Here is a 127,775-nt window from a genome sequence, read left to right on the forward strand (position 1 = left end):
TCAATCCATGACATTCCTTTCCCAGCCCAAACCTGCTCCAGGCCCCCCACCCAGCACCCAGCACCTGCTTCTCCACATGCTTACCTTGGAACCACCAGAATCCACTTGGTCTCGAACCCCTCCCTGTTTCCTGCCATCAGCCAAACCCCAGCACTCTGCCTGCAGGGTGCATCCAGGTGTTGACTGCATCCTTCCTGGACCACTGCAGCACCCGGCCGCCTCCCTGCTTCCACCACGCCCCCACCCCCTGTTCTCCCTCAAGTCCCAGCAAGACCCATTGGAACCCAGTCCCTTTGCCTACTGTCTCAGGCTGGGTTCCCTGGAGAAGCAAAACCAGTGAAGCTTTTATGTATGTATGTGATACATATACGTAAAAGCTTCACTGGTCATATGTATATATGTATATATTGTTCACCTTGTAGGACTGTCAAAGCTGAGCCACAGGGTGAGTTCAGTTCCAGGCTTGAAGGGTGTCTAAAGGCCGTAGTGTCTGGTATCTCACAAGTCTCTGTCGGACCAGTAAACCTGGTCTTTTTCATGATTTTGTGTTTTGTTCCACATTTTTCTCCCATTCTATTCTGGGCCATCTTTTGTGATCCCTTTCTGAGTGGTCAGCAGTGGTAGCCAGGCACCATCTAGTTCTGGTCCCAAGGTTGTGGATGCTGGTGTTCATATGGTCCAGTAGTTCTTTGGACTAATCGTCTCCTTGCATCTTTGATTTTCTACATTCATCTTTGCTCCAGCTCTGGTAGCGTAGTGCCTAAGGCACTTGACTGCTAACCAGAAGGCTGGTGATTCAAACCCACCAGCCGCCCCTTGGAAGGAAGGTTGGGCAATCTACTTACTTCCTCAGTGATATTGCCTTGGAGGGGTCACTATGAGTCAGGGCCAACTCAATGGCACATAACAATAGATTATAAGACCTAAGTTGCTCCTCACCAAAATAGGATGTAGAACATTGTCTTTGTGCTCTGTGTTATTGCTAATTGACCTTAGTGTCCCCCAAGACTATGAGGCTGAGTCCACAGGCCCAGTGACTCATTCCCTCAAAGTGTTTGGTTATGGCTAAGAAGTTTTCATAACCTTGCCCCCTACTAACTCTATTGTATATATGGACATTTTTATAGCACATAGAAATATGTATGTAAAAATATCCTCTGTCAAACCTATATTATATATATTTGAGGCTGTAGTCTCATTCACCTATCCACCACTGTTCAGCTTGAGTGTCTGCTTAGCAGTCAAAGGCCTTAGGCACTACGTCACCGGAGCTCCCTATCCACTCATTAAAAAAAAAAAAGAAAAAACAATCAAACTCACTGCCGTAGAGTTGAATCCGACTCATAGCGACCCCTCCTTGGGTTTCCGAGGCTGTATCACTACAGAAGTAGACTGCCCAATCTTCCTTCCGAGGAATGGCTGGTGGGTTTGAACCACCAGCCTTCTGGTTAGCAGTCTAGTGCCTTAGGCACTATGCCACCAGACCTCCTTATCCGCTCATAGATGATGATGATGATTATTATTATTATTACCATTCTGTCAGGATTCTGTGTATAATAGTACTCACCTTTGTTGCCTTTAACTCTTGTGCTTCTCCCTGTGTCTTCCTCTGCCTTGATCCATTAGTGCTGACCTCCCCCTTATTATATACTGCCTTTTCTACCACCCACGTTAATATGTGCCTACCCTCTAGCTGGTGATTGGCCCTTCCTTCCCCTCCCATCCCCGGTAACCTTCTAAGAATGATTTTTTTCTGTGCATAAACATATCAAGTTTAGTGTTGTTTTTTTTTTGCAGGTAATTAGAATCAATGCCAGCAGCTCACAAATGTTTTTGGTCTTAGGACCCCTATGCACACTTAACAATTGTTGAGTCCCCCAAAGAGCTTTTGTTTAGGAAGGTTCTGTCTAGTGGGTGCTGGAGCAGGCTCTTCCCACTGATTCCCAAGAGCTAGCTGTTAAGTGCCAGTTATTTTGTGAGTTGGTTGTTAACAAAGATATTATTAAACATCCAATTAAACTAATTAAAATATATAAGACATACAAAATACATTAAGAAACAAAAGTAACAAACACCTAAGACTTATCATTTCCTGATAATTTTACCACATTTTACTATTTCCTATGCGTTTGAGGTTATTTGCGTTGATTTGATCCATGTGGTGGAAGTCCTATGGGATAGTGGGGTACTGTGCATCTCTTCCCAACACTATGATCAATGATCTCATAGTAATAGCTTGAAATCGGCCATATGGGAAGCATTTACACCACGAAAATAGACAAACACCACAAATTAGGGCTTTCCCCCAGAAAACTGGTTAACTCTAAACCAGCATACCATTCATTATGTCAACTGAATTTATAATACAGGAAGTCCCTGTGTTGTGAACCAATGTCTGACTTACAGACAACTCCTACTTGCACTTTAATGTTACGTAAATTTGCCTTCACTTTGAAAGCATCCTTCTGAGGAAGGAAGAGCTGGCAATCTACTTCCATGGAGATACTACCTTGGAAACCCAAGGGGTAGGGATCGCTATGAGTCTAAATAGACTCAACAGCAGTTGAGTCTGGTTTCTTTCTTTTTTTTTTTTTTTTTTAAAGCATTGAGCCAACCCATACTTGCACCAAATTCTTCATCACACTCGCCTTCATTTGCTGCACATGCAACTTTTAAATCATTGAAAAGACTTCAAGCCTTTTTGTGCACTAACCCAAAACCAAACCCACTGTGCCACTGAGTTGATTCCAACTCACAGTGAACCTATAGAACAGAGTAGTTCTGTCCCATAGGATTTCCAAGGCTGTAAATCTTCATGGAAGTAGGCTGCCTCATCTTTCTCCTACAGAGTGGCTAGTGGGTTCAAACCACTGAACTTTTGGTTAGCAGTCCAATGTTTTAACCACTGTACCACCAGAGCACCCCTTTCTTTGCCCTAAAGTCAAACTAAATAAAAATTGTATGCACCTGTTCTGACTTACCTCAAATTCAACTTAAAGATGCACCTAGGAACAGATCTCGTTTGTAACCCAGAGACTCCTGCACTGGAATTTTAAATCGATGGTTTAAAAATAATATTTTAAAATGTTGAGAAATGAATTCATTTAAAAGAACAATAATAAACTAATTACATGTTAACAGAAATAACATTTTATGACCGCATTTTTCAAAACAAAACATGTAGTGAGAAGAGTGACATTATTTTACATTGTGGCAAATGTCTTCAGTGTTTGGTTTATGGGAGACAGCAGAGTTCTCCTCTCTGCTTCTGCATGCCATCTGTCATGATACCTTGCTTTGGTTGAAGAAATCGAGCCTCACTCAGAAACGGTGCATTTTCAGATATTGTGGATCTTCTTTGATGCGACACCAGAACTGGACTGGTGGTAGTTTATTTGTTGTTGTTGGTACATGCCATCAAGTTGGTTTTGACTCATGGCGATCCCGTGTACAGCAGAACAAAACACTGCCCAGTCTTGTGGTATTTGTCAGTGGTCCCACGACGCTGTGCCGTTTACAGTCTGGGCTATGCTTGAGCTCATGGTTGCAGCCACTGTGTCAATCCATCTCGTTGAGGGCCTTCCCCTCTTCCGTCGACCCTCCACCTTACCAAGCATGACATCCTTCTCCAGGGAATGGTCCCTTCTGACAACATGACCAAAGTAGGTGAGACGAAGTCTGGCCATTCTCACTTCCAAGGAGCGTTCCATCTACACTTCTTCCAGGACAGATCTGTTCGTTCTTCTGGCCCCAAACTCAAACAAAACCCACTGCTATTGAGTCGATTCAGAGTCATAGTGACCCCCATTGGGTTTCCAAGACAGTAAATCTTTATGGAAGTAGATCACCCACCCACCTTCCTACCGCGGAGTGGCTGGTTGGTATCTTCAAAGTGACATCTTTGCTCTTTAACACTTTAAAGAAGTCTTTTGCATCAGATTTGCCTAGTGCAAAACATTATAGTTTGATTTCTTGACTGCTACTTCCATGGGCATTGACTGTGGGTCCAAGTAAGATGAAATTCTTGCTAACTTCAATCCTTTCCCATTTATCATAATATTGCTTATTGGTCCAATTATGAGGATTTTTGTTTTCTTCATGGTGAGGTATATACTTAAGGCTATAGTTTTTGTTCTTCAGTAAATGCTTCAAGTCTTCTTCACTTTTAGCAAGTAAGCTTGTATCATCTGCACATTGTAGATTATTAATGAGTCTTCCTTCAATCCTGATGCTGTGTTCTTCATCACATAACCCAGCTTCTCAGATTATTTGCTCAACATACAGATTGAGTAAGTATGGTGAAAGGCTACAATCCTAAAACACACCTTTCCTGACTTTACACCATGCAATATCCCCTTGTTCTGTTCAAAAGACTCTCTCTTGGTCTATGCACAGGTTCCCAATGAGCACAATTAAGTGTTCTGGAATTCCCATTCTTCACACTGTTACCATAATTTATTATGATCCACACAGTCAAAGGCCTTTGTGGAGTCAATAAAACACAGGTAAACATCTTTCTGATATTCTTTGCTTTCATCCAATGTCCATCTGACATCTACAATGATATCTCTTGTTCCTTGTCCTCTTCTGAAACCAACTTGAATTTCTGCCATTTTTCTGTCTATGTACTGCTGAAACAGTTTTTGAATTATCTTCAGCAAAATTTCACTTGTGATATTAATATTGTTTGATAATTTCCACATTCTGTTGGCTCACTTGTCTTTGGAATGGGCACAAATATGAATCTCTTCAATTAGTTGGTCAGGTAACTCTTTTCCAAATTTCTTGGCATAATGGAGTGAGCACTTCCAGCACTGCATCCGTTTGTTGAAACATCTCAATGAGTTGAGCCTTCCTGGAGCCTTGTTTTTCACCATTTTCTTCAACACAGCTTGGACTTCTTCCTTCAATACTGAGTTCTTGATCATATGGCACCTCTTGAAATGGTTGAATATTCATCAATCCTTTTTAGTACAGTGACTCTGTGGATTCCTTCTGTCTTCTTTTGATGTTTCCTTTGTCATTTAATATTTTGCCCATAAACTCTCATTGCCGTCGAGTGGGATCTGACTCATAGAGACCCTTCCTTGGGTTTCTGAGGCGGTATCACTACAGAAGTAGATTGCCCAGTCTTCCTTCTGAGGAGTGGCTGGTGGGTTTGAACCGCCAGCCTTCTGGTTAGCAGTCAATGCCTCCAGCACTATGCCACCAGAGCTCTTATTTTGCCCATAGGATCCTCCAATATTACAAATTGAGACTTGAATTTTTCCTTCAGTTCTTTCATCTTCACAAATGCCAGGCATGTTCTTCCCTTTTGGTTTTCTAACTCCTGGTCTTTGCACATTTCATTATAATACTTTACTTTGTTTTCTGGAGACATTCTTTGAAATCTGTTTAGCTCTTTTACTTCATCATGTCTTCCATTCACTTTAGTTACTCTCCATTCAAAAGCAAGTTTCAGAGTCTCTTTTGACATCCATTTTGCTCTTACAGGCAGTTGCAATGTGGAATCTGAGACTAAATCCATGAATGTTTTGTCTCTGTTACATTAGTACCCACTGGTCTGTTGTCCACTTTGACTGGATCTCTACCCAGGCACAATTTTAGAATATCATGTTTTAGTCATCTGTAAAATATTGGTTCACAGAGTTACAAAGATTTTCCAAATGTTGATCTACTTCCAATATATATTATCAATAAATTATTTATTCACATCACATTGATCTCATACAGTAAGTCTTTGTTACTGGGAAGCTGTCAAATCTTGGTGATGGATACAAGTTTTCTGGAATTCTTGTTCTCACTTGCACCGGTCAATGAAAAAGGGGAAGGCCCTCAACAAGATGGGTTGACACAGTGGTTGCAGTGATGCTCAGATATAGTAGGGATTGTGAGGCTGGTGCAGGAGTGGGCAGTGTTTCGTTCTGTTGTACATAAGGTCACTATGAGTTGGACTGTTGAGCTGCTATTGAGTCATCTCCAACTCATGGGGACCCCATGCACAAGAGAGCAAAGTGTTGCCTGGTCTTGGATCATCCTCATGATTGCTGGCATGTTGGAATCCATCCTGTGGCTCTTATGGCAACCCATCTCACCAAAGATCTCCTTTGCCTTCACTCACCCTCTGCTTCACCAAACATGATTTTCTCCTCCAGCAATTGATCCCTCTTGATGTGTCCAAAGGAAGCAAATCAGACAATGTCCTGTTGTGATCCATAAGGTTTTTGTTGGATATTTTCAGGAGTAGATAGCCAGGCCTTTCTTCCCAGACTCTCTTAGTCTAGAAGCTCCATTGAATCCCGTCTATCATGAGTGACCCTGCTGGTATTTGCAATACTGGTGGCATAGCTTCCAGCATCATTACAACAAGTACACCACCACAGTATGACAAACAGACAGACAATGGTGGAATTTTCATTTATTTTAGAATTTTATCATTGGCAACATATACTGTCATTTTCTTTGTTTGGCTTTTTCAAGTGACAAACTTACTTCATGTATTTTTGAGAAAATGTCTGCCAAATGTCCAAGTCAGCATGCCCGTAGTTTATTTTTTTTTTTTAGGTAAAAATGGTTTTCCGTGTGCTATGTGGCTAGTTCAGCTAGTAACTCATTTATTCTAGCGGTTCCTCAGAGACCACCATTGCATGCAGCAGTGGGACTTCATGTGTACTTCTCATTCCCTCATAGAGAATATCAGCTCAAAGTGGAGAGTTAATAAAATTAGCATTTTTTTTACTGCTTCATCAAGGATATTTTAAAAGGGAAAATGACTTTTGCTTTTTTAAATTCTGAGTGTGTGATGGTGAAGAGTGCAATGACTCCTGATACTGTTTGGTGCTAAGCTTTCATCTATGGCCAGAAGTTTTACTCACCATTGCTTTTCACCATCAGTGGAAACATTACACAGGGGAAAAGACAAATTCTGTCTTACTATCTTTCCTTCCATGCAGGAGACCTGGGCTTGACTCCCAGCCAATGTACCTCATGCACTGCCACCACCTGTCTCATCTGTCATGGGAGGCTGCAGTGTTGCTATAATGCCAAACAAATTTCAGCAGAGCTTCTAGACTAAGATGGACTAGGAGGAAAGGCCTGGCAATCTACTTCTGAAAATCAGCCAATGAAAACTTATGGATCACAATGGTTTGATCTGTAACTGACCATGGGGATGGCACAGACCAGGCAGCATTTGGTTCTATTGTGCATGGGGTTGCCATGACGTAAGGACTGACCTGATGGCAGCTAACAACAAATGATTATGAAAATCATTTTGACCTTTTGGACCCTGAAAAGCTCTGGGACTCCCAGTGGAGCACTGCTCTATGTAAATGTATCAGGTCATATACCCCATTCTGTTTCTTACTTTCCCACTAGGCACAGTGTTTTGAAGATCCATCCTGTTCCCATGTGAACCTCCCTTCTTGTTTCTAACCAACATGTGGTATCCATGTATATGACCATCTACCTCCATGGCCCCCTCTGTACTGGACATCCAATGATTTCCAGGGCTCCTACCCCAACAGGACTACTGTCAACACCCTCCTGCACATCTCCTTGGGGACCTGGAGAGGGTTTCTCCCTGGCTCCGAGCAGCTGGGTCATAGATCAAAGAGTGGCTGGATCACAGGGCAAGCCTACTCGAGTCCTGACTAAGTGGCCCCTCTCTCATCCAGAACTTGCCCTGTTTTGGTTCTCCAGAGCTGTTCTAATGGAAAATACCACAAGTGGGTAGCTTGAACAAACAGGGATTTATTCTCTTAAAGTTTAGGAGGCTAAAAATCTGAGTTCAAAGTGCCAGCTCTAAGGGCTGGGTGAAGACCCCTAGACCTTGGGCTTCATCTTGGCCTCTTTCTCCTGGCCTGCTGGAGATGGAGACATCTCTTAACTCAGGCAGCTGCTAGCTGCTGAGGTTGATAAACCCAAGGTCGATAAGTAAAATGGCACAGTCCCAAGATTAACAGACAACATGGCAGGCCACTGGTTCAAGTCCAGGAACAATTCCAAGATCGATAGACAACATGGCAGGCTGCTGAATGAAGACAGCTATATGCAGGGTCCAAGTGTGCCCAAAAGCCCAGAGACCTTTCTCAAAGCTTCTGCTTATATGCTAGGAGCAGGCCACATCCCTAAGGCAGCTACTCAACTGCTCCAGTAGATTCTACCATGGAATTGATTACCAGTTTCATCATGGGGAATAACCACATCCAGCCACCTAGCCACTCAAAACCAGGCCCAGCCAACTTGGCACATAACCTTAACTACCACATACCCCTTGTGGGTTATCAGCCTTTACCTTGACAACAGACCTCCCCTCCCATCACCAGGACTCTGGAACTCTGAGTGGGCTCTGTTCTGTGACGATAGCCCTGGCCAGACATGTGGTGTGTCACACTGCCTCTCACTCACTCCTGTCTCCCCAGCATGGGGCTGAATGACCTCTGACACTGGGGGAAGGGGCAGCATCTTGCTGGGGTGAAGGCTGAACCACCTGTGGCCCAAGTGCCTTGGATCCAACCCCATACCTCCTACCATGGTCTCAGGCCAGGGCTGCTGGGGAGTTTTGCTTCCGACAGTCCTGGGTTCTGCTGCTGGGCCCAGGCTCTGGTTCCAGCTCCAGCTGGCTCAACCTGCTCCATGGTGTCAGTGGCCAAGCTTGCCCAGGCCTGTGGCTCCTCCTGAGCCAGCCTTCGTTCTCTGAGGTCTCTGTATCCACTAAGACTTGGGAGGGTGTGGAGAGTGAGGCCTGCAGCCTGGGAGGCTGGGCAGCTAGTAACTCTGTATTGAGGCCTATCTTCCAGACTCACCACCCAGAGATGTTCTGACCCATCACTGGGACTTCTCCACTGTGGGTCTCAGCACTATAGACCTGACTCCCAGCCCAGAGACACCCCTCCCATCTGATGGTGGGGGATGGGCACCTGAAGGGCCAGTGTGGGTCGGCACAGGCCATGTCAGAGGCCAGGGTCTGTGCAAACTGGTGGGTGTGGAGACTGTAGGCACCAGAAGGTCCCCTTAGGGTAGGCAAAGACCCTCAGCAGGAGCTGTCAATGGAGGGTTCACAGAAGAGGGGATGCAGTTGGGGTAGCAGGCACTCAGGAAGGAGTGGGCTCGGTGTGGGAATGGGCATTGGAGGGCAGACACTGGGCAGTGAGGACTGCCTGGAGCGGAGATGCCTTAGGGGTCCTGGGGAATCTGGGGGAGGTGGGCAAGGTTGGAGTGGAGGCCACAGGACAAGGAACAGGTATGGCCTGGAAACAGGCAGTGCCCCTCTGCTTTCCAGTACTGGCATTGTGCCAAACCCTTGGGGACCTTGGGCCAGGGGTCCAGCCCAGGGTGGACCTCAGGGACAAGACTGGACAGTGGGTACCAGGAGTGGAGAGTTTAGACGGGGAGCTGACTGTGTAGTTGGCCAAGTACCTGCTCAGCTGGTTGGGGAGGAAGTTAACTGTCTCTGGGCCTGTTTCTCCTTCCCAAGAGTGGGGTTTGTCTGTGGTCTGGATGGCCAGCTGGAACTAGGAGGGAAGACACCCACTCTGACATCTGCTCCTTGATAGGCAGACCCCCTGCCCCCGGGGGCTTTCCGAGCAAGGCTGCCAGCACAGGGCGTGGCGTCTCTGCTTCCTGAGCCCTGACGCAGGTGGTGGGAGGCTGGAGGGTGTTGAGGGGCAGGCCAGGGCTTGTGGGGGCCCTGGCATAGCCACTGCAAGCCAGCACTCTGCCGCAGAAGGCGTGAGAGGGCACCGTGGAGCTGGGACAGGACCACCAGCAAGTCCTCTGGGACAGAAAGCCAGGACGCAGCTCTTTGGTCCCAGGGTCAGGTACCCCACTCCCCTCTACCAGGGCCCAGGGTGGGCTGGGAGCTCAGGACTTTGAGGGCCTGCTTGGGGACTGCCCTGTCTCCTCCTGATGGCCTTTCAGGGGCTGAGGCTGGTCCCTGTATGGGTGAGGATGTGTGGTAAGGTGTTGGGCAGTATGCCCTAGAGTCTCAGGGCTTTGGGGCCGGGTCACTCTCTGGTTCAATGAAGCCACTGCTGGGGAATGGGGGTCAGACATACCTTTCCACCTTGTCCCTGGCTGCCTGATCCAGCCTGGTGCCTCTGACATAGCCTGGATGATGTTGCCAGGAATGGTCACTGTGGACAGTGCCCAGTTCCCAGGATGTGGTATGGACACCTGGGCCACGCTTCAGCAGACTGGGAAGGCCCAAGGCCAAAGGTACAACTTCCTTTGGTTGGAGCCTGGAGGCCTGGAATCAGCCAGAGCTCCACACCAGCGTGCGATGGGGCAGACCTCGGGTGGGCAATCCCACAGTGGACTGGTCACTCCTGCTCTAACCTAAAGATTCCTGCCGTGCTCCAGACCCTCTTTTGGCTCCTACAGGCTCCAGAAGCTGTTGGGGTGACAGTACTGGAAGGGGTGGCCTTGCTGAGGGGCCCACAGGACTCTCAGGGCAGGGATGCAATTGAGGGCCTGTAAGTGCCCAGTGTGTAGCAGCAGGGCCCACGCCACAGCTGACTTCATAGTCCTCATGGCTTTGCCTCAGCTTGTGCGGCCCTGGTGGGGTGCCCCTTGCCTAATCAAGCTCACTGTGCCAGCCCCAGCCAAGCCCCACGCCCGGCCTGCGCTGCAGACGTGTCCGGACATGGTTCCCAGTCTCCAACGGCAGCAGGAAGCTGGGGCGCCTAGTCCGGAACCAGCAGCGTGGCCAGGACAGCACCTCAAAGGTGATTATATGGCTGAGGGGCTTGGTTGTCTTATTGCTCAGGCAAGGCTGGCCTGGGAGGCCCCACACCTGTGGGTGAGCCTGGGGCCAGGGATATGGGAGAGGGATGAAGGAGAGGAGGGGGCCTGGGAGGGTGGTGATGGGATATGGCCTGCCTGGTAGGGAAGACCTCTGAGCAGAGGGCCTGGGGTCTTGGGGTTGCCTGGTGCCCACATTTCTATGCTGTTCTAAAGCCCGGAACCCCAAAAAGTCTCTGGGCAGCCCGTTCCATGTCTACTACTGCTCTGGTGTGTGTGTTAGGAGGGGGTATGTATGTGGGTGCAGGCTGGCAGGCCAGGGGGATATAAGGACAGATGGTGAGGGTCCCTCCATCCTGGGAGTCTAACAAAAGTCCAGGAGTCCTGGGTTTGAGGAGGGAGTGAAGCAGAGTTGGAGGTCTACCTGGATCCACCTTCCAGGGCTTCCCTGAGGTCCAAGAAAAGAGCTGGGCATCCAAGGGCTTGATAGGGTGTCTGGCATGGCCTCCTGTAGCTGCTGGGACACTCCACATTCTACTTCCTGGCCATTCGCCTACTTACCAGAGGTCCCCATCCTGCTGTCCACTCAAGGGTCCCCAGAGGTCTGTCCCAGCAGGTTGGCAGGCTCCAGGGCCCATTTCCAAGGCCTCCAGTCAGGCCTCTGTCAGGATGTCTGTGATCACTAAGGACCAGGAGCCAAGGGAGGGGGTTTTGAGGGGAGAACAGGCTCCAGTGAAAAGGTGACCAGGCAGGTTCCAGAAGGAGCTGGCCTGAAAGAGTGAAGAGGAGTTGGATGGATGGAGGAGAGATGGCAAGAAGATTCCAAGTAGGGAAATGAGCCTGAACAAAGGCATGGAGGTGATACTGCACTCCGGGAGATGAGGAGGAGGCTGACAGAGCCTGGAATACTGGGGAGCTGTGAGAGTTAGGGCTCTGGGCTTTGATGGCCTGACAAAGTGGGTGGCAGATGGAGACCTGGGAGACTAATGTGGCCTTGATTTTCTGGAAAAGCCAAGTGGCTGCTGAAGTGACCAGAAGACCCTAGGACTAGCAATGCGAGAGCCTGAGGGCTACAGAAGGGGCTGGGAGCCAGTGCTTGGGGCTCCCCCTGCAGACTACAGGGCCAGTGAGCGCCTTTAGCACACAGCCCAGCAGACAGGGCTGGTCTAGTTCTGAGACGCTCAGGCATTCCTTGCTTTGCAAACTTTGCACTGTGAGGTTGACTGATTTCTGTAAGATGATTGGTGCTCTGCCTTTGCATTTCATCAAGATATGGAGAAAGTCCAGCAGAGAAAAACACTCTGAAAGCTGTGGAGAAGTCCTTAATGCAGTCACCGGCTTCTGGCTTCCTGTTGCCCTTTGTTTCTTCCCACCTGGCTCCCCATGACCTCGAGGCCCTGCCCTGCACCTCCACCTCACACAACAACAACACACTGCCGTCAAGTCAGACCTGACTCATGGCAACCCCTCCTTGGGTTTCCAAGGCTGTATCACTACAGAAGTAGATTGTCCAGCCTTTCTTCTGAGGAGTGGCTGGTGGGTTTGAATCACCAGTTTTCTGGTTAGCAGTCAAATGCCTTAGGCACTACGCCACCAGAGCTCCCGCACCTCCTCTACCTGGGTAGTGTATTTATAAGGTCCAGTGAAGCTGGGTTGCAATACAACATCTCCCAGCAGGGGGTGCCATGGCAGACCTGTATGCTCCCCTGAGCATCACTAACCTGGACAGCTGGCCTCACCTACCAACTCCCTCTTCCCCTTCTCTCTCTCTAGGTGTGCAATGACTGGCAGGTCCCAACTCCATCCCAGCAAGGGATGCTGGGAGCCCTGGGGATAGAGTGACCTTAGAGCAGCCTCCTCCTATCTCTTATGGATGGTCTGTACCAGCTGGTAGTCCAGACCAGTTCTACCTGTCATCTGCTGCTATTCCAATGACCAAGAGCCCTTGAACACTCCCTATGGCTCCTCCACCAGCCAGTCCCCCACCTGGCCCTGCTGCTCCACCTGAGAACCCAGAACAAGACCTGGAAGGCAGAAGACTGTTCCTTCATGCAAATATTCTGCCTGTGGGTGAGTGAGGGCTTTTGACTCTGGCCAGGGGGCATTGTTCTCTTCTTGCTGTTGAGTGAGGGGATGGTGGGGTTCTGGGTTCAGTTCACCAGCAATTATGGGGTCCAGGCTCACTTTGGGAGAGGGGACTCTGCAGTCTTGCAGAAGGCCAGCCTAGGTATGCATTCCCAGGAGCCGGCAAGGCTCCAGAACAGTGTGCAGGGCTCAGTTCCTCTGCTGAACTTTCTCCAGGCTGGGGGTCTCCAGTACCCTCCCCCTACTCAAGGGTCCCAGCTTTTTCTCTAGTTGACATGAAACATGAACCATGATACCTCCAGTGTCCACTTGGGTGTTGATCTTTGTGGCTGTCGGCAAAAGTAATGGCTGGGGATGACAAATGGGGTTATACTGGGCTCAGCCTCCCCTTGAGGGGCAGGGCAAGGGGTGGCAAGAATGAACAGGGAATGAAATCACAGGATGGACTCGAGAGGCAGATTATGGACCCCCAGGTCCTCCTCTGGTGAGGTCAGCTTGAGTCAAAAAATACCAGTTGCTGTCAAGTTGACTTGGACTCATGGCAACCCCATGTGTATCAGAGGATACATAAAACCATAGGGTTTTCTGTGGCTGATTTTTTGGAAGTAGATCTCCAGGCCTTTCTTCCAAGGTACCTCTGGGTGGACTCAAACCTCCAACCCTTTGGTTGTTCACTATTTGCACCACCCAGGGAGTCCCAGCTTAGTCAGATCCCTGGAACTGTGTCTTACCATTGTGGGTCTGCAGTGACTGTCTCAGAGAGGAAGCTCTGTTGGGTCTCTAGGCCCGACCCTCCCCATTGACCCTGAGGTTGTTGGCAATGACACTGTGGCCTCTGGTGGGGAGTTATGCCAATTCATGTGTTCAGTCTCTTTCTTCTAAGTTTCGAGAAAACTTGAGCTGTGCAGCTAGAGGCCATAGTCTCGATGGTTCCACCAGGCTCTATCAGACCAGCAAACCTGGTCCTTTCATTTATTTATTTATTTATTTATTTTTATGATTTTGAGTTTTGTTCCACATTGTTCTCTCACTCTATCCAGGGTCTCCTACATTCCCCCTCTCAAGGGTTGATGGTGATAGCCAGGCACCATCTATTTCTTCTGGTCTCATAGTCATTTAGGCTGAGGATCTCATGGTGTACCAGTCACTTGGACTAATTGTTTCCATGAATCTTTGGTTTTCTTCATTCTTCTTTGCTCTGGATGAGGAGAGACCCATTGTTGCATCCAGATGGCTGCTTGCAAGCTTTTAAGATCCCAGTCACTATTGCCAAAGTAGAATGTGGAACAATGTTTTTGTGTAGTATGTTATGCCAATTGAGCTTGATGTCCCCTGTGACCATGGTCCCCAGCCCACAGGTCCAACTACTCACTCCCTCTGGGTAGCTGGCTGTGGCCAAGAAGTGACTACAACCTTGTCCCTTGTCAGCTCTACCATATACCTGGAAATTCTTATAGAACATTAAAATACACTTGTAGAAACATTGTCTGTGTTTGGGTACTTTTGCCTTTCACTATTTGGGACCACAAAGGTGTACTCCAAGGAGTTCTGGTGGTGCTATGGTTAAGGCACTGGGCTGCTAATCAAAAGATATGGGAGAAAGATGAGGCAGTCTGCTTCTGCAAAGATTTACAGCCTTGGAAACCCAAGGGGGTTTGCTATGAGTCAGAATCTACTAGATGGCAATGGGTTTGGTTTTTTGGTAGCTGTACTCCTCTGAGGCTAGCCAGGGGTAAGGACCCCCTTCTCTGGAAAGGATGGGTGCCCAGCCCATCACCCTCCTAGGCAGCACAGGCCCAGTGGCCCTATGGGTACTGGCTTTGGTCTCAGCCCTCCCCTATTATGTGCTCCATGTCCAGCCAGATAGAATCTGTCTGCATGAAACAGCTGCAGATAATTCTGGCAACCAGTGGCCATTTGGGGCTGGGCCAGGGGCTGAGCCTGGGTGTCTGAGAGGAAGTTCACCTACACTCTTCAGCCCAGACCAGTTGGCTGCTGCCTCTTCTGGAGGCCAGCTTGAAAGCTGAGCGGAGCTGATGTGGCTCTAGACTGCCCACTGCCCCTGGCCTCAGGGATGGGCTGAGATGCTCCTACCCAGTGCCTGCCCTCACCAGCCCATCTTGGGAGCCACCCACTCCAGGATAGGTGGTGGCTCAGCCCACCTGGAAGTGGGGTGAGAACCCCAGAAGATAGGCCTCTGCCCACCTGGCATGCTGTGGGGGCCTGGGGCTGGCTGGAGGCAGAGCCTTCCTGGGAGCGTGAGAATGTTTTCTTCTCTGGTATATTGTTGGACCTGGCACCTGGGCAAGGTCCACGAATGGCAAGGTTTTCCCAGCTTGGGGAAAGGCTTCTGGGTCTAGCCTGGGAACCTCCTGGTGCTCACCCTGTGTGGGAGGCCTGTATTGGGGCTGGTTCTTGTCACTCTTGCATTTCTGGTTAGTCTGGCTGTTCGTCTCTGCTGCCAGGTGGGGTCTCCCTGCTCACGTGTATGTGTGTGTGTATGTGTGCACACGCATGCTGCTTCTGCGGGGGGCTGGCTTGGGCCTGCCCTTCCATGGAGAGTAGTGACAGAAGTCAGTGTGTATGTATGCCTGTGTGCTGGCACCTGTGTGTGTGCTGGCCCGTGCACTGGCTGGTGCCTACATGTGCAAATGCAGGCCCACATGCTGTGCCCTGCTGAGCTGGCTCGGCTTGCCAACACTACATTCTCCAGACGAGCCCAGACAGGTCTCTGTCAAGAAGTGAGCTGTTTTGCAGAGGCGCACAGCCCAGCCCAGGCACTGTGTTTTCAGCCGTGTCTGGAATGGACACCTTAGGAGGGGGCAGCTGAGAGGTGAGCGGGGAGCAAGCTATGCCTCTTCCCCCAAAGCCCCGGAATGCCTGAGAGCCCCTGGGCTCAGGCAGGGTGCTCAGTGGAGAGGCTGCAGTCCAGGGTATGGGAGGAGGCTTAACCAGAGGCAAGGGGGCAGAGGGACATGGGGTTACTGCTCAGTGAGTGGCTGCAATGTCCCTGCCTGCACCCCCTGCTGGCAGAACTGCAAACCCTACTGACAGGGCCATGTTGTTGTTGTTCTTATTTGCCGTCGAGTTGCCCCCGACTCATAGCGACCCCTCCTTGGGTTTCTGAGGCAGTATCACTACAGAAGTAGGATTGCCCAACCTTCCTTCCGAGGAGTGGCTGGTGGGTTTGAACCGCCAGCCTTCTGGTTAGCAGTCAAGTGCCTTAGGCACTATGCTACCAGAGATACCCTACTTAATAGAACCCACATCCTACTGACATGCCGTACCCCCTACTCACAAGGCCACATTCCCTGCTTAATTGTATCCACTCCCTATTGATCAAGCTCCTCCCCCTGCTGACAGGGCCACACCCCTTATTTAATGGCACCCTCTTATTGACAGAGCCCCTCCCCCTGCTGATAAGCTCCCCACCCCCTGCTGACCTTCCTACCACCCCTGCTAACAGGGAACCACCCCCTATTGAAGGGCCCCAACCCCTACTGATAGGGTCCTATCTTCTGCCCTGGAGCTCTGGTAGCATAGTGCCTAAGGCATTTGACTGCTAACCAGAAGAATGGCGGTTCAAATCCACCAGCCACTCCTCAGAAGGAAGGTTGGGCAATCTACTTCCATAGTGATACTGCCTCGGAAACCCAAGAAGGAGTCACTATGAGTCAGGTCCGACTCCTTCGCAATGGTTGCCTTATCCTCTGCCCACTGGCCCCACCCCCTGCTCACAGGCCCCACCCATGACTGATTTTGTCATGCTGATGTCATATCAGGCCCTGCACTAGGTGCTGACCCAAGAGAGGATGTGCCTGAGGGAGCCCTGAAGTCATTCCTAAGGATCCCTAAGGCTGCTCCAGTGAGCAGGGCGGGAGTCACCCATGGAGGAAGGCAGGGAAGGGCTTTGAGGCACTGGGACAATAGGGCCTGGGCAAGTTTGTGTGGAATGAAGGTCAGAAAGGTGCCGCAGGTGGTGAAGGCCTGGAATCCACTATGAGGTCCCCAATATAACCCAGTGTCCACTCTGTACCAGCCTCGATGCCCACACCATGCCCCACACTGGGGTGAAGAGACCTGTTCTCCGCAAAGGCTGCTATGTCTACCTGGGCATTTTCTCTTGACAGCTGGGCAGGAATGTGGCCCCTTGGCCCTCATCCTCCTCTTTGCCTCTGCATTTGACCAGGGAGCAGCAGGAGAAGGGCGGGGTCCCAGGCTGGGAGGGCACCAGCTGCTCGCGTGAGGAGCACTGAGCTCCTGTGGGTGCAACCCTCTAGCCTTCTCCCAGTGGGGCCTGCATCCCCTCCACCCCACTCTAACTCCCTCTCCACAACACAAGGTTCAGGAAGCCTTGAACAGGGAGGGGGCTCTGTTCCCTGAACTCTTGGCCATTCTTGTGTCCTAGGGTCCACCCATGTCAATCCCACTAGATGGCCTGTCCTTGAGGACAGAGGCCAGGTCTCACCTGCTCTGGCTAGGACTCAGGCACTGACCAGTGAGTGATGGATAAAGGTGCAGAGATCTTCACCCCTCGAGTGCCCCAGGGCATGGGTTGGCCAGTCCACCTGGGGGTGGTGCTAGTTGCTGTGGAGTCGACCCTGACTCATAGCACCCCATGTGTGTCAGAGCAGAACTGTGCTCCATAAGGTTTTCAATGGCTGATTTTTCGGAAGTAGATGACCAGGCCTATCTTCCATGGTGCCTCTGTGTGGACTCGAACCTTCGACCTGTTGCTTAGCAGCTGAGCAAGTGCTCCATTAATGAATGAAGCAGAGGCTACCCTATCCATCCCTTCCCCCTCCTCCGCCCTCCTCTTCTCCCTCCTTCCCTCCCCTTTTCCCCACTCCTTTCTCTCCCACAGCCCACCCAGCACCATTACTGTGGACCTCACAGCTGGGTGGACATCTTAGAAACAGGGAGACTCAGGTCACTGAGGGGCAGTGATGGATGGGTGTCCTGATTCCATGGCTCTGTAGCCCTGGGGTGTCATGGGAATTTTGTAGGCACAGACTATGCAGCTCCTGGGGACAGACATGGGTAAGGTGGGGTGATGGGGGAATGGGCTGGACCAGCATCCAAGGCCTGGCTGGTAAGTAGAGAGGCCAGGCCTGGGGTCAGAGGGCAGCATTGTGGGCCTCCCCCGCTGGCCCCTCAGAGCTGACAGCCCCCGCTCCCACAGTGTGATTTGTTTTACCCCAATTCTCGTGTATCCACGGTAACGCAGTTTCATTTAGAGTAACTTAATCCAATCCCACAGGCTAAGGATGGGGGAGAATGCAAATGAGCCCAGATCGTACTAGACACGAGGGATCAGGGCTGAAGCAAGGCCCCAGGAACCAGGGACTTCAGGAGCCTCTCTCAGACTGCAAGCCTCTCCCCACTCCCAGGGGATAAGACCAAAAGCTACCCCAAGTCAAGGTCCCACCCTGAACCAAACACCCCCACCCACCAGACTCCAGCAGCAACAACCTGTTCTCTGAGTTTTTTTGGGGTCACTAATGCTTGAAGTGACAGGTCAGGGGCCACAGTCTGAGGTCTTACAGGATAGATGGGGCAAGGCATACACAGTGTAGCTATATATCCTTGGCACCCCCCTGAGTGGCCATTCCCTGGGTGGACAGGGTTGGAACCGTAACACAGCTTGGCTGGTGGCTACTGAGCACAACATGGTTTGGAGCCAAGGCATTGCAGACCAGCTGAGGTTAGGAGTCCTGGAAGTGCCCTTTCGTTGCCCTGGGAGTGCCTGGTTGACTAGTATGCATGTCCAGGTTTGTGTCCTCCTGAGCTGAGGCTGCAGGGGCCATGGTAGTGGTAGCCTCTAGGGCTCCAGGGTATAGGGACGGGGTGGTACGAGCTAAGACTGCGTCCACACGCAGACACCCGAGTGTCTGACTTCAAAGTGTGCAGATTGGCACCTCCCCTGGGAATTTACACTCAGCTCTGTGGCAACCTCACTTGTAATTTTTTCCCCCTGATGATGAAAGCAAAACTAGCTCAAAGGAGGTGCTTTGCAAAATACAGAAAAATATAAAGAAGTCATTGAAAGTCACCACAGGCCCCTTGCTCAGAGATAGTTCTCTGGCTGTGGGCATCTCTTCTTCTGGCATTAGTGCCTGTCTTAGCTTCCCAGAGCTGCTATAACAGAAATACCACAAGTGGGTGGCTTTAACAAACAGAAATTAATTTTTATTCATAGTCTAGGAGGCTAGAGGGAGCTCTGGTGGCATAGTGCCTAAGGCATTTGGCTGCTAAGCAGAAGGCTGGAGGTTCAAACCTACCAGTCACTCCTTGGAAGCAAGGCTGGGCAATCTACTTCTGTAGTGATACTGCCATGGAAACCCAAGGAGGGGTTGCTATGAGTCAGATCCGCCTCGATGACAGTGAGGAGGCTAGAAGTCTGAATTCAGGGCACCAACTCTAGGGGGAAGCTTTGTCTCTGTGTCTGCTCTGGGGGAAAGTCCTTGTCTCTTTTTACTCTTCTATTCCCTGGCTCCTCAGTGATTTTCCTGTGGCAGGGTATCTATCTTCCTCATCTCTGCTTCTCTGCTGGTTTCTATCTCAAAGGTGACTTTTTTAAGACACACTCTATACCAATATGCCTCCTTAAGATAGCAAAGAAAATCTATTACCAAATGAGACTATAGCCACAGGTATCCAAAAAACCCACTGCCATCCAGTGAATTCTGACTCATAGTGACTCTATGGCACAGAGTTGACCTGCTCCACGGGGTCTCCTAGGCTGTAATCTTTACAGAGCCCACTGCCTCATTTTTCTCCCTCAGAGCAGCTGGTGGGTTCAAACCACTGGGTTAGGATTTATGACACATATTTTGGGGGACATATTTCAATATATAACAGTGCCCATGGCTCCTGTCATCCCCAAGTGGTTTTGCCCCTGACTGTTTCACTCTCTCATTGCTATCTTACCACCTCTTGGGACAAGTCCAACCCTGGGGTTCTGGAAATGACCAAGTGGGTTCCCTCTTAGCCTCCAGGTTTTATTTTAGAGCCTGCTTTTAATGGCCACCCTAAGTCAGCATTGAACATTCTGGAAATTTCTATGCACTCATGGTTATCAATAATGTCTAAAGGCAGGCTCCTTCCCAGGCATCTTAATCTGCACCTCTAGTGTTTTCTTGGGAGCTGCCTGTCTTCCTGGTGGAACCTGAGAACTCCAGGCTCTTTGAAGGTTCCATCTTTAGCTTCTTGCTGAGAAGCACCAGTCGACAGCTGGCTGTATTCATGAGTGCTCAGTGGGTGGCCAAAGTGGGGAGCCTTTGCCGAGAGCACTCTGGACCCCAAGCCGGATAGCACCTCTCCGGAGTCATCCCCTTCCTGGTGCTGGCCCAAAGGCTTTTATGGAAGGAGGCAGGACACCCAGACTCACCTCCAGGGCCATCTGCACTCTCTGGAGTATGGCAATCTTGGGCTCTTTCTCTCCTGGGGGTCTTTGCTCCTGGGCAGGGGGGTACCTTACAAAGCCAGGACCTTGATATCTTCATTTATCCCGAGTGTAGCCTGGTCCTGGGAAGCAACTCAAAACCCTTGCTCTGTGTGGACAAATGGAAGTCCCCGAGTCCAAGCACCCATGAGCTTGTGCCCTCTGGGCGATGCTCCTGCTCAGTTAGCAGCTCTCGAGTTAGTTCTAGCGGGCAGCCAAGGTGTAGGCCAGCCTGGGCCCACCGAGGCCAGCTTGACTCTCTAGCCTTGGAAGGGTGTGGGGTAGGGGTTTTTCTTCCAGGAAACACCCCTCCCAAGCAAATTGGAGGCACCACCAGCCTACCTGGAGTTCTAGGCCTGGGGGGTGAGTGGAGATGAGGCTTTGTTGGTTGGTCCCCACCCGAGAACCGAGTGGGTCCCTTTCTTTTTCTTTTTTCTTTTTATATTTTGCTTTAGGTGCAAATTTACAGAGCAGAGTTTGTTTTACAGTCAACATTACATGTTCATTTAGTTTCATTCCCCATTTACCATCCCCAACCCTAACCCAGTCTCTTCCCCTCCCTGGCTAGTAACCCTTTCCCTGTGCCTCTCATAGTTATGCACTCCTGTGTGTCCTGCATTTCCTCCCTGCAAATGTTGCCCCTCTTGTGTCCAGTTGTCAATTGCTCCAAGGGATGCATTTCCATAGAGTATGTGAGTGTGTCACCCTGGGTTGAGTGGTCTGCATGTGCATCTTTTTTACTATTGGGCTAAGAGCCAGCCCCTGGGAGTGAGTTTTATTCCAGGCCCAGAATGTATCCCAGGGCCCCGAGTGGGTCCCTTTCTAAGGGTGACTGACACTTTGTGTCTCTATAAATCCTACAGCAGGTTGTATGATTCCATCATGAGTAGTTTTATGTCCTTGAGTGTCTGTGTGGTGCCTGGGCCACCAAGGGGACGTGAGCCTCTGAGAGCAGGGCGTTTCCCCCTGTGGCTGAGCTCCATTCATGGGGAAGTTTATTCTGGCAAGCGTGGGGCATCAGCTCCCCACTATTCACGACCATGAATCCCATCACGTCCCAGGGTTCTGCCGGGTGTCAGAACTGAGACCTGGCTCTGCAGGGCTGGGGGTGGCCAGCCTGGCCACTGGCCACCCCGCCTGGCCTGCAGAGCAGTAGGCAGCTGGGGTCAATGGGGGACTGCCAGGCACCATACCAAGAAGAAGGAGAGACCAGTAGGGCCTGGAGGGTGGCTGACCACATTAGAAGGAGGGGACAGAGCTAGGAATTAGTGGGCAGGTCACCTGGGGGGCAATGGACAGTAGGGGTGGATTACCCAATAAGTAAGGTAAGCATGGGTTTACTTATGCTTACTTATTTTACTACAGATTATTTTGCTTACAGATTTTACAATAGATTGTGCTTACTAGGTACTCCACCCTGTCAGGGGATGTAAATTTGAAAAGAGATTTTGATTCTGTAAGAAGGTGCTACAGGGTCTGGGAGAGAGAGAGATGACAGACAGCCATACCTACATGCAGACTCTTTGATGTGAAAAATGTGAAATTGTTCACCACAGAGTAGTAAGTAACCACAAGTAAGCCCATACTTACCCTGCTTATTGGGTAATCTGACACTGACAGACAGGACCCAGGAGTGTTCGCATGCAAGGGGTACTGCTCTTGGCTTCCCCAGCACCTGGCTCAGCTCGGATTCCGTGGGAGGGTTCTGGAGTCCATTGCTGTTGCTGGGTGCCGTCAAGTTGGCTCTGAGTCACAGCAGCCATCCTATGTGCAGCAGAACGAAACACTGCCTGCCCCTGCACCATCCTCACAATCCCTGCTACACTTGAGCCCAATGCAACCACTGTGTTGATCTATCTCATTGAGTGTCTTCTCCTTTTCCTCTGACCCGCCATTTTACCAAGCATGATATCCTTCTCCAGGGACTGATCCCTTTTGACCACATGATCAAAGCACATGAGACGAAGTCTGGCCATTCTCACTTCTATGGAGCATTCCAGCTGCACTTCTTCCAGGACAGATTTGTTCCTCCTTCTGGCCGCCCATGGTATTTTCCATAGTCTTGATAGAATGATGGAATGGCCTTCTAAAAATACAATTATGGCACCAGCTAGGTGGCAATACCTTGGAGGGTGGGGGCACTATTCTCCAGGAGGCTGTATATTTTCTAAACCAGCATTCAATATATGGTGCTGTTTCTCCAATAGCCAGGATTCAAGGATCCAGGAACCAAGGGGTGGAAACAGGAGTGGTACCACTTACTATTACCCCCAGTGACCCACTCAGAAATTGTTTGCTTCCTATCCCTGTGACCCTATGCTCTGTGGGTCTGGAGATCTTAGTCCTAAAGGAAGGAACATTCCCACCTGGAGACACAATACTGATTGCATTGAACTGGAAGTTAAGAATGCCACCTGACCATTTTGGTCTCCTCATGCCTCTGGGTCAACAGGCAAAGAAGGGAGTTACTTTATTGCCACCACTCGTCTGTCAGTTTATCATACTGTGGTGGCTTACGTTTTGCTATGCCACAGGTATTTCAAATACCAGCAGGGTCCCCGATGGTGGTCAGGTTTCAGCAGAGCTTCCAGACTAAAACAGATTGGGAAGAAGGATGGGGCCGTCCACTTCTGAAAGAACTGGACACTGAAAACCTTATGAACAGCAGTGAAACACACTGTCTGATAAATTACTGGAGTCCACTGGGGGGTGGCCAAATAAAGGTGGGGACAAAGAGACAAAGGACTATGTGATAGGGCTGGAATCCAGCCCTGTTGCTGCAGGAGGCCTCAGCCTGGGCAGACAGGCAGGACTGCTTTCCCTCCTGTTAGGAAATAAGCATGGTATCTCCTCCATCCCTCCAGCAGCCTGGAGCCCCTCCTGCAGCAACTCCAAATAGAGCATCACCTGTGGGCCTGTTGCTTGAGAGAAGGGAAGAGGTCAGGAGGGCCCAAAGGCCCATCAATTCCTGTTCGTGATGCTCCACTCCCTGAGGAGTGGGGCTGGCTGGCACTTGCTGCCTCTAGTCATAGCTCCTCCTGAAGTTTGAGGCCAAGGGAAGTGGAAGGACTAGCATTAGCAACAGAGGAAGCAGGGTCTGCAGAGCAGGGTGGGGCAGGCAATGTGGCCTGGCCTGTGGGCTGGCAGCTGAGGTCTCCCAAAGTGCCAGCTGAGGAGGGCTCACCTGGGCCTAGGCCAGAAGCACCATGAGGAGTTGTGAGGGAGCCAGGAGCCAAGGAAGGGCAAGGCAGGAACCACTTGGTGCAGAGCAAGTCAGGGCATGAAGTGCTGCTGAGCCCCAGAGCCGCTCACACCCCTGTCCATGGCACCTGTTGGCTACAGGGTCCCAGACAGCTGTATTCACCCAAAATGAAGGCCAGGAGCAGCCTAGCCCCCACCTCCCACCCCCCAGTTCACATCCTTCTCTGAGCCAGAGGGCCTTATGGCCTGGGCCCATGGGACCTCCCTGAGGTCCTGGTGCTCGGAGAGGGGGCAGGTGCAAAGGGCTGTGATGTGTTTGCCCGGGGGGTGGGAACTGGAGCAGTTCTGGCCTCACCCACATGCAGCTGGGCTGCTCCCTGCTCAAGGCTCTGTTGCCAGGGCAGGTGGCTGGGATCTTGGATGGCCCAGAGGATTCTGCATCTCTGGCCTGCTGGAGGTTCCATATAAGGAGATGGCCCATTCTATGAGGCCTAGAGATGGCTTAAGACAGGGTACTTGGTGACTGGGGACACTGAGCAGGAGCTTTCCTTGCTCTGAACCTCAGTTTCCCCTCAGAGGAGAAAAAGGTGTCAGGAATCAAAGATTCCTAAGGCTTGGCAGTGCCTCAGAGTCACCTCTGGCCCATCACAGGCTGCCCTTCCAGTGTGTCCCCCTACCTCCTTGACACCAGCTCGGCCATTCAGGACATTGGGATCAGAGACTCTTCTGAGCCTGGCAGGCAGCAGTCCAGTGACTTACTTGGGAGTTTTGGAGCCAGGTGGGTTGGCCCTTCCCTTGGAGTAGGGCCAGGTTCCCCCCTCCTCCCAGAGTACCCCTCATGTCCATGGGAGATGCCCAGGCTGTTATCTAGCATTAGCCCTGCTGAGGCCAGTCTCCCTTTCCCTGCACTCCTACACTGAGCCTCTGGGTGCCCCAGACTCCCAGAAGCACAGGCCAAGCCAGGTCCAATCATCATGTTGTCTTGAGTCCTTAAAATCAAGAACAGGACGTTTTCAGACCAGATGCTGGGGAAACATGAAGCATGCACTTTCTAAATTTAACCAGTTGAGGATTGCACATTTACCCAATTAGACTTATTGATTCGGCACTGGTTCTCTCTGTGCGTGACTGAGGCCCATCCACTGCCCCATAGCTTGATTCTCTCTGATCTCTTGTCTCTCTGGACCTGCCTGTCTCTCCCCAGGGCAACCTAAGCCACTCTTCCAAGCACAGGCCCTGCCCCGGGCAGCTCTGCCACTTATATCTGGAGCTGGGCACACTGCCAGCAGAGGAGAGTTCTGGGTCAATGGGGCAGCGAGTCAGACTGGCAGATTCCTCTCCCCTAAGTGTCACCCTGGTAGCTCAAGCTGTGCTGTGCTGGGCTGTTGCCTGTGGGGACCTTTGGGTCTTGTCAGGAAGGGCAGCACAGACAAGGGCTTTGTCCTATCCAGAAACATCTGGAGGGGTGCCTGAGGCTCAGACTGGGGACTGCTTGGTCTCAGAGGAGGAGGCAATGAGACATATTGGGAAGGCTTCCTGGAGGAGGTGTCTCAACATGCCCTTGGAAACATAGCAGGGGGCAATGGAGGAATGTGGAGTAAGAGGGTCAGACCTGGTAGAGTACCCATGCATAGGGTCCCTTAGCAGGTGGATGGGAGGGGTACAGGGCATCAGGTTAGTCTGAGGGCAACAAGGTACCAGACTAAGGGGTGTGGTGTAGCAAGATGAGAGAGAAGGTCATGGCTTGGGTGTCAGCAGCATGTCTGGGGAACTGGGGAAAGGCCTGGAGCTAGATGGGGCTGAGGGTAAGGCCCAAGTATCAACATGTCTGGGATGTGGGGACTGGGCAATGTTGGGCTGGGGTGGATGAGGGCAGACTAATACCCTGTGCTGGTGATGCCCCCATCTCCACAGTCGGTTCCCTGAGGCCTTGAGCCAGCTGGTCCAGAGGGCCATGCCTGTAGTCTGGGAATTCTGAGAGTCCCAGGCTTGGAAAGATTTCTTTTGTGGTTTTCAATTTACATTTCAGTTTTGGCTCCATTTAGTGAGGAAGCCTGAACTCTTCTGCCCTGTTGTTTCCTTGGGTTTGGTCTCTCTGTCTCTACAGTCATTCAGCTCCAGTCTCTCTTCCTCTCTCTGTCTCTGTGTCTTGAGCTCTGGGCACAGAGAGCTGCAGATCCTTCCCTTCAGACTGCGTCTGAGGACCGGAGCTCCATACGCTGCTATAATCTGGTTGTGCCTCATGGCCTTTCCCCAAGCTGAGCCCCACAACATCTGGGAAAGGTGGGCAAGTGGGCAGGGTTTGGAGGGGCTTCTTATCTGAGATGCCAGGAGGTGGGGAGTGCATCCCCCCATCCCCTACCGATACCTCTGAGGTGAGTGGTATCTGAGCAAGGACGTGATGACAGTTTGGGGAGGGCCTGGGATGAACCAAGTGCAGAAGGAAGCCCCCAGCCACGGCCAGCCCTGCCTGTCCAGGCCTCTGCTGATGTCTCAGCGCTGAGGAGTGTGGGCATCATGGGTGTGATCGTAGATGGTTGTGCTGCTTCCAGGCAGGAGTCCTGTCCCAGCCAGCTCAGCTGTCCCAGGCTCCTGCACACCTGTAGGTGAGGGCTGGGCAAGGGGGCAGAGTGGATGGGGAGCTTGGACTCCTTCCTTCTCATAGCACATGCCTGCTGTGGGCTTTCATCCACTCCCTCCCTCTGCCCTCCTTCAGTTTCTGAGCATTGTTCTGTGGGCCTATCCACTGTCCATCCCTGTTGCCTATTTGATGTGCCCTCTTTCATTCACTTTGGGGTCCTAGGCCCCCAGGTTAGCAGTGTCACACTGTCAGGATCAGGGTGGGGGAGGATAGAGAGGAGTAGGCAGAGAAGTTGCTGGAGCCAGTATTCTAAGAGCAGAGGCCAGGGTGGAGGCTGGGGCCCTGGGCCCTGGGCCCCATGTGTTGAGGCAGCCAGGATCTGGCTTTGGCTGTGTGGCAAAGCATTGAGTTGGCACCCCAGAGTCCCGGAGCTGGCCAGGAAGGCACGCTGCTCTAATTGCCTCTGCTCCGCAGCCCCATTAAGGCAGCTGCATCGCCCATCATGCTCAGCAGCCCTTCGCCGAGCAGTCAGGGAGAGATCTTGTCTGCTGGCTCCAGGATGCACTGGGACTGCCCCATGCTGTCATGAGCTGGAGGTGGGAGCAGGCTGTTGGAAGCTCCAGCCTGGCCGGAACAAGTGCCCCTGGATGCACACTGGCTTAGAGCCCTGTGGGTACCTGGTTGCAGAGACTGCTGGGAGCAGGTCTCAGCCATGCCAAGTGCTCCTAGAAAGCAGGGGGCTCTCAGAGCTCAGCTGGCTGGCAGGCCCGAGATGAGGTTTCTTGAGGGTCAGCCTTAGCAACAGAAAGTCTCCTGGGCATGCCCTGGAGTTTACGGTGCTGCTAAGGAACTGCTGTGTGGTTTGGAGAAATTAGGAATCTCCTGGGCTGCAACCAGCTAGAAAGAAGCTCAGAACCATCAGTTCTTACACCTGGGGAAACTGAGGCCCGGATGGGCGGGGCTTGGCTGAGGCTACTCCTGAGTCTGTGCAGAGCAGGGATGTGAACCCAGGACTCCTGCCTCCTTGTTAGACAGGGTGAGCTGGTGGACAAATCTGCCTTGCAGTAAAATGGTGACATTGTCAATGAGTCTAAGAGGCACCTTCTGGACTGTTCTCCCTCTGGTCCTGGCCTCCTCCTCCTCCTGCAACCTGGTGGTGCCTGTCCTAGGCCTTGTCCCAGACCTGGCCCAGCTGAGAAAACATGTTCTTGGCCCCATCACCCTGGTGAGGAGCCCACTACCAATTGAACTTTCATGTACAGATCCCAAAGATTTGAGTCCAGGGCCCCTCAGGTGCAGAATGAAGGTGGTGCAGAAGGGGCTGCCCTGGTAATACTGCTGATTCCCCTAGCACACTGGGGCCTGGAGTGGCAGATAGGAAAGCCGGGGGCTCGGAGCCCTGGAAGGCAGGTTGGCTGGAGTCTGGCCTCTGTGGACGCAGGTGCCTGTCTGGATTTGCTCAGTTCCTTATCTCAGCCCTCACCTTCATCACTGCAGATGGGGGACCAGGATCTTTGGGAAGTAGCAGTGCATCCAGAGAGCCAGGTCAGGCAGAATGGTCCTGTGAAGGGTCTCCAAGGTCCAGGGTCTTTTTCTGTCCATGCTCTAGGGGCTCTCAGGACCTGGAACAGTGCGGGGAGGAGATGTGTACTAGCTAGGACAGCCCACGGGGCTTGGGGTAAGCTGGGGGAGGGGCATCGTCACTGCTTGTGTGTGCAAGGTCTAAGGTTTCTCCTGGTCCAGGCATAAGGCACAAGACCAAGACCCCATTCAAACGTCCTGCCCCAGACTTGGGAGGGATGCCTCCCAACTGGCGCCCAGCCTGGTCCCCCTGTGTGAGCTAAGGGGTGCCTCCATTGCCAGCAGAGAGAAGTGTTGTGACGAGTTGTCACTCCTCCTTAGCCAGTTCCCCACCTTATGTTTTAGTTGGGGGAGGGGTGGCAGAGCCCCACTCTTCCAAGAACCAGAGTGAGGGCCGGGTAGGTGGGGGTTGGAGCCCAGAAAAACTCCCATCTTGGCTGCGCGGAGCCCCCTACTCGACAGCGCTCGGCCCCGCCCCCTCCCGGTCCCGCCGGCGGCCACGCGGACGCGGTGGGGTGGGGGGAAGACGAGCGGGAGGCTGCGCGCATCGTTGCGGAGAAAGTACTTTGGCTGCGGCGGGCGCGCCCAGGCTGCATGGCCAGCTCTGCGCCCTCCGCCCGGCGCCCCTGGTCTTGCATCCCCCACCTGGTGACTCCGCGCCCGGCTGCTCAGCGCCCCCGTATCCCTCCTGGCGCGGGGCGGGCAGGGGGTGTGGTGCGGGCGGCACGAGTGACAGCGCGCTCCTCGCGCGGCGCCTCCACGGGGAGCAGTGTCACCGTTCTGAGCCCGCTGCGCGCACAGCCTTGCCGCGGGCCGCAAGAGCCACAGGACCATGCGGCCGGAGCCGAGCCCAGAGCCGGGCTGCTGACGTCCGGCGCCCCTGCGCTCCGCTCCCGCCGCTGCAGCCGCCGCGGAGACAATGGACGCGGGAGCCGCCCCGCAGAAGCACAGTAGGTGCCGCCGCGCGCCTTCGCTCCTGTTGCTGCGCTGCCTCGGTCTCGTCGACGCGCGGGGGCGCCGCGGGGCGGGAGGCTGGGGATGGGGTGCGGGCCGTGCACTTCGGAGCTCCGACCGCGACTGGGTGCTTGCTGCGCCGGCAGGGGGTGCAGGATTGTGCGCTGGGGCAAGCAGCTGTCCTAGGTCCTTCTGAAGCCTCAGGTCATGGGGAGTGAGCTGGAGGGCCACTCCCTAACTTTCCCGAGTCTGTCCCTTAGAAAGGGTGGCTGTGCGCTGGGGTTGTGCCGTGGGTGCCGAAGGCTGATCCTGCCCGCTCCTGGATGGGCAGCAGGGGCTATTCTGTTCGGGTCTGCAGCGATGTGGCGGTGTCGCAGCCACCGCCTGGAACATCTGCTCGGGCTGCAGGTGCCTCACCTGGCCCTGGTCCAGCCTCTCCTGCACTATCCAGTGGGGATGGAACCGACCACTGCCAGGGCTCACAGGCAGGCCACTAGTCCAGGCTCAGGGCTGGGCAGCCAGTGCAGTGCTGGGCAGTGCTTCCTGGGATGGTGTTGTGGTGCATCCTTTAAGGGAGATGGGATACTTATGCAGCTGGCCCCTCCTGTCCCCTGTCCTCTTCTCTTTCATATCTCCCTCCCAGTGCTCCCCTCTCCTCCTCTCCTGCTCTGTAACCCTTCCCTTCCCCTCTCATTTCCCCTCTTCCCCTCCCCATTCTTCCCCTACCCCCTGCCCACTCAGTGGCCCCTGTGCATCCTGGCAAAGCCAGTTTTTCTTTCCTCCCTCACCCTCCTCATGAGCGTTCACCTGGTCTGTGTTACCTTTGCCCCCTTTTCACCCTGACCCCCACAAGGTGATGCTCAATTCCCCAAATGCTTCTGTCACCTGCCAGGGCCTTCTGACCTGCAGCTACAAAGGGTAGTCCAGGCACCACAGGAACTGGAGCTGGGGAGAGGGGCAGGTCAGAGGTCACCATCATTCCCCCAGGTCCTTGGGGAATGGAGCCAGTCCACGTGTCCCCCAGGACTTTGGGCTCTGAAGTCCCCCAGCCCATCCGTGTTCCCTCCTCACTCACCCTGCAGTCACATGGCCATATCCTCTAAATGGCCCACAGTGGGATCTGGGCTTGCAGAGGAAGGAGGAACAGGCCTGGCTGAGGTGCTGTTGGCCCTGCTCTGGAGGGTCTCCATACCCCTTTTCCTGAGGTCCCACTGCTGGTGGCCTTGCTCTCTGGGAGCTGGCAGAGTGACTTCCTGGTCTGGGTCACGTGTTGGGTGGGGTGGAGGGAGAGTCTGTGTCTGCTTGGGACACCCACCCAGGGCATCAAGGGCAGCAGAGGCAAGGCTGGCAGCTGGTCTGAGCAGTTTGAGGGCTCTACTTTGGTGTCTACGGGCAATGTGGGCTGTGCCCCACTTCCAGGAGGTTTGGCACTAGGGCTTTGACATCTTGGATGCCATCCCTGGGATGCACAGTGAGGCTAGGGATCCAGCTTGTCACCCAGAGCTGCTTTCTGCCCTTGGGATCAGCTGGGCCAGCACTGAGACTAGAGGACCATGTGGCACGAGGGGAGCAGCCTTCAGAGGGTCCAAGGCACAGCCTCTTTTGGAGATGACCAGGCATGACCCACCCTCCACCCCTCAGCCCAGACTGTGGGATCTGTCCCTTCGAGCTACATCTTGAGTGTCCCTATGTACCTTCAGGGCCCCTATAGGGGCCAGAGGGGTCATAAGTGGGAGAGCCACTATCTGACTCTCCTGAGGGCCACTGGGGCAGGCACTCGGCTCTACTGGGCCCACCGTTAGAACAAGCGGCCCCTCTCCTTGCCTGGAGTTCAGGTTACATAATCCCCTAACCCACATCCAGATTGCCGTGAGCAGCACTGCAGCCAGGTTTGACAATACATGTTGTAATTGGATTTTAATTTTTAATGTCTGCAATAGATGAAGAGCTATAGACCAATTTGTATATATTCTGTTACTCTGTGCCTAATAGGACTACTTCATTAGCTGGTAACTACAGAACCCGCCCTACCGCCTGCGCCCGGCCTGGAGCTGGTGCCAGAGACCAACAGGCTGCCTGCCACCTGTTCCTGGAGGGGGATGGGGGTAGGGGGCAGGCACTGCTGAGCTGCTAGGGGTCATGGCGAGGCCTTGGGCTGAGGTTGAGGACCCCTGAACCAGGCGTCACTCCCGATGCCTAGCCATAGTCCCCTTGCCATTCTTCCCACAGCTGCATTGCCCAGGACACAGTGTGTGTGCCTGTGGCTGCAGGGAGTGTGTGTTGGGGGGAGGCACCAGGTTCAGTCTTCATCCGGGGCTTCTGAAGTTCATCAAAGCCACTGACCATCCAGTTTAATGCAATTGCCAGCTCTTAGGCCATGAAGTTCTGTCCTTCAACCCCAAGGGCCACTGGACACAAGGCCTGGATCTTCTGGGATTCCCCTGCCACTTCCGGCTGCTTGAGTGGTGGGCCCTGCCAGTCCTGCCCCATGAACTGGAGAGGTGTCGGGAATCAAGACTCTGGAGGCTGCCTTTCCAGGGGTTGAGGGTGGAGCCCACTCTCGGGTGCCCTCAGCTTCCAGAGGGCTCCAGGTTCCAGGGCAGAAGCAGAATCCGAATGCCTGCTGGTCCTCAAGCTAGAGGGGTCCCAGGAGGTGAGCGGCCCGTCCCACTGCACCGCTGCTCTCCGGATTATTCTTAGGCCTGTTGTGTAACAGGCGAGCATTTGAGCAGAGGAGGACGGCTCCTGGGAGACATCTCCAGCGGCAGCAGCTAGCCAGCCGGGAGTGCAGCTTTTGTCCCTTCTGCCTGCCCAGCACAAAGGGACAAAGGAGGCTGCCTCCGTCACCTGCCTAGCAAAGAGCTGCCAGCCTTGGCCATGGAGAGGGGCCAGGGCCAGTGAGGGTCCGGCCACCGCACCTCCCCAAGGTTGAGTGTGGCTTGGGGCTCCTGCTCCTGTAGCCATGTGTGCATGTGTGTTTGTGAGTGTGTGCATGCATGCATATGTGCACATGTACAGAGGTTTATGCATAGGCATGTGTACATGTGGTGTGAGTGCATGTGTACCTATGTGTGTGCGTTTGTACGTATGTATGCATTTTCCTCCTGGGGCCAGGTCTAGAGAGGCACAGTGGTTTGGGTGAATGAGGTATATCTGCTCTCTACGGCTCTTCCTCTTGACTTCCTCCCCCTTCTGTGCTCCCAGCAGCCTTTGGGGCATTGATTGGGGGTCTCCACCCCCACAGCCGGAGCCAGCTCTTCACACCTGTTCTCTGAACTCCTGCTGTGCACCAAGCCCTGGCTGGCAGGAGGAAGGGGGGCAGGCCAGCCTGCTCTCGAGGAGCAGGTCCTCCGGGGGGCCTAAGCAGAGCTGTCATTCCATGACACGCTTGGCAATTCCGTGGAAAAGCCTGAGTGCCTGCCCACCTGCAGCCTGCAAGGTTGTCACCTGCTGGGCATTCTCCCTCCTTGCTGGGTCCACAGAGACATGTGTGGCCCCTCATACACGTGCACATACACCCACACGTGTATATACTCACTCCCAAGATGGGGGCACCCAGGCCATGGGGTGGAGTGGCCCCCACTGTCCCTCCTGGGATTGTCTTGTGAGGAAGGTCTTTCCATTGGCTAGTGGAATCAGGACATGGGACTGGGAGGAGAGCAGGGAAAGACACAGCGCAAGGGGATAGACAGCAGGGGCAGTGGCAGCGGTTGGGGATTGGATGGAGGCTTGAGATAGACTGAGCCGCTGACCCTGTTGGGGGAGGGCTACGGAGTGGGGAATCTCTGGAATATCCCTTTGCTTGGTCCCCAGGAAGGCTCACTGAGACCTCAGCCCCAGCCACATGTCCTGTGCCTGGCCCCACCTCTTCTCTCATGTGACCTCCGCCTGCAACCTGGGTGGGGGTGTTGGCAATGAACCCAGCCCTCACCAGGGCTGGAGGTTAGCTGAGGGCCTTTGGCTACCTGAAGGTAGGCGCCTATCGGCGGCAGGTGTTCTGTTCGTTGGGGCTTTCCTCTGCCCCTGGGAGGCATGGAGGTCTATCTGTGATCCCGTGTGTGCGTGCCTCAAGGTGCAGGGCTCTGGCTCCCCTTTCTGGTTTCTGAACCTGGTGGAGTCCCCTGAACCCCTCTGCACTGCCCTGCACTTCTAGAAAGCAGTGTCCTGAGCAGCAGCAGTGCTGTGGGTGCCAATTGAAGTCAGTATAGCAATCACGTGGCTCCCAGGTGCAGCTGGGCAGGGTGCCCTTGGCCATCCATGCTGTGGCTATTGTACCTGGGCAGTCTTCCTGGCCAGCCAGACCAGGTAGAGAGGCCACTGTGTCCATGAGGGCTTCTCTGAGAGCCCAGTCTGTCCTCCCTCTGCCTCCAGCTCCAAGGTGCCCCTTGACAGCAGGCCTCCAGACCAGCTCTTTGAACCAGTTGACCTCGTCTCTGACTCATGGTGTCCCATGTGTGTCAGAGTAGAACTACTCCACAGGGTTTTCAGTGGCCGCTCTTTTGGAAGTTGATTGCCAGGTCTTCCTTCTGAGATGAGATGCCTCTGGGTGGGTTCCAACCTCCAGGCTTTTGGTTGGCAGCCGGGTGCGTTCACTGTTCCCACCATTCGGGGATTCCAGCCCAGCTCTAGATGACTGTATTGGTTTCCTGGAGCTGCTGTAACCAATTCCCACAAACTGATAGCTTACAGAAATCGATTGTCAACAGAAATTCATTCTCTCGCGATTCTGGAGGCAGAATTCCAAAATCAAGATGTCAGTAGGGCAGTGCTCCCTTTCAGTCTCTGGGGGAGGATCCTTCCTCTTGCACCTTCTGGTGGCCCCAGGTGTTTCTGGGCTTGTGGTCGAGTCACTCCATGTCTGTCTCTGTGGTCACATCACTGTCTCCTCTGTATATGTCTGTCTTCTTTTCTGTCTCTTAGAAGGACAATTGGTGGTAGATTTAGGGCTCACCCAGATAAGCCAGGATGATTTTATCTTGAGATCCTTAACTTAATCACAAATCTCTGCCATGATCCTCTTTCCAAATGAGGTCACACTCACAGGTTCTGCTATTACAATGTGGGCACATGTTTTTCGGGGGGCCACCTTTCAACTCACTGCAGTGATGGTGCAGCCTACCCTGCTACCCTCTGCCTGACTACCTCTGGATCCCCACAGGCTGAGAACGGGGCTGGCCTGGGATGTGTGGACAGTGTGAGTGGAGTGGCCCAGCAGTGGGAGCCCCTGACAGACCTGCCCCCTGAGCACCCCCCTCCCTGAATCTGTCTTTATGCTGGAGCTCCAGAGGGCCTTGGGGGAAGGTGCTGGCCCCTCTAGGGGATGTTGAGCCAGGGGACTCTAGTAGCCAGAGACAGCAGGCAAGGCCTGTGATCCAGACCAGAGACCAACTGGGCCAAACTGCTGCTGTCAAGTGCAGGGAGGATGGAGTGGCTCTGACAGCCCCCAAGGCATCCCCTACAGCTCTGATAATGCCAAGCTCAGCCTAGCACCTAACTGCAGCTGGCTTTATGCGTCCCTTGGGAGCATGGACCAGGCTGATCCCTGGCCCCCCCCCCCCCTTTAGGCCAGGGCTGCTTCAGTAGGAATATTTGTCTCCACCAGGCATGGTCAGTGTGAGGAGCAAACACAGGTGGGAACGGGGATGCACCTGGCTTCCTCTGTTCTTTAGAAGGATGGCCCCCAGGCTGGTTTTGCCCAAAATGAGACCAGTAGATTGGAGGCCTCAGCCCTGAAGCTGGGCTGGCTTGGGTGGGAACTCGATTCTCTCACCACCCAGCTAGGGGGCCCATGCTAGAGAACTCGGCCTCAGTGTCTTCATTTATAAAATGAACTGGAGATAGCATGTTGTGGGTAGTTAGGGCAGTGGGCATGAGGCTGAATGGAAGCTGATTCTGGCAGTCTTCTGAACACTGCTGCCTCTCAGCCCTACCCCCTGCCCCGCTACTCCCTTATCCCTTGCTGCCATTGGTCCAACGTATGGAGTCCACGCAGAGTCCTGTGCCTGGACAACTGGGGGCAAGGGGCCAGGGTAGAGCCGTGTTCCCACTTCTCTGCTCCCTGGCATGCCTAGAGCCTACTGGTCTCTACAGAACCCAGTGCCCGACGCTAAGCAGGGTGCAGGTTCTTAGTTCGTGAATAGGAAGCTGGTGCTGGGCCTTCCCTTTGCCTGTGGCCCCAGGCCCTCCATACTCAGGAAGTGGGCAGGGAGACCTCTTCTCTGCGTGCAGGACCTTTGAAGTCCCAGCCCTCAGCTGCCTGGCCAGTATCCACTCCCAGGATTTCTACCTGCCAGCAGAGGTATCCCTTCCTGAGGGCCGATATGGGGAGCCCCCTCCCAGGAGGGGCCCTGGCTTTCGTTTGTAAAAACACTGATCACAGGCTGCCTCTCTGCTTTCCTCACCCCTTCAGTTCCACACCTTCCCAGTGTTCGTAGCTATTTCCTTCTTGGGGGCCTTTCCCTCTGGGCCTCGTTAACTAATCACGAAATGCCCCACTTTTCTGGAGCTCTGATCACCTCCAAGCTGCACAAAGTGAAGAAGCGCCTGCCTTTGGGTGGCTCCTGCAGGCTCAGAAAGCTTGCAAGGCAAGCCTTGTTGGTTAATCAGCGTGTTCTGCTTGATGGCCCCCAGCCTGCCCGTTCCCGGACCTGCTGTGTGCTCGGCTTCTGCTCTGTGACCAGCCTGGCTCACATCCTGGTTCTGGGAGGAGTCCCAGTCTCTCTGGGCCTCAGTCTCCCTGTCTCTAGAAGGGGGTCATGAAGGCCTCATGCATGGGGTGATGGTGAGAGAATGAGGTAGCAGTGGGGAAGGTGAGGAACATTCTGGAAGGTGGTGATCACCTCCCCTGTGCTGGGGCTTCTTCCCGCACAAGCTGACCCCCCTGCATCCTTATGGGAGGCAACTCCTTGGGAGGCCAGTGTTTAGCCTCACCTCCCTCAGGGGCCTGTTTGGTCACTCAGTATGTATAAGCCCTGCCAGAGTGCCTCACGCCCTCCCATTGCATGGAGGGAGTCGCCCTGCCTGCTGGAATGTGACAGCCCCTCTCCTGAAGCCATGACCACTGCCCTGGGCACCTGCAGAGCCCATCTGAGCAGAGTCCCTGCAGTTAGGAGCAAAGAACTCAGGCTTGGAAGCGGTGGGCTGACCAGGCAGACATGGTTGTCCTTGCATGGGGGGCAGGCTCCTGAATCCCACCCCCCTGGCCTATATGACTGGCTCTTGGTCCCAGGCCCTACCTCTGCCCTCTCGGAGCTGCTGGGGGGCCAATAATTCAGGCTGAACTTTCGAGGGGGTGCCCTCATCAGCAGACGTGGGGGGATGTCTGTTTGCGCAAAAGCATGTTCTGAGCCCAGATCTTTATCATTCTTCAGAAATGCCAAACGTTGGCCCCATGCCTGGTGGTCCCTCCACTCCTGGTGGTCGACCGCTTCTGCCAGTGTAGGTGAAGGACAGCTGCCTTCCTTCCTGGCCCTGGCCAGGGGGTTGGTGCCCCAGTGACCAGGGTGGGGGGCCAGGCAGCCCTTGCCCACACTGCTGAGCAGTTGTCACATTGTCCCCTCCCCACAGGAGGTATGCAGACATGTATCCACCCAGGTTTAGGGAAGGGGAAAGACAAGACCTAAGGGCAGCTGGCCATGGTGCCCAGACAACAGGCCTCCTGGGAGCAAAGCAGAAGGTTTCCAAGGAGATGCCATGCTGGGTCCTTGCCTGGTGGGAGTCAGCCCTGCGGAAGTGTTTCATCTGGACTCAAAGGCAGCAGCTTTGCCCCGGAACGAGCCCTGCAGGGAAGGGCTGCCTTAGGGGCACCGGAGCCCTTGATCTGGCCCCTCTGCCACGGCTGCTCAAGGAGTCTCTGGTCTTCACGGTGGCCATCCTGAGCAGTGGCCTTTACATCAGGGCACAGGAGCTTGGGCTCAGGTGGGGGCCACACTCCCTTCTGGAGGGAAGGAGGAGCTTACTGACCACCCCCCCCTTGCTGCCCCTTGGGCAAATGCAGGGACTTCATGCGTCGTTTGCCCCTCCTCTAGCCGAGAAGAGAGCAGCAGATGGCTGGGGAGGTGCCTAAATAATTCACCTCAATAGAAATGGGAGGCTCAGCAGGGTCCCTTCCGGGGGCCTGCCCAGCCCAGGCTCCCAGTCAGTCTGAGGCCTGGGAGGGGCCTACCCAGCAGCCTCCCTACCCAGCCTGTCCGCACGTATCTCTCTTGGCCCGGGACCTCATATGCAGCAGGCACTCAATGAAGGAAGTCCTCTGCATGCTGGAGCTCAACCAGGCCCATGGAGGGCCTACGGCTGTCCAGCCGAGAGGATCAGGAGGGCTGCCTGGAGGAGGAGGCTCCCAGTGCTCAGGCAGGAAGTCACCTCCACCTTGGCCTGGGCCATTCCTGCCCCGCTCCCATGATGGCAATGGCCTCCCAACCGTTGGGTCTCCCCAGTCTCCTCATGGCCAGCCAGGGCAGTCTTGCCAAAGCTCAGAGGCAGTGGAGCTCTTTCCCTTCCCCTTCCCCACTGTGTCAGTGCCCACTGTCCTTAGGACCTGTGTTCTCTCTGGCCCCACAGCAGCTCTGGAAGGTTGGCTCTATTGTCTCTCCTTCCTAAAGATGAGGAAGCTGAGGCTCAGGGAGAATTGCCGAGGGTGCCAGGGCTGTCGAGTGAGGCCCTTGGTCCCATCTGCAGGGGAAACACGTGGCTCACAGAGAAGCTGGTGGGTTAGACAGGGGCGTCTGCACACAGTCTGCCTTCAGTGAGTGCTAGTCCCTCTTTCCCTCAGGGAAGGGACTGTGGGGTGGCCAGCACTCTGACCATGTCGTGGGGCTCTTTTCTTCCTCTTCCATCCCACGGGCAGGAAAGCAAGTGACTCACTGGATCTCTTCCATGGTGTCCTCCCGGCCAGCACCCTCCTGGGGCCCTGTTGCCTCTGCTCTCCTGCCCCCCAGAGCCCACCTGGCTGTGGCCAGCCCAGACCCCAGGAGAAGTCCATGTGGGCCACCTCATTCTGGCTGGTCCAGGGTCCCTTCTGGGCACCCTTCACCTCTATCTCACCTTTTTACACCACCCCCTACAGGGCCTGAGGAGCTCTGGTGTGTAGTGGTTAAGGCATCAGACAGCTAACTAAAAGGTCAGTGGTTTGAACCCACTAGCCACTCCATGGAAGAAGGATGAGGCAGTTTGCTTCCATAAAGATTTACAGCCTTGGAAACCCAATGGGGGTTGCTATGAGTCAGACTGGAATCAATGGCAGTGAGTTTGATTTCTTGTTTTGGTTCAGGGCCCGAGCTCTGTGCCCTCTGCAGCTCTGAGGAAAGCCATGGCACAGCACGCACACCCTGGCGGCCCCTTCACTGGGATCCTTGTTGCCGTCGGCAGTGAGGAGCCCCTGGTAACCTCTGAGACACTCTCTGCCCTTGTCCCAACCCTCCTTTCGGAATGGGCATGTGGTTCCCATATGTCCCCAGGACTGTGACCAACATCCTGCAGGGGCTGGACAACCCTTCCTGCATTTGCCAGGTGGGGAGGGGCAGGGACAGAAGCCCCCAGTCCCAGGAAAGAGGGATCCCTTGGTAGCCCCCGAGAGCTTGGCAGCATCCCCATGCTGAATCCAACAGGAACTTAGAGCCACAAGTGTAGGTGAGGGTCTGCACTGGGGTAGAGTCTGCCAGGTCAGCTCCCGGGGGTGTCAGCAGGATGGTTAGGGAGCAGGGCTGCTGACCACCAGGCAGAGGCTCTGGGAGGGGTGTGTCCTTGAGCAGGAGGATGGGCTCGTGTAGCCTGCCCGAGGGCCACCTCCCACAGCAGACCTGTGACCCGGCCAGCTCTGAGTCCCACTTAGCCATGAGGCATTTGCCACAGGGAAACTCCAGCAGAGCAGGTGGCCTCTGTTTGCCCTGGTGAAGGGCTCTGGGGGTAAGAGAGGAAGCAAGCACTGATCCACACCAGAGCAGCAGTCTCTACTGAAAGCAAAGCCAGAGCGTGCCTCTGTGCACTGGGACACCCAAAGGACCCTGTGTCCTCACTTTTCCTTCCTATCCTTTCTCCTTCTATTCAACCCGTCCCCTGAGTGCTCCCTGCCAGGCCCAACTCCCTGATCTTGGGGGACAGTGGATGTCAGCAGAGCATGATGGGCCCTCCAAGCACCACAGGGGATGTCTGGTCTGGGTTTAGGGACAGGTGGAGAACTGGGCACCCCACCTCCTTGCAGAATTCCATTCAGTCAACTAAGGTCTTGAGGCGCCACACCTTTCCATGGAGGTTTAGGTGGCCCCTCACTTGAGGCAGTATCTTTGGGTCCCTTGTGGTCTTAGTGGGCAGGGCAGGCAGGGTTGGGGCATCCAGACCCCAGCGCTTGATGCAGTTGGGTAGGTGTGAGCAAGCAGTTTGGGCAGGTTTAGGACAGTCCGAAGGCTGTCTGCCTTCCACCCCACAATGCTGCAGGACCACCAATCCAGGACAGCCCTCCCTCCACCACCACATGAAGGGCAGGGTCTCCCTTGCAGCCTACTCGGGGGGCCTGTGTCCCCACTTTCACCCCCGTACCTGTGGAGCGGAGCCTGGTGGGTGGGGTGTGCACCCTGCAGGCTGGCTTTGTGTTTGTGTGTGTGTGTTTAGATGTATTTTTAAAGCTACTTTGCAGCTGTGCTTGAGTCAGTTGTATTATTCGGCGGGAGTTAGGCACGCAGCACATTCTGGGGTTATTTTGGGCTTGGCATTATTGAGAATTATTATATTCCGTATTTGCAAGGAAACTGCATGGCTCGAGAGATAATCAGGCTGAGGAGGAGGGGTGCTTGATGCGGTTTGGGAGAGCAAGAGCCGGAGGAGGAAAAAGAGTCCCTGTACTGGACACGTGGGGGCGGACTGTGGTGTGGGCTTTTCCTGGGCTGCACCCAGCCTGTCCGCACCCATCGCCATACCAGAGCCCTTCTGGAGAGGGGATCTCACAGGTGCCTGGGTTCTAGCAGCCCCACCCAGGATGTCCTTTCTCCTGCCGATTGCTGACCCCTGCCCCGTGCTGTAGCAGGCCCTGGCCCTCGGCTGGGCAAATGGAATGTCCTGAGTCCATCTGCTGAGGGGCTAAGCCACACAGACAGACTCTGTACATTGCGGGCAGACTGCGACTGACCAGCCTGGGAAAGCCAGGCCTACCTACTCAGGGACATCAAGGCAGAGGGAGCAGAGGGGAGCACCCTAGCCCCCTACCCTATTCCCCAGGGCTTCCAGCTGGGGTCTGGCCTCACTACTCTCACAGAACCTAGATTTTGAGTGTCAGGTGGTTCCCTGGACACCAGCCTTCTCCTGGGCAGTGATGCCCCCTTTGGCCCTTACCTTAGTCTCCTGGTGCTGCTGTGACAGACACCACAGTGGGTGGCTTTAAACAACAGACCTTTATTTCTCACAGTTCTGGAAGATAAAAGGCCAAGTTAGGGTCTCCACCGGGTTGACTCCTTCCTTGTGGGTAGCTCCTGGGCATTCCTTGGTTCCTTGCTGGTCCTCACATGGCATCTGTCTTCCCCCAAAAGTGTGTGGGACAGATTACCCAATTAGCAAGTTAAGCACGGGTTTACTCGTGTTTACTTACTAATATGTAGTGAACAGTTTCACACATTTTTCACCACATAATTGTAACTATTCATTACAGATTAGTAAGTAAGCATAAGTAAGCCCATGCTTACCTTGCCTACTGGCTCCTCTGTCCCTGTCAGGGATTACAAATTTGATAGAGTCTTTGATTCTGTAAGAAGGTGCTTTGGAGTTGGAAGAGAGAGAGACACATGCCAGCCATACCTAGAAGCAGAATCTTACAATGTGGTGGAAAAAAAAAAAAGTGAAATTGTTCCCTATAGATTCATAAGTAAGCATAAGTAAATCCATGCTTACCTTACTTATTGGGTAATCTGACACTGTGTGTGTGTCTCTATGCCTAATCTGTTTTCAACTTGCAGGTGGTTAAGTTTAAGGTGCACTCTACATTGACATGGCCTCATTACACATTACCATCCATGGGGATAGGGATTATGGGACACAAGTCAGTCCATACATAGCAGGCCTCCCCTTGCTGCTATCCCTGGACAGGAAAACAGGAGTGGGGTGAGATGTGGCAGAGTACTGCTGGACCCTCTCTCCTAGGCCCCCTACCTCTCCTAGTAGTGAAGCAAGGCAGGGAGGGTCCCACCCAGGCTTGCTAGGCCAGGGATTTAAGCTATTGCATAAGCTATCTGTGCGACAGTCCCTTTCGTGTCTGACCCAAGTCCTTCATGCTGCAGCTGTGGATCTGGCTCCTCCTTTGGGTTTCAGGGTACACAGTTCTGCTTTTGGCTGTGCCCTGCTATTCTCTGCCACATGCTCCCATGTAAAAAAAAAAAACCCAAATTGCCCCCTTGTGTCAGCTGTGCCATAAAAAGCCCCGCTGTGACTCAGTCATCACCATGGAGCTGTGCTCTTGGAGATGCTTGAGGTCACAGGAGCAGCCCATCCTGGGCAACAGTGGCCTCCTCTAGACCCCCAGGCAGGTTGAGGACCCAGGAAGATCTCTGAAGCAAGTGGTCTCCCCATGCCTGGACTTGGCCATTAGTGACCAGTTCTTTGACCCTTGCAGGGCAAAGGGCAGTTAGCAAAGGACTGGGTTGAAGGACTTAGGCCAAGACTTCTGCCCCCTTCTCTCCCTGCCTCCTCCTTCTAGGCCTCAGTTTCCCTTCTGAAGCTGGGGAGCTGACCTCCTTGATGTGTCCAGGGGTCCTGGCGGGAGGAGGGAGAGGCCCTCAGACCCAGTGATATCATTAGGGTTGGTGTCACCTCCCCCATGAGCCCCTCCCATACCAGACCATACAGAATCCTTAAAAACCAAAAACCAAACTCACTGCCATTGAGTCCTTAATAATGTTTATTATCAGTTTTAATCATGGAATGATATGTGATATAGTTGTAAATTGCTTAAATGTAATATTTCTTAGATTATATGAATACTAAACAAAATTATTTCTATATTGAATTACAATATTATTAGTTACATCTTTAGAACTAAGCAAAAGCCTTTCTTTCTTTTTCTTTTCCTTTAATTACTACTTCATTCTCAAAGAAGTTATTGATACAGACTCAAAAGTACTATCACAATATTATAGCTAAGACACCAGAAAATTTCAAAAAAAACAGTGATTATAAAAACACCAAGGGCAGCAACCAAAACAACACTGCGTAGACAAGACTATGTGATTCGAAGTGTCATTGTAATTAGGTAATAATGACAGCTCTTACCAGAGAGCATTAGAAGATTCAGAAAATAAAATAGCAGAGAGTTTTAGCCTTGTAGGTACATTAATACATGTAAACTGGGTTTGTGAAAAAGTATTTTTGTTGTTAGGACTAATGACAAGGGTATTTTAATAAAAAATAATAGATTTCTAATGAAACACTACATACAAATTTTATAGTGGTCATTTTAGTGTCACCCCCTCTGACAGTGTATTTTGTAACCCCCCCCCCCCCATGATGCTTCTGCTCAGGCTCTTGGCCCACTCTTCTATGGGGACCAGAGTTGGGGGTCAGGCCAGGCTCAGCAAGATGTCTCAGAGCCGGTAGAGGGACTGGAAGTCACTGACCCACTCTGGCATCAGGAGGGCATGTAGGCCTCTCCCTGGGGATTTGACCGAGGTCCCTCCTTGTTGTCTTTTTTTTCCTCCAGAGCCAAGAGTGGGAGGCCATCCCCATGGTCCCCTGGGTCTGGCTTCTCTAGCCTTCAGACACTCCAGTGTGTCTATAGTGGCCTTGGTCTGGCCCTGGTGGTTGTCCTGTACTAGCTGGTCCTTACCTGGGGGACCCGGGTGCTTGGACTCTTTCAGGACATGTAGAGTGCCACCCCAGGGAGCCCTGAAGCCCCAGTTCAGACAGCCTGGAGCTAGCGACTCCATCCTCACGGGGCAGAATGAGATCTAGCTTCTGAGTGGTGTGGTCCAGGCAGCCCATACTTCCCCTGGGGGCCTGTCTGCCCCAGGAGTGTTTGGGGGCTTCGTGGGGCCAGGGTGACCCTGTGCCCATTAGCAGAGAGGCCATCCTCCCCTCTATTTCCAGAGGTCCCCCACCACAAATAGCTTTTTAGGGGTCCTGAGTTGCATTGTCAGAGGGCACAATGGACCCCATGTCTGTCAAGTGAATGAAGGTCTCCTCACCTCCTCCCAGGGGCTCCGTGGGGACCAAGATCTGCCAAGAGGGGACCACCTCTCCTCCAGCACCTGCCCTGAGTGCTCACAAGGGCCGAGTCCTCTGGGTGCAGAACTAGCCTCCTCACTTGAAGGACTCCCGAGGTGGTAAGGGAGGGTGCCCTGAAGGAATTGGCTTCCTTGAACATCTGGCCAGGGTGGCCACTCACCCTAGTCAAGGCTGCCTCTGGTACCTGTAGCTCCAGGAGGATAGGAGGACAGTCTGGTCTTGCCCCACAGGGGCCCCCCCTCTGCTCTTTGTTGAAAATTCCCAGTGACTCACCACCTAATGGGCCTCCCCTCTTCCCCTCTTCCTTCTTTTCTTTTTTTGCCCTCAAGAAAATAAACATTTGCTTGCGTGGCATTTGGTGCTGTGAGGCCCACACAGTCTGCAGGCAGCACACTACTGGGTGGAGGGCAGACAGAGGGCAAGAGAAGGACTGAGGAGGTGGGTAGGGGCCAAGGGCAGGGCCCTGTCTGTGTCCCAGGCTCTGCTCACCTAGGCTGGAAGTGAAAGTGTATATGTGGGATATTGCTGTGGTCACAAGTGACACAGGGAGTGACCTGTCACCACCCTGGTCTGTCATTGGGAGCCCTAAAGGCAAAGGAAAGAGGATTGACAGTCAGAGCTACCCAGAGGTGAGGGGAGAAGCCCTGGTTGTTGGTCATTCAGCAGTGCTTGGTTACAGCCAGACTGAGGGAGCAGACAAGATCAGTTGCCCCATGTGTCCTTTGGCCAAAGACCTTGGCTGAAGTCTAATTATGTGAAATGAGGCCCAGCTGAGGCATTTGGTCCTGCTGGGATCGTTGGAGAAGCATGCCTCCCAGATAGCTGGGCAGCCTGTAGGGTATGGAACAGGCATGGCTGTTGGGGGGGCAATGGTCATTGAACATGTATGGCCATTGAATGAACATGGTCATTGGGTGTAGGTGTGGTCACCAGGGAAGGTAAATGAGGTAGTCAAGGTCAGTGGGTGGCAAAGTGGTAGGGGTCCTAGGAGGTGTGGCCTGGAGCAGGGGCTGCAGCACAGGACTCTGGGGCAGAAAACAAGATATGAGCCGGGGAGGCCAGGCTGGAAGTCCCCTTCTGGGACCCTGGATTCAAGAATATCTAGCTGGAGCAGCCTTGCCGGAAGTGGATGAGAAGCAGGGGGACAGGGGGTAGCTGGGGGCGGGGAGAACCCAGGGCCAGGGCAGAGTGGGGGCTATTGGAAACTCACTCATCCAGAGCAAGGTGCCCAGCCTGAGGCCACCTTGGGACACAACCAGCCCTCGGCTGGCTTGTTGCTGGCACCGAGCAGGTCTGGAAGGAGGCAGTGTCTTCCAGGTGCCCTGATTGCCTTGTCTGCTCCCCAGACCCCTGAGACCATCCCCTACCCCCTTCTTGCTCAATGCCCATCTGGGAAGGGGCTGTGGTGGGCAACGGGGAGCCAGCTCTGCTTGCGAGGAGCTGGCGGCTGCTCTCCAGCCTCTCATCAGGTCAGCAGGCAGGCTTCCCAGGGGGAGAGAGCAATAGGGAAGCAGGCATCCCCCTCCCCGTGTGGGTCTAGATTCAAGAGCCCCTGCCAAGAGCAAGCTGTGTACCAGCCCCAGAGCTGGGGAGCCTGGGGTGGGCAGGAAGCCCCCCCACAAGCCCCACTGCCAATACAAACACACACCCCGAGCCCCACCCAACCTCTACTCAGTGACCTTACGCCAAGTTTATTCTCAGCATTTCGTGTAGTCTCGCCGGCTTTTAATTTCTGTGCTTATGCAACATCATTTCCTCTGCGGCACGAAAGGTTATTACAGCTCTTCTTCATGGAGGACTTGAGATGTGGGTTTTGCCCGCCCCTCAACTGGAGCCTCTCCCACAGGCTCAGGTGGCTCTTGGAGATCTGGTAGGATTAGGTGTACGCCTGGGATGTTGAGCTTGCTCTTCAAACTGGCTGCCTTAGAGGGACACAGACCTTCATCTGAAGAGTCAGCTCCCACCCCCCAGCCAGGCCCTGGTCTCTGCCTAGGGACAAAGTTCAGGCCAGGCTTCAGTCTGTGCTGGGACCTTGTGAATGGCCAGTGGGGGGTGTGGTCAGCAGGTGAGGCATGGTAAATCAGGTGGCACCGAGTGTCCATCAGACCCCTGATGCCAAGGCCTTGGTGCTACCCTCCTCCAGATCTCTCAGACCTAAAATCCCTCCCCACTCTGCTTTCTCCTCCTGGGCCCCTCCTCCATCTATGTGGAATATTGTGAGAAACCGTGTCCTCGAGATACAGCCCTGTCTGGTTAGTTTATGCTGTTTTGTTGGCTTGTATATGTCACCGTTCGCATTTTTAAAAATGGTTTCACTCTAGATATGAACAATCAGACCAGTCCCACCGACAGCGAGTCGACCCCGACTCATGGTGACCTGTGTGTATCAGAGCAGAACTGTGCTCCATAGGGCTTCAGTGGCTGATTTTTCAGAAATAGAGTGCCAAACCTTTCTTCTGAGGCACCTCTGGGTGGCAGCCAAGCACATGTGCCTCTTGCATGAGCCAGGGACTCCAACACGACACCGAACAAGAGCCCCTGAGTGCTGTGGTGGAGTTTGAGGTGTAGGCTTAGGGACACTTCATACCGGGAGCTGCAAAGCGGGGATGTTAGGGTAGCAGCATTTAGAAGGTGGCTCCGGTTGGCCAGCATCCTAAAGTGGGATTGTGCATGCTCAGTGGGGATGGCGGCACTTTCCCACTATGCTGACTGGTGGCTAGGGCGGGGTCTACCAGGCAGCCTCTTGCTGCTTTACCCTCTCTTTGAGCATAGACACTCCTTCTTCTGGGCCAGGCTAGCATGCAGAGCTGAGGCCCTTCTCGCCAATAGCCTCCTTGGCCTCCTACCCTGGGCCTGTGCTGGAGGATGGTTCTAGGCTCCAGGGTCCAGGCTCCAGGCTCCAGGCTCCAGGCTCTTGGACCTGGTCTGCCAGTGCTTCTGAGCCCAAGCCCCGAGGCCCTGCCATCCAACAGAGTGGAGTATCCCATGTGCTCTTCAAGGCTGTGCCCCTCAGGACCCCTCTGCCCACCCAGCAAAGGGTTCCCCCCAGGAGTGAGACCCAGACTGAAAGCTCTCTGAGGGTGGACTGCTTCTAGTTGGACACCCTCCCCAGCCCCAGTACAATGCCCAGCACACAGCCAGCATTGAATAAACATTGGCTGACAGCTAGGAGGGCATGGAACAGGCAGGAGTGAGAAGGGCAAGGAAGGGGCATGGGATGGCAAGTCCTGGTCTGTGGCTTCAGGCAGCTTCCTTGGCCCTGGGAGGGGCTTTGTGCCTGCAGGTCCAACCGGGGGGATCCATCCAAAGACATCATAATTAAAGGACACGGCTGATTTGCATATATTTGTAAGCAGTGTGTACAAGCTTCTCATTTCTAGGGTTTTTTGTATTTTTAATCAAGGCAAGCGGCCCTGCCCAGGGTGGCACAGAGATGATAGGATCCTGATGGACTGTCACATGGGTACAGGCTGGACCCCAGTGCTATGTGTGTGTGTGAAGGGGAGGCAGGACTGAGACTGGGAGTGTCCGGAGCTGATGGAGCTAAGACCTCATTGCCATGGCTGTGTGCATGTGTGGGGCAGGGGCATCTTGCAGCCATCCTCCTGTCCCTCTGTGCAGCAGGGTGACATCCCTCACCAGCAGGGCTGTTTCAAGATTTGCCTGAGGTGGCAGGGAGTGTGAATGGTGATGGGGTCCACCTGCTCCCTTTCTCAGCTCCCTGGTCCCCCTTCCTCCAGAGGGCTCAGGAGTCTGGGGTGAGACCATGGGCTCTAGTGCTGGCCAGAGGCTGGGGGCATCAGGGGCAGGGGTGCCCAGTGCATTCAGTGCTATTGTCCTGAAATCCCGCCTATCACAGTGCCAGGCGAGGTGGCTCTGCCTGCCGTCGGCAAGCGGGCTCGGAATCTAGGTCAGGCTGGTGTAGGGAGGCGGGCTGGGCAGAGAGGGCAGGCTCCTGCTGCCACGTGCTGTGGCAGAGCCATGCCGCCCAGGGCAGGACCTGTCCTCCTGACCCTGGCCTGACCTGTCCCTCCTGGGGCCAGCACCCTGAGGGGAGTGAGTAGGCCCTGCATCATTCGTGACTGTGGCTGTAGATGCCCTTGTAAGGGTGAGCATATGATAGTTTGTCTTGGGGTCCAGGCAAGGTTGGTTGACCATAAAGATTCAGGCCAAAACCTTCCCAAAGCTCCCTGATGGCCTTGTCGTCTGGCCCTGTCCCTGCCTCCACTCTCCGCTAGCTCACCCCCCATCATCACACCCCTGGACCATCTAATCACTCCACTCCTCCCAACCTCCCACTGCTGCTGCCTCCTATGGTGGTACCATCCAAAGACCCAGGCGCCTGGCCATCTGCCTGTTCTGCCCCAGGGATGGAGCTGGTTCCCTGCCCTCGGGGCCTTGGCTCCCCTCTGTGGAATGAGCATAGATCGGGGTGCAGAGGAAAGAGTGACAACCTTGGTTGGTCTCCACTGTAGCCCTGCTGCCTCTGGAAGCTTAGACCCCAAATCCCACCATTTCCTCCTGTGTGTGTCTCTGCTTGTTCCCTCCTCACCCCTGGAATTAGTGCTGCTCCTTCTGAAGTTGTTTGCTGACTCTGTGGGCTTGATGGAACCGAGAGCAGATCGAGCCCTCTTGTTTGGGGCTGGCATGGGGTGATAGGGTAGGTTGGCACAGCCTCGCCTGGGGCAGGTGGGGACACTAGGCCCCAACAGCAGAGTCTCTGCATTTGGGGTCTCCTCTGCTGGTACCCCATGTTCCTGTCCACTTTTTGAGTTTGCGGAGGCTCCACTTTCTCAGGCCTTCTTTCAGATGTCCCCTCCCTAGAGCTCAGCTTGCACTGACTGTACCATCATTCATGTTGACATCTTAATGCTGCTCTCTGTTCTGCTGTCCTCACTCTATCTTATCCACATGCCTGTGGTCAGCTCAGGGTGGCCTGTGGTCACACTGGGGTGGCCCTTGGTTAGTCCCTGCAGGCCTGTGGCCAGTCCAGGGAGGCCTGTGGTCAAGCCAGTTCCCCACTGGGTTGTCCTCCTTAACCAGGCCACATACTCCTCTGTGACCCCAGCCCCCAGGACCAGCCCAAGCTCAACTCCTGATTGAAGGTGACTCCACATGGGGACCTGGGGCCCAAGGGAGCAGAAGGTCTTTGTGGGGGATATGAGAGACTCAGAGGGGAGTGCCATCCCAAAGATAAGTGTCCCTTGCATGCCCCCTCTTCTCAGGAAGGTGGTTGCTCAGCTCTCGCTGGGGTACTCTGTGTGTCAGGTGGCCTGGGTCGGGTCCTCCGGGGTGACTTAGTTCCTTAACAGAGGACGGAACGTTGACCAAACTCTTAAACAAGGCAAGAAAGTGACACTGAATTGGCTTCGATGCTGAATAATTAAAACTTCCCAGGGACTGGGGCTTGACTGTTTGTCTCCCAGACGCGGGGTTGTCAGCTCCACTGTCACCGGGCATGCTTCTGTCCTTAAACACTCTCTTGACACTTTGGAGAATTAATTAAATTGCTTGAGGGAGCAAGGAGACTGTGTGGCTTCCCAGAGGGAAAGCTTCAGAGTCTGTGGCCTGGCTCCAGGGCTTGGCTGGGAGACCACAAGACCCCTTTGCTTCTTCATCTGAGAAACAAAGAGGTGGGATCAGGGCCTCTGGGGCCTCTGGGGCCCTTCTAACCCAGAGCAGCAGAATCGAGGCCAGGATTGGGGCTCCCCTTCACTGTACCCCACAAGCTTCCCTCAGTGCCGGTGGCAGACTCAGATCCCTGCCTGCTGAAGTTTGCCATTAACTGCACTTTGCTGTGGCAGGTCACTGGGAAGTGATTCCGGGAGACTTATGTAGGGCAGGAGCCACCACACAGACCTGTGGTGCACCACAAAAGTTTCTAGGGTGTAAATCTGCTTTACTCCATGCTCCGGTGGCGATCTCACGGCCTCCTGCTCCCCAGAGATCAGGGGGCAGAGCAGCCAGTGCTACTCGGCCACCAGTAAGGGCCCGTGGCCTGAGAACAGAAGAGAAAGTGCTATCTGGGCTTCTTGCCACTGTGCCGCCAAAGGGGGCAACTCAGTTAGACCTTTGGTGGAGGAAGATCCTGCCCCAGCTGGCCCCACTACTACCCTCATCACTGCTCCCCAGACTCTCCTCCAGGGCCCAACTCCAACCTCCACCTGGTCCTTCTCCCAGTTTACAAAAGGGGAAACTGAGGCCAGAGGGGCCAGTGACTTCCCACGGCCCACAAAGAGTCGAGACAGAGTGAGGACTTGCACTTGGGTCTCCTGAACACCTGGCTAGTGGCTAGCACTGTGAGCACAGTAAACATGATGACTGGAGTGACTAACAGGCCCCAGGCCTGGGGCAGAGGTCCAGTGCAATAAAGAGGTGCCTTAGTGTTCTAGAGGAGCCCTGTGGTGCAGTGGTTAAAGTGCTTGGCTGCTAACCAAAAGGTCAGCAGCTTGAACCCACCAGCCACTCTGCAGGAGAAAGATGTGACAGTCTGCTTCCATGAAGATTACAGCCTTGGAAACCCTATAGAGCAGTTCTACTCCAGGGTTGATATGAGCTGGAATCAACTAGACGGCAGTGGGTTTTAGTGTTCTATGTGTGTTGCAACAAATCACGGCAAGTGCATGTGTGTGAGTTGAACTGTGCTCCAGAAGGTTTTTAGTGGCTCACCTTTTGAACATAGATTACTAGGCTTTTCTTCTAAGACGCCTCTGGGTGGCCTCCAGCCGCCAACCTTTCAGTCAGTAGCTCAGCACGTTAACCTTTTGTGCCATCCAGGAACTTGACAGCAACTGGCATTTTGGTGCCGTAATAAAGTACCACAAAGTGGATGACTTTAAAGAACACAATTTATTCTCTCACTGTCCCACTCAGGATATAAGGGTGCCCTTCCCAAACACCCCTGCTGGCCTGGGAAAGGAGGCAGGAAAGAAAGGAGGTGGCAGGGCGAGGAGGAGGGAAGCTCAGGCTGCAGAAGAGGAAGTATGGCTTAGTGGGAGGAGTGGAACCTGGGAGGGCGGAATCTGGCCTCCTTGCCTCAGTCTCCCCATCTGAACACATGGATCAGCACTAGGAAAAGGGCTCAGGCAGGGCCCCTTTTCTCCCTCACCCCCAATTTAGTATTTGTTTATACCCACCATCCTCTTCAAATAAGAAGGAAATTAAACTCCCAGGGGGCCTTCTTGCATAAAAACATTCCTTGAGTGAGCCACAGGCCACCAGCCAGGCCCAGTGATCTCAAAGACAGAATTCTGCAAAATGCCCTGAAAGGAGATTCACGAGATCAGAATCTTAAGCAAATTAACATGTGCAGCAGGCAGCTTTTAATCACCGCTTTCATCGGTGACAACTCATCACCGGCTGCATGCGGTGGGCGGGGCTGACAGCAGTATGGATTATTCATTAGAACCTGAACTTGGTGTCAGCTGGCCTCTTGAGAGGGGAGGGCCCATCGGCCTTGTCTGCAGGAGCAGGGGCCCCTCTTGGAGACACATTGGGCAGGCCCTAGACCTTCCTTCTCCCAGGACCCTGATTCAGCACCTCCCCTCCTCCCCACTCTAGTTTTGCCACCCACCCCTCACCCCTTCCTCTCTCTCCCTTCCTGTTTTCTCCTTCTCTGAGATTTGGGGGGCCTCTAGAGAGAGCTGTCCAAAGGGACAAACGAAGCTAGGTGTAGGGGAGCTGGATTGCTCTGCCAGTCTTTCAGATGGCTCTGGTCACCGCACACACATTTGCACACCAGTGCTATGACTTGGGCCCAGCAGACCCTCCCCAAGTCTTCCTGGCCTGGCAGACCCCCCTGCAAGACTTCGCAGCCCAGAAAGCATCCCTCAGCCTACCTGGCTCAGTTCCACCTCCACTAGAACCTCCTCCCTCCATGGCAGACCTCAGTGGGAGGCAGGACAAGGCCCGCCCTTCCCTGGCCTCTGCCCAACTGGGTGGTCCCAAGCTTAGCACATTAAGTGTCCAGTGGGTGTCCTGCCCCTGCCAGAGGCACCAGGGCCCCTGTGGGTGGCAGTAGAAGGAGGACAGCCTCTTAAAGGGTGTCAGGCAGTTGGCCCAGAGACTTTCCTGGGGACCATGGTGGTAGTGCTGCCTTAGGGCTGTCCCTCCCCCATCACACCTAGGGGCAATAACAGTCACAGTGGGAGGTGGTGGGGGATGGCCACAGTCCTCTTGCCAGAGCTCAGCTCCCTGTCCTCCCCACCTTCCCTGGCCACCCTCTGTGATGTAGCTGCAAAACCCACCAGATGGGGCAGCAGGCAGAAGTGGCACCTTTCAAAGTGTCACTCGATAAATGGAAACATCTTTTGCTGATCTGGAAAATACTATTTCCCTTAGATGCTAGATGCAGCAAGTGAAGTCAAAACACGTCCCAAGAGGACACTGGCTTGGGCTGGGGAGGATACTGCTCCTGGGGACCAGGGCTGGACCCAGCCCCAGGCAGGCATACTGGGAAGGGCTCAGCTGTTCTCCACATTCCCAGCAGTCCCCCACCATCCCCAGGCCGTACAAGCTTTGGGCTCTGCATTCCCCTGCAGGGGGCTGTGTGGCCAGGTTATAAACACTGATTCCTGGGACACAGTGGATGGTGTCTGGGAGTATGAGCAGCTGGAGCTTTCTACAGAAGTAGTCAGGGCTCAGTCCCTCCCTTGGGCTGGACCAAGGCAGTCCCTGTCCCCTTAGCCAACTTTAAAATGGCCTTAACCCTTTTTGGGAGCCCCTCTTGGGTGGGATAAGGAGCTCTGGTAGCATAGTGGGTAATGCACTTGGCTGATAATCAGAAAGTCAGTGATTCAAACCCATCGGCTGCTCCTCGGGAGGAAGATGAGGCAATCTATTTCCATAAAGATTTACAGCTTTGGAAACCCACTGGGGGTCGCTATGAGTCAGAATCGACTTGATAGTGGTGGGTTTGGTTTTTGGTTAGGTCTTGGATGGAACAACTTCTCCTTCATCCAGCCGACAGCCTGGGAACTGGCTTACGTGTAATGATCTAAGAGACCCTGGGTTCTCTCCTGACCCCAGCCTGGGTAGCTACCCCTCTGGGAAAAGGGGACCCAGCCTTGGGCATCTGTCCACCAATGTGGAGGGCAGGTAGGGAGGGCAGGTGGTAGAAAGTCACTGAGCATCTGTGGGAGGAGCCACACCTGAGCACCACCTACCCTTCTGGCCTCTGAGCAGAACAGGCTCAGTGCTGCTGAGCCCCCCCCACCCCACCATATGTGTGTCTGCCTCTACCTGACAGCGGAGCAGGAGGGGCACTGAGAGTTAAGAACATTAAGGGAGTTAAGGAGTTAAGGGCGGGCGGGGCTCCCGTGGGAGAGGCGGTTCCGGCAGCAGCAAGGCAGCTCTCCCTCCTCTCTCTCCCTCCCGCCCTGCAGCAGCGGCTCTTCCTTCGGCATGGGCTCTTCGCGCGGGGCACCGCTGCTTGGGCTTGGGCTCGGGCTCCGGGAACGTGAGGGGCAAGCTCGGGGCCCAGGTTCCTTGGGGCCACGTCGGTAGCAGTGGGGTTGGTGCCTGCGGGCCATGGAAGAACCTGGGGCCCCCGGTGGGCTCAGCCGGGACCAAGGTAAGAGTGCAGGTGGGGAAACAAGTGCAGGCAGAGTAGGAGCTTAATAAAGGGGCTTCCCGGCCTGTAGGGGGCCTAATGCAGCCAGTGTTCGCTCCTCCTTGCAGGGTTCCTGGGAGTGCAACCAAATGACCCCATTCCCCAGCAACACACACACTTCTCTCATCTGCCACTGTCCCAGATCCTGAGAGAGCGCATCCCACTCACTTGGGAATGGTGGACACAATCCCAGTAGGCGGCAGGGAGGAAGTGCCCCCCAGCCACGCTGATCCAGTTCCTCTGACCTCTGGCCTGCCCCCAGCTGATGTCAGATGCCTGGAGGGAGATAGGGTCTGGGGGTGTCCAGAGATGGTGGGCTCTGGCCTATGGAACCCTGTGGGCTTGCCTGGTCCACCTCCCTCCCCAGTCGGGGCTTTAAAGACAGCACAAATCGCCCTGAGCCTCTGTCAGCACCATGGACAGCAGAAGCCCCATTCCTGCTGCCCTGGTGCTGGGCATCCAGGCTGGAGATGCTGGGTTCTGATTGTCCTTTCCTGGTCTGGGAGCTGAGATTTTGCTCTGGGAAGATGGTGTGAAACACCAAGGGTGGCAGGAAACTTCCAGGGCTTCCCAGAGCTGCCTGGCACCAGGAGCTGGGGAGTAAGGAAAAGACAGGATGGGGAGCATCAGGGCCAACCCCTCAGGGTTCAGAACTGAATTCAGCAGAGAACCTTGGCATGGTCTCTGTCTTCCCCTTGCCCTGGAAGAGCTTGCTTCTGGAGCTGGGGTGGGAAAGGTGAAGAATGAGGAGCCAGCTGCTGTGGCCAACCCTGCATCAGAAATAATTTGGGCAAGACATAGGGAAGAACTTTCTGAGGAGGGGAGAGCAGAACCTGACTCTGGAGACATGTTTGTTGCCAGACGTTCTGCCCTCTGATTGGTGTAAATGCCGGGGACAGGCCATCGGGCAAGCATGGAAAGGGTGAGGGGGAAGAATGCCATCACTGCCAGGGGACAGGGTGGGCTGGGATGGTGTCTCTGACAAGTTGTGTGACCCCATCCATGCCAGGTGCTGCACCTCTCTGAACCTCTTGGGTGAGAAAGGGACACTGCAGGGCTGTGACACCAGAGTGATTGTAAGGATTCAGAGTGAGAGTGTCTGCAGGGTGGAGCACAGGCAGGGGTGTCTGCCTCCTCCCACCCCCCAGGCTGAGGTGCCCTTAGTGAATGGAGGAGTGTGATGGTGTCCATAGGGCTGGCGAACTGCATCCCACCTTGGCACTCCGAGGATGGGGCTAGGCTTTGTGTTTGGGCTTAACCAGGTGTACCTAATGAAAGACCCCACCCCAGTGCTCAGCAGGGCTCCCCACCTTGGGCTGTCCACTGCCCAGTACACTGGCTGCTACCCTATGGCCCCAAGGGCCCAGGTCCAGGAAGCTGGACCCTTGAAGGGTCTGACTCCAGCTCAGGAAGAGCAGCTACTGAATGCTCTGGCTTGGGAGAGGAGTGGTCAGCCACCGCGCCCCTATCCTGGATGATGGCTGGCTGGTTGGGGGAGTAGACACAGCAGCAATGCCTTCTCCGCTGGGATGAGCGTGCTGGTGGCCCCTCCCAGGAGAACAGTCTCGGATGTGCCACGAGGCCTGGAGCAGATGGGCCGGAGTCCTGGGTCCAGCACTCCATCTGCCCCGCTAATGAGCCGATGGTGACGGCTTCACAGCTCCTGGCACCTCTCTCTGGAAGTGGGCAGACAGCCCGCTCAGGAAGTGCCCCTTCCTGAGGGTGGGAGTGTGGGCCCCTCCACAGCCTGAGGCTAGTGGCTTCTCATTGCAGGGGGCAGGGGGCTGAGGAGGGGATGAGTAATCAGCCTCATTTCCCCGGGACTGTGCTTCTAGTGCAGCGGACATGGGCTCTGCTGGTGGATGGACTTCCTGTGTGGGGATGGCAGTGGGTGGGGACCTCTGGGGGGCCCATCCTGGGAAGCTGTGGGAGAAGCAGGTGCCCTCCCAGGCAGCCCAATCATGGCTGCCCCACACCTGCCAGGTGCTGGTTGCCCTGGGACTCCTCCCCCACTGTGGAACCTGGGTTGTGATTGGTCAGCAGAAGAGGGGTCAGAGGCTCTGCCGTCTGTCTGCCTGAGGCCATCCCTGGAGCCCTTTGAGCTCTGGGCCCCAGGAATGGGCCAGTCAGAGATAGGGGTGCCCTGGGGGAAGGAGGTCCAACAGGGCAGGGGAACTTAGGGGGTGAGGAGCCTGGGGCAGGGAATCCCAAGACCACAGGGGAGAACTTGGATGCACAGAAGGGCCTGGGTAAGAGGCAGAGGAATCTAGAGAGACAGGGGGACCAAGGGGCTCCATCAACAGACAGATCCTTAGGAGCAGGGGTGGACCCCTGACAGGGGACAATGGGCTGCACGATGCTGGAGCTGGGTTCCTTTAACCTGCTCAGACCAGGTGACCCATTACTGATTTCACATGGCTTGGCCACAGGCCACTCAGCAGCCTGGCCCCCCTGCTTCCTTCTGGAACTCTTCAAGGGCTGGTGCTCAGCACCAAGGGCCAGGCCTCTAGGAGCCTCCTCCCCAGGCTCCTCCCCACATCAACAGTAGGTGTAGAAGAGGACAGCACGGTGGGAGGCAAGGAGACATGGGGTGGAGGTATGTGGACCAGGGAGAGCCTTTTGGCCTGGACCCCAGGCCAGTACCTGAGCAGGGTGGCATCAGGTGGGGATGGGGCACCTGGGAAGGTCCCTCCTATAGCAGATGCCTGGACACTCGAGAAGTAAAGCTTGCAGGCCCTCCTCCCTTGTGTGGGCTCCCAGGCGGTCAGGCATGCTGGGCTGTGGACCTGGCTCTAGAGGAATCTACCCTCTTGCCTTCTCCTCAAATGACCAGACCACCCTCTTGGCCCTGCCAGCTTCTGCCCCACTTGGCCTGGGCTTCTCTGACTTCAGGACCCTTCCCTCAAAGCCACTACTCCCCATTGCCCAGCAAGAGTTTCCTCTCCTCCTGCCAGGCAGCCTGAGCTCCATCTGGTGGCTTTTCAGGAATGGTTCCACCTCAGCTGCCACTCAAGCCTCCATCCTCTCTACTCCCTTGAAAGCACCCTGGGCAGGGCTTGGGGGCCTGATACACTGGCTTAGCCTGACCCTTGCTGGTGCTCTGGCCTGCCCTGGCTGCAGCCCCTTTTGTCCCCCTGCCCTGGCTCTCTTGGCTTTCAGTGAATAAGAACAAGCAACAAGTCCTGAGAGAAGCAAGGGGCTGGGGCTGGGGTCAGGAGCCCCACAGACACTGACAAGGAGCCCTGGAGGGCAGGAAGCAGAGATAGACATTGACACAGTCCCTTCCTGAGGGACACCAGGTATGATGAATGTCTAAAAGCCAACCCCGAGTTTGTCCCCTGCGCTGGGCTGCCACCTGCTACCAACTGGGCCAGTCAGGATGGTGGGGGCCCAGAAAGGAGCCCACTCTAGGAAGCCTGGCTCCTCTGGGCAGCAGGCAGAGGGAGACTCGATGGCAGGAGCCTCCTGTTTGTGGGAGGACCTCAGGTCTCCCCGTGGTGCTCAGCAGGCAGGCTCAGTGGTGGCAGCAGCAGTGGTAGGAATTAGAGGATCTGGCTGGGCAGGGAAGAGTTTCAGTAGTGCAGTGGTTAAAGCACTTGGCTGCTAACCACGAGGTCAGTGATTGGAGCCCACCAGCCACTCTGCAGGAGAACGATGAGGCAGTTTGCTTCCATAAAGATTTACAGCCTTGGAAACCTTACGGGGCAGTTCTACTATGAGTCCGAATCGACTCGAAGGCAGTGGGTTTGGTTGTTTCTTTTTTTGCTGGGCCGGAGCAGGGCCTGGAGCCATCTGCACAGGAAGGGGCTTGTACAAGCGGAGCATGTAGGACCTGGACCCCAGCCTCAGGCAGCTCGTGTCCATGCCCTACCCAGCTGCTAGAACTGCTCAGTGACACTGTTCCTGGTGTCCCGCCCCTTCCCAGGTTGCCTCTGACCATCACAGAGACCCCTGGGTGAGTGACAGGACAGAAAGTCCTTGCTGGCCCTCATCTATACCCAGCGGGGACTTCATTCTTCTGGCCAGGGATACAGCTGCCACCCCCTAACCCAAGTAGTCAGGGCCAGGCCTCTGAGGCTCCTGGACCTCTGTGGACCAAACAGGTCCTGAGCTACAGGGAGGTGGTGCCTCAGGCCTGGGATAGGCCTCCCTGCTCTGAAAAGAGCTCAGCTCAGTGTGGTGGACAGAAAGAATGACTGGCCACTGAGAGCCTGTCCCTGCTCTTAGGATACATGCTGTCCCTGGCTTCCTGAGGGGTCAAATGCATAGGTAGTGGAGGCTAAGGTGGCCAGAGAAGCCCAGAGGGCAGAATAAAGTCTGGCCTGCCAGCTCCCAGGGGTGCCCCATGCCTGGGCCATGCTGTGGAGTCAGGTTCTCCTGCCTGAAGGACTCTTGTTGCTCCTGGGGGAAACTAGAGCTGCTGCTGAGTGGAGAGGGTGCTGCTGCGGGAATGGACACTGCTGGCAGGGCCCAGCTGCACCCCCTGGCCTCTCAGTGTCCCCAGCTTGTCAGAGGGCTGCCCCGGCTTGGCTGACCAGGCTGAAACCACTATGGGCTGGGGAGTGGCTGCTGGGACCCGAGTGCTGGGCACTGGCCACCCCCAGGTCCTGCCTGGGGGAGGTCTGAGAGAACCGACTCACATTCCCTGATAAAATAAAAATAGTTGGGGAGGAGGCGCCCAGACGTGTGGGGGGATGAGCTGCCTCTCAAGACGTTGAAATCATCTCTGCCATCTGTGTGTGGGCCGCCCTCCTCCGTCGGCACGGGGCCAGCGGCCGGGCCCATCTGGGGGGTGCAGCCGGTCGCTGTTCAGCAGTGGGACCAAGGCTTCTCTGTTGGGCTTCCTCTCCACTCCAAGTGCAGGCCAGGCCTCACTACATGCCGAGCTGGGCCTGAAGGCGGATAATAGATACAGTGGGGGTGACTCGCCAGGGCTGCCCTGACCAGAGTCAAACAGCAGGGCTGGGACCACCATTGGGAGCAGTGGCTGTGCTGGGGAAGGGTGGCTCATGGTCTTATCACACACAGAAGGCCCATGGGACTGCTCTTCAGTGAAGCACATGTGTTGGAAGAAGAGAGGGTGCCAGAGGATGAGGGGGCCAGGGTTAAGGGCCAAGCTAGGCTGGACAGGTCTGTGGCCCCTGGGGCTGCAGGGATGGGGAAGATGTGGCCCCTGGCCCTAGTCCCCCCATGTATGCTAAACGATGGGTGAATGAATGAGGATGCATCCCTTCACTCCAGCTGGGGGGCCAGCCCCTGAAGGGTCATCTCTGCCTCTGCCAGAAGCCCATGGGTGTCGTTTGTGGGTTTTGTTGGAAGATTAAATTGATTTTGCAGCCGTCCTCTGGGGAGAGGCAAGATCTCACCGCCGGCACTGCGGGCCCTGTTGCCTACTGTGTTAGGACAAGATCGATGTGGGCTATAAAAGCAAAATTAAACAGTGGGGCCCCAGCTTCCACAGGCGCAACTGGCTACCCGTTGTTGCTCTGAGTGACCGCCACCCACTGCAGGGGCTCGGGGAGGAACAAGCAAGGGGCTGGGAAGATGTCTTCTTGGAAAGATGGGAAAACTGAGGCTCACACAGGTGGAACCAGCCCACGGTCGCACTGAAAGTCAGAGGGGACCAGGGCGGGGCTAGGGCCACTCCCCCTAGCTGCCAAGGCTGGGCCTTCCCAGGAGCATCTCTCCTCTGCAGGGTCAGTGTGGGGTCAAGGGCACTGCAGGCTCTGGGGTCCACAGAGCCCTCCCTGTACCTTCTCCCTAACCTGGAGGTGGCCCTGCCTGTCCTGTCTATCCCTGGTGTGTCCCTGAGCCCTGGACTGTCTAGGATGGGGCTGGCTGGAGGTGGCTGAGTCCTAGAGTACTGAGGCCCAAGCCTGTCCAGCAGTGTCAAGGCCAGGGGCAGCCTGCTGTCACCTCCTCAGAGCTGGCATGGTGCTGGTGACTGCGCCACCCGTCTGGGGTGGGCTTATGCTCTCTGTGACACCCATCTCATTTCTCCTGTCATTCATGGAGCATATGTTGTGTGTACCAGGCCCTGGGCTGGGTGCTAAGGACAGAGCAGGGGGCAAGGAAGGCTCTGTACCCAAGGGGCCCCAAGAGATTGGGCAGTGCACAGGTAAACACGTGGTCATATCAGGTAGCTGCTAGGCCATGGGAAGCCTTGTAAGAATAAAGCAGTCCCAGGACAGAGGATGGGGGAGGGGGCAGCCTGGGAGGGACTCTACAGGGGGCGCTGCCACTAGTGTATATGGAGTGGGCAGGGAGTTGGGGAAATGAAGCCAGGAGCCCTTTCCTGACCCTGGCCTGTGCCTTAGCTGGCCCAACCTCCAGAGTTGGTAGGCCTGGAGCTGGGTGGGGCTGGGCAAGTGGGCCAGGAGAGTACAGTTTCTGCATTCCCACTTGAGTGATGAGGACTGCAGCGTTGTCTGCTGAGGCTGCAGGGAGACTGGTGAACAGGAGAACAGGCCAGCCCTAGGATGGGCCCATGGCTGGGGCGACACTTCTGTGAGCAGCCATGAAGCACAGGGCACCTTCCTAGCTTTTCCCCAGGTCACTCAGTGAGGCTATGGCCCAGCTTAGGGGCAGTCAGGATAAGACCTGGGCTGAGTGGGAGTGGAGAAAGGAGGCCAGGGAGTCTGGCCATGGTAGGGGCATGGTGGTGAGACTGTTTCAGGCCCAGAGCGTCAAGGCTGTGTAACAGTTCATCTGGACACAGGCCACACCTCCTATGAGCCTGCGCTCTTTAGCTGGGAGTGAGTGGTGAGTGGCCCAGTGTTACGGATGGAAGGACATCTAGTGGGGGGGCCAGGACGGAATGGGGTTGGGGCAGTGACAACAGTGTTAGCAGGTGAGGAGGGTGGGAGCAGGGGAGCTAGGGGGCTAGGCACCTGCTTACCTCCAATGCTACTTGGAGGCAGGTCTACTCTACAGCAGCACCTGGGTGTGGAGGTTTCCTGGGGGTCCATGGCCTGAGCTAGGGGTGCCTGTCAGATGGAGGGTGGACTGGCTTGGGTGATCCCCCAGACTCTGAACCACTCAAAGAAGTGACTGTGTCAAGGGCAGGTCAGGGGTGCACCAGGGGTCATGAGACATGACAGAGGGGCTGGCAAAGGGTGACCTGTGTGGGCCATGGGTGGTATAGGCTTTTCTGTGAGGCAGATGGGTCCTGGCTTGCTCTGCCCACTTTTGGGCCTTTAAGGAGCTGAAGGCTGAGGGGTGAGGGCACCCCTTGCTGTGCACTGGTGGGCTTGCTGTGCCAGGGTGGGGCTGCTCCTCCTGGTTTGAGGTATCTGAGCCATCCTAGGGCCGGGCCATCTGTGTCGGGAGCAGTCGGCTCAGCCCTGACTCAAGTGGTCACGTCCTGGGGCCCCAGAGGCCCTGGCTTTGCACAGTGGCCAAAGTTCTATGCTGTCCTGTGTCTGAAGTGTCAGAGGAAGTAGGGTCACCTTGGTCCTCATGGCTGGTGGTGTCATGTGTCAGGGGCGGATTAGACAGCCTTCATCCAGCTGGTCAGTTGAGGATTACAGCTCACAGCATCAGAGGAGATAACAGGAGCCTGGGTGCTGGGGAGACTGGGCTGGCCCACCCAACCTGCCCCTCCCAGACCCCTGCCTGGGACAGAGGGGTAGCCAGGCCCTCCAGGTTGAGAGCAGGAGGGCAGCCCATGGCCAGGAGCCAAGGGGCAAGACCTGGCAGTGAGGAGGCCAGGCAGCCTTGGGCTTTGGGCTGGGCCTTGGGGCTAGGTGGGTGGGAGGAAGGGGTGCCCCAGATTGGGACAAGGGGGTCCCAAGGGCAAGAAGGAGAACTTGGGCTTCTTGGGCATGATGAGTTGCAGGCTCTTGAGCCAGCAGTGAGTGGCTCAGTGTTGTGGAAGAAGGGGTGTCTAGTATGTGGGGGCTGGATGGAATGAGGTCAGGGCAGTAACTCCAGGGTCAGCAAGTGAGAAAGGTGAGCATGTCCCACTCTGCCCAGGGCAAAGGGCATGTTTGGCCCTAGGCACCAAGTGTCTAGGATGTGAGGTCTCATCCAAGCCGGGATTCACCACCCATGGGATTCGCCTAGCTCCAGCTCTGGTCAGGAAGGGACCTTGGTTCTGACACTCCTTGGCATTCCACCCAGACCTCTGGCACAGGCAGTGATGTATGTGTGGGGGTGGTGGTGATGAGTGTCCAGAGGCCCCTTCTTCCTGAGATGCATAGACTTCCCACTTCCTGTTCCAGCAGCTAATAGTTTCCTAATCCAATTCTGAAGCAGAACACGCAAAGCCACTGACCGCCCTCTGCAGATAAGTTAGTTAGGGCCCCCTTGGCAAAGGCATTTAATTGAGTTCTGAGGTTTGGCTCCCAGCTGACCACATTGGCTCTGGCTGGTGGTACTCTGGGCTCTCTGACCAGTTCACCAACTCCATGTCCTCTCTGCATTCCCCCCTTCCCAGTGACCTTGGACCCCTGTGGCTCTGTCATGACTCGCCCCTCCCCCCCATTTTGGGTTTTGTGGTCCCTCCATCTGTGTAGGATGTGAGGGGTTAAGTACCCCTCCCCTCATGGACACTGCTGCCAGCCTCCCAGGAGCCTCAGGACAGCTGGGGAGGGGGCAGGGAGCTCAAGGCAGGGTGGGGGGCCACCATTAATGAGGTCTGCCCATACCAAGGCCCAGGCACTGCCTGCAAGCTGTCCCTGGAGACCACCAGATTTCCAGCAGGACCCTGGGGTGGGTGAGACTGATACCTGGCTGTTCCTTCAAGGTCTAATGTTGCCCAGTCAAGGGAACAAAGTGGGTATGGGGAGGGATGGGTTCAAAGGCCCAGTGTCAGAAGACCCTAGGGGTCCCCAGCACTCAGTCGAGTGCTTACCACAGTGGGTAGCCAGGACTGTGGTAAAAGCTGTAGCAGGAGTCCCAGAGCTGTCCTACCCCTGGGGCCTCCATGCAAGCCCTGGCTACCCTTAACCAGGAGGAAGTTTTGCCAAGCTAGCCTAGGGGTAAGGCAGGGCAGGGTGCCCAGCAGCCCCCCAATAGCAGGCCATGGTGTCTTTCTTCCTTCCCACTCCTGTGTCCTGCCCCCTAAAAGTGGCACCAGGGGGCTACCCACTGCTGCCTGGGGCTGCCTATTGGCTAGGCCCAGGGTTCAATTGGAAGGCAAGGAGCAGGGTCCTCCCTAGGTCCCCCCTGAGGCCAGGTGGTGGCCAGAGGAGTGGGAAAGAAGAGAGGCTGACCATGCCTCAGGAGTTGGAATTTGCCTGTGTGCCAAGTGCCTCTGCCAGTGGGAAAGGTCACTAGTCTGGGCTTTGGAGGAGACTACCAATGGCCCCAGGGCCTTGCATCAAGCTGTGTGAGGAGGGGGTGCTCGACCTGGGCCTAGGGACCTTTGCCCTCTGAAAGGCCCTCCCATGCCTGTGACCACCTCTGGGCCAGGCGGAGGGCGGGGAGCAGGTTGGGGGCTCCACCTTATAGAGGACTAGGGTCTGGACCCCAGGACAAGATAGTGTTGCTCCTGCCTCACCTTAGGACTCAACCACCTCCAGACTGTGGAAGCCTTCTCAGGGGTCCCTGTGAGTATGGACCCCAGCCTTAGAGTTCCACCTTGAGGAGGGGTGAGATAGGAGCCCCAGGCCGGGCTGATCATACAGCTGTTTTCTGGAGGTGGCCTCAATCCCCATGGGGCCACTCTCCATCTTGCCAGTCATGACTTGGCCCTGGGGGCTGACACCTCTCTGGTCCCCTCCTAGGTGCCCAGCTGAGAGTTTCCTTGGCCTGAATCCTCTGAGCAGCTGGGCTCGATGGTGGCCTCAGATCAGCATTGGGATTGGGCCAAAGGAGGCAGGGGTGAGGCTTAACCACTCCCCACACCCACTGGTCACTGGATGATGCTCCTTTGGGTATTTCAGTGGCTCTGGAAGGTGGGACAATCTAGCCTGGGATGTAGTTGACAATTAGGTTATGCCAGAGGAGTCTGGGAGCAGCTCTGTGGGGGTCTTGGGGAGCTTAGGGGTACTGGGGAGGGGTTGGAGGAAGTCAGAGAAGGGACCCAGAGCCCCGGCACTCATGCCCGCCTTGGCCTGACATGACAGTGGCCCCTTCTGGCCTCCATGTGCCCGCCCTGTTCCTGACCACAATTCTGCACAACTTCAGCCAGGCCTGTTGCCTACCACTGGGCCCAAGGAGCAGTGACCTGTTTGGCTGAGACACTGCTCCAGATCAGAGGGAATGTGGCATGTGTCCAAGGTGGCAGGGGCCAGCCTGCCCACCCCAAGGGGGAGGGGCAGGGTGACTGGGCACAGGCCTCTGGGGCCAATCCAGGTGCAAAAGCTCCTAGTTGGACTCTCATGGGAGTGAGGAGGGGCTGACCCTGGAGGTATCAATGGTCTGGGGTCTCCCATCCCCCCTTTGGCCAACCTCTATCCTTATGCCCCCTTGGGTCTCCCTCTGAGGATCAAGACTGGCTCCAGCAGCAGCCTCAGGACTGGCCTCTCCAACCCGTCTGCCTCAGAGCAGCCCTGGGAGGTGAACCCAGGCAGGAAATGAAGGTTGGCAAGGGAAGGAGAAAGCTAGAGGCCAGGGCCCCGGGTGGATGCTGAGTAGGGAGCTAAGGGAGAGTCCCAGTGACTTTGGGGGACAGCAGCACCTTCAGTCCAGATGGAGGTGGGACCAAAGTCTTGGTGCTTAGCAGAGCACCCTCTTGCTCCTATGAGCCCCTGTGGTGGGGCAACACCCCAGCCTGAGAGGGGGAAGGTCTCATGGTCTATCTTAGGAGGCCCGGAGCAGCCTCAATGGGGCTGTCCACCAGGGTCTCTGCTTCACTGGTGGATGGATTGGGTCCAGGCGACTACCCCTGGGCTCTGTTATAGGTCTTCTGTGGCTCAGCCCTGTGGCCACCCCTGCCTCTCTCTCCCCATCCCCTTTCCCTCATCCCTGACCCATGCACCCCACCCCGCCCCACTGCCAAGGCTCCCTCCTCTCCAAGATTCAATATTGACTTCTGTCCAGAAGTTCTCACTGACCTGTCCCCTCAGGCTGGGGTCCCTTGTGGTGTAGACTTCATGGGGTTGTGGTTCCTTGGTACTTGCCAAGTGCGGAGCTTTCAATGAGCTGTGTAAGGGTCCAGGCAGCTGGTCTGAGCCTGCAGCTCCCACAGTCAGGCACTCTGGTCCTGAAGCCGGCAGCACAGCCCACTGTGACCTGGGAGAGAAACAAGCTCAGACAGAGGAGGAGAGAGGGCAGTGGGCCTAGTAAGAGGGCCTGGTTTCCAGAGCTCAGATTGGCTCTGCACTCAGATCTGTGCCCTGGGGTCTTGGCCTCTCTGGTCCCTCTCCCCCTTGTCCCCTCTGGCCTTTCTTCCCACTGTCCTTCATGGCTGGAGGAGCCTCAAAGAGGATGTGTGATTGGTACTGGTGCTACTGTGAGTCCACAGGGATGGATATCTGGTGTCACAGGAGGGGGAGCAGGTGCCCAAGAGTGAGACCAGCTTCTCTCAGGGGTGGCCCATGTGTTGGAAGGCCAGCAAGCCAGACCATGTGTCACAGGGTGTCCACCACCCTCCCAGGTGGGCCCTGTGCCTAGCAGAGGCCTCCAGTGCAGAGAGGCTCCTGAGCTTGGCCGCTGTGGGGCCCTGCCAGCTCAGCCACTGCACTGTAACCCCACAGTGCATGATCCCTCTGAGAAGCTGATCCTGGTGGGGACAGGGTAGGCAGGTGACCCAAGTGGGGTAGGACCTTGCCTGGCCCTCCATCCCTAGAACCAATGAGGGAGAGGAGGCCATGTCTCCCAGTGGCCCTGACTGTGGGCGAGCCCCAGTTTGAGTAGGATCAGGTGATAGCCTGGGTTTGCACCTAGAAGTTTTGGGAATGGGCAGTAGGTGGGTGGTCTCATGCTCCCTCCTGCACTAGAAAGCACTGGGAGGGCATGTGGAATCATGGGGAAGAGGACAGGTTGCCGTGAGGGTGGCATTGCCCTGTGTTCACCAGCACTCTGTCTGTGTCTCCATCTGTCTGTCTGTCCACGTGTGTGTCCAGTGGAGCGGTGCATGAGTGCCATGCAGGCAGGGACACAGATGGTGAAGCTCCGTGGCAGCTCCAAAGGCCTTGTCCGATTCTACTACCTGGATGAGCATCGGTCCTGTATCCGCTGGCGGCCCTCACGCAAGAATGAGAAGGCCAAGAGTGAGTGCAGGGTCAGGCATGGGGGAGCGTGCAGTGGTGGGGGGCGGTGGTGGGGGAAAACCTTGGATTGGGGCAGGTACAGAGACCCTGGGTTAAAACCCCTGGGGGAAGAGTAGGGACCCCTCTCAGCCAAAAGACAGCTAAGGGAGCAATAAGACCCTGCCCCTAGTTGTTGTTCGGTGCTGTCAAGTCATCTCTGACTCATAGCGACCCTATGTATAGCAGAATGAAACACAGCCTGGTCCTGTGCCAGCTCCATGGTCATTGCTATACCTGAGCCCATCGCCACAGCCACTGTGTCAATCCATCTTGTTGAGGGTCTTCCCCTTTTTCATTGACCCTCCACTTTACCAAGTGTGATACCCTTCTCCAGGGAATGGTCCCTAGATTTGTTAGTTCTTCTAGCAGTCCATGGTATGCTTAGCATCCTTCTCCAACACCACAACCCAAAAGAATCAACTCTTCTTCGGTCTTCCTTTTTCATTGTCCAGCTCTCACATGCATATGAGGTGTTTGAAAATACAATGGCTATGTCAGGCACCCCTGGAAGTCTCTAGATAAGTCCGGGCCTTGGACATAGGCTCATTTTTAGCCTTGGAGTGACATCTGGACCATGGGGTGGGGATCCAGGGCCCTATCCCCTTAGGACCCTTGCCTGGCTTTGATGCTACCTGGCAGAATCTCTGGGACTCAGTGGGTTCATGCAGCTCCACTGGGGCCCAGCCCTGTGCCAAATGCTGGGGTGGGTGAGAAGCCAATGGATGGACAGAAAGAGACCCAACCTGGGCCCTGGGGTAGGATGGTGAGGCAGCTCCTGAGCTGGGTGGGTCTGCACAGACAGAGGGAGGGCAGGCAGGGGTAGAGGTTCCACAGGTCAGGAAGGGCCATATAAGCACACTCTCAGCCTGAGAGATGGGAGTTTCCACACCTGCTTGGTGTTATGGACCTGGGCGGGACCAGTTGTCTCCAGGGCCTCAGCTCAGCAGTTGCCAAGGGCACCACCACCACCACAGGCCCTCTGAGAGAACCTGCTACAGAGGCCCCAGGGCCTGAGCATGGGTGGCCACTAGGGAGGTGTCCTGGAGCAAGGTGAGGGGCAGGCCCCCAGTGCTCAGGTGTGTCTACTCTGTGCTAGGCACTGTTCCCTCTCCCTGCACAGATGGAGAAACTGAGGCCCAGGGAGGGGCAGACACCCCTCAGGGTACCTGGAGACAGTGGCAGGACAAGAATGGGGACCAAGGATCTAGAAAGGGCTCTTTCCATAACATTCGAGGCTCTTGAGGGGGCTCAGCATCCTCATCTCACACTGGGGCTGACTGATGGTCCCATGGGCATCCTGGGTGCCATGAGCATTAGACACGGAAGTATTTGGAAGGTGTTGGCACACAAGCCAGCACAGATCAAGCAGGCAGGAGATGGGCACTGGTGTTGAGGGTTGTTGGGCATCAGTCCTTGGTGATGCCATATACAGGGTGTCTGTCCCCCCCACCATAACCCTTTTTGTGCCTGGTACCATGGTGCCATGAGTGGGCCCTACTGTGAGCAGGAGCAAGCCTTTTACAGAGTCCCTCTAAGTTCATCTGTCCACAATAACTCAGTGTTTTAAACAGAGGCTCCTAGAGCCTGGGCACCAGGACCAGTCATGAGATCCTTGTTGGAATCTCAGCCAGGCTGCTGTGCCTCTGCCCCCTACCCAGTGCCAAGCGTGTTAGGAGGCAGCCAAAGCTGTCTGCTAACAACTACCTTCCTGGAAGGGGGGACGAGTTGGCCAGGCAGATGATCTGACTACTCCTCACAGTCTTACTCTGCTCCTCGACCAGGGGACATTTGGGGTGCTCACAGGAAGAGGAAACACCCTTATTTTTTGAGGGAGTATCTTTTTCATGCTCCAAGTTGGGGAGTGGGAACCACACTGTCAGAGCTGAGTAGGAAGGGTGGTGGAAGGGGGCTTGGCTGCCTAAGGTAGTGTGCATCGTTTCCTTCTCCCAATCTGAAGCGTGCCAGAATGGGGTGGTGGTGTCCCTGAGCCCCCTGCCCCCAGTGCACCCTCTGAGCATTGGTGGCCTACTGACATGGCAGGCTGGACCAGAGCATGGTGGGAGATGAGAGGGCAGCTGTGTGGAGCCCCTGAGGGGATTATCACTCCGAAGCCCCAGCTCCCAGGTTAGGTACCTCTGTTTTCCATTGCTGCTGCCCAAGCTTCTAAGCTGGCTCATGGAAACAGAGCTGTGCCCTGAGGGAATGAGAGAGTTTCATTCCCATCACGGAGAGGAGCCCCCAAAAGTGCAACAGCCTTGGCACTGAGAGGGACTGCAGCTTGGTGATGAGCTGTTGCTATGACGACAGCTCAGCACTCTAGCATGACCCTGGGCCACTCGATCCCTCCATGGGGTTCCCAGGCCCTATAGGCTCCAGACTGTGGGCCAAGGGAAGGGGCAGACCTAGGGGACCCATGACCCTGCTGATCCTGCCCTGCTCCCTGCCCGCAGTCTCCATCGACTCCATCCAGGAGGTGAGTGAGGGCCGGCAGTCAGAGATCTTCCAGCGTTACCCCGACAGCAGCTTCGACCCCAACTGCTGCTTCAGCGTCTACTATGGTGACCACCGTGATTCACTGGACCTGGTCTCACCTAGTGGGGATGAGGCACGCACCTGGGTCACTGGCCTGCGCTACCTCATGGCCGGCATCAGTGATGAGGACAGCTTGGCCCGCCGGCAGCGCACCAGGGACCAATATCCTTCGGGAGGTACAGGGTGGGGCAAGGACTGCGTCCCCACTTATCCCCCCAGGCCGGGTGACACATTGGGGAAGGGAGGATGGGAGCACACGTGGAATGGGGACCAGACCCCTGCCCTGTGGACGGCTTTGGCCCCTAACTTGGCCCCAAAGTGGCTGAAGCAGACATTTGATGAAGCTGACAAGAACGGGGATGGCAGCCTGAGCATCGGTGAGGTCCTACAGCTGTTGCACAAGCTGAACGTGAACCTGCCACGGCAACGTGTGAAGCAGATGTTCAAGGTGAGGTGGGGGTGGGCAGGCTTCCTGCTATGGGGTCCCTGTGGAGGACTGGGGGCCACATGGAGGCACAGCTTTGCTTGAGCTGGCAGGGTCCTGAGTGACACCAGTCCAGCTGCAGAGGAGTGGTCTGCAGGGGACACAGGGAGGGAGCTAGGCGGGCAACCTTCCACCAGCCCTGGGAAAGGGAAGCCAAGTGCCGACCAGACCACTAGACCTACTCAGGTGGATGAACTGGGCATCAAGGACAGGGGACAGCTCCCTGAGGGAAGTGCCCAGAGGAGGCCACGGCCCCTCTGCTGGCCCCCCAACAATGCCACAATAGGATGGGCCTGGCCCAGCCTGGGCACCAGGTGCCCTAGCAGGCACCACTCAGCCGCCCCCTCCAGACACCTTCCGGGCTCTGCAGTCCCTCAGCTGCTCTGTTGTTAGAAGTTATGAAAATGCATCCCCTATGTGCTTTAGCCAGAGCTGCAGCCTTTATTGTCTGTAATTAGCTTTTGTCTTCCTGGAACCCCTGCTGGGGTGGGAACAGGAGCTGTCAGCAGATCCTGCTCTGGTGAGAACGGGCTGCTCTCGAACCTCACCACCCCACTGTGGGCCTCGTCTTGCTTTCAGCTGGTGGAGGGTTCTTGAGCAGGATGTCAGGCTCTGCATCCCCCACCTCACCCTTGCCCCAGCCTGACATCTTGTCCTGGGCTCTAGTTGCTTGTCTCTAGATGGACAGGCCGGTCGCGCTTGGCTGAAGCGAGGCAGCTGGCCTGGCTCAGAGCAAGTAGGTCTGTGTGTGGATGGGTAGGGGGCAGAAGGCTCTCAGGTCCTGCCTGTGAGAACTAAGGGGGCTGGGCATGTCACTCACCGGATTGCTGCCTGCCTGTCGATAGGCCATCCTGACTCCAGGGGCTCCTGGGTTCAGCACCCCTTCCAGGGAGATGAGGCTGACAGGCTGACAGGAGGGAGTCAAGGCCCTCGATCAGTCGGCTGTGAGGGTGCCCAGCTCCTGGGATTGACGTTTGGGCTCAGAGTCCTGGCTGGAGGAGGCCCACATGTGTGTGTGGGGGGCTCTGGACACCCCCACCCTCAGTCCTCTGTAAGGACTCTAGACCCTGACTCATGGTGGCTCCATGCACAGTGGAACAAAACGTTGCCCATCCCAGCGCCATCTGCATGAGTTGTTGCAGATAAGACCATTGTGATTCATAAGATTTGTATTGGCTGATCTTCAGTGGATCACCCGGCCTTACTTCCTAGTCTGTCTTCGTCAGGAGACTCTGCTGAAAACTGTTTAGCATCAAAGCAACATGCAGGCCTCCTCTGACAGACAGATGGTGGCTGTATGTGATGTGCATTGGCTGGTAGTTGAACTCGGTTGTCTCTCATGGAAGGAGAGTAGTCTACCACTGAACCACCACTGCTTCACCTCAAACCCATAGCCGCCCTCAAATCTAGTGTCAGATGCACCAGGTGTCTGTGAGCCCTAGCACCACCTGGGCTGGGCCCCTCACACCAAGCTGGTGCCTCCCTTGACTCAGTTCTTGGGTCCCAGAGCGGTTTGTGGAGGCCCTGCTGGCTGCCCCGCCAGGCCAAGTCCCATGCTGGAATTCAGCCAGAAGCACACCAGGGCCCTGCATGCCCAGAAGCCCTGCTGTCATGGGGACAGGGACATGGAGTGTGGCAGTGGCCAGTGCACTAGCTGGAATGCTCCCAGCTCAGAGGGGACCTCAGAGATCCCCCTCACTCCTCACTGTCTGCAGGAGGAGGCCAGTGGGCAGCGATGCCCATGGTTCTGACAGTGTTTTCAGTCCTGCTTTGCTGAGCTGTTCCCCATGGTGCACCAGGGGTGTAAGAGCCCTGGGCCCTCAGCTGTGTTCAGGCCTTGGGCTGTTCTGAGAAGTGAATTACCCCTGGTGGCCCTTCCTTCTCTTGCCCTCCAGTAACACCCCTTGTGGGCTCTTTCAGGTTTCCTGGGAGACCCCAAGGGCAGTTGCTGAGATAGCCCTCTGCCCACACCATCTCCAGGTGGCCCCTGGCCCACCCACCCAAGGACTTTGTCCTATTTCAGGGACCAATGAGGGTCTAGAGACTCTGTGGGGACCTAGGGGCTCAGGCAATGTCTGTGGATGATGGTGGCCATGGTCCTCAGTGCACAGGCCTGGGGAGATGGTGCAGCTGCAAACAGAGGTAGATTGGTAGCTTTGCCTGGCTGGGCCTGCAGCCACCCCACTAGCTTCTCTGTGAGCACTGGGACAGGTGGGCGTTTGGACTGGCAGAGCCACAGCCAGCCTGGTTTGCTGAGCTCAGCTGCTCTGCAGAGAGCAGGGCCAACCATCCATTCACCAGGCACCCCCTGAGGAGAAGGAGCTGAGCTGGGTGCCAGCCAGAGCCCAGTGCCTCCAAGCAGATCGTGTTCCCACTCTACCTCTATCCACCTGGTCCGACGTCCCCCCATCACAGGCCTCAGCCCAACCTCTATGTTCTAGCAACCTTTCTTGCATACCTCCAGGTGCCCCTAGCCCCTGGACACCTCAGGCATCCTCTGCTCTCCAGCTGCTGGGATGCCACTATCCTGTGGGTCTATCCCTAGACTTGGGGTTCTTTTAGGAGGTTTGTGCCTTGTCCCTCGACATCCTGGGGTCTGGCATGTTGTCAGTAAATGCTGTGAGCAGATGGGTTCACCAAGGAGCCATACCCTACTGGAGTCCCTGGTGGGTCTGTGCCTTGGAGCCACCACCCCTGCAAGGAGTCCCAAAGGGTTCCTGGGATGTCTTGTGAGCAAAAGGAAGGCAGCAGCCAGGAACAGGTCCTGTTTGTCTCTGCCAGGGAGACGTGGGGTCTGTGGCCATGAGCGTTCCTAATTAATGAGCATCAGCTTCATCAGAGGCTCAGAGGCCTGGAGCCCAGGGCAGGTGCCGACTCCCAGTGTGGGAGATGGTGTCAGGACTGACTGTAGACTGACCTTGGAAGACACAGAGCCAGGGGGTCAGATTTGTGTTTTAAAAGGGTCACCCTGTCACTTCTTGGTGGGGAACCTGGTGAAGACAGCCATAATTGTCTGTGCCGCAGTGATGTGGCAGTGATTGTCTGGGGTATGGTGATGCAGCAATGACATGGGAAAGGGGGGTGGAGCTAAGGTTCTGGTAGGCCAAGGAGGGGAATGGGCTTGAGGACCCCTTGTGGCTGTGCAAGGATGCAGACAGGGACCCAGAGGCCTTGGATTACAGGAAGCGGACACAGATGACCAGCAGGGCACGCTGGACTTCGAGGAGTTCTGTGCTTTCTACAAGGCGATGTCCACCCGCCGAGACCTCTACCTGCTCCTGCTAACCTATAGCAACCACAAGGACCACCTGGATGCCACTGACCTGCAGCGCTTCCTGGAGGTGGAGCAGAAGGTGAGGGGGCAGAGGGGGTCCCAGTGCAGCTGAGAGCATGGGGACAGTGCATCTACAGCCTGGCCTCTGCAGCCTGAATCTGCCTCTGCTTGATAGCACCTGCTCACATCACTATATCAACCTGGGCCAGGGTCACCCGTGGGGGTCTACTGCTTGGAGAAAAGGGTTTGTGGCTTCTCTACTGGGCCCTGTGATGGGTGCTGTCCTGGCCATGGCCACCCAAGCTTCCAGTGAGGACTTGGGTTTTGTGGCTCAGATTTGAGGAACTGCCCCCTATGTGCCCATGCTCTCCTCTGGGGCTGGCTGGCCCCTCTCCAGGCCCAACCCAGGGCCACCTCCACTCACCATTTGCCCAGCAAAGGCCTGTTGCCTCATGGGCACTGCGCCCACACCTTGACTCCAAAAAGCCCCATGCAGTCCAGGGGCCCAGGTCATATTCTCCCAGGAATTGGCCTGCTGGCCCAAGGCCCAGTGTCCAGAGGCTCAGGGTATGGACTCCCCTCCCAAGGTGAATGGCCTTGACTGGGAGCCTGCCATGATAGGAATGGGCACAACTCCTTGAGAGAGTGCTTCCATGGAAGAAGCCCAGACAGTGTGTGTCTCATGCTCTCAGGGCTGACAGCAGCCACCATGAGAATCAGTGTTGTATGTCCCTTCTCCCAGGACCCTCATGGGCCCTCTTTAGGAAGAAGAGAGGGGGAGGGACAGGCCTCAGGCAGCCAGTTCTGAGGGCTCAGGGACTCTGCCTACCTGTGACAGTGCCTCACTGCCACTCAGCCACGAGCGTATAGTCAAGGTTGTGGTGATAGGAGACAGGCATCTGCCCCTGAGTGAGGGTAAGGTGTCAGGAACTGCTGGGACCACCTGCAAGGGATCCCAAGCTAGAGGTATGGGTCTGCCCGCAGTGCCCCCACTGCCCTCCCAGTTCGGAACCCTCTGCACCCCGCCTCTTGAGGCTGCCCCCTAGGCCCATGTTCCTGGGCCCCCCTTGACCTGTAGCTGTTGGGGTTCCCGCACTCTGTGCTGTCCTCTTGTCCTGCCGTGCAGCACAACGTGCTGGCCATCTTATCAGGCTGGGTTCTGCTGCTGCTGCTCTGGGGTGATTCCCTCCCTAGCTTGGCTACTGTAGGGGCATCAGTGAGGTGACCTGGTCATGGATAGTAGGTTCGAGGTAGGTTAATAGGTAGGCTAGAGCCTCTGTCTAGGCTCCTGGCCTCTGTAAAGGAGAGGAAGGAATGTGGCCCAGGATAGGAGATGAGCAGAAATGATCTTTCTGTCCCCAACCTTTGCCCTCAAGCTTTCCAGAGTCTAGGGCATAGTGCCTAAGACATTTGACTGCTAACCAGAAGGTTGGTGGTTCAAACCCACCAGCCACTCTGCGGAAGGAATACTGGGCAATCTACGTCCATAATGATTTACTGCCTCAGAATCCCAAAGGGGGTCACTATGAGTCAGAATTGACTCTATGGCAGTGAGTTTGGTTCTGGAGGGCTGAAACAGTACCCACAGCAAGAGGTTGTAGCCTTGGCTGTGTCTCCTGGCTCTGGGCCTCCCCAAGGGCACATAGCTGGAAGCAAGCATTGACCGCTTTTTCACCCACCTCGCCCATCTCCACCCCTCCCTGCCACATGCACACATTCCTGGGGACTTCCTGGGAAGCCCTGATGGAGGAACTGCTGCTGAAAACCAAAGTTCTTGGCCTTGACAGCACCACTAGATGAGTCCTGGAGTGGGGACTAAAGAGCCACTTGGCTACTGTGTGCAGGAACACCTTGAGGGTGGATTGGGGTTCAAATTCCCATGAAGGTGACCTGCAAGGACTATAATATATGACAGGGAGCTTCCCCATGTCCCTGGGGTTCCCCAAAGCTGGGACACAGTCCTGGTTCTCTTCATCTCCCCACATACAGTCTCCACTCTATGCTGGACCCACCTGCCGACATTGACCTCTGAGTCTGTCCCAAGTCAGGTGACACTGGGGATGGTCAGTGAGCCCCCTAAGGATGGGGGAGCTGGCCACAGGGTCAAGAGGTGGGAGGCAGTGGCAATGAGGAGGATGGGGGCTTCCTGAGGTTAGCCCAGACCAGTTATGGTCTAGCCTGGGCTCACACCCCCACTCTGCCTAGATGACAGGTGTGACGCTTGAGAGCTGCCAGGATGTCATCGAGCAGTTTGAGCCCTGCCCAGAAAATAAGAGCATGGGGGTTCTGGGCATTGACGGTGAGTGGGGGCCACCTGGTGTCCACTGTCTTGGGGACTACCCTGAACCCACTGTCCCAGGGAAGTGTTGCTGGGGGCTCTAGCCATGGCGTGAGCTGGACTCAGGGCAGTGGCCTGAGCCAGTGGCTCCATGAGATGTGGGGGATGGGTGGCTATGAGATGAGCCACCAAGGGCCACACACAGGCTGACCCCCACCTCTGTCTTCTTCAGGCTTCACCAACTACATGCGAAGTCCAGCCGGCGACATCTTCAACCCCGCACACCACAGCGTGCACCAGGACATGAGCTGCCCACTGAGCCATTACTTTATCACCTCGTCCCACAACACCTACCTCGTGGGTGACCAGCTCATGTCTCAGTCCCGCGTGGACATGTATGCTTGGGTCCTACAGGCTGGCTGCCGCTGTGTGGAGGGTGAGCGGTGGCTGCCTCACAGAAGCTCCAGGACCCATTCCCCTCCAGGGCCCAGGCAGGCTCCTGTGGGGGGTAGGGTGGGCTGAGGAGCCAGCCAGTGGCCTTGCCTCAGTGTAATCGCTGAGCAGGTAGATGGTCTTTGCTGAGTGGCCTGTGTGCACCATTGTTGGTGGTGAGGCAGGTGTGGCCTGTACCTTGGCACTGACCCATGGCCTCTCCTCCACTCAGTGGACTGCTGGGATGGGCCTGATGGCGAGCCCATTGTGCACCATGGCTACACTCTGACCTCCAAAATCCTCTTCAAGGACGTCATTGAGACCATCAACAAATATGCCTTCATCAAGAATGAGTGAGTAGGAGTTCCTGGGGGTGCAATGGTTCAGCACTCAACTCCTAACTGAGATGTTGGGAGTTTAAACCCATCCAGAGATGCCTCATAAGAAAGGTCTGTTGACCTCCTGACAAGTCAGCCATTGAAAGCACAGTTCTACTCTGCACACATGGGGTTGCCATGAGTTGGAATAGACTCAATGACAATAACTACAAAGAGAAACGAAATAGGATATAACAATGACTGGCTGGTACTGGGGTGTTGGCTCCAAGGGGTGGGCAGAGGAGGGGCTGTGAGGCTCTGGCTCTTCCTGACCCTTCCCTACATCCTTTTCTGGGGGCAGTGGGCTGTTGTAGCTTCAGGCTGAGGGACTGACTACTTTTGGGGTCTGACTGAGGAGAGAGGGGCAGGGTAGGGAGTAGACCCACAGCTTTGGGGACAGGGACAGCAATGGGGAATGGGCAGCCAACATGACAGGCACGTACAAGTGGCTCCCTGGACACGTTCGCCTGGCAGCCACCTCTGAGTGTCAGATACCTTCAGTGACTTCGGTCTTAATTACCCCCAAGAAGCCACTCTATGTCCAAACTCAATTTGCTGTCACTCAGCTGTGGCTACAGACACTGTTGAACAAAATTCAATTTAGTTTCTGGAAATAGAAGACTGCCTCCCTCACTCGGAGCGTTACCTTCAGGTCTCTGTTAAATGAGGCTCAAAGGCGAGGAAGGAGCTAATCGAATAAGGTGGGAGGAAAAGCAGATTGATTGAGGAAATAGTGACAGAGGGCCCCTCCTGGAAGGATAGCCTGGGTTGTCTCAGCTGGAGGGATGAAGCAAGGGTACTTTAGGGCAGCCCAGCCTCTAGGGCTGCAGGTAGAGGGAACAGCTCCTATAGCTGCCAAGGAGCCAGAGCCAGCTGAATCTCAGGACAGGCACACACCTCAGTTGCCCGTATCATTTTTGTGGGCACCCTGGTTGCCCCCACCACCACCCCGGGACCCTGGGCTCCAAGTCTCAGTCTCTGACCTGAGAAATGGGAGGATGGGATGAGTACTTGTGTCCCAAGCCCTGCTTGCCACCACACACCACAGCATTTGATCATCTCTTGTTCTGGCTTATGCCCTCTCCATTAGGGTCACATTTTCTAAAAGAACCATGGATGCCTTTGGGTAAAACTCCAAGGAAAATGTGCACATGGTGGGAAAAACAAACTAACTAACTGAAGAGCTTATAATGAAAGGTCCCATGTTCAACTCCGTATTCTGTACCCACAAGTAACAGCCATGTTCCACCAGATGAATGTATGCCAGGCTTTTGTCTCCTTCTCCATGGGACCAATGTTGGGACCCAGGCCATCCAAGGGCAGTGTTCCAGTGTCTAGGTCAAAAGTTCATATTTCTTACCATCTGTCTATTGTTCTACATCATGTCTCAGCTTAGTCTGCATCATTTTTGAACCATAGATTTCTCAGATGTGCTTTTTGTTTTCCTGGAGTTTCTAATTGCCTTTCTTTCTTTCCTTACTGAGAGATGAAATACATGTCTTCTTTCCCTGACCCTGAGGTCTCACAACCCCAACCCACTCACTTGTTTTTCAAAGTCACTGGTGGGCCCCTCCTAGAGCAGCTGGCAGCCCCATCCATCCAGGCCTCTTAATGAAAATCCCTCCTTGATCAGTGGCACTGAGGCCCTGACATCATCCCAGCTCCCCCTGCTTTGGGGTCACAGGTACCCAGTGATCCTGTCCATTGAGAACCACTGCAGTGTTGTCCAGCAGAAGAAGATGGCCCAGTATTTGACTGACATTCTTGGGGATAAGTTGGACCTATCGTCAGTGAGCGGCGAGGACTTCACCACGCTTCCCTCTCCAGAGATGCTCAAGGGCAAGATCCTGGTGAAGGTCAGCTTCTGCTCCTGTAAGGGCCAACATCCAACAGGGCACCTGACCTGGGACCAGAACCTGAGGAGGAACCTCTTCCAGACAGGCCCCACCCTGACCTACCTCAGTCTCCCCATGTGTAACATGGTGACCATGCCAATTTCAGGACCTTCGCCCCCCGCCCAACATACACACTGAGTCATGTCCCTTCCACACTGCTGCTGCAGGGTGATGACAAGTCCCAGTCCCTGGTCCCTGCCTGCCCCATCCCCCTCAACTCATCATAATCAAGCTTGAGGAAAGCTCCACCCCTTGCCAGCTGCTTCTTTTGGGTGAAGGCTGCCAGTACTTCCTCCAAAGCCCCTGGGGGTCCGCACCCCTCCCACTGTCTCTCTCCTTCCTCAGGGGAAAAAGCTCCCGGCCAACATCAGTGAGGATGCCGAGGAGGGCGAGGTGTCTGATGAGGACAGCGCTGATGAGATTGATGATGACTGCAAGCTCCTCAATGGAGATGTGAGTAGGGGCGGGACCAGGACAGGGCAAGGGGAAGCCCTAGGCAGGGAGTGGGAGTTCTGCAGCATGAGGAGAGGCTCATGTCCCTGCCATCAGTGGAAGTCAGGAAAGGAGTTTACTGGAGTGGAGGACATTGGGCAGGAGCTGGGGGCGGGGCGTTCCAAAGCCAGCTTGGCTGCCAGGCACATACTGATCCTGGGCCCATTGGGTCCCCTGCTCATCTCTCTACACCCACTAGAGTGTGCACTCTGCATTCCCAGTGGGGCTGACCCTAACGGGGGCAAACACACAGCTGTTGGGGGCCTCTCGCAGCTTCTATTTCTGAACCGACCCTGTGGAAATCGTCCACCAAACCTGCAACATCCTCTTGGCATATGTTCTGGCTATCTAGTGCCACTCTGACAGGAATGTACCACAAGTGGGATGGCTTGAACAAACAGAAGTTTATTCTCTCACAGTTTAGAGGCTTTAAGTCGTAGTTCAAACTGCCAGGCTCTAGGGGCTGGGTGAAAGCCCTTCAACCTTGGGCTTCAGCTCTGCCTCCTGCTCCCGGCCCACTGAAGCTAGAGTCTTTTCTTCATTCAGACAGCTGCTGGCTGCTGAGGCTGACAAGCCCAAGGTTGACAAGTCAAAAGGTACAGTCCCGATGTTACCAAACCACATGGTACGTCACTGATTCAAGTCCATTGGAAGTCCCAAGATAGGCAGAGCATGTCAGGATGCTGAACAACGACTCGGCTACATGCAGGGTTCAAGCATGCCATAAGCTAGAGACTGTTCCCCAAGGCTTTTCCTTATATACAGGAAGCAGACCACATCCTTAAGGCAGCTACTCAGCTGCTCACAGTAGATTCCACCATGGAGATGATTACCAGTCTCATCATGGGGAATACTACATCCGGCTGCCCAGACACTCAACCAGGCCCAGCCAAGTTGACACACAAACTTAATTACCCCGGCGAACTTGGCCAAGTAGTAGCATGGGGTTCAGGGAACCTCCCTGGTCCCAGACCACCCCACTCACATCTGACCCAGGTCCTCCTCCACATTCCCAGCCTGCCTGGCCAACCCTTGTTTGACCCTGGCATGGGGCAGCCTGCCCAGCCACCCTGGGCCTAGCACGTCTCTACTTCAAGGTGTGAATGCAGAGATCCACACAGACACCGGGGTGCATGTGGGGAGAGCTACCTGCCCTGCTTGTCTAGCTATCCCTGCTCTCAGTGGCCACCTGGGCTGGGGCCCGGGGGTGGAGGACTCAGCGAAGTTCTCATACCTGGGTGGGGCTGGGAGCTCTGTAATTAATGCCTCTCTGCTCTGGGTGCCTCTATGCTGAGCCCCTGCTGACAAGGCAGGGAAGACTTTATCTCTCCCTGAGGGGCCACTGGATGGGAAAATAATTGCTCGAGAGCCTTCCCAGCCTCTCGGCTAATTGTTTTAGAAAGCCCTGAGGCAGCAGATCTGGATGTTTGGGGGGGTTGCTGGGTTTCTCATCAGCTGAGGAGATGGCACAGCCACAGTTCCAGATGTCCACTTGGGCTTTCTCCAAACGGGGCTCTGGGGAGTCCCAAATGCTTGGGCCCAGAGAGCTCTGAGGTCATCAGGGCCATATGGACACTGCTTGGGGTGGTGGGCACCAGAACAGCCCCTGGTGTTGAGCAGTCTGTCCACCATTGCTGGTCCACCTCGCTGGGGTGGTGTGACCCCCAACCCTGCACTGTGAAACGTCCCCTGAGAGCCCAGGGCAAGCCACAGGTGTGCTGACTCACACCCCCACCCCACCCTGAGGCCCACTACGCCAGTGCCCACAAATTATCTGCTGGGTCCTAGGCAGCAGCAGCCTGCAGCTGAAGGAGGTGGGAGTTAGAACTAGCCAGGCCTGGGTTCATGTCCCCGGGGCAAATCACATGCCCTCTGTGAGCTGCTCCAATGATGCTGGTGGCCAGTGCCAGCATGGTGGGGACCTGGATGGGTCCCAGCAGCTCCAGCCAGCCCATCCAAGCACCCTACCACTGCCGGGCTGCAGACAGACACCAACCAGCTACCGTCTGGCTCCTGCAGGCCTCTACCAACCGGAAGCGTGTGGAAAACATCGCGAAGAGGAAATTGGATTCCCTCATCAAAGAGTCCAAGATTCGAGACTGTGAAGATCCCAATGACTTCTCTGTGTCCACATTGTCCCCAGCATGGAAGCTTGGACACAGGGCTGAGGGCAAGAAGGTGAGGCTCCCAACACTTGTCCCCCTCCTCATAGCTGCAGTTTTCAGACCTGGTCAGAGGGCCTGATGAGGGGCCCAGAGTGTGCTATCTGTATATGCCACACATGTGTGTACATATATATCGGCACACATATATCTGCACACATACCCTTGCACACACGTGCATACACACGCACACCTGAATGCACACACACCTTCATGTATGCACCTACATACATTCACCCGCACATGCACCTGTATACACATCTGTATATGTAACCTTATACATACCTGCACACACTTATACCCATGCACACACAACTACACACACATGTACATCTGCAAAAATGCACAATGCACATTTACTTGCACATACACACCTATATGCACACAGACCTGTGCACACACCTTCACATACATATACACACAACTCACAGACACCTGCACATACACACACATGAGCACATATGCACATGTACACACGTTCCACGGGCCCGTTGTCCAGTGGCTTACTTCTCCATACCCAGGGTCCTCTGGGTATGGAGTGATTAGCTTTGTTTTGCTTTTCCATGCTGAGGAAGGATTTGAGACACTTACCCTGTCACAGGACAAATTGGCCTGGGGCTCGCTGCACCGTTGTTGGTGGGACTGCTTTCATCTCCTCTGGCCCTTCTGCTGCAGTCTGACAGCCACACATGTTCCCCTCAGAGGCCTGCAGACAGCTCCTGGCCCACACTCTCCACCTCTTCCCCTGGGGATGCTTGGGAGGTGGAGGTCTCCCACGGGAGTGTCCCAAGGGAAGATAGTGCCAGGCTTTCGTGCTGCCTTCACCTACAGCAGGCCCAGCCAAGTGCAAAAGGATGAAGCCTCCTGCCCAGGGCCTCCCTGCCCAGTGCCTGCCCTCTGCCGGGAGCCACTCACAGCCCTGTGCGGCACTTATCTGCATGGAGAGCAGCCATCGGAGGGTCTGGGCAGACACAGGGAAGTGTGTGTCTGGGGGACTGGCTGGGCAGTGAGGCCGAGCACCCTAGCACAGCCAGCCCAGAACGTTGGCTCCCTGTTCAGTGGCCTGAGGGGCCAGAGGTAGCATTGGTGCTGCCTAGGGGCAGAGGCAGGCCTGGAGGGGGCACATGGGGTTTGACGAGAGGGTGAGCAGAGTAGAGAGCACAGACGATGGGGTGGCGTCTCCCCATTCTTGGAGAGCTCACCCTACAGATGCTTCCTCACCCCCCGACTTTCCTGCAGCCCCTCGCTGCTTTCCAGATTTAGGGGCGAAGCAGTGGCTCCTCCTTGGGTCCCCGCCGGGACTTGTATTTTTAGACACGGTTGTTTTTGTTTCCACCCACGAGCACAGCACCATGCTGCACAGCTGATGCCCGGGGAACTCAGACACTCTGTGCAGGTGGCCCCGGCAGGTCCCGTGCTGCCAGACACTCACTTTTTCTAGTACAGAGATGGAGAGGTGGAGTGAAAGCTGGCCACCCGTGCTCTGGGTCACCTGCTTCTCTAGGGTGGGTGGTGTGGGAGCCCAGTCCTGCCGGCCAGAAGGGAGCTGATGTAGCTGACATTACACCTGGGGTCCTGGGATGTACATCTGGCCTCCTGGAAGCAAACCTGGGGGCTCTGGGGACACATCTCAGGGTACTAGGGCACACCTGGAGGTCCTAGAAGATGGTCTCTGGACCTTGGGTCTGAGTGGCCTAGAAGCACCAGGGTGGTGAAGGACCCAGGCTTGGGGAAGGCCTCCTGGAGGCAGAGAAGGGAGCATTCAGGCTGAGCTTTGGGGGTGGAAGGCTATAGATGGAAGGCAGGGAATCCCACCCCACCCAGCTGACCCAGGACCTGCCCTATAGGAGGGGTCAAGGGTGTGGCTGATGATGCAGCCCAGAATGATTTGAGAGCCCATAGGGACATGATGGGAACAGCAGGGCTGAGTTTGTCCCTAACAGGGGCAGGGGGAAGGGAAAGGGAATCTGTCAGCCACAGAACTCACAGCAGGGTGCAGACTCCAGGCAGAGGGATCCTATCATGGCCATTTGGGTCTCACAGGAGCAGGCATTATCCTCACCTGACCTCACCCTAAAGGCATGAGCCTAGGTCCCAAATGCTTCCTCCTCTACAGGAAGGTCCTGTGAGGACGAAGGAGCACTGGATGCAGCAGGGGGGACACTTGGACACCTGGAGGGGAGGGACTGAGAGCACAAAGGGCCCCTGCAGTGTGATACAACTCCAGGGGGCACTGGCACTGGCCAAGGGGCACCCTTGCCCCCTGCTGGTGACTCTGCCCCTACCAGACCTCCCCACCCTGCTCTGCAGCCCTGAGGGCTGGGCCTTGTGGGGAGGGTCGGGCTATATTCTGCCTGGGGTGGACGCTGCCTGTCTGCTGACCAGCCACCTTCCCCTCTCCTATGGGGAGTCAGCTGTCTTCTGCCCAGTTTGGAGAAGAGCGCAGGCTGTGTCAGTGGCATTCCATCCTGTTCTAAAAGACTTGGGCTGCAGTTGGCAAGGCTTCCTCTAGGGACCTGGGCCAGCAGCATTGCTCCTAGGGGTGGATTACCCAGTGAGCAAGGTAAGCGTGGGCTCACTTGTGCTTACCTTCCTTACTAGGTACTCCATCCCTATCAGGGATTACAAATCTGAGAAGAGGTTTAGATTCTGCAGGAAGGTGCTGTGGGGTTGGGAGAGAGATGCCAGCTATACTTAGAAGCAGAATCTTTGATGTGAAATTGTTCATTTCAAATTAGTAAGTAAGCACAAGTAAGCCCAGGTTTACCTTGTTCATTGGGTAATCGGACACTGGTTGCTCCCTTAATTCTGGCCCAGGCTGATGAGCATCAGAGGCTGTCAGTAGCAGCGGTGGCATTTTGGGTGATGTTTAAAGAGTGGCGGAGCATGTCGCCCCCCACGGGCTCTGAACAGACGCAAGAGCAGCTTCCAGCGCCTCCCGCACAGCTCGGCAGCATCAATAAATTAAGAGGAAAACGGGCTGCTGTTGCTGGGGGCTGTGGAGAGAGACACACATCTCTCCAAGCAATTAGGACCTAATCCTGAATGCCTCCGTCACTGAGAGTCTGTGCCCGGGCTGTGGCCAGAGTCCCACTGCTACAGGCTCTGGCATGGGGGGGGGGTGGACAGTAGGAGGGCAGGGCCAGGGTAGCCAGACCTAGGGCGTGGTCATGGGTCTGTCTGGATTTTTGATGCGGGAAAAAGGAAGGAGGAAGGTCTAGGTCATGGGTACAAGCTCTGGAGCTCAAGAATGGCTGGGGCAGCTGCCAGCCATATCCATGACTGACAGGAGGTCTGGCCTGGGGCCTGCAGCCTGTGAAGTGCTCTGTTTTCAAATTGCCTGGCGTGGTGTCCAGCCAGGGTGCACGCAGTTTTGTTGACTGTGAGGTTGGCTCCAGTGCCACGGCTTCTGTGCTTTCTGAATGCCACGGTGGGCACCTTTGGGTGCTTTGGAGCATGGATCCTAGGGCTGGGAGCACCCTACTTGCAGGGCAGTAGGCACCCCCCCCCCCGGGAGCAGCGTAGATGAGGCTCCCAGCTCCATGTTCATGAGGGCTCCAGGTGAGGAAAGCCACCCAGGAGGGGACCTTGTTCACCACCTGGACCAAAAAGTGCCAAGCCAGGGCCTTAGCAGGGGGCTGAGCCAAATGTGGTGGAGAGAGTCTAGGGGGTTGCTGAAGGACCTCACATCAGGGGCCAGGTGTGAATGAGGGGCCCAAAATTGGTTGTCAGCCTGGATTCCCGAGGTGTGCTGGCCTTTACAAAGGGGTGGAGGGCCCCCCAGCTGGCCACACCAGTGGGGACAGCAGCCCCATGTGAGAGCAGGTCGGGCATGTGCAGGGTGTATAAGGAGTGTTTGTGCAGGAGTAGGTACAGGGGTGTGCATGTAGGGATATGTGCACAGGTGTGCATGTAACGGTATGTGTGCAAAGGTATCTGTACAGAGGTGTGTGTGCAGCGGTGCATACAGGGGTGTATGCAGGGATATGCATGCAGGGGTGTATGTAAGGGTGCTTGCAGGACTGCACATGCATGGGATGAGACGTGCAATGGGGCCTCTTGTAGGCAGAGCTGGGCCGAGTTTGGGGGCATCTGCATAGGGCTGACTGTGGCAGGTGGCAGTGGTTGTAGTGGCTTCAGGGATGTAAGCACATAGCCCAGGCTCCCAGAGCTTGGGCATGAATGAAACTTGGGTAAGTTGGCAGGTATGATTGCCCAGATGTAGCTCTCAGGGAAGGGAGCAGGAAGGACCTGGGACACATGCTTTATGAATAGCAGAAGGAAGGTCTGTCCTGCAGCCTGGTAGCCCTGGTGGTGAGCTGAAGGCAGTGTTCATGGCTTTACATTCAGCCCAGCCTTGCTCTCTGATGAGTCTGTGTGTGCTCACCATGCTAGCCAGGCATCAGAGCACAGGCGTCCGGTGAGGGTTACATAAGCAGAGAGCCAAGGAACATTCCAGACACACAGACTATGTGTATCGCACTGTCATTCTGCATAGAAAACATTCAGAACTGTGAACTCAATGAGTTTAAAGAAGCACATTGTGAAAAGTGAGTGTGTGCGTGTATCTGTGCATGCGTGTCAGGACACTTCCATCAGTACCTCCATGGCCCTGATTCACAGTTGTGTTTTCACTGGTAGCTGCCCCTGTCTTGTTTGGGACCCCAGCACCTCCCTCCCAGACCCAGCTCAATCCCCAGCTTCCAGGAAGGCCTCCTGGAGTCTCCTGCGGCCAAGCCTGGCAGAAGCCCCCCACCAAGTTCAGAGCCAACCTCACCTATATTGAGTTCATCCCTGTATCTCTGTCCTTGGCTCTGTGCCTGTCTCTCTCTGTCCCTGGCTCTGTGTCTGTCTCTCTCTGTCTCTGTCTTTCTTTCACTGTCTCTCTCTGTCCCTGGCTCAGAGCAGAGCAGAGGAGGACGTGGACTCAGGGGAGGAGGCTGGGAGCAGCCGGCGGAACAACAGGCTCCTTATGAACAGCTTCTCCAAGCGCAAGGTCTGGGGGACCCCCTGGGGCTGGGGGGCCAGAGCCCACTCCAGAAGGGGGTTGGGGGTGGGTCTCCACTCCCCCTGGCTGGGCTCTCAGGGTCCTCCCTGAGTCCCCCAGTGGCATCACAAGGTTGGCTGCAGGGGCCCAGGGAGGCCCAAGCTCAGAGACTCCATGGCTGGGCTGAAAGCCCAGTAGGGACACGTGGAGTGGGGCTGTGACAGAGGACCAGTAGCCATGGCCAGGTGCAGAGGGGCCTGGGAGGCAGGACAGCTGGGGCACAAGAGAGTGGCTTTGCCTCCTACTGACTTCTGGCCTTCACAATGCCCTGGCCAAAGCCTGGGGCTCCAGCAGGTCTTCACACCTCTCTCCTTCTGCCCAGAAAAAAGGCAGCAAGTTAAAGAAGGTGGCCAGCGTGGAGGAGGGGGTGGAGGACCTAGATGCCCAAGGAGTCCAGATCCGCGGGTCAGTACCCTGCCATGACACTCACACACGCACCCCAGGAGGCAGTCCCTGCAGTGGGTGGCAGGGTGCTCTGGGAGACAGTAGGGAAGGAGGCAGCCGGAGGTGGTGAAGGGCAGGGAATGTGCAGTCCCAGTTCAGGAGCTCAGAATGACCAGGGCGATCCAGTTGTGGCAGTGTGTGTGTGTGTGTATGTGTGTGTGTGTGTGTAGTGGGTCCTGGATCCCGACTCTGGTCAGGCTGCCTGGACGGAGGCCTACAGGCTCTGTGGGAACCCACAGCAACCCAGCAAGGAGTAACATGCTGCTGGTGGAGGGGTTGGGACCGGGTCTCAGTCCTTCTCTCCCTGGTCCAGCCCTCTTCGTCGGTGCTCCACACCACCAGTTCCATCCCCTTCTAGGTCCCACCTCTTCTACTCCTAGGATCCCCCTTCTCCACTCTCAGAGTTCCCTCTAGGGTCCAGTTCCCCTAGCCTCATGCCCTCCCAAGCAGTCATGGCTAGCCTTTAAATGTGTCCATGTGTAAAGGAGCCCAGCCCAGCCCAACCCTCCTGCATTTCTGCCTCCACAGGTGTGCAATTGGCTTCTCAGACCTACCCTCTAAATCTAGGCCCCCTCACCTCTGTTCCCCACACTCCGTCCCCTATCACTTCTGTCCCTCATCACCTTGGTCCCCCTGCCTCTCCATCCTCTATCCCCTCCACCTCTATACACCCACTAACAGCTCCCCATCCTTCCCATCATCACCCCTGAAACCTCCCCACATCCTCCTGGCTCTGTCCTCAGCACACACCTGCAACCCCACCTCTCAGCCGAAAAGCTTCCTTCTGTCCCAGGCTCTCCTCTGCTTGGAAATTTCTGAAGCCTCCATTTGCCTTAGAGGGCTTCCTATCCCATGCTCCGGGCCCCATCTAGCTGCTCAGTACTCTTCTCACACCCTATTAGCCTTAACACCTACTGTTAATAGCCTTAACACCTATTGCCCCCATAGGTCTGAGTCTGGGGGTGTGGCCATCCTGGCCACCAGGCCCCATTGTCTCTGAAGCACTCAGTACTTGTCATGTTCCCCTTTGATAGGTTCACAACCCCCTGGTCCCCTTGTGACCTCAGGCTTTTGACCTGCCCCCCCCCCCCACCTCATAGGGTGACCCGGCAGAAGAAGACCATGAAACTGTCACGAGCCCTGTCAGACCTGGTGAAGTACACCAAGTCTGTGGGGACACATGATGTGGAGACGGAGGGTGAGCAGGGCCGAGCATGGGGCAGGCTGTGTGCAGGGAGCCAGCCAGCCCTGAGCCCAGTGCACAGTGGGGAGGGGCTCCCTCTGCCCAGGGGGGGCCCTGACCTTGGGATGCATGTTGGGGAGGGCTGCACTGATATGGTGCACTTCGGGGAATTCTGAGCCAGCGGACTGCCCTCTGATGGCCGCCGTCTGCATCGGCCAGTGCTGTCCAGCTGGCAGGTGTCATCCTTCAGCGAGACCAAGGCACACCAGATCCTGCAGCAGAAGCCGGCCCAGTACCTGCGCTTCAACCAGCACCAGCTATCCCGTATCTACCCCTCATCCTATCGTGTTGACTCCAGCAACTACAACCCTCAACCTTTCTGGAATGCCGGCTGCCAAATGGGTGGGTGACCATGGTCAGTGCACCAGGGGGCACTGAGGAGCCCCCAGGAGAACCTCCATGCCATCCTGTCAACTCTATATGCTGATGCGGAGCTGGTTCCTAAGGAGACATGGGGCTCTGCCCATGCATGCCTGGGGTCTGGGTCTGCAGGGGGGCTGGCTGTGCTGGGCTCCATGGGTGCCCACCAGGAACGAGGAGCCAGGGGTTGTGCCCCGTGTGGCCCCCAGAGCCCCCAGTGCTCCTGGTGCTGGGGGTGGGGTAGCAGGTACACCTGGTGGGGGGGTAGGCCAGTATGAGCGGTGACCTGTGTCCTGCTTCACAGTCGCCCTGAACTACCAGACGGAAGGACGCATGCTGCAGCTGAACCGTGCCAAGTTCAGTGCCAACGGCAACTGTGGCTACGTGCTCAAGCCCCCATGCATGTGCCAGGGTGAGGTGCCTGGGGCGTGGGGGAGGGGGGCGATGGGGCAGGAGGTTGGGGCCAGGAGGGCTGAGTTGAGGGGGCTGCACCAAACAGTAGCTTCAGCAGGGTCTACTGGTTGAGGTGCAGGATACTGGGGCTGGAGGCATTCACCATGCTGGTGCTGGTGTTGCATGAAGGACCCCAAATTCAGCCAGGAATTTGGAAGTGGTGAATTAGAGAGCCCCTCCTCTGGGCCCCTGGACGAGGTTTGCTGGCAGGAGCAGGCAGGACTTCTCAGGGGCATGGTGCCAGCTCCCCCCAACCCTGGGCCTGCCCCCTACCCCGGGCCTGCTTCAGTCTGCAGGGGTGTAGACCCAGGTACCCTAGAGGCCATTCTCTGGGTAGGGCATTTTAAGGAGCTCCCTACTTCCTCCTCCCTCCCCTCCCCCACCCTCCCCTCTCAGAGATGCTTCCTTTGCTCCCTGACATGCTGAAAATGATTTATGGATTTGTTTCCATTTTAATCCTAATCCCTCCTCCCACATGCCCTCTTGGTTTGTATTTCACCCTCTTTTATCAGCACTTGTCCCCCGTCCAACTTGCCAACCTTCACAGGCCCTGGTGTGTGGCCAGAGAACCCACCTCTGGACTCCTAGGGCCTAGGCCCCTCCCACCAGGGTTCACCACCCCACAGATTCCCAGGGCCTGGGTCCTTCCCCACCGGGGTTCCCAGGGCCTGGGTCCCCTCCCTACCAGTACCCCCTACCCCACAGGGGTTTCCAGGGCCCAGGATCCCTCCCTACCAGGGCTCCAGGGTCCTGCCTCCCATGCAGAGTCAGCATGACCTTGTACAAGTATCTGAGCCCCCAGCTCACCTGTAAGACAGCGTGTGGGGATCCCATGTTGTGTCCCGGCACTTGGTCTGAGCCACCTGTTGGTCAAGATCCTCTCCAGCACTGTGATATTGCCTCTCCTCTCTGCCCGGGGCCTCGGGTTCCCACCTATAAAATGTAGGACAGGGAAGTATGGCTACTGGCAGCCCAGTGCCCGCTGGGGATCTGTGGGGCTGTAGAGAGGGCCATGCCTGCTCAGCCTCCTGCCCTGGCCCCCAGGCGTCTTCAACCCCAATGCTGAGGATCCACTGCCTGGGCAGCTCAAGAAGCAGGTGGTGCTGCGGATCATCAGTGGGCAGCAGCTCCCTAAGCCGAGAGACTCCATGCTAGGGGACCGAGGAGAGGTAGGGGGCCATGGGCTCGATGCTGGGGACTGTGGGGGAAACAGGGAGGCCATGGGGAAGTAGGAGGCTGCGGAACTCTATGCTGATGCTGATGCTGATGCTGGAGACTGTCGGGAGGTAGTGGGGCTGTGGGCAGGTAGAGGGGCCATAAGACTTGATGCTGGGGACCACAGAGAAGTAGCCAAGCAGTAGGACTAGATGTTGAGGAACTACAGGGGTATAGGGGGAACCATGGGAAAGTAGGAGGGCAGGACTCAATGCTGGGGGGCCGATGAAGAGATAGAGGGGCTTGGGGAGGTAGGAGGGGGCTGTGTGGGCAGCAGAGCTGAGCTGGGCCACATGGCCAAGGGGGAAGATATTAGGGGGACAGAGCTAAGCTGGGCCACATGGCTGAGAGGGCAGAGATTAGGGGGCCAGAAGCCTGGTGCCTGGGCCTAGGATACCACCTGTACCTCTGGGACCACCAGATCATCGACCCTTTCGTGGAGGTGGAGATCATCGGGCTCCCCGTGGACTGCAACAAGGAGCAGACCCGTGTGGTGGATGACAATGGTGGGGCGCGGAGCGGGGTTGGGGGACAATGATGGGAGACATAGAGCAGTGGCGGTGGGGAGGAAAATGGGAGGCAGCAGGGCCTCCATACACTTGTGCCTTGGGCACCCCATCCCAGTTCCCAGCCATCTCCCTGCACTCAGGGACTATGCCCCAGGCCACCGTCAGCTCATTGTTCCCCTGGATGCGAGTAGCAGTCATGGCCCTAGCTCCCAGGTGGCCCAGGTGGCCAACATGAGGCTAGTGCTTCAATGGGCAGAGCTCTTGCAGTGGGTGGCTGGACCCTGAGAGGGGGGTGATGCCCTTCTGATGGCCTCCAGGATTCAACCCCATGTGGGAAGAGACCCTGGTGTTCCTGGTGCACATGCCCGAGATGGCACTGGTCCGCTTCCTTGTGTGGGACCATGACCCCATCGGGCGGGACTTCATTGGCCAGAGAACACTGGCCTTCAGCAGCATGATGCCAGGTGGGTGGGCTGGGAGGCACCTGCTGTGGGGAGTAGGGCCTTGTCAGTCCAAAAGGACACAGATGGGGCTTGGGGGAGGAGGGCAAGGAAACCCTGGGGACTTGGCCTACTTGGGGGAGGAGAACACTTCATTCCTGAGGCTGGAGCAGTCTCAGTGGGCTTTCTGGAGGAGGTGGAACTAGAGGGCAGGGAGAGGGGGAGACCTTGGACAGGGCTTGTTGGGGACTCAAGGACTTGTAAGTGTATGGGCAAGTAGGGGTGGGTAGGAGCCAGTGACCACTGTTGCAGGCTATCGGCATGTGTACCTGGAGGGCATGGAGCAGGCCTCCATCTTTGTCCATGTGGCCATCAGTGATGTCAGTGGTAAGGTGAGTGCCACCTGCCAGCCACCTTCGGCCATCAGAAAAGGGCAGCCCCAGCCCCAGCCCCAGCCCAGCAGTGTCCCCTGCTACCCCAGTGCTGGCCCTTGACCCATGGGGCAGTGAGTCCCCCCCTCCTGGGGCCTCTTTCTCCACCTTCAAGACAGGGTAGTGGGAGGATGCCTGGCCCCAAGCCTGCCAGGTAGACCTCTGTGTCCCCACACTCGCTGTGGGGCCCTGCTCCCTGCTTTGGCCTGCCCAGGGCCTGGTCACTAGTTTTTGTCCCACCCCCTGTAGCAGCTCTCCCAGGCCTTCCTGGGCCCCCAGGTCAGGGTGCCATGGCCCCCTGAGGTGCCACAGCCAGCTCCTCCTTCTTTCCCTGAGACTCCCCTCCCTCTTCTTTCCCTAAGACTCCTCTCCCCCTCTCCCCCTCTCCCTGCCCCTTCCCACCCAGGGCTGCCCTCCCACTCTGCAAGCTGTATGCTCCTGCCTGGGTCTGATATTCCCATCAGCAAAGGGCAGGCCCAACTGCTTGGACCCAGCTCAGGCCCAGCCCCTGGGGCCACCAGGCACAGCAGCCAGTCCAGGCCCTAGCACTGGCTGTCTCTCCTGCCACTCTGTGGGGCCAGAGGTGCCAGCTAGAGCCTGGGCTCACCGTCTGTCCGTGTGTCCGTCCATCAGTCCGCTGTGTCTGCCTGCCGGGCGCTGGGCCTCTCCAGCTATGCTGCACCTCACCTGCGTTTGCTCTGTCTCTTTGGTCTTGCAGTGGGTCTCTATGTGCAAAGTCCACCTTTAGAAGCGCAGCCCTGTTAGGAGCCTCCAAGGTACCCCGCGAGGACGGTGCCACTCCCCCTCCCGCATGCTCAGACCACTGCCCCTCATTAGCATCCGCCACCACTCGGTAGCATTTTGGAAATTGTCCGCTCGTGTGACATGGGTGATGCTGTGGCTCCTGGGCTCCGCGGGCCATCCTTCAGCCAGAGCAGCATTTACAAAGCAGACCCAGGACTTCAGCAGGGCCCTAGGGTGGCCTTCCATCCACTCCTCCCCCACTCCCCTCCTCTTTCCCCCTCCCCACTCACAGGCCTGCTCTGGCCCCTTCCCTCCTCCCCTACTGTCCCTACCCTCTCCTTTCGCAAACTCACTCACACTGCAAACCCTCTCCCTGCCTCCCCTCCCTTATCTTCCCTTCCTCCTGCCTCACCCTATTTTCCTCCCTCTCCCTCCCCCATACCACCCTACCCCTACATCCCCTCTCGGCCTATGCCCCCTCCCACTGCATCCCTCTCCTTCATCTCTGTGCCCCTCACATCCCCCTTCCCCTATGTCCTCCTTCCTATCTGTGCCCCTCCCCCATCTCTGTGCTCCCCCACTGTGTGCTCCCCTCTTAGCCCCTGTCCCTGATCCTCTCATCTGTGTCTGGGGTGGGGAGATCCCAGGACTGGGAAGGGAGCTCCAAGCCTGAATTCTGGATCTTCTTATAAATGACTTTGGCAGAGTCTGACCAAATTGCACTTGGATTTGGGATCTTGAATCGGGACGCTGATTCAAGTGCTGCCACGCGGACGCCTCTGCCTAGAGGTGCTGCTGGGGCTGACTGCCCGCCAGGCCGCTGGGCCGCGCTGTGCACGAGCCCGCAGGTCATCAGGGAGGAGAGGGGTAGGGGGGTGGGGCCTGGGGATGCAGAGTTTCTGGGGTGCGGTTTGTCTGGCATGCAAGGATCCCTGGCCTGTGCAAACTTGGTACGTGGCTGCCAGGCCCTCTTGGTGGTGACTAGACCCACCTGAGTCCCTGGACCAGCTATCCAGAAGGGCCATATGGCTGACGCTGGCATCTGAGAGGCTGGTGTCTGAGCCCTAGGCTTGCAGTCGGATCCCTGAGGCCCTGTCAAGACTCAAGGGGTGCTGAGCCAGCCTTGAGCTCCATCTTCTGAGCCTGGCAGTAGTATACTTGGAGAACATCTCTGTGTCTGTCCCAGGCCTGCCAGTGTCCAAGGGCAGGAGCTAGGCCAGACAGGTGGCTGTTGGGTCCTTGTTCTAACATCTTTCTCTCCACGCCAGCACCCCCTGGCAGAACAGGGGCTGCGGGCCTCAGGGGGTGCAGGGTGCCGGGGACGCTGGTTCTTGGTTTCAGGTCTCACTTCTCCCGCCCCTTGCAGCCCCTCCTGCTGCACACCCAGGGACCTGCCTCCACCCCAGCCAGCCTGATCTGACCCAGGCAGCTGCTATCCAGCTGTCCATGGCTCCTTCTGCCCACACTTGCCAGTGCTGCGGGTGGGTGCTCCCTGGCCACCAGTAATGCTGGGTCCTTTCTCTTGCAGGTCAAACAGGCTCTGGGTCTAAAAGGCCTGTTCCTCCGCGGCCCAAAGCCCGGCTCGCTGGACAGTCATGCTGCTGGGCGACCACCCCCCCGACCCTCCGTTAGCCAGCGGCTCCTGCGGCGCACGGCCAGTGCCCCCACCAAGAGCCACAAGCCGGGCCGCAAGGGCTTGCCAGAGTTGGTCGTTGGGACTCAGGACACGGGTTCTGAGGGGACGGCTGACGACGTGGCACCCCCCAGCCCCACCCCAGGGCCCCCACCCCACGAGGTGCCCAGCAGCGTCAGCCCCCGAGGTAAGGTGCTGACACCCACAGCAGCTGCGGCGGCGAGGAGTCCAGCCACAGTGCCGCCCCCGTGTGTCCCTGAGGGCCCTGGGCCTGCAGGCATGGCTGCCACATGCATGAAGTGCATGGTGGCCTCCTGCACTGGCATGGACGCTGAGGGCCTGCTCAGGGAGCGGCCGCCCAGCCCGGGGCCCATGGGTGCCCACTCAGCCATCAGTCAGCAGCCCAGGGCCCGGGCAGATGCACTGGGGGCCCCCCGTGGCACTGGGGGTCCCCGAGCCACTGCGGCCATGCCCGGGAAAAACAGAGAGACCTCTGAGGGCTGCGGGGCCCGGCGGCAGCGGCCGGGTGGCGGTGGCTCTGTGTCCTCGGATTCCAGCAGCCCGGACAGCCGTGGCAGCCCCGAGGAGGGCCCCCGCTGGCCAGAGGGTGCCCGCAGGCCACCAGGGGCCCTGCAGCGGGAGATGAACGCCCTGTTCATTCAAAAGCTGGAGGAGATTAGGAGTAAATCCCCCATGTTCTCAGCTGGTAAGGCCAGCCCCGCCCAGCCCCCTCCCTGCAGTGTCCCCTGCTCTCAGCATGGCCTGGTTCTGTCTCCACCGCTGTCTGTCAAACACCGCCACCCTGGGTGCACCATCCGCTTTTGTTGTGCTGTGCTCCATCAGCTGGTCCCACCTGCCCCTTAAGCCCCACCCAGCCCTCCCTATCACCACTTCTCTCTGGTCTGAGGGGCCCTGGTGCTCCTGGAACCCAGGGGAGTAGGGTGGCCTAGGTGCTATGGTTCTGCATCCCATCCCTGCTAGGATGAGCCCAGACAAGGGCCTGTGAGCAGCATTTGCTGAGGGTCACATCTGGCCCAGTGCACACCTGGCCTTCCCAGCCGGGCTCTCATCACAGGGGCCCATAGGAGACCTAGAGGCTCAGATGTTCCCAATGCCCTTCCTGCACCTCAGTTGGCTTGTGGGCTCCCCCTACCCAAATCTCCAGCCCATCCAAGGTGAGGCTTCTGCCCCCACCTCAGCTGCTGGCCACAGTCACCCCCCAAGTCTGACATGTCAGGGGCCAGCCGTAACCCTTCCTACTAGTGGCCCAGGGCACTCAGAGTACTGATGGAGTCGATTCTTAGCCCCACATGCACCTAGCACCTAACTCAGAGGCCCTGCCAGGCCAGTCCTACAGTGCTACCTGCACCTGTACAAAGTATATAGAGCTCACTGCAGGCAGGGTCATAGGGGCTCTGAGCCGTTGGAGAGCCAGCCTGGGGGCAGGGCAAGCTGGCTTGCCTTCCCTCCCTCCCTTTGAGCTCCTGCCCTGTACCTGCCCAACCTTGCTATCAGTCTATCTGCCTGCCAGGCCACCTTACCCCCAGCCCCTCTGACAGTCTTCTCCTTTCTGTCCCTGTCCCCATGCTGCCTCTGTAGTTAGGAACTGACGGCGGCTGAGTGCCAGGTAACAGGCTGGCTGCCCTGTGTGCCATGTGTGTGTCCTGCCTGAAGACCCATGGGTCGGCGTTGGGCTGTGGCTCTATGGCCCCTCTGCTCCCCTAGCTCTGGAGGGTGGCTGGGGGAGGGGCACATTGGGCACCCATGTGTGCAGATGGACGGCCTGGCTGCTGGAGGCCCCAGAATCCTGGCCCATCGTCCCTTGGCATGGAGACCAGGGGCACCTACTGACACCCCTCTCTCTCTTGCCCCCCAGACGCCTGCCCCTCGTCCATGCAGAGGTCTGTCTCCTCCTTGTATGGCCTGGAGACCATCACTGAGGAGCCGGCCCCTGGCCTCCCACCGCCACCGGCTACCCCCACCAGCTTCTACTCAGAAGGTTCCCAAAGCTCTGCAGGACCTGTAGCCAAAGCTGCAACAGGCCCCCTAGGGGTGGCCCCGGGAGCTCCTGGGCACCCCCAGCTCAGGACCAGTGACCACAGGGACACTGAGGTGCCCCCTGACAGCAGGCGGTGGGTGTATCATGGTGGGGCCTCTGGGGGGCTGTCTAAGGGGGCTGCTGGAAGCCAGGTGGGCTGCAGAGGCCAGCCTCAGGCCCTGGGCCAGCTGCCCCTAGTCAGAAGGGCCAAGAGTAACGGGCAGGTGCCCACAGAGCCACTGGGTGGGTGGCAGCCCCTGGCTGGACCCTCCCCCATCCCTGCCGTGTACTCAGATGCCACGGGCAGTGACCGGTTATGGCAGCGTCTGGAGCCTGGTAGCCACCGCGACAGTGTGTCCTCATCTTCCAGTATGTCATCCAGCGACACTGTCATCGACCTCTCCCTACCCAGCCTGGGCCTGGGCCGCAGCCGTGAGAGCCTGGCCGGGCCTCCATCTGGCCGCCTGCCCTCACGGCCCTGCTCCACCTGCCCAGGCCTGCCCCCAGTGACCAAGAGCAAGTCCAACCCCAACTTGCGGGTTGCAGGTCAGCTGCCCTCTGCACCTGACGAGCTGCAGCCCCGGCCCCTGGCCCCACAACCACACAGGTCCCTGTCGGGACACCGCCCCAGGCCACCCTGGGGCCGCCTCTCCCTAGTGAGCCTCCAGGAATGCCCTGCCGCCGCCAAGTCCAAGAGTCTGGGAGACCTGACTGCTGACGACTTTGTGCCCAGCTTTGAGAGCAGGCCTCGCAGTCCTGGCAGAGGCCTGGGCCCCCCAGGCGAACAGCGGCCAGATGCCTTGACTGAGCAGTTGCGCTGGCTCACGGGCTTCCAGCAGGCGGGGGACATCACCTCACCCACCAGCCTGGGCCCGACTGGGGAGGGCACGTTGGCAGCTGGAGCACCTGGTTTCCTACGACGTTCCTCCTCCCGCAGCCAGAGCCGTGTGCGTGCCATTGCAAGCCGTGCCCGCCAGGCCCAGGAGCGGCAACTGCGGTTGCAGGGCCCGGGTGCACCGGGGCCCCCCGAGGAGGAGCGTGGCACCCCTGAGGGTGCCTGCTCCGTGGGTCGCGAGGGCTGCGTGGACACACCGGCCCCCCACAAGGGAGCCCCCAGCCAGGTGTGTGGCACCACCGTCAGTCCCCTCTTACTTAGACTCTGACCACTGCCACAGTCTGCCTGTGCCCTCCAGGCCCAAGCAGGGGGGCCCTCGTGTTTGCTCAGGAAATGGGGCATCCGTTACAGGTCCCCAGAGCTGGCCCGTATGCTGAGCATGCCAGTGGCTGGCTATATCCACGTGGCTGTTCTGGCCGGGGCTCTGCCCCTTTGCCCTGGTGGCTGCCCTGTACCTTCCACCCCTGGGGTGGGGAGGGGCTGAAGCTGGCCCCGCCCCTAGCCCTGTCACTGTTTTAAGATATATACAGAGAAAAGTATTTAAATTTTTAGAAACAATGCTGAAATTATACCCAAGCCCTTTATCATTTTTTTTTTTTTAACCTGGGATTGTAGCCCCTGGGTGTGTGTGTTGTCTTGGGGAGCCTTGCCCCCAAGGAGTCTGCCTCCCAGGGCATGGGCTGAGTGCCCATAGCTGCTGGGATGTTGCCCACATCCCACCTGACTTCGAATTTGGCCTGCTCTGACACCTGTCCTCCACATCAGGACATTTTAAAGACTTTGTAGACTCTGGAACACGACTCCAATAAACACATTCTCACTTGGGGTTGCCTCTGGGGTGCTGCCGATTCAAGCTTTCGCTCACTCCTGTTCCTACTTCCAGGCAGGGTTGATGCCAGCTGACTAGCTCCCAGGGCAGGGGGGTTCCCATGTACACCCTCTGCTGAGTCTAGTCCCCTCCCACTCCTCAAAGGGCAGAGCCTTACCCTGGGACAGAGACCTCGGGCCAGAAGCCCCCCAGGGTGGGGTCACAAGAGGCAAGGCGCACTGAAGCCTCCGCCGCCACGGTCACACTCCAGGTGTTCTCCACTGGGAGGTCGAATAGGGCAGCTTTGGGGAAGCATGCGGTGAGAGGCCAAGGTCAGCGCTCTCCCTCTCTGTGAGGCCCTGTGCACCCCCATGTGGGGTGATGCTCAACACTCCATCCCAGCCCAGGCATTTCCCCAGGCCCCTCTGTACAGCATAGCTGAGGAGACAGCTCGTCCTCCACAGGGGGCTGAAGCCAAAGGACTGGTGCCTCAGGGGAGCTCCAGAGCAGAGGAAGGCAGACATCCCAGGGCTGAGGCCCAGGGAGGCCTCCTGGATGATACATGGGGCCGAGCCCTCCAGGGGAACAGGCTGGAAAGGGCTGTCTCTGTCCACGGGCACCAAGGCTGGGTCCAAAACATCTGGGGAGGGGTCAGGCTTGCAACCTGGAGTGGGAAAGTGGCACTGGCAAGGGTGTAAGTAGGGTCTAGCCTGGACACCCATGGGCCACCAGGCTGTGGGGGTGCCAGGCAAGGGGTGTAGTTGAAGGTGGGTGGGGGCTGTGGCGCACAGGGACTGGCCAATGCCAAGAGGGCCAGCATGGCCTATAGCGGCTGCTGTGGTTCTGGGTCACCCAGAGGAGCTAGGAGGACAGCTGCAGCTCAGGCCTGGCCGGCTCCTATTGCCACCTGGTGGCAGTCTTCAGCTGGGTTTGGCTGGCTCTGCAAACTGGCCTGGTTCTGCTCGAAATCACTACTACAGGCTAGCCAGGCGTCTGGCCACCTGTGGACAGCTGGGCACGACATGGTTGGGACTCCATGCTGAGGCATCCAGGGGGGCTTAATCAGCCGTGGAGGGAGGGGCAGACCCAGACATCACCCGGCTGGGGAGTGGGAGCAGCTGTTCCACACGGAGCCGGAGCAGAAGGCACAGGGGTGGACGCGCTGGGAGCCCAGCTCATCTGTCCACAGCACTGGCCTGGTGATGCCTCCTACTGTCCTTTGAGGACCAGGCCCAGCCACACGCAAAGGCATGTGTGGGGGAAAGCTCCCCAGGACTGGGAGTCTCATGCAGATTCCCTGACTGCAGGACAGAGCTGCTAGGCAGGGGTGCAGGTTGCTGGCTTCCTTGGCCCAAGAGCAGGGCCAGTGCTGGGGTTCCTGTTGGAGGCCGTGGCCATGACTACTGCCTGGGCCTGTCCCTTCCTGGCTCCTCTGCTCCCCGCAGACAAGTGGGCCTTGGTGGAGCTGCAACAACTCAGCCTCCATAGAGACTCACCTGGCAGTTCAGGGGTAAAGAGTCTGCATGCACCCCCTCTGCAGGGTCACAGCCCCGTAGTCTGCGGCCAAGTACCCCTGTGTGGATTCTGCCAGACAGCCCTAGCCCCATCAACCTGATGCATTCTCCCTCTCCAGAAAATACCCCTATTCAGTGACCTCCAGCCCTGCACATGACCCCACTCTTGTGGTGGCAGGTCACACATGGTTTTCTGTCCACGCCCTCTCCCCACCCCAGGAGGTCAGTGGTGCCCAAGTCCAGGGGCAATCAGAGAGAAATCCACTGGGTGCTCAGCTTGGCACCCACAGATGCCGCCTCCACCCCAGCGCCCTTGAGAGTGGTTGATGCCTCCTCTTGCCAACTCTCAAGCCAGGAGGGTGTATAGGTTTCACATGTTCCTGCCATGTGCAAAGGGGCTGTGGTGGGCCAGGGACGGACATGGAGGGACACATGCAGCCTGATGCCCTGCTCAAAGTGGCCCCCTTTTTGAGCCCCTGAGGCCAGGGTAAGGAGTACAGAAAACCAGGTGACAGCAGCTGAGGCCAGCCCTGGGGACCCTGCTGCTAAGGGGCCTGGGGTCTGACACCACAAGAAGGACAGGGGTGCTTTGGGGCTACAAGTGTTCTAGAAGTAATTGCAGACAAGGTCCACACTTTAGACTTGTCCTCCCTGGACACACTTCCTGGACAAGACAGCAGATACACAAGCTGCCTGGTTTCACTCTTTAAAAATTCTATTTGGTGTGTGCCCAAGCCCGCTGGCATCCTCTGTCAAAGATATATATGTATATATTTAGATTATAAGATTATTTAACAGTTAAATATACTCCAACACAAGTGTCTCACAGGACAACAGGTGCGTTTCCTGTCACAAACACACAGCATGAAAAGAAACACGCATCACACGAGTGCCACAGTGACGCGGCACACTGCTGCTGGCTGTGGGCACGGGCTGGCTCGGCACTGCGTCACAGAAGCACAATTAAACTTGGGCTCTGAAGGGCGCAGTTCCCCATGGTGGTAAAAATACATTCTCTACAAGGACGAGGAGGCCAACACCGGTCTGTGCAGCAGGCATGGCCCTCATTCGGCTGGGACCTCATACTTGAAGATGACACTGAAGAGCTGGCCGCCGAGCCGGTCAGCCAGCCATGAGTTCTTGATGACAGCCAGCTTGAGGCTCTCACAGCGCAGCACAGCGTGGTAGTTGGTGTGGATGGCGCGGCCCATTCCCTCGATGACCACCAGGTCGGCGCCACGCTCCCGCACCAGCGTGGCCAGTCCCTTGTCCAGGCGGCTTTGGGGAGAAAGGGTGTCAGTGAGTCAGGGTACCGGTGTAGACACTCCCCGCCTCCCATAAACAGTGATAACCGAGACAGCGTCCAGAAAACCCCGCCAGTCAATGACTCCATTGTGTCTATGTGGCATTTTTGAGTCTGGACTGTTCTTACAACAGGCCACTGGCCCTGAGCCGCTCAGGTGAACCAGCAACACCAGTTGCTGTGGGCCCAGTTCTGGACACTCTGCCTTAATAACCTCCCTCATCTGTTAACTTTAAAAGATCTTATTCCTCTTCATACATTTCATCACCCTTCGTCACTGGCTAGCAGTAGGAAAATGAACATGGGAGAAAGAGGGATAAACAAACATTGGACAATTGCTACCCAAACAGAATGCATGACTAAAGCCCCAGTACAGACTCTCCCTGCGAGGGCATGTTCTCCAAGGTAGTAGCTCTTCTATCTTCAGGACCACCAGGGACCGAGGCACTAACAGTAATCTGACTAGGGGGTCACTGGAAGATGGCTTTGCTCACTCAGATCTTGCCACAGAGGGCCCATCTCCTGATAGGGACACCAAGGCCTGAGAGACCAGACAGGGGGCCCTGAGTCCCACAGGGAAACACGCTCAGACCAGGAGTGCTGTGCCCCTCCTGTGTGAACCAATCACACCCAGCACACAGATTCAGCCTGTCCACCCTCTATAATACCCTGAGAAAGCAGGGGAGGTCTGAGGTCAGGCATCAAGAGGGGTCAGAGGGTCCAGCTCCGGAAGCCTTGGGGCAGGTACTGACTCCTGTCATCATCTCACAGGCACACAAGTGGACCCTGGGAAGGCCACTAGGAGGCTGCAAGGGTGCCGCCTGCCTGCTGGGTTACCTGAGGTCGAGGCACGGGGAACTGGAGCCAGTCTGCACCAGCAGCAGCCTCTCTTCCTCCAGTGCAGAGCTGCCAGAGCACAAGACAGTTGGAGCCTGAGAGGGCGGAGCCTCAATGCTGCCCCGCCCACATCAGGGAACCCCATGTATTCCAGGAACCCCACCCACCCTGGGGAACCCTACTCACTTTAGGGAGTTCTGCCCACTTCAGGGAATCCCGCCCTCCTCAGGGAGCCCCGCCCACCTGTTACTGCCCACCTAGCTTCATCATCCCCTGTACGTCTTCCCAAGGACCAGCCTGGCCTCCTCAACCCCCTTTTCAGGAGTGTCTGCCTCCACCCCAACACCCTCAGGGCCCCACTTTCTACACATACCCACACTCACACATGCATCCCTGCACTCACTGGATGATGGGGTCCATGGCAGCTATCCGTTCAGCCACAATGAGGGACTCGCTATAGGTCACATCATTCAAGGCAGGCCCAGAGTTGCATGCCAGGATGACCTGCAGCAGGGAGGGCCCGAGGGAGGCACTTAGGGCCCTTTGCAGAGCCAATACCCCCTGCCCCCAGGGCTCTCAAAGGCCTCTCTGCATTTTAACAAGGTGACTGGCAGCACCCACTGAGGCTCGTGCTCCTGCTGGGGCCCCTAACTGCCCTGTGACCTCTGGAGGCACACAAAACCTGCCATAAGGAAACCTGCCCGCCCGCCACAAGGTCAGCTCTTGGCCCCAAGAGCATCTCTCTGGCTGCAGAGAATTCGGGCATCAGGCACAGGCTTATGCACATTGATCCTTATCCCATGTGACATGACAGCCCAGGCATCCCTCCCAGTGGAAGCCTGCTCCCCCCAGGCTCTTCACCCTCACCTACCTGCCGTGTGAGGACGAGCTCTGGCTGCTGCCACCAGAGCCCACAGGCGGCACCATCCCCACTGAGCCCAGAGATACCCGGGAAGGCCCCCAGCCCTCACACGGCCTCTTCACTCACCTCGGTCCCTCTAAAGAGTAGCTCCCTGACAAAGGGGAAGACTCCCAAAATGATGTCTACTCCACTGTTATCTGCGAAAATTAAGGCACATTTATGAGGGGGCCCCTGCAAGACAAAACCAGGGTGTTCAGTTGGGGACGGGTGAATCCAAGAGTTCCAGATACACCTGCGTCCAACCCCACAGAGTCTGAGTGCTGGGGACGGTGCCGCCCACCAGCCCAAGTGGCCTTTGTACTGAGGTCAACTGTCTTAACAACTGCTCACGACAGGGTCAGGCGCAGAGTCGAGAACGTACTAGATTAGACTCAGGGCTTGGGGAACAGCAGGACTTCAAGAGGTCCCTTTATGCCCTGCCAGAACTCTGACCAGCTGTCTAGGGTCCCTTCTCTGCTCCCCAAGGTGGCCCCATACCCCATTCCCTGCCCCGTTTTGACCTGGCTGGATTCCCAGTCCCCAGGACCCCTATTCCTAGCACTCCCGTTTCATTTCCAGTTCCTCAAGGGCAGGCGCAGGAAAGGCTCCTCCACGTACCTTTAGCCTCTGGAGCCACTCATTGTAGGAGTCCACTAGCCAAGGCCGCTCTGGAAAGAGAGAGGAGACCCACAGTCAGCCTTATCAGTCCACATGAGCCAAGTCAGCCCACATGAGCCAGTCAGCTCCCAGTGAGCCCTACTGAGCAACATCCACCCAGTCAGCCCTGTCAGTCCCAGTGAGGCCACATCAGCCCAATCAGGCCCCAGTCAATCCAATCAGCCCTCAGTCAGCCCAGCTCCCTCAGGCCCAGGGTTGTGAGCAAAGTTAAGGAGAGCAGTCTGTTTTCAGTCATTTCTCTACCTCTTGAATCTAAGGGTGAAGCTACACCCAGAGAAAGGCCCGTGTGCCTTGCCTGTGCTGTCCTCGTAACTCTCCCAGAAAACACACAGTGGACACCAGCTAACCGGCACTAGCTCTGGGTTTGTCAGTGGCCATACCTTGTAACTTCCTCTTAGCTTCTTCAAATCCAAATTGGGGATCCGATTCGAGAACGCTGTGTGGAGCAAAAGAAAAGAAAATTAAAAACAACAAAAACCCTAAAACTTGAGTCTACGTCACTGAATGCAGAAACCTCAACTACAGCCTTTCATGAGCAAACGAATGTACCCTTTGTGATGTGCTATTTATGTTACTACTTCCAGTTGTTCAGGAAAAGCTCAGAGGTCAGCCATACAAAGATCTTAAAAAAAATCATATAATATATTTCTTTAGCTGAATTATAAAGTCTCCTCAAGACAGTGGCACCTGGGACCAGTCAGACTTGGCTGTCACAGCAGGCTCTCTCCTCCCTTGCTGACCCCACAGTGAGAGCCTCAGACTGGGAGCCACCATAGGACAGGGTGGGGGGGCACGTAAGCCAGACATGCCACTCAGCCTTGCTGGTATCTGAGGACCGAGGGTCTGCACCAGCCAAGGGCAGCAGTGTTAAGGGAGTGGGCAGCCCTTCTGTTCCCCTGGAATGGTAGGCTTGCCTCTGAGCAGCCCACCACACCAGCCCCCTGTGTGGCTTCACCCACCACACAGAGCCACAGGACAGGGCCAGGCAGAGGCCACCAGTGAGGCTGGGAAGAGGAGCATGACTTTGTCAGCAGCGAAGGTGGCTACTGTGGAAACTCACCATCACCACTATGAAGGCTTTGTTTGGGAGCCACCCAGAGGCTAGCTCCAAGAGGGCACACTCGGCAGATGAGGCACACGGGTGGTCCCACTGGGTAAGCTAGTGAAGGCCTCCATGTGCACGCCTTTTCTCCAGTATTAATTTCCAGTGTATGTGGCAGAGATGGATTTGAACTTTCACCACTGAAACCCAGCCCCAAGTGTCTCTCTTTGAGAGGGGGCAGGGTAAGGCTGGGCTCTGCAAGGCTCTACCAAGGTACAAGGGGTGCCTGGTCCACCAGCCAATGGGGGTGCTACTGTTTTGCCTCTCACTGAAGCCCAGGTCCAGCCAGAGTCTCAAGCAATACCTGGTCTACCAAGTGTGTGTGACCCCCATCTGCCCCCCGCCCCATACTTTCCTCCCCTCCAGGGCAAAGTTGAGCCACCAAAGCACAGAACTAGGGTGATGTAATGGCGACTTTGCCAGGGCTGCCAAGCATAGCAGTGTGCACTTGTGTGCATGTGTACATGTGGAGGGGATGGGGACAGACAAGCTACTGGGTGAAGCTGACGCTGAACCAAGCAGCCATGAACATTATGGGGTGGGTGGGCCTCTACAGCAGGCTGGAATGCAGGGCACCTACTCGGAGACAGCCTTTGCACCCCAGTCAAAGACATTCCCAGCCAGAAGTCCTTCCACCAGTGCCAGCTGCCTCTCCTCCCAGCCCAGTGCATCCAGGGACTGGACGACCCGCTGGAAGCATTTCAGCGCCACACCATTTTCCTTCTGCTTCACCTGCAGAAAGACACGAACGGGGTCTTGGATGAGACAATGTGCCTCCTCTGATCACCTCCTCTGGGCTCTCAGGGGAATGCGCTCTGTGTGGTCCAGAAAGGATGCTTGGCTGAGGGTGCATGGAGAAATCTGAGTGGCTCTAGGGCAGAGAGCTCGCTGCAGCTGCACTAGAAGCTCAGAGATGCAGCTTAATGTGTCTGGGCCACGTAATGTTAAAAGCAGAGTCTCATTCTGAGGTACCCGACAACACAGCAGGTGTCCGACACAGACGCACAGCTGTGTAGAGGGCACCCAGAGGGCCAGGCCCGTGGGGGTGGGAGAGGGTTAACAGGGACCCAATGGCAGCCCAGGCCCTGTGTGGGGCTGAGCGGGGTCACAGGAGCAGGCCCCAGGGCACAGCCTCCTCGTGGGCCCAGCCACAGGAGGAAAGCGGCTACTTCCAGGTCACCTCCCAGCTGAAGTGTGGGACAGCGGGGCCAACACTGCCAGCTCTGTGCTCAGTGCCCAAGAGGCATCTCAAGAGGCCCCGGGTTGTGTAGGAGGTGCAAGGGAGGCCCTGAGTAGCACCTATACAGCCCCTGCCATATGCTTTCTCCCTCCTGCTGGCAGCCAGTCCCTCTCAGACCTCAAGAGAAACTCTGCTTCCTCACACAGGCTTTTCTGCACCTCTCAGGTAACAGCTCAGGTAAAGCAGGCACCCAGGTACCCAGTTCGTGCCCCTGGGCCCCATGGCACATTCCTGTCTCACTCACTCACACACCTGCCCTGACTGGCTGTCTTCAGTGGAGTTCCCATGATACCCCTAGATCACATACAGAACAACTCCATGCACTCCAGCTGGCAGCTCCCTGGAGACACTGCCAGCAAAGGAGCCCAATGCCATCTACCTCATGCCCAAGGGAGCCATCCCACATGGCGCTGGCACCGCCTGACACCCCCCCCCAGGTGTGGTCACTGGCTCCCTGCACTCACCAGGGCCGGGCTTTTGCAATCACACAGTAGGGCTGCCCACCCACGCATCTGTCAGAGGACAGATGAGACTTACTTTTGAGTAGGGGTCTGGGAAGTTGAACTCATTCAAACAGTGTTCCCTTGTGTCCAACAAACTGCGCACAGTCAGGGTCCCATAGGCACTGCAGACAGACAACACCAGAGAAGCTGAATGAGGCTAGCTCCACTGGGGCACCTTATGGGTGTGGGGTCCAGCACACATGGGAAAAGCACATGGCCACATGCGGCCTGAACATGAGGGGTGGCCTGCCCTCTGTGCTTGCTTCATCACTGTGTGCCTAAGCTAGGGAGGCCAGAGGTGGCCACAGCTTCAGACAACCAAGGAGTGGCCTTCCCTGGCAGAACCCAGCAGTGGGTGTGGGCACGTGAATCAGCGGGCCACCTTCAGCAATTTGTTTTCAGGGATGCCTGTCTTTCTTGGTCACTGCCCACCCCTCATCACTGGCCTGAAGACCTAGGCCAACAGGGTATGCACCCATGGAGATGGAGGTCATTAAAGGCCATGTGCCAGCCCACAGCACCTGGAGGTTCCAAGTGCTTCCAGAAACAGTGGTCATCACAAGCCACAGACCAGCCCAGAGAGCACCAGAGAGGCCAAGGCAGAGTGACTCACAACGGCTGATGCCTCAGAGTCTGCAGTTTGTTCCAGTACTTCTGCCGGAACTTCTCGGCCCTCTCGGCAGCATCAGTGGAATCCGGCTGACTGGCCACAGCACGCTTCACCACCTGGCAATGACACGCAGTTGGCAGACACCCTAGCAGGGAGCACGGCATTTGGTAGGGGCCCGGCACGAGGTGTGGGCGTGTTGAAGGGCTGCGGGCGGTGGGACAGCCAGGGCCCAGACACAGCTGTCTGGGCCCGTGCTCAGAGTAGCCCCCAGAGCAAACATGGCAGACTGGGCATGCACTCAGGGTGAGAGCATGTCTGCCCAACCCCATCCACAGGGTGTGTCCCCTCTGCCTCTAAGCCTCCAATTCCAGGAAGAGGAGGAAGAGAAGGCAGATCGCTGAGCATCCTGATTTAACCTTGAGACCACGCCATCAGGCCCAGGGCCCCTACTTCTGGTCAAGGAGTAGTGGCTCTGACCGGGCCCAGAGCCCTTCCAGCAGGGGGAGAGCCTGAGTCCTGACGAGGCCAACACTACCAAGGATACAGACCCAGGAGAACCCAAGGGCTTTGGGAAGGGGACGAGTATTCCTCCTAGGATCTGGCAGCCCTGGGCATGTTGCAGGGCAGCCATAAGCTCAAGACACGGCCCCATCCTTAGAAGGGCAGGGAGAGGCTCCAGCTGGCTTCTCCCAAAGTGCAGCACACGTTGGGGTAGAGGTGAGCACAGGCCCTTCTGACAGTGCCAGGGCCAAGCAAGCAGGTCCCCGGTCCAGACAGCCAGACAGTCCCCAGCAGGTCACACACCTCAAGGGGCAAAGGCTACCTGATCACTTGCTTTTGTAGTAATGTCCTAACCAGCAACATTACCTGGAGTATTTATGAAAAGCGTGCCTATTAGTGTCATGCCCTGACTTGCTGACCCAACAGCTACTGGAGCCATATTTTCCCCTGAGAAATGCAAGCCAGTCACTTGCACATGAAAGGCGCTCCACGGCATCCTGGGAGCTCAACCATCATGTTCCATGGAGTCCAGGGAGCTCACCCGCCCGCTATGGCCACACCACTGCAGCTGCATGTCCCCCACAAAGGACAAAGGTGGAAAACTGCCCACAGCAAAGACATGCTTGGGGCAAGAGCCACAAAGAGGACACCATTTCCCAAGACCACCTGTGTCTTCCTGCTCATTGCAAGCATGCTCTTCCCATGGGATCCGTCCCTCCACATCCAGAACCCTTACCCCATCGAGCGCCTCCTCAAAGCAGCTGAGCCAGTACTTGCGGGCCATGGGGTCCTCAGTCAGATCCACCGTGTCAGGGATATAGGAGGACGGGTCCAGGAGAAGCGGCAGGTCCACCAGTGGCCTCGCCAGCCGGTCCATCTCCAGCAGGTCAAACTGCCACAGAGAAGGGAGCAGAAACAGCAGTGGCATTTTCTCCACAAGATCACAGTGTTTTCTTAAATTTTATTGTGGCAAAATGTATTATGTACCATAAAATTTGCCATTCTAACCTTTAAACAGCTCAGTGGCCTTAATGATATTGACCATGCTGTGCAACCCTTACCAGCCCTTTCCAAACCTTCCTCATCCTCCCCCACCCATGGAAACCCAGAGGCCCTCGAGCAAGGACTCCCGCATTCCTTTCCCCAGCTCCTGGTGACCACTAATCTGCTTTCTGTCTCTGCATTTGCCTGTTCTAGACACTTCACATACAGGGGACAGGACCATATGATATGTAACAAGCTCTAGTGGTGTAGTGGTGAAAACATTCAGCTGCTAACCAAAATCTCGGCGGTTCGAACCCATCAGCTACTCTGTAGGGGAAAGATGAGGCAGTGTGCTTCCACAGAGATTTATAGCCTTGGAAACCCTATGGAGCAAATCTACCCAGTACTATAGGGTCACTAGGAGTCAGAGTTGACTCGATGGCAGTGGGTATAGAATACGCGTCCTCTTGTGTTGGACTTCCCCTTCACAAGAACATTCATTTGCAGGTTTTGGAATCAGCTATTTTCTGTCAGAATGGACGAGGGCAGACTGAAGCTATACCTGGTAAGCAGAAAGCACCTTCCTCAATGTCCCAGTGTGACACCCCTCACCCACCAGAGCCCCCACACAGACATCTCCCATGCTGCAAGCTCAGCACACCAGAGGTTGACCTGTCGACCATCTCTGCACCTGCGTCTCATTCCTCCAGATGCCCAGTAGCCCAAGCCAAACACCTGGGACTTGTCACCTTGTTTCACCAGCCGGACGATCTATCACCAGCAGATCTCAGGTCTGCTTGTGCCACCTGCTCCTCCACCATCAACTCTGCCAGCCTTAAGACAGCCTCCTGGTGGCCACCAAAGCCCACCTGGTTGTCTGCACAGCAGCCTGAGACATCTACCGACAGACCCTGGCTCCCCTCTGCCTGCCCTGCCCCATTTCACTGCTTTCCCACTGGGGCCTGTAGGCCCAATGACCCAGGATCTGGTCCTACTGACTGCTCCTACGCCAGCTTGGGCTGAGTCCCCCAGCTCAGTATGCCTCACACATGGCTGATGGCCTGGCCCTTGGCACACTTCTTCTCCTGGTCCAGGCCTCCACTATTCTCACAACCTGCCCATCCTTGTGCCAACTCACTCCTTCAGCTCCTGTGTGCTGTCAGTTTGGCAGAGCCACCATGACCCTTGCCCACACAGGGACTCACTCCTCTGCCCCCTGGCACCACTCCCCATCCTCCCCCCCCAAGCATCTGACTCTTTGCAACCACATTGCAGTGTTCAACCTCCACCTCCCAACTGACACAGGGCCAGTCTAACCTATGCACCGATGCACCCAAGAGCACCAGCATCAAGCAATGTGAGACATGCAGTAGATGAACAGTAATAAGTCCAGTTGGCTTGTTTTGTTTTACGTGGGAAAGAGTTAAACCAAGATGTGCAAACTGACAATTGGCCTCTGGTGCAAAATATCACCAAGCACCTGCTGCCATGGAGGCCGCCCTTGCCAGGCCACCTCTCCTTGCCTTTCAGTGACCAGCCACTGTGTCACACACCTGGGACTCAGCCTCCCCTCTGCGAGGAACACTTCTACCAAAAACGACAAGGGTGGGAACACAGGTGTGACCTTGAGCCAGCAGCTTCTAATGCTGAGGCCCATCCCACCAGGGAGGACTTGCCTCCAAGATGCACCCATGAGACCACACAGCTAACACAGAGGCCATAGCCATGCTTCCAAACTGACGAGGGAAGGGGTGCAGTCATTATCATGAACGGTCTCCATGGTTCCCCCCATTCTGGGCTCTGCAGCAGCCTCCACAGGCTCTGCCACCCTGACAAATGTGACTTCAAATCTCAGCTTTGCCTTTCTGGTCACAGGAGCTTGAGGAGAGGACTTGGTCTCTCTGGGTGCCAGTCCATGTCTCTGTGAAATGGGGACCCTGTGCCGACCTCACAGGATGACTGTGATGGCCCATTAAGACACGTACGTAAGGGGCCAAACAGGCCATAAAAGCCTAATAACAGACATACGCCTGCCCCTCTGAGCTGCCATGCTTCAAGAGATAGCCTTGTGTTGCATTTAACCTCAACCAAGAAATTCCTTGCCCACTTGTTCAATTAATTTTACAACAACCCATGAGGCAGGAGTTGGCGTTAGTGAGTCAGAGGATGGAGAAGTCAGCTCCCCTCATGTGTGTCAGTAGAACTGAGCTCATAGCAGTTTTAGTGGCTGATGTTTTGGAAATAGGTCACCTGGCCTTTCTTCCAAGAAGCCTCTGGATGGACTTGAACCCCTACCCTTTAGGTTAGCAGCCAAGCACATTAACCAATGGCACCACCTGGGGGCTCCTGGAGCTACAGAAGCACCACTGCCATTTGGGAGCACTTGTCATAAGCCTGGCATGGCCCATAGGAGCAGTGGTTTCCCCCATGGCACAAGGGCTTGGGTCCAGCTAACATGGGCCATGCTGGGCGGCTCCCACCAGTACTATGTCTGTTGCCCTCATTAGACCACCACAGCCACCTGGCTGCATAGCATTCTATGCCACTCGACAGGCCGGGGGGCAGGGGGAGGGCATTATCTAGTCAAGGTGGCCTTGCCCCAAGTGGGGATTCAAGGCACGAGCTAGAACCTTCCTAGAAGGGCGTATGTTATGTACGTTTTGTTGCCTCTGTGGAACTGTCAGCCAGAGAACACTGGCTGAAGGGAAGCCCTGGGATGGGCTCCTGGGCCTCCAGGTCTCGATTCTGGTTCTGTTGGTAACTTGCCACCTAGCCTAGAGGAGGGTCCTGGTCCTCCCTGAACTTCTTCTCCATACAAACAGGGGTCTGCATTGAGTGGTCTCCAGGTTCCTGCTGACCTGAAGGGCCGGGTTTGCAAGCAGGGTGAGAAAAGGCAGCCATGGTCTTATTCTCCCTCATGCTAAGTTGCTACTAAACTTTTAAAGTCTAGGCCAGGAGAAAGCTCCTGACCTGGCTGCAGGGGCACAGAGGCTTCTCTCAGGAGCAGGTGAAAGACCTGGGTGGCAGCTTTGCGGCCATGGGCACCTGCCCCAAGACACAGACCCCGAGAGGCAGAGGCCCTACTCACGGTGCCGCTGCGTGCCCGCTGCGTCGGGCAGAGCTCAGGGGATGAGCTCATCAGGCCGGAGCTGCCAGCGTAGTTCTCTCCCCAGCTGTACTGGTTGGGATCTGGAAAACACAGAGACCAAGGTGCTGCATCAGCCTGGGTGCCAATGCACTGAAGCCTAGGACAGCCTGGCTGCACGTAAAGAGGACAGCCCCTCAGGTCCCTGTGGGGCCAGAGGAGTCGGGGGGCTTTCTTCCCTGGTTCGCTCTGTTCTGGGTTATTTGATTTCTCATTTCCCTGCTAGAGATGAAACCTCACAGAATAATGATCGAGACCTTTCTGGGCTCCTCAAGAAAGAGTTCTCTGATCTATTTCAAGTAGGAAATTGAACTTAAGGATGCGGTTTTTAAAGCTGGGATGGCCCGGGTTCCACGCTCCAAGTTCTCAGAGAGGCTGACACCCTGCCATTCTGGCTCCAGGCAGACGGCCCACGCTCTCTGGGGCAGAAGCACCTCTGCAGCCCCTCAGGCACCTTTGAAAGTGGAGAGAGTGAGCTGAGCGGTCACTAAGCAGGCAGCTTGGGGAGCAGGAGGCTGAGACCTTTGGGGGACCTGCTGCTTACAGCAATACCCTCAACCACAATCAGGGGGCTAGCGTGTCTCTCCCACTGCAGGCAAGAACTGGCCTAGCAAAAGCTGGCAAGGACAATTCTAAAGGGGAAGAGTGGAGGTGGAGAGGGGAGTCCTTCCTATATCTCGATGTGAAGAATATCTGTCCTCAGTACTTCCTGGGGCCTCAGCTTCTCACCCTCACCCCATCCTCCCACAAATCCCTGCTGCTCCTAACACAGAGGAAAGGGGGTTTCACAGGGCCCTGTGCACATTTCCCAACATGGCTGAGGTTATTCACAGGGATGCAACGAGGGCACACTACTCACTGTCTTGCTCAGCTCCTTTCAGAAATGCGCCGATGGCCCCCAGGTAGCCCTCGTGTCTCAGGAATAACGCCTGGACTTCTCCCTGCCATGGCCCAAAATGCCCCATGTAGCAGGCCGGGATGGCCGTGACTTAACCATAATGGTTTGTGAATCGATGTAGCACCAGTGCACCTCCCTGCAGTGGTGGAAGCTTCCTGATAAGTTGTTCACAGTAGGCTTATCAGGGGGATGGCATTTAAGTGCAAAGGGGAGCGTGCAGCTCCATGGAATCAGAGGGTGAGGGTTTTCACAAAAGAATAATCCTCCTATGAAATTAACAACCACTCCATTAGTCTAGTTTGTAAACCTGGTTTTCTGGTGTCCGGTTTCCCATGGTGGGGCTCATCTGTACAAAGTGTTGCATCACTCCAAGCTACGCTCACCATTCTGCACACGGCCTCCTTCTGATCTACTGCACATCATTCTACACACAGATCGCTCTGATCTACTCACACCAATCTGCAGATACACTTATCTCTTGTGGGCAGACACCCCAGAAGCAGTTCCACTCTTTGGCCTAGAAGCCTGCAAGCTAGCTCTGAAGCTTGTCAATGGAGAAAGAGATAGCCTCCAAAGCCCAACCACCAGTGCAGACTCAAGGCCTGAGGAGGCCAGAATGCCTCAAAAGGTGGATGCCAGGGAGCAGTGGAGGAAGGGCAGAAAGACAGGAGTGGCTGGTGGGGCGGGTGCAGACTTCTCACCACCTGCCTCCCATTGCAGCCTGGGCCCAGTGAGCACACCCTTGTCCCCTGCCCTGTGTACCATGGCTGAAGGCACCATGTTACATGCCAAGAAGAATAAAGCCCAGGACAGAGGCAAAGGAGAGGACCTGGAGCCTCATTACCTTGGAGAAGAAGTTGATGCTGTAGGTGATGGTGCGCATAGTGACAGGGTGGCCCCGGATGAAGAAACCTCCGAAGTAGACCTTATCGAGGTGGTGGAGCTTCGCATAGAGGCAGGCGAGCTGGCCAATGTCATTGCTGATCATGTGCAGCAGGCTCTTGGCCATGTCTTCTTTGGAAAACTCTGGGAGAGAAGTGGATACAGAGCATGACCCAGGGTCACGCGAGGTGTGTGGTGTTCAGGCACTGGGGAGTGAGCACAGGAGAACGAGAGAGACAATGAGAGACAGAAGGAACAATGAGAAAGAGGAGGGAGGAGGAGGGAGCAAGAGGAGGAGAACAAGGGAGTGAACAGGCGGGGAGAGGAAATGAGCAAGACAGAGAGAGAAGGAGGTGGAGACGGAGGGGTGTGAGAGAGAGAGAAATAGGAAGACAGGACAACATATGGAAACCAGACTTACTGGATCTCCTGAGAATGGCGAAGCCCCGAATCTAACGCCAGAGAGAAGCCTTAAACCTTGAACCGAAATTACCCCACAAAGCCATCATTAAACTAACAGCCCAACTGATGTGTACGTCAAGCATGGCACTCTTACAAAGAACCATGTAGAGGAGCACAAACTGACAGCAGTTCATCTAGAGCACAGATGAGAACTTAAGAGGCAGTGAGGCTCAGTCAATGGTGACGGAACAGAATGGGTAGAGGGAGAATGGGGACCCGATGTGAAGGACGGAGCCATGCTATGGGAACGCAGACACTGCGAATGCATGTATGCTCTGGCTGTGTATACTGCCACCAAAAAGGAGTAAAATATTTAAAAAAATGAAAAGGAGAGAGTGGTGGGGGAAGGAGAGCGAGCGAGAGCATTTGAGAGCGTGAGACAGACAGAGACAGCAAGAAAACACCCATGTGCGGGGGGACTAGACAGAGGCGTGTAGAGTGTGTGTGCAATCAAGGGAAAATTTCAAGGAAAAAGAAAAAAAAAATCAAAACGCTTTTCCTAACTCATACTTCTCCCCCAAATAAAGACTAATCGAATAAATTTACTAAAATTAAAGTGAAATTGGCACAAAGTGAAGGCGGTGGTAATTCCGGGATGGGAAGGGATACAAGGGTTTGTTGAGCGAGATTCTAACTTCTCCAACTAGCCAGCATGTAACAGTGACAGACCGATGCTTTAAGAATTAAAGAGGCCACTCCCTCCACCAAGATCACGGGTCCCAGCCTTAGGCACCTTGGTCGGCGGTGGCCGACTTCCCAAAGCTGCTGGCGATGAGGGTGCCGCTGAGCCCCAGCGTCTGGCAGGCCCCGCCATAGATGTCCTGCACCAGCATATCCACATTCGTGTGCTGGCCCTTGGAAGCCAGGTGGAGCAGCTCGTCAAACTTCTGCGGGAAAAGAGCAGATGACGGCAGAGCTCCCAGGGACTGGCGGTGTCCCTATGGCCCGTGGAACCAAGCCCATGAAAAGTCAAGCAGAGCTCACGGGTGCTTGGCAGCTTCTCCCACATGGCATGGGGCAGCCGTAGGGCGAGGCCACAGGCCTCTCTGTGGACCACCCACCTGACAATTCCCCTGGCCCACCTGAACACCCCATCCTCCAGGGCACAAACACCTCTGTGCTGATGGAAGCTGTGGGGTCTGAGACCCGGGAAACTAAATAAAGCCCAGAAAGGAGCCACTTTTGTAAAATCCCAGCCACTGCAAGTCTCCGATTTCACAGCTCCACCCCCTCAGACCAAGCCTCTTCCCACAGGCGGCTGAGTACCTTCGTCTTGGTGAGCAGAGCACCGAGCCCCCAGAAGGTGCCACCCCCAATGGAGCTGCCACCAATCCACTCAAACTCGTCTTCAGTCTCCACCTGGGAAGCAGACAGAGCACACCAGCATGCAGCAGGGGTCCAGGAGACACCATGGCTCAGGGTAACCCCAGGAGCAACCCTGCCAGGTCCACTGCCGCCACCACCGTTTGTGACTGCTCTCGAGGGTGCCACTGACCTCCCCACTGACAGAGAGCACCGGCACGCAACACGGCTCTGTGAGCACCAGGCCAAGAGTCAGTCCCATATCACATATCCCTGTGTCACACGTGTCCGCACCCCAGCACATATAAGGGCCTCACCGACATCCTCCGAACCCTCCCGTCTCCCTCACCTTCACAATGGAGACCCCAGAGCCGATATTAACGAGAAGGTAGGGGAAAATGTTTGGGTGGTTTGTCTGGAACCGGAACTCAGGGTCAGCGTCCTTCTGGTACATAAAGGCCTCGTGTGGGATGTTTTTCAACACAAAGTTACAGCCCTTTATGAGGCAGGTCATCACATCCTCCTTGTCGACTCTGCAAGGGAAGTAGCAGCCCTTGGAGCACAGTGGCCACAAAGGAAGAAGCTCATCCACCGCGAGGACAGGCAGGCATGAAACCCCGCAACATTGCTCCCTGCGTGCTGTCCCCAGGCTGATGCCACAAGTCACTCAGGAAACAGCAGGCAGCAGAGCTGCTCACACAGAATGGCCACTAGCTCTGTGACAGAAGATGCACTGGTCTCTGCCAGCTGAGTATAGCTCCATGTCCCCAGAAAACCCTGAAGGGTGTCCAGCTGGCAGGACTCTGGTACAGACTCCCCTCCCTCCAAGCCCACCTCCTTCCTTTCACCCTCATGCCACTCCCACCTACTGCATCCACCTGTCCCCCGTCATTCCCAAACTTCTTGGTGCTCAGTCCACAACTTTGCTTGCAAAGCTCAGCCCACAGCCCTTCCCACTACAAGTTAGTGTCCTACCCAAAGGCACACACTGAGATCTTGGTCTCAGAAACCCCACGGCAGGGCTGGAGCAGACGCAGAGTGGCTAGGTTTATTGCAGTGGGGCCCAGGAGAGCCAGACCCCATGCCCTGCTTGGTCTGCCTCCACCCACATCTGCAGGGAAACCCCCACCCACTCCCCACACCTGCAGTGAAGCCCACATCCCTACACACATTAGCAGGCAGCCTCACTGATGTACCAGCATAAGCCCCTCATCCCGTCTCACCAGTAGGAAGCCCTCTGCACTTCCCTACCCCAGCAGGCTGGGCCGCCTCACCCACCTTCCCCTCCCGCCTCATCCTGGCCACTCGGCCCCACTCACTTGAGCCGAAGCTTCTCCTCAATGAGGTCCTTGAACTTGTAGGCCCCGCCCCCTGTGGCCTGGATGACCTTCGTCTCTGTGTTGACCAGGTGGTCCTTGATGAAATCCAGGCAGGCTTCGATGTAGGTGTTTTCAAACTTGATGAAATGCAGGCGGGCAGTGATCTCCTCCTGGACAGAGATCTCATAGGGTGGTTCATGGTCCTGCTCTGTGTCCTGGAGAATAAAGCCAGCAGGTCCCAGAGCGTTCTGGCCCAGCAGCCAAGACAAACAGAACTCAGATTCCGAATTTAGGGGATTTGAAGCTGAGGGTCTCCGTGAAGGGAAGAGGCCCAAGGTCCAAGGAGGGAGCTGTGCTCATGAGACCCTCAGCTGCCTTGCTGGAAAAGGTGGCCACTGCAAGGAGCAGGGCAGGTGGAGGTCCTTGCCTGAGAGGCAAGGGCTAAGGGATTGGGGTAGGGGCTAGTGGTGTAGAAACGCTATCCATATCCACGACAGCCAGTCCACATTTTCAAGCAGCAGAGGGGCTGGCAAGTGAACAAGATGCAGGTGCCATGTCCCCACCCCAGGGGGTGCTGCCTCCAGTCAGCTCCCTAGCTAAGCCACACACTCGCTGGCCACCTCAACCCACACCTGCTAGCGCCTTCTCTACCAAAGAGCTCACCTTCCCCGAGTGGTCAAAAGACCTCACTTTGGCAACCTTGTGCTGCACTGTTGAGTAGTAGGCCAGCTTGGTCAGCGACCCACCTACAAGGAGAGAGAAACCACATAGTCAAAGCTGGGTGAGGGGCCGGAGGAGGCACAGCCCTCAGTCAGAGCTGCAGCAGGAGGAGGTTGGGGTGGTAGGGATGGAGGATCCCTCCTTCCACTCACTGCTCTCTGGGACGCTTCCGGACGTTTCCTAGGAAACGTCCCACAGCAAGCATGGGGTAGCTTGACAGGGGGCCAGGAGCAGGCACTTCAGGCTCCCCTACGCAGCCTGGACCCCTTCAGACAAGGAACCTGTGACACAGAGCAGAGCAGTGATGGGCTATCAAATCCAAGCCCGTTTTTCCTTTACAACTGCAGTTCCTCCTCAGACCCTGACCAAATCGGGCTGGCTGGGAGTTTCCACTCATCCTGGAGAAAAAGGAGCCCATCCTGTACTGGGCGACCTCTGCTGCCATTGCCAGTTTAGGCAACACCGACTTCCAGCTCTGATCTTGAGAATTATTCACGAAACAGGCTCAGATATCCAGTGTGTTTCATCACAGGACCCCCACACTTGGCTCCCATCTTAACAAGTGGGGCAGGCTACACACCAAGTACTTCTCCAGCAAATACACTGGGCTGAGCAAGAACTGGGGCCCAGAGGCAGACTCCTGCCCTCTGCAGAGGCTCAGAGTGGAGATGGCAGCACACCCCCCAAGACAAACCAGAAGAGACTAGAGACCCCACAGTCTCTTTCCCCCATTGGCCAAGATTTTCTAGAAGTCCTGGAGAAGTCCCACCATCCCCAGAATGCTGCTAGATACTTAATGCAGACAGCCAGCTGAAGATGGCACCGGATGTCAGAGGACACACATGGGCCTTCCCAGAAGTCTGGAGAGCCTTCTCACCCTCCAGGGGAACTACAGTGGGCTGCTCTCAAGTCAGCGTGGACACCTGGAGACCACAGGGCTTCACACACGGATGTGAGGCTCTCAAACAGGAGACAGAGGAACCACATGCTCAGCACACAGAGGCCTTCGGAGCAGCCTGCCTCGCTAAGGTCTGACAAGATACTAACGGGATATATGGGGACGAACACAACTCAGTAAACAGATTTAGAAATGCCCAGGTGCCAAAGTCCTAAGCTTTCAAAGGGCCTGGACCACCTTCCCACATCCTCCCATCCCAGCTGGGGCCTGATCCCTGCGGTGCTGAGGCCTCGTCTCTGTCAGGCATGCACGGAGGGCACCTCTGAGTCAATATGATGCTCGACCTTAATCTCACCTGCACTGGGATCTCAGGAGGAAGAGCCAGCCTTAAGCCTTCTTACCCACCCCCGCCCCAAATCCCCTCCTCTAAGATGTTTGCTGTTTGAGCCACCTCTATGAACATGTTGTGTTCTAACAACAGGCAATGCAGACACAATGATATATTTTATGAGACACATCAAAAGCCACTACAAACAAATTCCAAGGGCACAGAGACCCAATTTCAGAGTGGTGCCCTCTGGATTAGTTTTGGGCCACAGTCCAAACAAGGCACGTAACTGCTTCGGGCAGAGAGGCTTGGGGGGCAGTGGAGTGAGAAGGGCTAATTTACAAGCCTCGTCTACATGCCCACAGAGCCCAGGCTGGACCTAACAGATGGTCTAGGTCTAGTGTCAGGTCCCTAGTCCCATTATCCCTCCTGGGAGGGGCAGGGCATGGGGGTGTGAGGGGAGATGGGTACAGCAGGGAGGACAGTTTGGACCAGAATTGACTTGAAAGAACAGTGGGAGTGCGAGGAAACCAGGAGCATTTCAATCTGCTCTCAGGGACCCACTGGAATTGGAATGTACCCTAGTCCAGGTGTGCTGTTCCCTGCTCCACAGTCCTACCTCCAACAACAATGGCAGAGGCCAGGCTGGCATTTGTGCACAGCTTGTCACTCTGCCAGCCAGGGCTCCAGACTCCACAGCACCGCCCCCCACCCCCACCCCCGCCAAGGAGAGGAGAAAAGAGAGTCCCGCTCAAGGTCCTCCATGCGAGCTCCCAAGACCCGCCTGTGATCTTCCAGATTCCAGACCTCACAAGGCCAGGGCAGGGTATCCTCAGGCTGCCTGTGCCCTGCACCTTCTCTTGCCCCCAAAAGTCCTCCTTGGGGCCCTACTGAGCAACAGGGGACAAGAAGTCAGCACCTGTCACCCTTGCTGCCCTTCCCTACCCACACACCCACTGAACGCTCCCTGCCACTCAGCAGCACCAGGCCTCCCAGCCTCCCTCTGAAGGCTGCTCATTGCTTCAAGTATGTGTGAGGACACAAGCGTCCCTGATGCTCTCTCAAGGTGGTCGGGCTGGCTGGCTGGATGTCCCCATGCAAGTGAGGTGAGGCCTCACCAAGAACTCTCAGGCAGCAGCAGTCCCTGGGTCCACAACTCTGAGCAAGGGAGGGGAGGGCCAAGAGTCCCACCCGAGTGGGACCTCCCACAGCTATAGTAAGAATCAAAGGCTGTGATCAGTAACAACGAGCATGTTCTTTTCAGAACCAGAGGCACTGGACCAGGCCCTGTGGCAATTTCAGAGAGGAAATAAACACCAGACTAAAAATACACCCCTGCTTGCTCCTCTGCCAGTAAACCCCACCTGGGCTGGGCAGCAGGGCAGCCAGATCCTCTAGGGCCAGGACGGCCCTTCCTGCCAGTGACATTCAGTGGGCTCTCAAGCCATACAGAACACAGAGGGAAGCCACCGGCCACCCTCTGGTGGCATCTGCACTTCAGAACACTGATTCTTGACTTATTCCCACCTAGCAGAGCCCTGAGTACAGGACACACACAGACAAACAAGGTGAGGAACCTTTCAGACCAACCACCCACCCACCGTGAGGCCTTTCTTTTTTTCTTCTTAGTTTTCTGCATACATTTATAATATAAATACTAATTAATTTCAAAGCACATATACTTTTAACTTGAGAATGTTGCCTAGCGTGGGACAGCAGCTTATTGCAAAGCTTCTATAGCAGGGATTAAGGAGAGAGAGCTGCTTTGGGATTGTGGTGTCCCAGAAAGATCATGAAGACATGAACTCCACAGGGTGTGTGAAGCACCTGTCTGCACTACCTGTCTGTGGACCTGGAGAGGACAATGATTCATAGCTTCCAAGCTCACTACCGCCAGCTCCATCGGTCTCTTCCTTCTATTTGATTGTTCTGTAGCAGCCAGTCAGGCTCTGTCTGCTTTTACACTGTCCTCTCCCCTAGGCCCAGCCTCCAAGCACCTCCCACCCAGCCATCCCCCACAGCCCCGGCCCCCATGCCCTCCTTTTGGAAGTTGCCCTGATTCTCCAGTGCCATGCACACTGCAAAGCAGGGACCTGGGACTCAGCTGCACCTCCAGTCCCGTCTCATCACTCTGACTTCCCTGGGGGACACACCTTTGCTCTTCAATGGACCCCATGGACAACAGTGAAGGATCAAGTCTGTGACTCAAATGAGCCCCAGAACACAAGAGCTGCAAATGCATTAAGGGCACCAGAAGCAAACAGCTCCAAGGAGCAGGCCTGGGTCCCTGGGACATCCCAACTATCCCAGGGAGTGAGCAGCAGTCCACTGCTCACTAACTTGAGTATTTATTGAGTGCAAATACATCAGCTGGGCACTGTGTCGGTCCTGAGGACACAGAGGGTACAAATATAAACCTTCCCCTGCTCTCAAGGGGCTTAAATGGGATACATTTGCCAATCTAAAACAGGCACCAAACATAGGCTGTGACCAGACCCTTGCTAAAAGGGTCAACCACAGGGCCTATTCAAGGGGCTTCATCTAATTCCTGTCCAGGAAGGCTGCTTGGTGCCAGCCACGTTCCAATCCCAGCTCTGCCACTTTCTAGCCAGGTGACCGTGAGCTAGTCTACCTGTTCTGTGACTCTGTCTCATCTGTAAATGGGGTGATGCAAGCACCTCCTCAAGGGGAGTCAGTGAGATGTCAGAGAGTTAAAAAGGGTTCAGGACAGGCAGGAGCATTAGCCATCAAGATGCTGCAGAATGAGGGGGCAGGGCGCACCCCAGCAACCACCAAAAGGTCTGGGAGGGTACAGGGAATGGCAGGAGGATCCAGAGGGCAAGAAGTGAATGTCTCACACCCTGAAGACGTCTGTGGGAAGATCGGGAGAATGACCCCAGTTCCCACAGAAATCTTCCCTGGTCGTTAGCAGCCAAATGTCAAATGCCTGCAGGCAAAGAGCGGGTGCCCAGCTTGGCACCCAGCGCCCAGCGCTTTGCTCTAACGAGTCTGCCCAACGGCCTCTGACCAGACCCGCTGGCCAAAGGTCCGCGGCCGCCTGCCTGGGAAGGGCTGCAGGGGGGTCCCCGCCGCGAGCTCCGCGGCCATTGCTGAGCCGCCCTGCGAAGCGCTTTCTGACAGGCAGGAATTGGGGGTGCCAGCTTCGTCTTCGCTCCAACCTTAAATCTCAGGCTGACCTCCGAGGACATGGAGGCGATGCTGGGCACCATCCCTTTCGCCTCTCCGCCGAGATTTAAACCCATCTCTTGGTCCCAGGGCCCCTGCCTTGCGGCCACCCCTTCCTTCGCCGGGATAACAGGGGGACCGACGGCCCGGGCGCCCAGGGGTTGCGCCTCAGGTTCAAGACCCCGTTCCCTCGCACGCTTGAGGCCGATCCCGGCCGACAGTCGATTTGGCTGGCCAGCTCCCTAGCAGCCCCCAGCTAGCAAACTGGACTACGAGCCCCGGCAAGCCCCGCGCCGGCCCGCGCAGCGCCTGCCGGGAGCTGTGGTTCAGCCGCCTCCGCGAGACAAGGCGCTGGCGTCCAAAGGACTACAACTCCCGTCGGGCCGCGCAGGCCGCGGCCCCCGCCCCGCCCTTCGTCCTTCCCGCCGCCCCCGGCTCGCCGGTACCCAAACAGGCGCCCTTCTGTCTTGGGCCGCCTCGCTCCCAGCGCCCCAGCCCGCGACTACCTATGTCAATGGCGAAACGCTTGGCGTTCTCTAGGTTACGGAAGATCTCGTCGGGAGGGAGCGTGATGCTCTTGTCCAGGCTGTCCCCGCTGCTACCGCTGCCGCTCGCCCCACACTCCGCCATTTTGAATGTGCCCAGCCAGTCTCATCAGCCATGGAGATATATGCGCATATATTTGACTGCTAAACACCTCCTCTGCATTTATTATGCTAATGAGGTACCCGCCCCGCCCTCCTGCCTCCTCCCTCTTGGTCTCTGGAGCAGACAGGGGTGGCTCTGGGGAGGGGTCGGAATGAGCGGGAAGGCTCGTGGCATTAAACATCTGGTCTGTGTTGTGAGATTTTTTTTTTTTCCCCCTTGAGCTGGCCAGATGCTTAACTCGGGTCCTCTAAGCTAGTGCTGAAAAGGCAGGGCAGGTGGCCTTCCCACTTCCAGACAGGCAATGGCACTTGCAGATTTTTTATGTCTTAGCCCATTGAGTACGGGCTGTAACCTAGGCTCCTGCACATGAGGGTTCATGTAATGTGGTCTGTGATAGGGTGACCCACCGTCCACGTTATGTTCAATGCTAGAAGCTCCATGCAAACAGAGAGGAGGAGGGGACTTTACCCTCAAGGAGCCCACACTCCAGATGGAGACAGGCCTGGGACACAGACCCTCAGCTAGAGAAGACAAGCAATCTGCTGGTGGGGAACAGAGAATGCAGGAGAAGCAGGGCCCGAGGGGCCCAAGGCACTGTGGGGGGGAATCTGCCTGGAGGAGGCGCTTTCCAACAAGTAGGGAGGAGTGTGTGTGTGTGAGTGTGTGTGTGTGAGAGAGAGAGAGGTGGCGCTAGGAGTTTGCAGGGTACAAGCTGAGGCCTAAGACCCAACCAGAGCAGGGACACAGGAAGTGCTAGAGGCAGCTTCCAAGGCAAGCCCCTCAGACGGACTGGCACTTTGGGAAAGAGTCTGGCTCGGAGGCAGACAGATCCTGTCCCTCAGTTGTGATACTGGTCATTGCTGTGTGCCTCTGGACCTCAGCTTTTCTGTCTGCAAACTGTGAGTACCACCAGCTGCCAGATAGGTCCCTGAGAGCCCTGAAGGAGCTAAAGCAGGCCAAGAGCAGAATGCAGAGCCCTGTGCAGGGTTTCAGGGCTTATCAGGCAGGGCTGCAAAGAGGTGATGACATTGCCTGCTGCCTTCTAGTGGGATGGCTTTGCTTCCCTGGGTGGAGCTTACCTAGGAGTGGCCCCAGTGGAGAAGGGTCTGCTGCTGAGAGGGGCTAGCAGGAGACCCAGCATCTCTGCCTGGCCAGCCAGCAGGGTGGGCCATGGGTAAGCTCCACTCCACAAAGGCAGTGGTGCTACTCTTAGTCACGATGGAGCCACGTGCCTGTAGCAAGCCTGTCCCGTCCCCTGCCCACCACATCCAAGGCTCAGCAGTGACTGGAGAGGGTCACTGGCAGGCCCTGGCTGACCTGGAGACGGTGCCCTGTAGAATGAGCCAGAAAAGGCAGAAGGCAGAGGAGGGATTGCTGAGAGGGCTGGGACTCGTGCTGCCCCACTCGCCATCACAAAGTGTCTGAGAGTCTCTGGGTCCCAGGCTCTCCTTTCTGCTCTTTGCCTCTCCTGTTCTTGTTGTTGTTACATGCCGTCGAGTTGGACACGACTCATAGCGACCCCTCCTTGGGTTTCCGAGGCGATATCACACGGAAGTAGATTGCCCAACCTTCCTTCCGAGGATTTCACCCCTCAGGGAGCCTGGGCCTGGCCACCTAGGCACTGAGGTTCTAGGTTCTTGCAAGCTCAACCAACACCCTGGAGCCTGCCTAAAAATAGATGCCCTTTCAGCAAAAGATCAGCCCTGGCAGAGTCACCACCAGCACTGCCTCTTACAGCCTGGCAAGTGGCTGGGAGGACAGGGTAGATAACTGGGGATTAGCCAGACAGGTGCCTCCAGGAGCTCCTGCCAGGGCTTCAGGTGGCTGCAGGCTGCAGGGGAGGGGCAGGGGCTGGAAACATTTCCTCCTGTTTGTTTGGCCTAGCCAAGTCGACTTTGACTGCAGCAAGGTGCGGGCAAGAGACTATAGGTCCCCAGCCAAAGAGTAGGAAGGGTTGGCCCTTACCTCTCACTATGTCCCCACCCCCAACTGTAGGGAGTTAGTGAAAGCCCTGGGGCTGGAACCCAGGTCTCCAGCCTGGCTTCCCCTCTTACACAGAAGGGAATGCAGTCTACAAGGTCCCTCTCCTTCCAGCCTGCCCCTCCCCTCTCTCCCTTCCTTCCTTCTCTCTCCTACTTCACCTCTTTTCCTGCTCCCCCCTCCTTCCTCACCTCCTTACCAGTTTCTCCCCTGCCTCCTCTTTGCCTCATTTCCAGCTCTTCTCTCTTTCCCTCTCTTCTTCCTCTCTGTGGCCCCCTTCCCTCCCTGTGCCTCCCCTCCTTCCCAGGCCAGGACCCAGACATTCTTCCAGAAGCCAGAGGGTCACTACTAAGCAGATTCACTACTGTGGTTGTACACCCTAGCGATGCTTACTCTCCTTCACCCCTGCCTTCATCCCTGCCTCCACCCTTGCCAATCCCCCCCATTGCCGTGCAGGCCAAGGACGCCCTTGTAAGGTACCAGAGGAGATGAGGACTCAACAGTCAGATTTTATTAAAAGCCTGCAGAGCAGTCCGCATGACAGAGTTCAAATACTGAGTACAGACGTTGCACCCACGCGCACCCACACCAAGGAATCCTTTAAGGATTGTAGTGGGGACCCACCCACCCCAAACAGCCCACTATGAGCCCTGACTGGACAGCTGAGCACATGCAGCGACCTTTCAGTAAAGGCACCACCACACAGCTCTTCTGTGCCCTCAGGCTGCTACCGGCTCTCCTATGAGGATGCACTCTGAGTTCGCCTTCACAAAAGGCAAGATGCGCCCACTGCACCACCGCCAGGGGCACGCCCACAGCCATGGGCCTGAAGAAAGTCCTCTACTGCCAGCCCCAATGCCTACAAATATCATAGACCCCGGCTTGTGGCCGGAACTTCCCGGAAGTCACTTGCTGAAATGCAAACACAGAACGACCCCTTGGGGTCAGACGCCGGCTCACTGCAGCTCTCTCCACAGAAGATGGGCCCTGATGGTCATAAAATGACAAGGGCCGCACACATTCTCTGAGAATGGTTCCCCTGCTGGCCTGCCAGCCAGGGAGGAAACCCTCTGGAGAGGTGTCCAAGCTGGACCGAGGGGATGGGAAGGCACTTCCCTACTCGGGAGAGGAACGATTCAGCTCGCCCTCTGGTCCTGGGCGTCCAGGTCACCAGGGCCGCCAGAGGCCGCTGGCAGGTTGTCGTGGGGTGGCGGCTTTGGCGGAGGTAAGCGCTAGCGGGGCAGCCGCGCTGTTCGCAGGGGCTTCCTTTGGCGCGACTGGCCCAGCAGGGGGCCGCTGGAAGTGGTAGAGTAACTTCATGTGCGTGTCGCTGGCCGCGTGCAGCGTCAGGAACTGCACGGCCTCCTGCAGGCACCACGAGTAGCCCTCGCTGTAGTCTTGGTGCAGGCTCTTGGGGCCAACGGCGGCGGCGGCAAAGGCTGCGGGGAGACAGGCGGTGAGCAGGCGGCGGGTGTTGGAGGGCGGGAAGCAGGGACACGGGGCGCGAGAATCCAGGGACCAGGAGGGCGGGCTGCGCGCTCACCTTTGCTGTGCTTCAGGTAGCTGACGGCCATCTCCAGGATGTCAGCCTTCTCGAGCTTAGAGTTGGGCTGGTGCCGCGCGAACTCCTGCTCCAGCAACAGCTTCAGCTGCTCGATACTGCTGTTGATGCGGTCTCGGCGCATCTTCTCCACCACCGGCTTGCGCAGCTGTGGGAGGAGAGGACGTCAGAGGGAGCGGACCTGGGGGCCGGTGGGCCAGGGGAGACCGCTCAGGGAAAGACCTCGCGGCGCGGAAACCACGGGGCTGGCACTTACTCGGTTTTTCTCCTTGGGGCTGAGCAGCTCCACGGCCACGGTGCTGGGGGCCATGCCGGCGGGCGCGGAGGAGCGGGAGCGGGCGCGGGCGGAGGCGGCGGGCCAGGCGCTAGCTGGGCTGGGCGCGAGCCGCCTGATATAGGCGCGGGCGCGGCCGGGGCATGGGGCCCGGGCGCCGCGGCTGTTCCCACGCTCGGTGGCCAATGGCAGCGCGGGCCGCACAAAGGCGCCGGCCCATTAGCGCACGCTAAATTGCTTGTGAATTGGCGCGGGCACAATGGGCGCTCCCTGAGGAGCAGGTGGGCCGCGCGGCACAATGTCCAGGCTGTGGGAACACGTTCTCCCTCATTAGCATCCCGGGCCTGATGCTGAGACCCGAGGCTCAATATGCTGCCTTTTCCCAGGCTGCAGGGACTCTGGAGGGGGGGCGATGTGCAGGGCAGGAAGAAACAGCCCCTCCCTACCCCTCCCCTCCTCCTGGCCTGGGGATGTTGTTCCCCCACTGGCAGAGGCCACAAGCGAGGATAAGGGACAGGCTTTGGAATTAACAAGTGCAGAGGCTTCCAGAAGCTTTTGAACTCTCCCTGACAGGGACCCATGCCCAGCTGGGAGGGGACATAGGGGCCAAATGTCTCCTGGCTAGGCGTCCTGTCACTTGGCCCATAGGTGGATGTGGTGAAGGAGAGACCCTGGCTCCTAGGATGAGGTCTGGCGGCTGTGTTGCAAGTCCCCTGGCTGTGTCTCCTGGGATACGTGACCTCTCCCAAGGCTGGAAAACTGGCAGCCTGCCTCCCTGGCTGGGGTTTAGTGCTCTTCAGGGAGCCAGAGTGCCCAACGTGGAGCCTGGCACTTATGCAGCCTCCCAGAGCAGCTGACAGGCATTGAGGTGCTTGGGCCTCACACCACCCCATCTGGCTGGGAGTCCAGCCATGCCTGTTCTGCGTGCAGAGGCTCACAGCTCTGGACATACTTGGTCCAGAACAGCTCCCTTAGAGTCTGGGGGCATCTCAGGCAACTGAATGGTCTCTCTGCTGGCCTCACCCCAGTGTGGGCTAGGGACACCTGCCTGGGGCCCAGGTGAGCCTCTGAGCTGAGAGAAGGCTCTCAGGGCTCAGCTGACTGGTGGGAGGCCACAGCTCCCTGCCCCCACTCCCATCACCATTCTGCACAACCCAGTGGGCACTTCTGGGGTCTCCTTTTCTCAGGCATCTCGCCAGAGGGGCATCAGGAGTACACCAGGAGGGCCTGAGCAGGGCAGGCCTAGGGTCCACATGGATGTGGTACCAACCCAGACTGGCTCTGTAGGGACCCAGTAGGCAATGTGACAATTCCAGTACTTGACCAGCCAGCTGAGGGCCAGTGGCTGAGAGCCAGTGGCTGCATCATACCACCAGCTCCAACCCTGGCCCTTTGGGGAGGGCCTGCTGGGAGCCCCCTCTACCCAAAACAGTCCCTTCCTTCTGATCCCTGCAGGCTGCAGGGACTGAGAGAATGAGTGTGAGTTGGGCTGCACTCTAGCCCCACCACCCTACCCCCATTCCCCCAGCACCATATAGAGAAGGGGCAGGTGGGACCCAGCCAGGTTCCAGGGGTAAGCAGGGCCTGGAGCCCCTGGGACCAGGGGCTGGCATTGGGCACTTTAGCCAGAGTTAAAATCCAGAGGCACAGTTCTATAGACTGTAGCCTTGACCACCTGTGGCTGGGAATTGTATGATGGAAACAATTATGTGCTGGACCCCTGAAAGGTTGTATGCTCAACTATTAGCTGAACCCACCCAGAGACACCTTGGAAGACAGGCCTGGCAATCTGGTTCAAGGTCATGGCCTTGAAAACCCTATGGAGCAGTTCTATTCTGCACACATGGGGTCACTATGAGTCAGAGTTGACTCAAGAACAACTAACAACAACAAATAAGGGCTTGGTCTTGTCAGTAACCCACAGCCAGGAGTGGCCTGTTAGGTGGATGTGACTCCGATGTCCCCAGAACAAGGGACCTAGCAGTGGAGCCGTCAGTGGAGAGGACAGGTTAGTGCCAGAACATCAGGCTAGGGTTTTGTTTGGAGCTGGGAAAAGGACTGGCCAACTGGTCCCCCATTGGGATGGGTTATGCTGGTGGGGAGGGCAGGGAGAGTCTTGAGGTGGAACCTCCAGGTGACTTTAGAGAAAGGAGGCAGGGAGCCCCTCCTCACCTTTCCTCCTCTCTCTCCTCTGACAGCATCTCCCTTGAAAGGGACACAAGCCCCAGGCTAGCTGTGGGAAAAGGGGAAGCTGAGGCCTGGGGCAGTCTTGCCAGAGCTGAGAGCTCCTTTGTGAGCATCCAGTATGCTTCTGTGGACATGTGGCCCCTGTCTGGTGCAAAAGGGCAAAGGAAGCGTGGAGTTAAGGTGCCAAAGCTGTGGACAGCCCTGGGTTCTCATAGCACTGAGAGCCTCAGGGTAGGTCAGAGGCCCCACGCTGAAGTGGACACCAGTGGATGCCCAAAAGGGGCCCCTGCTGGGTGGCCATCACACTTTGTGTCTGTCCACGATGGTGTCCCCTGTGGGTTGGCTGGGGCTAGTGGGCAGGATGGCAGTCATCTGTGTCTCCATCACCCACATCCTGCCAGATCAGGGCCCAGCACCAAGTAGGTACTTAACCAAGCAAGAGCTGGGTAGAGCTACAGGGACGAGGGTGGAGCCTCCAGCCCAGGCTGACCCTGGGATGGACACTGGGGATGGAGACTGAGCCTACGTGTGCCATGGCTGCTCGGCTGCTGGTAGCAGGACCCCAGAGCTGGACCCAGATGTGGGCGGTGGTGCCCAGACAGGAGCTCCCCTCGACCCGGGCATCGGAAGGGACAGTTGGCTAGGGCTGGTGTCCTACTCCTTCCCCCCACCCCCAGCTGGCTCCACAGCCAAATGAGACACGTGCCTGGAGCCGAGTCCGGCCCCCCTCATCCCACCACCCGCCCACCCGCAGTGGCCAGGGTGAAGGTGGCAAGTGGGCTGAAGGGGCCACTGTCTCCCATCCTCTTCTCCCTCCCCAAGACTGAGCAGCTTTGATCCAATTTTTGATTGTGGGAAATATGAAATGAATGGTGTTAAATCCTCTCCCGGCGCGGTCAGGGGTGGGGGTGGCCGCCTGGCCGGATGAAAGGCCTGCTCCCACCCCGGGTGCGGGCCAGATGGCTGCCCCGCTGCAGCTCAGGAGGCCTCTGAGGCACACGCCCGGCCTTTGTGGGCCGTTTAACACTATGAATGGGGCCAAAGTGTGGGAAACTCACTGGGCTCCTGGCTCACACCATCCGAGATGAATAGCACCCGCGTGGCCAGGGAGGGGGGCTGGAGGGGAAGGGGGGGTGGAGGCCCGGTTCCAGGAGGCCTGGACTTTGTTGCACGCAGAAGCACAGCAGAAGTGTGTGTGTGGGGTTCTCAGATCCTCCTTTGGCTGCCCATAGAAGCTGTAGGAGGGTGGGGCTGGGGTGACTTTGAGGAGGGAGGGGGAGCTTGTACTGTCTGCCGCTCCCACAGCCCCCGCCCTGAAGAGCTCAGTAAGTCTGAGGGGCTGGCTACCTGGGATGGAGGGTGTCTGGAGTTAATGATCCCTCCCAGAAACAGCCGTTTCAGCAGGGAGCCTCGGTGTGGACATGTGGGCTCCAGAAGACTCCTGCTAGTTGGGCCTCGTTATGTTAAACTCACCAATGAAGGACCATAACCATTTCCAAGCAGCCCCCAGCCCTGGCTGAATACAGAGCAAAGGGCTGGGGGAGGCTCAGGGGCATTTGTGCCCAGCTGCCAGAGGAAGACTTCTTGGAGAAATGCCATAAACACCCCCCAGCACTGTATACCTAACCCCCCCCCCCCCACACACACACACATTGGAACCACAGCCTCTGATCCCTTCTGGCACTGGGACCTCGCAGGCCCTAAGTTGGGCTGTGCAAGAGCACCCTGCCTCATCTACCTGCAACCTGTCTGCCTCCGCCCTACAGCCCAGGAGGGAAGTGCGAGTTCCAGGATAGAGTGTGCAGGCCACTGTCCTACAACGAGCCAGTCTGCCTCCATCTGGGAGTTTTGGTCCCAAAAGGGTTTCCAGTGTGTGTGTGTATGTGTGGGGGGGAGCAGGCAGGCTGGGAGGGTCAGGAGCTAGGCTAGCATTCTGGGAAATGAGGCACAGGGATGCCCCAAAGCTCACAGTTTTTCCCCTCCTGTTCCAGAAGCCCTTTCTGGGGTGTAAACACAGAAAGCTATGTCTCCCAGGAGATGGGGGAAACTCACTGCTATTGAGTCAGATACGACTCATGGCAACCCCTCCTTGGGTTTGCTAGGCGGTATCACCATGGAAGTTGATTGCCCAGTCTTCCTTCAGAGGAATGGCTGGTGGGTTTGAACTGGTAGCCTTCTGGTTAGCAGTCAAATGCCTTAGGCACTATACCACCAGAGCTCCTAGGAGGTGGGGAGATGGCTTTATTCCCAGATGCTGAGAACACGACTCCCTCTGTTCAGAATGCTGCTGGGTGTGGGAAGCAGGGAGACTCCACTTTGCTCCCCTTCACTCCCCTTCCCTCCTTTCCCCTTCCCCTGCTCCCCTCCCCTCCTTTCCCTCCCTTGCTCCTCTCTCCTCCCCTCTGCTGCACAGACCAGGGCGGTGCCCCCTGGTCACCCTCCTCTTGCCTCTAGTGACTTCTAGCGGGGCCCAGGCCATCCCTCCATCACCAGCCTGTCCATTTGTGGCCTCTGAGCCTGTGCCCAGCACTGCAAGGAGGCACTTGGGCTCCTGTCCACAAGTGTGAAGGGATGGGCTAGACCAAGTGTGGCCCAAACTCCAGCCCCATCCAATGAGGATGCCTGGGGGCCCTGGGGAAGCAGGTACCTAGTAGCTAATAAGCCTGCCTGGCAGTTAGAGGGAGTCAAATCACCCCTTGGAGAGAGCTGAGGAGGGGGAGTGTAGTAAGAGTTCCTGAGCTTGGGATATCCAGCCTTACCACAGTCCTGCAGAGGGAGTGGTCCTCTCCCCATTTTACAGATGAGGAACCAGAGGGACAAAGAAGTTAAGTGACTTGCTCAAGTCTATTTACCCTAGGACAGCTAACATGAGGACGATAGTAATAATGACTCAAGTGTCTGAACATTTACTGCAGGCTAGGCCATATTTATTTAATTATCACTGGTGACTGGAATGCAAAAGTTGGAAACAAAGAAGAATCACTGGTAGTTGGAAAATTTGGCCTTGGTGACAGAAATAATGCTGGAGATC

At 56.3% G+C, this 127,775-nt stretch overlaps 3 protein-coding genes across 3 annotated transcripts; 1 reads left to right on the plus strand and 2 right to left on the minus strand.

The window, feature by feature from the left end:
• The first annotated feature begins 52,316 nt into the window (after positions 1-52,316).
• On the plus strand, positions 52,317-94,241 carry PLCH2 (phospholipase C eta 2). The gene is made up of 23 exons (XM_007945520.2): positions 52,317-52,359; positions 64,410-64,556; positions 67,046-67,288; positions 67,445-67,575; positions 70,794-70,964; positions 73,091-73,184; positions 73,396-73,599; positions 73,828-73,948; positions 75,657-75,828; positions 76,213-76,320; positions 78,379-78,522; positions 83,425-83,517; positions 83,891-83,973; positions 85,113-85,210; positions 85,415-85,597; positions 85,920-86,027; positions 87,113-87,237; positions 87,705-87,789; positions 88,110-88,256; positions 88,545-88,624; positions 90,936-91,746; positions 92,099-92,215; positions 92,917-94,241. The coding sequence occupies exons 1-23, from the start codon at positions 52,317-52,319 to the stop codon at positions 94,239-94,241; spliced, it is 4,833 nt and encodes a 1,610-aa protein (XP_007943711.2).
• A 3,118-nt stretch (positions 94,242-97,359) lies between these two features.
• Positions 97,360-118,724, minus strand: PANK4 (pantothenate kinase 4 (inactive)). The gene is made up of 19 exons (XM_007945434.2): positions 118,601-118,724; positions 113,626-113,708; positions 112,963-113,177; positions 111,993-112,176; positions 111,608-111,700; positions 111,075-111,228; positions 109,842-110,023; positions 108,959-109,040; positions 108,043-108,143; positions 104,707-104,862; positions 103,473-103,585; positions 102,894-102,981; positions 101,697-101,848; positions 100,395-100,450; positions 99,955-100,004; positions 99,424-99,528; positions 98,839-98,939; positions 98,436-98,504; positions 97,360-97,573 (listed from the first exon to the last, which is right to left on the minus strand). Exons 1-19 carry the CDS (start codon positions 118,722-118,724, stop codon positions 97,360-97,362), a joined length of 2,322 nt encoding a protein of 773 aa, XP_007943625.1.
• A 3,165-nt stretch (positions 118,725-121,889) lies between these two features.
• On the minus strand, positions 121,890-122,593 carry HES5 (hes family bHLH transcription factor 5). The gene is made up of 3 exons (XM_007945435.1): positions 122,540-122,593; positions 122,266-122,431; positions 121,890-122,161 (listed from the first exon to the last, which is right to left on the minus strand). The coding sequence occupies exons 1-3, from the start codon at positions 122,591-122,593 to the stop codon at positions 121,890-121,892; spliced, it is 492 nt and encodes a 163-aa protein (XP_007943626.1).
• Positions 122,594-127,775: the final 5,182 nt, after the last annotated feature.

The sequence above is a fragment of the Orycteropus afer genome, unplaced genomic scaffold (assembly GCF_000298275.1).
Source record: "Orycteropus afer afer isolate SDZICR_OR568_19922 unplaced genomic scaffold, OryAfe1.0 scaffold00136, whole genome shotgun sequence".
Lineage (NCBI taxonomy): Eukaryota > Metazoa > Chordata > Mammalia > Tubulidentata > Orycteropodidae > Orycteropus > Orycteropus afer.

Excerpts from the sequence above, each read along its gene's own strand:
- PANK4 (XM_007945434.2), bottom strand. The coding sequence starts at position 118,724 with ATGGCGGAGTGTGGGGCGAGCGGCAGCGGTAGCAGCGGGGACAGCCTG. Across the intron at positions 103,586-104,706 it reads TTGAGGAGGCGCTCGATGGG|GTGGTGAAGCGTGCTGTGGC; the intron begins GTAAGGGTTCTG and ends TGTCATTGCCAG. Across the intron at positions 100,005-100,394 it reads AGCTAAGAGGAAGTTACAAG|AGCGGCCTTGGCTAGTGGAC; the intron begins GTATGGCCACTG and ends CTCTCTTTCCAG.
- HES5 (XM_007945435.1), bottom strand. The coding sequence starts at position 122,593 with ATGGCCCCCAGCACCGTGGCCGTGGAGCTGCTCAGCCCCAAGGAGAAA. Across the intron at positions 122,432-122,539 it reads GCCCCAAGGAGAAAAACCGA|CTGCGCAAGCCGGTGGTGGA; the intron begins GTAAGTGCCAGC and ends CTCCTCCCACAG. Across the intron at positions 122,162-122,265 it reads CTACCTGAAGCACAGCAAAG|CCTTTGCCGCCGCCGCCGTT; the intron begins GTGAGCGCGCAG and ends GTCTCCCCGCAG.
- PLCH2 (XM_007945520.2), top strand. The coding sequence starts at position 52,317 with ATGGAAGAACCTGGGGCCCCCGGTGGGCTCAGCCGGGACCAAG. Across the intron at positions 76,321-78,378 it reads GCAAGCTCCTCAATGGAGAT|GCCTCTACCAACCGGAAGCG; the intron begins GTGAGTAGGGGC and ends TGGCTCCTGCAG. Across the intron at positions 88,625-90,935 it reads TCAGTGATGTCAGTGGTAAG|GTCAAACAGGCTCTGGGTCT; the intron begins GTGAGTGCCACC and ends TTTCTCTTGCAG.